This window comes from Megalobrama amblycephala, linkage group LG13, assembly GCF_018812025.1.
Source record: "Megalobrama amblycephala isolate DHTTF-2021 linkage group LG13, ASM1881202v1, whole genome shotgun sequence".
NCBI lineage: Eukaryota > Metazoa > Chordata > Actinopteri > Cypriniformes > Xenocyprididae > Megalobrama > Megalobrama amblycephala.
The window spans coordinates 35,426,742-35,570,267 of record NC_063056.1 but is presented as its reverse complement, the minus strand read 5'-3'; the positions used below and the strand labels follow the sequence as shown (position 1 = coordinate 35,570,267).

At 38.5% G+C, this 143,526-nt stretch overlaps 2 protein-coding genes and 1 long non-coding RNA gene across 9 annotated transcripts; all 3 read left to right on the top strand.

Annotated features, from left to right (window-relative positions):
- Positions 1 to 43,195: 43,195 nt before the first annotated feature.
- Positions 43,196 to 122,096, top strand: LOC125243880 (heavy metal-binding protein HIP-like). Of its 6 annotated transcripts, none has more exons than XM_048153743.1 (4): positions 43,196 to 43,666; positions 43,831 to 43,884; positions 43,980 to 44,111; positions 102,168 to 102,734. In XM_048153743.1, the coding sequence occupies exons 1-4, from the start codon at positions 43,252 to 43,254 to the stop codon at positions 102,467 to 102,469; spliced, it is 903 nt and encodes a 300-aa protein (XP_048009700.1). In that variant the 5' UTR covers positions 43,196 to 43,251; the 3' UTR covers positions 102,470 to 102,734. The 6 variants fall into 6 exon arrangements, with proteins under 6 accessions (XP_048009700.1, XP_048009701.1, XP_048009699.1 ...); XM_048153744.1 differs by lacking the exon at positions 102,168 to 102,734 and adding an exon at positions 65,605 to 66,199 and having other exon boundaries at positions 43,197 to 43,666; XM_048153742.1 differs by lacking the exon at positions 102,168 to 102,734 and adding an exon at positions 44,294 to 44,937 and having other exon boundaries at positions 43,197 to 43,666.
- Positions 122,097 to 126,005: 3,909 nt separating this feature from the next.
- LOC125243881 lies at positions 126,006 to 129,581 on the top strand. 2 transcript variants are annotated; one of them, XR_007179170.1, is made up of 5 exons: positions 126,020 to 126,501; positions 126,968 to 127,106; positions 127,262 to 127,376; positions 127,731 to 127,806; positions 128,872 to 129,581. It is a non-coding gene; the product is annotated as an uncharacterized LOC125243881 (long non-coding RNA). The 2 variants fall into 2 exon arrangements; XR_007179169.1 differs by having other exon boundaries at positions 126,006 to 126,501; positions 126,968 to 127,376.
- Positions 129,582 to 132,002: 2,421 nt separating this feature from the next.
- LOC125243879 lies at positions 132,003 to 133,586 on the top strand. The gene is made up of 4 exons (XM_048153738.1): positions 132,003 to 132,518; positions 132,689 to 132,742; positions 132,838 to 132,969; positions 133,142 to 133,586. The coding sequence occupies exons 1-4, from the start codon at positions 132,062 to 132,064 to the stop codon at positions 133,447 to 133,449; spliced, it is 951 nt and encodes a 316-aa protein (XP_048009695.1). The 5' UTR covers positions 132,003 to 132,061; the 3' UTR covers positions 133,450 to 133,586.
- Positions 133,587 to 143,526: the final 9,940 nt, after the last annotated feature.

The following is a 143,526-nucleotide window of genomic DNA, read 5'->3' as shown; positions in this document are numbered from 1 at the left end:
ACATTATGGTCATCGACCAGTGGTTGATATCTCAAACATAATAATAGCGCGTTGAATAATACGATCGAATTAAGATTAATTAAATAAATAGAACCGAATGTCAGGTCTTTACTGAGTCATATGTAAACATATTTAAACCTGTAAATTCATCTGAAACTCATGCACATGTTTATTATGTGTTAAAATTGTAATCTTAGTTCAAATGGAACATTATGTATTATTACAATTGTATACATTATTTAAATAAGCATGTATATATTGTCTAATGCCCAGGTGGCATAAGCAAAAGCAGGCTGTGTAGTTGACATGGAGCTAATATTTTGCAAAAGAAAAGAAACCTGTTCTCTATGCTAAATATTATCCCAGAACCTGCAGCTCCTGTCAAAAAACAACCAGACCGTTATTTCCGGCGTGACGATCGAGTCTGTCCCAAAAATACCTCTCAATGCGCCCTCGTGGACTCGCACCAATGGCCCTATAGGCCTGCACTACATGATGTCACCAAAGTGTGGACTCTGAGGAAGTCCACAAGTCCGGAATGTGCCATTTGGGACAGGGCCATAGGCTGAATTCCAAATGGCACACTTCTATGCACTTTTGTTCTTGTGGACTTACAATGGCTGCCACGTGCGCGTGTCCGGCGACACTTTGATACTTTTTGGGTAACAGCTCCGGTAGCGTGGCCGCCATTATGGGGTGAAAATACTAACTGGACCATAGAATCCTTCACATCTTATGCACCCAAAATCAGCGAATTTCACTGCCAAATCAGAAGCGCAATAGAACAGTTTTTAAATTATGTCACCGGTAAATTGTATGGCTCCTACATTAAATGTTGTATTGTCTTATATATGTTTTTTTTTTTTTTTTACCAGTTGTGGAATCCAACCATTCAACCATCTGAGGTAACATAGTTAGCCTACTTTATTGAGTATGTTCATTTTATGAAACTTTACACATTTATTAATAGTAAATTAATAATTAATACATTTAAGATTAACATGTTTGCAGCAACATATTTCAGACCTAGTGGAGTAATAGTAATAATATATCACTAGGTCTGAATTGAAATATATATATATTGTACATTTTAATGGATCAGGCTACAAACATAATGATCTTATAATACATGATGCATTGCTGTGTCCGTTATCACATAATTCCCACTTTTGGACATTTTTGCTTTAACAGACATTAGACACAACTGCTAAATCAACCTGTTATATTCATATATTTATTGTCCAACATTCCCAATTTTTCTGATGCATGTCCTTAATTTAATTTCATATTTTGGTATTAATTCAGTGTTTATAATTCTAATACTAGATCTTTTAAAGAATTTTAACCCAAACTGACTGGGTTTCTAGAGAGCAAAGGTTTTGTGAAAAAAGTGGAAGACTTAAACACAAAGTCTGTAAAATAAACTGTTAAAGGATTTGATGATCACTAGTGATAGTATTTTATTCTGTGTTGTCATCATTCAGGTTGGATTTCAGCTTTAATGAATGTTTTGTTTTAACAAAGCAGCTGATATTGCCATAGAAACTAGTGGACTGCCGACTCACTTTCACCACAAAATGGTGGAAACGCAGGGCTGCTGCTGGGCACCGGTGTTGCAATGGAATGTTCTATTGAGTGTCACTTCTTGTTAGTGTATATTCTTTGGTTAAGTCCACGAGACCTTAGGGTGTCCCATTCATTATTTTAGGTTTCAGAAGGGTGCTCGCAAGACCCCCTTTGTGGCCGCTATGTGCCCTCGATGCACACTTCAGCTGAGCCCACAAGTTTTCAAGCTACGCAGAGGACTTTATTCTGCAGTCAAAACTCAGAGGAAGACCATGAGGGTTTAGGGTGCCATTTTGGATTCAGCCATAGCAAAGAATATACACTAACAAGAAGTGACACTCAATAGAATGTTCCATTGCAACACCGGCACCCAACAGCGACCCTGCGTTTCCGCCATTTTGTGGTGAAAGTCCACTAGTTTCTATGGCAATATCAGCTGCTTAAAAAAAAAAAAAAAAAAATACATTAAAGCTAAAATCCAACCTGAATGATGACAACACAGAATAAAATACTATCACTAGTGATCATCAAACCCTTTAACAGTTTATTTTACTTTGTGTTTAAGTCTTCCACTTTTTTCAAAAAACCTTTGCTCTCTGGAAACCCAGTCAGTTTGGGTTAAATTCTTTAAAAGGTCTAGTATTAGCATTATAAACACTGAATTAATACCAAAATATGAAATTAAATTAAGGATATGCATCAGAAAAATTGGGAATGTTGGACAGTAAATATATGAATATAATAGCTTGATTTTAATGATTAATTTACTATTAATAAACGTGTAAAGTTGCATAAAATCGAAATACTCAATTAAGTAGGCTAACTACATTACCTCAGATGGATGAATGGTTGGATTCCACAACTGGTAAAATAAAATATGAGACAATACAAAATTTACTGAAGGAGCCATACAATTTAAAATTTAAGAAAACTGTTCAAAAATTTAAAAAACTGTTTGATTGCGCTTCTGATTTGGCAGTGAAATTTGCTGATTTTGGGTGAGTAAGATGTGAAGGATTCTATGGTCCAGTTAGTATTTTCACCCCATAATGGCGGCCGCGCTACCGGAGCGCCATCTAGTGGCTGTTACCCAAAAATTATCAGAGTGTCGCCTCTTGGGTTCTATACTCTTTGGCCAGTCAATTGCGGTATGAAAATGACACCACCACATGACCCAACGTCAGGGACGCACTGCATATTTCGCTTTGGAGCATAAACGCAGAGGAGCAGAGAGGGAGCGTGCTACAAATCACAGCCATAATTTCGCCAGTAAGGGAGCAGGTCGGTCAGAATTACCTACACACAAGCATCTACAGCAATGCTAGCTATCGCCATAAGTCCACTTTGTGCAAGCAAGCTAATGGTGTTACCAAAATATTTTAAAACGTGGGCCTTAAATAGTCTTTTAAATTAAGTTGCATCACATTTAAGGCCATAAAAAGTCTTGAATAGTACAAAAAAGTCTTATTTATCTTTTTAAGAGGTCTTAAATTTGGGGACGGAAAGACAAGAATTGCAATATAGCTTTGCGATATGATTAAACCTCAAAAGGCTATGATTTCATTGAATAATGCTGCCTTCATGTGCTCTCGGAATTATCGTGAATAGTTTCAAGGTATAAAATTGCACATGCTGAATCTTGAATGCGATAAGCTCATAATCATGACTTCAGAAGTGGGAATTATCAAATTTCCTATAGCACATGAAGGCAGCATAATCTGAGTGCTGCATTTTTCAAAGTCAGGTGTTGCGTTGCTTTGTGTACAGCAGTTACCAGCAAAACCGCTTTATTTCTAACCTTCCGAAAGCACCACCTGCTGGCAGAAAATGAATTTGCATTCTTCTGCTGTTTTCTCCTGTCTATGGATGAACTATTTTGAACTTTGACCGCGGTGTGCGCACAAGCTCGGCAATGGTGCACTCTGCTGCGCGTGCGCTTTGGTCAACGCAGCAACAAACCATCCTCACACGGCACAAGACAATGAAATAAATGGGTTTCATAGTGCAGTGGTGCCGTTGTTGCATCCTGTGTGAAAGAGCCTTTAAGCAGCAAACTCGCAATTGTAAATGTGAACCAGTGGATCGACAAGAAACTAATGTATTTTAAAAATCTAAACAATTAAGACACTAAGATATGTTATTAAATTAATATAATTGATTGATAATAATTGTTTAAATTAATATAATAATTGATACTTTTGACTCATCCCTAAGGCTGAAATGTGAAGTTTATCATTGTAAAACTTTATTTTTGTGAAAACATCAGAACTGATCATTTTACGGTTTAATATTTTAATATATCACTTGTTAGTCAGTCCCATTTTTTATATTTTGTAATCTGCATACATTTCCTCCCAGATGAACACAGTGGCCAAATTTATAATTTGTCTGGTAGTCTTCCTGTTACAAATAATAGGTTAGCCTACAAGATTAGCAGTCCTGTGGATTACATGAACAGGGTGGCGGTGACAGCAGCAGCAGTGGAGGTGGTCTGGAATGGAGTCAAATTCCCAGCCTGAGGTATTGTCTCAGTCTGCTCCTGATGGCAGAAGTTTAACATGTTCCTGGGTCAACATTTTTGTTGATCCTGGAACAACATTCAAATCAACCAATCAGATTTGATGGACAAATTTACAGATTATGTCAAATTTAGGCTTAAAATCATGAATTGGTGCTTCTACATCAGTGTTATTCATCTATCATTTCCCTCTGATTTTTGGGATAACTTATGGGTAGGGTTAGGTTTAGGGGTAGGAATAGGGTTAAGACTAAATTTTCAGACTGGAATGTTGTTCCAGGATCAACAAAATATGTTGACCCAGGAACGCATCTAAATCAGCAAAATCAGGATGTGCGCTACTGATGTTAGATTAAAAAATGATTATAAAGATTCACTTTATTATATTAGTTCTTCAGTTGTATTCACCTTTTTATTTAACATATCAGCTTTTTCTCTTAGTTGCACAGTATTTGGTTACTAAAAAAAACATGGGGGAAGGGACAGAAATTAACCAGGGAAGTGACCAAATAGATACACATATTTAAATTGTGGTGGCAGAAAAATGCTTTTATTTGATATGTAATTCATAATATTCTGTCTCGTAGACTTCATGATCACTCATACGTGGCAGCCATTGTAAATCCACAAGACCGTAAGTGCATGAAGTGTGCCATTTGGGACAGAGGGTCAGGGTCAGCGGCAAGTAGGTGGGTGAGTCTCAATCAGCCCCCTAGTTCAGTAGTCAGGGCACTGATCAGGGAGTTGACGATGCTCACAAACCAGGGAGCATCGATGCTTACTATGTTCCTTTAACAGAAGTTCTAAAGCACAAAACATAAATCACGTGAGCCAACTACACATTATAACACGTGATAGATGGTTTTAATACATTACAAACTATTATTTAATCATATGTCATACATCGATAGACAGGTAATGAATCAGTATATCGTGTACACGAATCTAGGCATTGGTAAGGACACATTGGGATAGTGATTGATCAATGTCTGACGACATGAATATGTACAGGGTCAACTTAGATCATTGTAGAGCATCAACAACAGGCAGGACCTATATCTTTTTGATATTACTTTTTATGCTGTTTAAACATAGTTCTGTTACATATCCTTACAACATTTCAGCTAAATATTAATTGTGTTAACTAGATGTGTTCACTACCTGTCTATGGATGTGTGTTTATGCTGACATGTAATAAAAATAAACAGTTTGTGTTTTTCGATCTTCTATCGGGTGTCATATGTCAATCAATATTTATTAGATGGCTTGTGCACTTTATGTTTCGCAATTCAGAAAAGTGATGTAACTTCCGGAAAGGGAGCATAGTAAGCATTGTGGGATTTTTAAGGGAGCAAACATTCGATTGAGGCAGCTCTTAAAATTCAATTGAGACAGCTCATATACACACATATTTATATATATATACACACACACACACACACACACACACACACACACATACATACTGTAAGTCTGCTTTGAAACAACCTGTATTCTAAAAAGCGTAATATAAATAAAGATGGCTTGACTTGAAATATTGTTCCATACATGTGTATGTAATGATCACATAAACCCTAAACCTGTAAATGTAAACCCTACCCCTAAATCTACCAATCACAAAAAACTTTCTGCATTTTCACATTTGGAACAACAACAACAACAGCAAAAAAAATATGTATATCATTTAGTATGATTTATAAGCTGTTTTCCTCATGGGGACCAAAAAACTGTTGGGGACAGTGGGGACAAAAGGTCAAAAATGAAAAACTATCATTGTGGGAATATTTTGTTTACTTGGGACATTTTTTAAACTCAATGTGTAAAATCCAGAGATAAAGGCAGGAGATGGATTCTAACTTTATTGGATCGGTGCATCAATATTTATTGGATCGGTGCATCTCCACACTTTGATAAAATTCTTTACTAAAACAAATTCTTATTTGAACATTTAAAGAACATAAAGGGAACTGGTAGAAAAAACAAAACAGAATTAATGGAACTTGATTTCCCTACAGAGGAAAGTAACTATTTGCACATTATCAACAATATGATGCAACACTTGAGGATGGTTGTGTAGCACCCGAAAGCATCAACTCCTGCCAAGGCAACTGTGATCAAGGGGAACTGTGAAATAAACATTCTAGGATGACAAAAGGTCAAAAAACTTCAGTACATATAATGTGTTCATTATATTCAAGAAAAAAATATAAATAAATTATAAAATGAATCACTATGGACTCGTAGTTGTACACTGTAAAAAGATGTTAAAGTAACTTACTGGGAGCTGGATGACAGTGCTATAGTGCTAGAGTGTTTACAGTGCTATTACAGTATTGTCATGTATTTGTACTGTTGAGTTTAGCTTTATTCACTTGAACACAATTAAGATAACAATTAAGATAACTGTAACAAGGATCCACTGTAGGCAAGGCTTGATGAACCCAAGTGTAGTTTATTTCCATAACAAGATCAAAAGACTTTACATGGCTCTGCTTAGCTTGGCAAATCAAAACATGAACATAACATATGTTTACCAACAGTGGTACAGGGACAATACTAGACCTGTGGCCTATTGCATGAAGCTAGTTGAACAAACTCTGAATCTCAGAGTAGTTTTAGAGTTGACAAATCCATATGAAAAATATCATGAAATTAAATGCATTTACAATGCAGGAATAAACACTGCTGCTGCAGTGAAAGTTTGAGAAGGCAGCAAAGAAAATATCTGACTATATCAATGCATGTGAATCAAACAAATATGCCTAATAATTTATAATATAATAATTTATATTAGTTTCACAAAGAGCTCAAATGAATACACATAAGCTTAATTTGTTTAAAAACTTTATATATTGATGCATGTATTATATTTATATCAATTTAAAAGCAAAGTTTAATATTAATTGTCAATTAAAATAATAATTATATGAATATACTATTATATGAATTATACATAATTCATATAATATAAATATAATAAATAATTAGCAGCAAAAGATGAGCAATTTTGTCTCTAAAATGTTCTCACTATAAACTGATTTAATTTGGAGCTAGAGATACAGGGGGAGTGGCTTTATTGCATCAGATACATGTCACTTTGCTCACAGCTGATTGGCTGAGTTTTGGTCTGCGATCTCTAACCCGGAATAAAACCTGCTCCAGAGCAGGTTAGCCGTGTAGCATAAGTTACCATAGCAATGAACCCCGCTAAAAACCAATCCACCTTCATAAGCCCGAAAAACGAGAGTTTACTCAAACTGTTCTTGAACTTACCTGTGTAGAAACTGAAACCGGCTTTGCGCAACAGGCCACAAGAACAATGTAAACATGAGGGCTTAAATACACAAGGACTAACCTTTACAGGTGGCTCCTGACGGCCAACATAAAACCAAAACTAGACGTTTTGAGTCAATTCACTTTAATTATATTGTTTGAATCATTCAGATCCCTTAATGGTCTCACTTTATATTAGCCATTTTTAACTATACAGTATGTACTAACATTTAAATTTATCATTTGATACAGTGCACTTATTGTGTACATGCATGTTTTTACAGTTTGACTTGCATAATGCATTTTTTTTTAAAATACCTCCATTAATTTCTGTAATTACATTTATAATTTATAATTACACTGTTAAGCCTTCCCTTACCCCTTAACCCACCCTTAAACCTAACCAGACCACCAAACCTGTCTGTAACCTTACGCATATCCCATCTCAAGTCTTTTGCAATACAATATGAACAATGTGATTTTTTTTTTTTCATGTAAGTACATAGTAATTAAAGACACCTAGTGAGACCCTGTTGACTGAGTAGTTCACTTATGTTCATTTTGCTGATAATATACTGTCTTGGAAAAGCCAATTAAAAATGTCAATGAATCCATACTCTTTTTTGTTTTTCTTAAATCATTTGTAAATTGTAATCTGATATAGTTTTTAGCTTCTTCTTTCACTTGACATGTCCACAATATTTTGATGTGTAATGCTTTATTGGATACCCTGGTATACAATTTTGTGAATACCCTTGCAGCGATTAAATCCTTTTCGGAATTCACACGTGTCCTTGTTATGATTTTTCTGCTAAATGAAATGCAGAACATCAGTCATCTTGAGTGTGAATGATATGTTTTATTAGGCCTACTGTATATTCAAAGATGTTCCTTGTACCTCCATAGGTAAACACCTGCATACAGACTTTGGGTGATCCAGTGTACAAATCATTAAAGCATCAATGACCATAAGTTTGATATGTAAAGTTTGTAAAGTTTAATCTGGACCTCCAAGTTTTGAAATGTTCCATTCATATTATTGACTAATATGAATGAAAATATAATTAAGGTGATGTGGTCTGACAGCTGATTTCCTCATAGACATAAAGATGTTTGCCTTTCTAAGGGTGATGTTGTAAACAATGTTTGTTGATACAAAGTAATTGGAGCACCTTCAGGACTACAGTTACATCACCTGAACCAATTGTTATTGTCCACATTACACAGTATATTGTTGAAACAGATGATTATTACATCTTAATTAGACACTTGTGGTTTTATATGCACAGAGGAGCAATGAAAATGTTGCAATTCCATTAATGAGTTCTAAAATACTTTGCTTTTAAGGAACACATTCAAATGTCAAATAATAATTAATCCTCTGGGAGCTAATTGACAAGATAATAGATGTTTATCAGAAACATCTGCTAATGAAGCGAGCTGATAATGAAGTCCCGAGACGTTCCCGATCCCCCTTGACTCTAATTCATAATAGGGTAGTTTATTATTCTTTCCTGTCCAAAACAGCCCATTCAGTTTCCAAACAAATTATGCAATACTTGAATATAGGCTTTTGTTTGTTTCATTATGAAACATTGTCTTCAACATGAACATTAAATAAATGTCAATACATAAAAAACATTTAAACAATAGAGAATTGAAAGTTTTATATCTTGAATAAAGTAACATAAAAATAAGCACATTGCATTGACTTAAAGCAAAGGGTGGAGAAGGGAAATTATGAAAAACACAGAAAATTATGTCTAATGCCAATGAGAATAATAGTAGTTCAAATGCACTGGCCCCTTCACTGCAAGTAATTAAATTATGGTCTGGTCATTGGTGGTGTGAGTGATACACAAAGGGCTATTGCAAATGTCCCAGTGCTTCTCTAATTAACAACAGCATCCACTGAGACACACATGCACTGTCATCAGATCTGGTTTATATCTTTATAGGTCAAAATGTGAAAGGAATATTTAATAATAGATAGATAGATAGATAGATAGATAGATAGATAGATAGATAGAAACTACTGTCATCATTTACTCACCCTCATGTTGTTCCAAACCACTTTCCTTTTTTGTGTTGAACAAAAAAAAATAATAAATTTTGTAGAATGCCCAAGCTGTTGTTTTTCTTTCTTTTTTTCCTTATATACTGTTAAAAAGTGGATAGTGACCAGGGAAACATCACTGCATGGACATTCCATTAAATTATTATTATTATTATTTTGCTCTTCATTATAAAAAAAGGGCATGATGGTACACTTAAGAAGCTACAATATGTGTAGAAATGAGTGGTTGATTGTGCATGTAGAAATATATATAGAATCTGTCTTCTAAAGCGACTTTCCATCCACTTCCAATATATGGACAAAAAAATGCAATGGAAGTCAATGGGAACTGAAACTATTGGTGAAAATCTTTCTTTTTAAAATTCAAAATCAGCACAAAACATTTTTAATGGAGTATCTAACATACAATGTCATCATTTTGCAATTAGAAGGACTGAAAGTGTCCAACATTGTAATATTCATTCTCACAAGAAGCCTACATGCTCTTCTGCATCTTGCCCTTAAATGACGTCCTTGGCAATTCCATCATGGTTCCCCAGCTGCTCATGGATATTTTGTATATTCTAGACACACATATGGCACAACCTCCCATACCATACTTATAATAATGGCTTTCAACAGATGTGCAATCCACTCTGCTACCAAACTAAAATGACAAAGTGATCATCACACTATCAGGTTTAGTCGTAGGGTATAGCATTACTTTTTGACAATATATGTTATCTTTTCCATTGACATGCTTGACGCCATTGCTATGATCTACATTCCAATTCTTGGCTCATTGATATTTTTCCAATTAAAAGCAATTATACCTTTAGCTTGTAAAATACAAATGTCTATGAATCTGATCTATTTGCTATGTAAGGGAGGGCTGATAGGATATATACCCAGGATAAAAAGCTTAGGATCCAGTAGTTTCTTTGATAAAATTTGGTCAATCATATCAATAATACCTAGCCAAAAGGGTTTCACTTTCTCACATTCTCATATACAATAGTACAATGTACCTTTTGCCTCATTACACTTTATACAGGTATCAGGGATATTATCATTAAACTTGTGCAACTTAACAGGAGTTATGTATGTTCGCATCAGCCATTTGTACTGTGTAAGTTTCAAGCTACTGTTGACTGTCTGTCATGATTGATACAGGAAGCAAATGCAAGTAACGCCGTTTATTTAACAACAAGCAGTAACAGAAACACAGTCAATGAAAACGTGCAGGCTTCAGGTGGCGCAGGGACTGAGATGGTCGGCTGGTGACGTGACGTGGTGACAGAAGAGTGGCGGTGAGATGATTCCAGGTTCCAGACGGTAGACAAGGCACGAAGACAGTAATCCACAGATAGACGACGAACAACTGGGACTCCGGTCAGGAACAGACAAGACAACCACGAACAGGACATCAAACAACGATCTGACAATGGAGAGATGAATGAGGTGAGTATTTAATGACTGAGGAAATGAGCAGCAGGTGGGGAGAGTGATGAGTGGCAGCTGGGTCCACTAATCACCCACGTGGCCTGGGCACACCCACAAACACACTCGCACACAAACACAAACACACCCACTGCTGTCATAACACAGAGCACGCGACAAGAAGGAAACAATGCATCTGCGAACCGTGACAGTACCCCTCCTCCTAGGAATGCCTCCTGGCATTCCCCGACTCCCTTACCTGTCGATTGTAATCATCGATAAGGGTGTGATCCAGAATGTCCCTGGCAGGAACCCAACTCCTCTCCTCCGGACCGTAACCTTCCCAGTCCACCAAGTACTGAAATCCGCGTCCCCTCCGCCTAGAGTCCAGAATACGATTTACCGAATAAGATGGTTCCCCATCTACGAGACGCGGCGGTGGGGGAACCGGGGCTGGCGGATTAATCTCAGAATGAAAAACAGGTTTAATTTTGGAGACATGGAAGACGGAATGAATCCTCCTGTACACTGGAGGAAGTTTGAGGCGGACTGCCACCGGACTAATGATCTTGGTGACAGTGAACGGGCCAATAAATTTAGGAGCAAGCTTCTTAGAAACGGGTCGGAGAGGAATATCCTTAGTAGAAAGCCACACTTTTTGACCAACGACGTAAACCGGAGGCCTTGACCGGTGGCGATCGGCTTTGGCCTTGGTGCGTTCCCTCACTTGGAGGAGAGTCTCTCGGGCTCTCGTCCAAGTTCGGTGGCACCTCTGGACAAAGGTGTGGGCAGAGGGGACCGCGACCTCGGATTCCAGACTGGGAAAAATAGGTGGCTGGTAACCTACACTGCATTCAAACGGAGATAGGCCCGTGGACGACACTGGTAAAGTATTGTGTGCGTACTCCACCATTGAGAGTTGTTGACTCCAAGAGGAAGGATTCTTGGAGACCATACATCGCAACGTTCGCTCCAAATCCTGATTGGCTCTCTCAGTCTGACCATTGCTCTGGGGGTGAAACCCAGACGACAGACTAACAGTCGCCCCCAGCAATCTACAGAATTCCTGCCAAAATTTGGAAACGAATTGGGGACCCCTGTCAGAGACCACGTCTACCGGGAGGCCATGAATCCGAAAGACGTGATCAATGATCGTAACCGCTGTCTCCTTGGCTGAGGGTAATTTGGGCAAGGGAATAAAATGAGCCGCCTTCGAGAACCGGTCCACTACGGTTAAAACAACCGTGTTCCCTTGGGAGGGTGGGAGGGCGGTCACAAAATCTAGCGAGATATGGGACCAGGGTCTCGAAGGGACTGACAGCGGTTGAAGTAACCCATCTGGGGCACGATTGGAAGTCTTACCAACAGCGCAGACTGAGCAAGCCAAGACAAAATCGCGAACGTCACGAGCCATGAGAGGCCACCAGAATCGTTGCTTAACCAAAAACTTAGTTCGACTGACTCCTGGATGACATGCCACATTGGAACAATGACCCCACTGAATGACCATGGACCGTAATCCCTCCGGCACAAATAATCGGTTTGGTGGGCACCCGGGCGGAGGCGTTACCCCTTCTAGAGCCGACTTGACTCTCGATTCGACCTCCCATGTGAGTGTGGAGATAACTAATCTCTCGGGAAAAATACACTCGGGAGTAGACGGGCGTTCGGAACGGTCAAAAATACGAGACAAAGAGTCGGGTTTGATGTTTTTGGAACCCGGGCGGTACGAGAGAGTAAAATCAAAACGTCCGAAAAAAAGTGCCCACCGAGCCTGCCTGGAGTTCAATCTTTTGGCAGTTCTGATGTATTCCAGGTTCTTATGATCGGTCCAGACGATAAAGGGTACCCCAGAGCCCTCTAACCAGTGGCGCCATTCTTCCAACGCTAACTTGACTGCCAGCAACTCTCGATTACCAATGTCGTAGTTACTTTCGGCGGGAGATAAGCGATGAGAAAAAAACGCGCACGGATGCATCTTATCGTCTGCGGAAGCACGCTGGGACAACACTGCACCTACCCCCACCTCCGATGCGTCGACCTCCACCACAAACTGCCGTGAAGGATCAGGGGCAACGAGAATGGGGGCCGAAACAAAGCGAGCCTTCAGTTTGGCAAACGCAGCCTCAGCTGCGTCTGACCACCTGAACGTAGTTTTGGGGGAGGTCAAGGCGATCAGAGGTGAGGCTAGTTGGCTGAAGTTGCGAATGAAACGCCGGTAAAAATTGGCGAACCCCAGAAACCTCTGTAGGGCCTTACGGGAATCTGGATTTGGCCAATCTACCACAGCCTTAACCTTCTCAGGGTCCATGCGTACTCCCTCAGTCGACACGATGTACCCTAGGAAAGGAACAGACTGTGCATGAAAAACGCATTTCTCCGCCTTGACAAAAAGCCCATTCACTAGCAACCTCTGAAGCACTCGTCGAACGTGCTGTACGTGTTCCTGGAGAGATGAGGAAAAAATCAATATGTCGTCCAGGTAGACATATAAGAACTGATCGACCATATCTCTCAGCACGTCATTAACGAGTGCCTGGAAGACCGCTGGGGAGTTGGAAAGCCCGAACGGCATGACCAAGTATTCAAAGTGCCCCCTAGGGGTGTTAAAGGCGGTCTTCCATTCATCACCCTCCCTGATGCGGACCAAATGATAAGCATTTCTTAAATCCAATTTTGTGAAGACGGATGCTCCCTGCAACCTCTCAAAGGCTTAAGACATTAACGGCAAAGGATAGGTATTCTTTACCGTAATGTTGTTCAACCCCCGGTAATCAATACAAGGTCGCAGGGAACCATCCTTCTTCCCCACAAAAAAGAACCCCGCCCCCGCTGGAGAAGAGGAATGGCGAATGAACCCGGCTGCTAGTGAATCAGAAATATATTTCTCCATAGCCTCTCTTTCGGGGACCGAAAGTGAATATAACTTGCCTTTAGGCGGAGACTTCCCTGATACTAGATCTATGGCACAGTCGTAGGGACGATGCGGAGGAAGAGAAGCAGCCCTGGACTTACTGAACACCTCCTTCAGGTCCTGGTACTCAACGGGCACGGTAGACAGATCCACTGCTTCCTCCTGTAAGACAGAACCAGAAACAGACGAACAAGCAGAGACAAGACAAGACTTATGACACTCCTCACTCCAGGCCACAATGGAATTCTGGACCCAGTCTACCCGGGGGTGGTGTTTGGTGAACCAAGGATGACCAAGGACGACGGGGGTGTGAGGGGAATCAAAAATAAAAAATTTAATCAGTTCAGAATGGTTACCAGCGGTGATGAGGGTGATATCTTCAGTGACGTGAGAAATGGTGGGAAGGCTCTGTCCATTGAGTGCGTGAACAGCGATTCTGTCGGTGAGTGGTTTGAAAGGAATGTGGAACTTGGTGGCGAAAGATTGGTCCATGAAGTTACCTTCTGCCCCGGAATCCAGAAGTGCGTTGCAGTTGTGAAGGTGATGCGACCATCCCAATCTCACCGGGAGGAGGGTGGATGTGGTTGAGGACTTTCCAGCGGATATCCCACCCGACAGTAGCCTCAAACTTACTGCCGGGCTTGCCTTTTAACGGGCAGTTGTAAGCGAAATGTCCCGCCTTGCCACAATATAAACAAAGTCCTTGGGACCTCCGTCTCTCCCGCTCCTCCCGGGAAAGCCGAGCTCGACCCACCTGCATGGGCTCATGATCTTGAATAGGACTGACCGTGTCCCCGCCGCCGGACCTCAGGACTTCCTCACTCCTGTGGGCTGGACTTCTCCGCTCGGCCCTGGTCAGCCGAGCATCCACCCTGAGCGCCAGGTCGACAAGACCATTAAACGTGGTGGGGAGGTCCAGCGCGTAGATCTCCCTTTGGACCCGGTCAGCCAACCCATGCAGGAACATGTCCCACTGCGCCTCCTCGTTCCAGTGACACTCTGCCGCCAATGTACGAAATTCGATGGAATAGTCAGACACCGACTTCTCTCCTTGGCGTAGTTCCGCCAACTGTCTGGCGGCTTCTCTCCCCGCGACTGAGCGGTCGAACACTCTCTTCATTTCTGCGGAGAGTGACTGGAACGAGGTACAGCAGGGGTCTTGGTTCTTCCCCAGAGCGACGCCTTCCCCGTCAAAAGCGTCAGTACGAAAGCCACTCTGCTTTGTTCGGTGCTGAAGGTGCGGGGCTGCAGAGCAAAGTGCATGGTACAATGTGTCAGAAAAGCTCTACAAAATCCTGGTTCACCTGAATAAGCTTCGGGTACTGGGAGCCGAGGCTCCGAAGCGGCGACGCTCGCTGGTGTGGGTGGGGAAACGGCCGGTGTGGGCGGCGCAGCGGGAGCACGAAGCAACTGGACTTGCTGGGTGAGCTCGGATACCTGCGCCACGAGAGCCTGCACGGCTCTTCCCGTCTCGTTGAGATTTCTCTCCTGTGACTCCATTCGACGAATGCTGCTGTTGACGAAATCCTCCAGCGAAGACTGCTGAGTGCTTGCTGCTTCCGTAGCAAGGTCAGATCGTTCTGTCATGATTGATTACAGGAAGCAAATGCAAGTAACGCCGTTTATTTAACAACAAGCAGTAACAGAAACACAGTCAATGAAAACGTGCAGGCTTCAGGTGGCGCAGGGACTGAGATGGTCGGCTGGTGACGTGACGTGGTGACAGAAGAGTGGCGGTGAGATGATTCCAGGTTCCAGACGGTAGACAAGGCACGAAGACAGTAATCCACAGATAGACGACAAACAACTGGGACTCCGGTCAGGAACAGACAAGACAACCACGAACAGGACACCAAACAACGATCTGACAATGGAGAGATGAATGAGGTGAGTATTTAATGACTGAGGAAATGAGCAGCAGGTGGGGAGAGTGATGAGTGGCAGCTGGGTCCACTAATCACCCACGTGGCCTGGGCACACCCACAAACACACTCGCACACAAACACAAACACACCTACTGCTGTCATAACACAGAGCACGCGACAAGAAGGAAACAATGCATCTGCGAACCGTGACAGAAATGTTAATTCATTTTTCACAATGACAAGGGTGGACATGTTAAGCTTGACAACATGCAACTACAAACACAATAGTTGGTCAATGACAGGATAGAATGAGGATGTTCGGAGTAGGGATGGGCATTTCAAGCAAAAATAATATTCGAAGATCACTGGGAATTATTTGATTGTTATTCTAAAATCACACCCCTCCCCCACATACATGCACACATGTATAGGTTACACACGCATAAACGGAGAGAGAACGTGAGAGAGACCATTCACACGTTCAATCTTTTTTCCAAGACCATTCATAATGGTGCGGAGCACAGTGAGCGTTTTCAAGAATCAGAATCAGAATCATAAAGAGCTTTATTGCCAGGTATGTTGTTTACACATACTAGGAATTTGTTTTAGTGACAGAAGCTCCAAAGTGCAACAGAGTAACAGCGACAAGACAAGACACATAATAAAAAGAATAAAATAATAATAATATACAAATTTACAAGATAGACAAAGTGCAAAAAAAGCAAAAGACAATATATATTATAGACAATTGTATGTACAATTATGTGTGCAAATTAAGATATAATAAGTGTTTTAAGTAAATAATGTGTAATAGTGTTGTGTGTTCCGTGTTTGTCAAGTGTTCATGAGATGGATTGCTTGAGGGAAGAAACTGTTCCTGTGTCTGGTCGTTCTGGTGCTCAGGGCTCTGTAGCGTCGACCGGATGGCAACAGTTCAAAGAGGGAGTGTGCTGGATGTTGAGGGGTCCAGAGTGATCTTCTTTGCCCTTTTTCTCACTGTACATAAGTACAGTTCTTGGAGAGTGGGGAGGGTTGTGCCAATGATTCGCTCAGCAGACCGGACTACCCTCTGTAGTCTTCTGAGGTCAGATTTGGTAGCTGAGCTGGACCAGACGGTAATTGAAGTGCAGAGGATGGATTCGATGATGGCAGAGTAGAACTGTTTCAGCAGCTCCTGTGGTAGGTTGAACTTCCTCAGCTGGTGAAGGAAGAACAACCTCTGCTGGGCCTTTTTCACAATGGACTCGATGTGGTTGTCCCACTTTCAGGTCCTGGGAGATGGTGGTGCCCAGGAACCTGAATGACTCCACTGCTGCCACAGTGCTGTTCATGATGGTGAGTGGGGGGAGAGCAGGGGGTTTCTCCTGAAGTCCACGGTCATCTCCACTGTCTTGAGCGTGTTGAGCTCCAGGTTGTTAAGACTGCACCAGACAGCCAGCTGTTCAACCTCCAGTCTGTAAGCAGACTCGTCACCGTCCTGGATGAGGCCGATCAGTGTGGTGTCATCCGCAAACTTCAGGAGCTTGACAGAGGGGTCTTTAGAGGTGCAGTCGTTGGTGTAGAGGGAGAAGAGCAGTGGGGAGAGGACACAGCCCTGAGGGGCGCCGGTGCTGATGGTGCAGGTGCTGGATGAGAATTTTCCCAGCCTCACTAGCTGCTGCCTGTCTGTCAGGAAGCTGGTGATCCACTGACAGACAGAGGTGGGCACGGAGAGCTGAGTTAGTTTAGGCTGGAGGAGTGATGGGACGATGGTGTTAAAAGCAGAGCTGAAGTCCACAAACAGGATCCTCACATAAGTCCCTGGTCTGTCCAGATGCTGGAGAACATAATGCAGTCCCATATTGACTGCATCATCCACAGACCTGTTTGCTCGGTAAGCAAACTGCAGGGGGTCCAGTAAGGGTCCAGTGATGTCCTTCAGATAAGCCAGAACCAGTCTTTCAAATGACTTCATGGCCACAGACGTTAGAGCCACAGGTCTGTAGTCATATAGACAGAAGACAGAAGTTGAGGTTCAAACAGTTTCATTCATTAATTTAGTTGATGCACATTGTACTGTAGGAATTGGGGACGAATCAGACAATCTAGACGATTCGTTCAAACATAACTCCATACAAAACTCATTTCAACACTACAGATCCCAAATCAACACAATGTCACACCACTGTCTATCCAGCAGAGGGAAACAGAGAGCACAAGACCTTCCACAACTTCCTCCTGATTTCCTGTTCATTAATAGCTCAATGATATCACCTGTGCCTGGCTTGTTAGTGTGTGTGTGGGCATATATAAGACCTGCATTTATTTGTATCCTTGCTCAGTCTTGAAGTTATTTTGTTCAGACAGATCTTTTGGCCTATGTTTGGATTACTCTGAGAGACTTTTTACTCAGAACTTTGACCTGCTTATTTGGAAGCTTTACTTTATGTTTTTTGGACCTTTTTACCTTGTGAATCTGTACCTTCTTCAGCCCTGCTTCTGATGTTAATTTTTATGTTTATTCAAGGAGGACACTAAGTAAAGACTGTTTGTTTTTTCTCCAATCCTGCCTTGTGTGGTTCTCTGCAATTTGGGTCTACACTGCTCTGTGGTGTAGTGGCTAGAGCATTGGGCTACCAACAATACATTCTGGGTTCTAGCCCTGGTTGTGACACACACAGGACCCAAAATCAGAGAAACTGTCATTTGCTCCATTCAGTCTACCAAATGCTTATGCTCATCACTCACAATTCATGTAATTGTTATAACTATTGAATGGTTGATTGAAAGTGTGCCTTGTTTGGTATGAGTGTAAATCTCTATTCATAATTCAAATTTTGGCTTGAATAAAATCTGTGTAAAATGTATCATATTCTTTTTAGAGAAATCATGTCTAAACTGTACTCTCTGTATTCTCTGCTGAGAGCAGGAAAGTTAAGAGATCACAGGTAACATTCCATTTATGATCAGGGGAAGTGAAAAGCCACCTCTGAAACAAAGACGATTGGTCAGAACTCCTCAAAGAGGTTGGACAAACACCTCAGTTTAAATATTCAGTACATGATGACAATTTAGGACCAGAATCAGAATAGAAATGATGACATTGACGAGCAGATGATGAAGAGCAGTTTGATTCAAGCAGCCAACTTACTTGTCTCACTCACTTTCCTTTCTTTCAGCCACGAGGGAGACTCCACTCCTCCGCCAGCACACCAACATGTTTTCCCATGACTCTCCAGACCCGAAAAGACCTGCAGCGAATCAAAAGAACTGGGAAACACTTCCAAGCCAAGGATCCTGAAGGAAATTCTTAAAGACACAAACAACAAATCAGTACCTCCACGCCAAAGGGCATTGATATAAAGTCTAATAACTCCAAAGAACGATAGAAGGGATAAATTAATGATTAATGGTTCATTCAGATCAGTCTTATGAAGTGCCTAGGAATAGCTTCATCATTTCACTCTCTCTTAAAACTCATTCTTACCTCACACCAGGGGTGCGTTTCCCGAAAGCATCGTTGGTGAACCAGTTTGTGTTAGAATAAATCAATAAAGTCTCATTTATATTTTTAAAGAGAAGTGTCTTATGTTCTTACGAATTTAATGTCTTTAACTGCCAACCTATTCTTACCTTGCTAATAAATAGTGTTTTCACGATAGTTGGATATTCATATCTGCTACAGAGCTTATAGTAACGGCCAGAGCAAATGAACGATTCAGTTGCTCGGTCATAAAATAAGTGACTCTTTTAAAATTCCCTATAAATTAATTAATAATTCCTTTAGCCAATTTGCTTTACAAAATCTTAGGACAGCTGCGGGCATTAAAGTAAGATTTTTAAATTTGAGTACGTATGATAGAAGTTGTTGACTATCCCACTGACTTAACATGCTTGCTGTTTGTAGACAAAGTACAAAGTATAATTCCCGCTTGGTTCAGGGAAAAAAGAAACAAACTTGTAGATGTGTACTTAACTATGACTGATATTTTGCCACATAATAGATTCAACTACAGACCCAATGCAACTTGTTCTTTTATGCAAAGAGCAAAGTGTAAATTACTTTGTAATGAACCAAGTTTTGGAATGTCTAATTCTAGAGGACACAGGCATTATGATAAGTGAATTGTAAAAAGTACTCTGGGTGATATTTCATGAGACAACTTGGGATCCCATTCTCTTGGTGGCTTTGTGGAGAACTTCAGTAGGGCTCATAATTGTTTTATATTTTTTGATATCAACAAAGACATTTATAAGTGAACCACATTTATGTGGCAATGCAAGAATTAGTACACTCTAATAAAAGCTGAGTGATTTAGACACTACTGCCACACAGTCTATATGTGGCACCAAGTGTGATTCTCCTTTTAAACCAGCTTGCATTTTTTCACATTTGCCAGCCGGGGCTTCCGCCTGTTTAGGTATGACTTGTTTGAGGGTGTTGTATCTTATGACCTTACTTTGAGCATTCATCAGCTAGTCGAGGAAAAACAGTTCACATATATGCAATTAAATTGATGCAAAAAAACACATTTCCTTATTGTGGAAATGACACCAATAACAAACCAAGTCATGCCTAAACAATAAAAGAAAATACAAAAAAACAAAACAAAACAAAAGAAAGATACAAAAAGCTGAGGGTTATCAAAGACACTAGTGTAACGGATGGGAATGGGACAATGAAGTTAGAGATCCACGTGCAGGCTTTATTGACAGGAGAGTTTAGTCGTACAGGCAGTAGGTCAAACACCAGCAAACAGAAACAGGAAGGCAAGGCAAAAGAGTAGTCCAATACACAGGCAGAGGTCAAGACAGGGAGCAAACGATCATCATACAAGGAATCAGTCCAGAGTCAAAAACACAGGCTAGGCTAGGCTAGGCAGAACAAAGAACAGATGGAAATACACAGAAACAAGGCAGAAACAATACTCAGCCAATACCAAGATCCAGCGGCTTTTAAGAGCGTTTCCAGTCTAACCATGGACCCAGTCAACCAGCTACTACATCTTCGCAAAGGGACTTATCTATTCAGGAGTATGTTCACCAGTTTTGTGAGTTATCTTATCAAGTTCCATTTGATGATGTGGATATAAAGGACATTTTCCGTTGTGGTCTAGATGAGCCCATAAGATCCTGGTTTCCTGAAGGGAAGTTTTAGTCTAAGAGACTTTATGGACTATGCAAGCTCCGACAAGCTGGCAGCAGAGCTTGTACAGTCACACATTTCTATGCCTTCCAGCCTGATTATCGCAACCCTGATGCTTCCGCCCTCCCAAACCCAGTATTCCCTCACCAGATCCTGTTCACGGAATGGCCGTATCAGAGTCCGTTCCTGTATTTGCAGCCATTCCAGAAACTCGCCAAGTCTTAGCAGATCTTCCACAGCCCTCAGCCAAGATGGCTGCCACACCTGAGCCTTCAGAGATTGCAGCGCTGGCCATTATGGCCACAGCCATTTGTTGTGCGTGGGCTGCACATACATCGAATCCAGTCCATGAATCCACTCCAGAGCCCGCTCCAGTCCATGAATCTGCTCCAGAGACTGATCCAGCCCATGGGTTCACTCCTGAGCCTGCTTCAACCTATGAGTCCAGAGTTCAGAATATGCCTCAGTCCGTGAGTCCACTCCAGAGTTTGCCGTTGTCCCAGAACCCAGCCTTGTGGGCTATGGACTTCCTGTCTGCCTGGATACGACCACAGAGGTCATCCATGAGTTCCTTGTCTGCCCTCTTCTATCTGTTTGCTGGTGTTTGACCCTCTGCTTGTACATCTATGCTCTTCCTGTTTTGTTAAAGCCTGCATTTGGATCTTCAACTCCGTTGTCCCGCTCCCATCTGTTACAACTAGGGTCCTGTTTCATAAAGCAAGTTTACCAAATAATCCAGGTTTATTTCAGTAGTCTGATTATTTTGAACCAAATCAACTGACAATAAATCAGACTTAACTAAAATAAGCCTAAGCTTATTTGGTAAACTTGTTTTATGAAACAGACCCTAGCAGGGAGAAAAGGGCCTGACCCACCCCCACAAGCAATCCACTCACTACACTCACACACTAGTGTTCCACACTAAAATGACAATGAGAAAGCCACACTTGTGTGTTTAAGCACTTCACCTCAAAAAGTAGTTGGGCAAGGTACCCTTTTTACCTAGTGTCTTGAGGGAACCCCCAGCAATTAACTCAATTAATAAAAAACAAAAAAGGAAATAAAACATCATGTGCAATTATATAACTTCACATAAGTGATTGTTCATACAATTGATCATTCATCAACAACTTATCTCAAGTTCCCTGTCCCCAGAATCCAAATCATACGAAAAGGAAACCCAATAACACAAATCCACAAACAATTATCCAACAAGGGAAAAGAATACCAACAAAATAAAGAACAAATTCACAAAAAAGGCAAAACAAAATTCATCCATATCTCCTGCTGATTAAGGATGCACCACAACGTATATAAAACAGTTGGATGCTGCAACTTACTCTCGCTGCACTCAGGCTGTAACGACTGCAGAACACAAGCTTTAGATTACACACCAACATTACAAAAGTCACATACCACAGTCCCCATATCCACATACCTGAGAATAAGTGACCCGAACCACACGACTCCACTAGGACAAAGGCCAAACAGGGAAACAAGCGGCCAAAAAACGGCTGATTGCACACTCAACCCTTTTTTCGCGTCTTGCTTTTATTAGAGGCATAATCATGATAATGATTAACCAGCCCGACACCGCTGAGTCTAAGGGGCAAACTGATTGCAATCCTCCACCGGGGGAGGATAGAGGAAAATCCCCAACTGCTACATGAGGATTGTCAGTAAGAAACTGGAATGTTTCTGAACGGTTAGTGGAAAAATGTATGTAGTTGCTGTGGAGTTGATTCAACTCATCGACTACTAGCATGTGCCATCATGTTAATCTTTTGTGCAAATCCAGTTGAATTGACCCTCGTTTGTGAAGCAGTCCGGCGATGCCATTTGTTGTAGTCCTTAAACAGAGAATTCTGCAAAAGAAAATATCTCCCTTTGCATTGAACTTTAAAGATTGTAACTTTGCAGACGTGTTTATGCTCAAACAGCAACATTACACACTAACTAAAGTTATAAAAAGTGAAATCATAATCAACCACCCCTTTAAGACCAATCCAGTGCAGAAAGTTACTTAAAACATTTAAAAATTAAGGTAAATTTATTCATTCTGACTATGACTTTTTAAAATAAGGATTTTTTTCAACCAAATGTTACATTGTAAATGTCCCATAATTTGGGTTAATCTGTCAAAACAATTAGAGATATGACAAAGGAATCACGCAATTTAAGACAACATGCTGTCCCTCTAACTCAATGAAACAACAGCTCAGTCACTGGGCAGTTGTGGATCAGATGTTACATCATCAGTTCAGTGTATTGTGAAGGAGTATCCCAAATGATTTGCTGATGTTGAAAAAAAAAATGGTGACATGGTGGGAGATGGGTGTTACTCTATTCTACAACAAACTAAAAAAGGAGTAGAATATACAAACAGCAAAAATACTTTTGCACAACGATGCAGAGATTATGTGTTTGTATTTCTGATGTGTAATCAGTTCTAATTTACTCTGGGGAACGTTTTTTTTTTTTTTTTTTCTGTTGTTTTTTTACTATTATTTAAATTTATGTTTTCCTTAAAGTAGTAATTCTAGTATTTTTTTGTTAAAACCAGATTTCAGTGTTTTCATAATAAGAAAGTGCTGAATAAATTAATGCAGTGTTATATGTTGATTATTGTATTTTTTTTTATTTTTGTGTATATTCACAGCAATGTATTGTAGAAACATTACCATACTTCACAGTATTTAATTTTTAAGTATTGAGCAATATGTCTCAAGTAAACAAACAGAAAAATGGTTTGGGTCTTGTGTCAGTAATGGATCCGCGCATTACCATAGCTCCCTACCGCGCATTACCTAAGCAACCTAATATAGCCACTGCTGTTGCATTGTTGGGGAAATATTCGTGAAAATATGAGGAAAAGGAAATGCCACAATGTCTCTTTATTCTCTTCTTTATTTATGTAGAATAAAGAGATACAGATCAAACATCAGTAACAAGCTACACTTAAAAGGTATTATTTAACTTTCCAAGTTTAGTACTTGGGTCACATGTGGGATTCATGTCTGTCTCAGTGCTGAAACTCTTTATACAAAGTTACATGTATAGACAGCTCAGATGTTTGTACAGACTTTTATACAGTAATCTATTTCAAAACATTTCAAACACTAGTCCTTATTAATACAGGTCCATAAACAGGTCCTTATGTTAATGATTCTTCATGAGCTTCATCTTAAATCATATGCTAAAGTTTCAGAATTATTGGAATCACATTCTGCAAAGTTCCTGTTCTCTTAAGGGAAACAGTAGGAAACCACTGAAAGTGTTGAGGTTCTCCTGGCTATTGTCAGATATCCTCCTGTTAGGCCAAAGTCTCACATATACAACATCTCCAACTTCCAGGAGCAACACAACTCCATTCGAGGAGTTTAACCGATCCTTGAGCCTGATAATCATGTGCTACAACCACCTGCTCTCCATTCTTAATAATGGATGCGGTTGCTCCAGTTCCACCATGACCATATACAGAGACTCTGAACATGTACACTCCTTTCAGTGGGGCTCTGAAAACACCTAAATCAAATAACAAGAGACACAGAATCAGCTGTTTCCTGTATGATTGCTTCATTACCAAACACACTGTGTAATAGTTTTGAAGAGATGGCAGATCATTTAATTATCTTATACACATTACACAACTGCAGAGAGGATCTGAATGGAGCAGAAAGTTTATGACTTCATTTCATTGATAATTACCTGTAAACTGGGTTGTAGGCGTTCCCTATGTTTGTGATGACTTTCCTTGTAGGTTAGTGTTGATCTCAGATTGGTATAAGGACCAAGTATATCCAGCGCCAGATTGCCATCAGTCCAGCTGAAAAAGCTATTTTCTTTGTCTGTTATTGAAAAACATGCAATATTGTGATACATTACTCTATTACACTGAGAATATGTACTCTAAACTTATCATTCTTGCACACTTTCACCTCTATTTTCCTTTCTCAACTCCTCCACTTGACTCAGAGTAAGATTTAAAATTTCTGTGAAGGAATAAGGATTGTGTTAAATTACATTTATACTACGAATAGATAATCTAAACAATTTACACAGTATACACTCAACTTTAACTTTTACACTATGTAATGTACTGCATTTGTGTTTTACTTTGAGGATCATTCATGAAAAAGTGAATGTTTTGGTGAGGTACCATCATCTTTCTTCTTCAGCTCTTCCAGGATAAACGTCTGTTGTTCCCTCAGTTGTGTCTCTAAAGCTCTGATGTTTTCTTTCTGCTCTGTAACGGTGGCGGTCAGTTCTCTGATGTTTGCTTTCTGCTCTGTAACGGTGGCAGTCAGTTCTCTGATGTTTGCTTTCTGCTCTGTAACGGTGGCGGTCAGTTCTCTGATGTTTGCTTTCTGCTCTGTAACGGTGGCAGTCAGTTCTCTGATGTTTGCTTTCTGCTCTGTAACGGTGGCGGTCAGTTCTCTGATGTTTTCTTTCTGCTCTGTATCCGCGGTGGTCAGTTCTCTGATGTTTGCTTTCTGCTCTGTAACGGTGGCGGTCAGTTCTCTGATGTTTGCTTTCTGCTCTGTAACGGTGGCGGTCAGTTCTCTCAGTGCTGCATGGATGTCAGGGAAGCACAGATGGCAGGATTGTTGGCTGTCAGTTGAAGCTTCAGCTCCTCAAAGTGTCTGTTTCGAGGTGGATTCTGTCTTCCGTCCTCAGAGCTGATCTGTTGACTGATCTCATTCTCATTGAGTCCTCCATCTACCTGCTGCTGAACGACAAACACAAAGGTTTCCAACAGCAGCAGTATACATACTAAAGCCTTCATTCTTCACTGATGTTTGTTTCCAGCTGATGTTTGCTCTGTCATTCCCACAGCCTCTCATGTTCCTTTTATAGTGTCCTGGTTTATTGTCTTTTGGACATGATTTATATTACTTCAGATAAAACAAGTAATTCAAGTTAATTGTTAAACTTAATTAAAGGGTTCATGAAGTGAAAAATCAACTTTTCCTAGAGCGTTTGATATATATGAGGTCATCATACTTGTAAGTATATCCTGTAAGTTTCAGAACTGAAAACTTCCTTGTTAGTCCAATAAAAGCTTTTATTGACACCAGACCCAGTGAACATAATCTTTACATAAACATAAAAGGTGTCTAGAATGTGCCTATCTATCATAGATAGGTGAAACTCCGCCTCTGCAGAACAAATCAAAGCCTACTTCATCATTACAACATTAGCCCTGCCCATTGGTGTGTTAGTGAGATGAGGAGGAGAGAAGAGCAATACAGAACTAAAAATAATGAATGTTACCTTTCAAAGTATCCTAATGCTAGGAATATGGTTATTTATTTGCAACAATGTGAATGTCTCAGTTGAGCTATATTTATTTGTATTCATTACATTTCACTGTGGATTCTTTGGTAAATCAACCACATTTCGGCACAGGCTTTACAAACAGACTTTTACGATATGGACTCGACAGTAATGCAACAACATGTGAGTAACTGTGTTAATTCTAATGCCTGATCTGATATGATGATTCATGTACAGTCAGATGTTCTTTGTCTATGTGTCAGTAAATCAAACCAGTGACTAAATGGTCAACTTCATGTTGTTTCTCTTAGTAGGATGAAAATAATCTGTTATTTAAATAGTAATTAAATTATATAAAGGAAGTGATCAAAGAACACTCCCTTTGTAATCGCTGGAGCTGTCAATCAATCAGCGCAAGTTTATCGGTGACTGAGTTCTGGACTCACGCCAAATACTACCGTTTTATTCAATGAATCTCTTAGTTATCACTTGCACTGTTAGTGAAGATGAAAGCATTTGTTAGTGTGCAGAAATTGAGTTGTAATGACGAGATCACTGCTTTCATGTGCTCAACATCATGTCTATGATCGGCTGCTCATCACTGCAGCCTTTCATGCCACGATCTAAATGTAATGCCATAGGTGTAAATGTAGTGGCAACACTTTCCACAGTTAGTTAACCTTGAGAGCAGTAATAGTAAAAAAATCCTGATAAAAGTTTTCGATAGAGTAATACTTATCTATTTCAAATGGAAAGATATTACCCAATCACAGCAGTGGGCATTTACACACCCCTTTAAACAGATAAAAAGGCTAAAATTAGGGTAGGAAAAATGCCTTTTATTTCTAAATGATGACAATTTTTGATGTAAAACGCAAAGTAACATTATAAGTGCACCCCAGGAAACATTATAAAACAAACTTAAACCCCTTTAAAAGGAATGTTCCAGGCTCAGTAGATGTTTAGCTCTATTTATAACGTTTGTGACACTGTGTGTCACCTTTCCGCCCACTGCTGCTTCCTTCCACTCCCCACCAGAGGTCTCCATTTCACCATTAAGACTTTTTCATTGCACACACGCAGTCACTTCACTCTGGACTACATTTTCCACAATTCCCTAGCTAGGCACTGATCACACTCCCATCAGGAACCCTTTATAAGCTGCACTTCCTACACTCGTTGCCAAGTATTGTTTTGGCTTTCGTTTGTATCCCGTGTTTTCCTCGTTGTTGGCTGTGTTGTCCCTGTTGTTGGCTTATTTCTTAGTAGATGTCTTTCCATGTTCTGCCTTGCCTATCTGTATTTTTGACCCTGGGCTCACTGCTTGTTTTTGCTTGTTTGTTTGCTGCCTGCCCTGACCATTGCCTGTATTTTTGACTACTCCTTGCCTTGCCTCTTCTGATCCTGTTTGCTGGTGTTTGACCTCCTGCTGTTTTACTTTGCTCACTTTTAATAAAGCTGGTTTTGGATCTACCACCCTCTCGTTTCGATCACCATTGTTACAGAATACTCAGCCACCGTCAATATCCAGCGGCTTTTTGAGCATTCCCAATTCTACCATGGGTCCAGTCAACAAGCTACTAGATCTTCAACAGGGACATCTTAAATAAATGTAAGGAATTATTACCTCAAAATGTATGTACCCAATACCTAAACTTAACAACTACCTTACTAACTATTAATAAGCAGTAATTAGGAGTTTATTGAGGGGTAAAGTCATAGTTAATAGTTTATATGTGTTCCCTATGCTAGTGTTACCTAACTTTCTTTTGAGTCTTAGGACCTAGGGGGGTAGGAATAAAAGAGAGAACTTTTAACAGAATTTTAGTTCCTTAGTGAGTACAAACGACTTTGAACGATTAACTATAAGTTTGTGTTGGCCTGTTATTGGGCTATCATTGGCTGGCAGTTTAAATGAGTCATCCAATGTGCTAAAATGGCCTTGACGGTCCAATACATACACCAACAGCTTCCAGCTACACACTTGGGATCAGCTCCTGGTGACTCTGATGAAGCTGTGTCTTAATTTATTGCAGGGTGATCTTGCTGAAAAATTTGGTGTTTCAAAACCTGGTGTTATGATAAATTCAAACTGAAAATTCAGGGTTCCTGGAATACCTTCGTCCAGGCGATGATGTAATTTCAGACAGAGGCTTCACGAATACCGATCTACTCTATGAAAGATAGGTGAAACTTGTCATTCCAGCATTCACCAAGAGAGGCATGCAGCTCCCTGAAGAAGACACCACCAACACCAGGCACATCACTAATGTATGTGTCCATGTTGAGCGGGTCATATGACTGAAAAACTTCGAAATCCTTTTTTACAGCACTTCCAATTAACCTCACCGCTAAAATTGATCGAAATTTAATGAATTTGCCCTGTGTAACCTTCTAAGCAACATAATTTCTGATGTAGAGGATGAATAAGTGTTGGTTTGTAGGTTGTGTTCCACGTCGTCTGTGCTGTGGTTTTGATTGAACTAATCAGTGTAAATATGTATATATGTATGTAGTTTTTTATAAACCTTTACAACTGTGGCCAGATGTTACCTATCTGTAAAGCAGTTATTTCTATAAACCTTTACAATATGATCAAATGTTATCTTTTGTGAAGTTTTTTTTTTATCTTTACAATGTGGCAATATGTTAGCTAATTTCTCATAAAACAATATAATGTGAGCTCTGTAGATTCCCCTTAAAATTTAAAGGAATGAAGTCTTCTGATTTAAATGGAATAAGTCATGTCAAGTTTGCAAATGACTTCCACCTTTGTTTATTACATATGAAAAATAAATGGTGAAATATTACCTCTACATGAAGGTCAGTAAAAGGTGTCTAGCTTCCTGATAACAACAAACACTGTTACAACTGATTTTATACAACTGATATTTAATTATACATTTTCTAAAACAAATCACAAAGTTATTTCTTGTTTAACAGAACTGATTTAAAATAATTCCAGTCTTCTTCACCTACACCCTCTACATGCTGCTCCATCAACTTCTGACAGTCCCATGGTTTCCTCTGGCCACTTCTTCGTATCGTCTACCCACGTTAACAATGACAATATGAGACAATCTTATCTTTGTATAAAGTTTTCTCCGTGCTCCCAATTTAAAACATTTACGGCATTAACGTTATTTGTCATTTCGTTAAAGTTATAGCTCGCTATAAACAATCTTCTAACCGACCATCCACTAGGTGTCTGACTCTAGGCGTCATCACCCTAGCTTCTGACATTCGACGGTTCCAGACTCGATGACGATGATGTTTTGGGCGATCACATAAGTAGCTTCAGCTTCGTGTTTTTATTTCTGTAAAATAGTTTAAATATTTCGGCATAATGTGAATAACGTTGAAAATAACTTACAACTCTCCAGCTGATCTGCCACATCCCGTAGCAAACTAGACAATGAATTACAAATGAAAAAACAACAACAACATTACAAATGAAAATGGTTCCCACGTTTATGGCAGAGTAAAGCAGAACTTAGGACACATCAGAAATACAAACACATAATTCAAATCTTCTCTCTCTGTGTCATTGTGCAAAAGTATTTTTTTTCCCATTTGTATATTCTAGTCGTTTTTTAGTTTGTTGTAGAATGGAGAAACACCCTTCTCCCACCTATGTCACCATTTTTTTCCAACATTAGCAAATCATTTGGGATACTCCTTCACAAATACACTGAATGACTCTGTGACACAAAGCTCTGGTAGGGTTAGGATCATGATGTAACATCTGCTCCACAACTGCCCAGTGACTGAGCTGTTGTTTCATCTAAAAAACATAGTTGAATTGAGGAACAGTGACAGCATATTGTCTTAAATTGTGAAAGATTCCTTTGCCATATCTCTAATTGTTTTGACAGTAAGATTAACCCTAATTATTGGACATTTACAATGTAACATTTAATTTAAAAAAAAAATCCCTTATTTTAGAAAGTCATAGAATGAATTTTACCTTCATTTTTAAATGCTTTCTGCACTGGATTGGTGTTAAAGGGGTGGTTAGATTATGATTTCACATTTTAATCATTTGGTTTTTAGGATACTTCTCTTCTTAGCCCAGTTGCCCATAATATTTTTTTTTTCACCTTCAATGCAGGACAGGTCATTTAAGAGTTGGTCTGACAAGGGGATAAAATGTTAACTTACTAAGGCAGGTTTCTTTAGAGTCTTGCAAATAGCTTGGGAGTGATACCTTGACAGACCTCTTTCTGAAGACACATGGAACTGTATTGTCAAACAGGTCCACTCATCGTCAATGTGTGATCAGCATTCACTTATACAGTTCAAAACAATACACAGAGCTCATATATCCAAAGTTAAACTAGCTCAAATGTTTCCTGGTACTAGCCCCATATACAATAGATGTAAATGTGATGAGGGATCATTAATTTCACATGTTCTGGAACATGCCCCAAATTACAGCATTTCTGGCGATCAATATTTCACACCCTTTCGGGTATTTTCAGTGACACACAAAAAAGTAAAGACTTCGTAACTCCAAAACTGTAGCAAGGAGAGTCAAAAAGTTGGTATCATTTGAAAGGAAATCTTTCAAGGAAAGTATGGTAAGCGAGATCATTCTTTTTTGGTGATGTTCCTCTATATGTGAGCTGTATCTGGATCACATTTTGTGGTGATTGCATGAAGAAATCAAAAGTTACAGCATTTGGAAAAAAGGTTGGCATTTTTATTTTATTTTTGTTTTCTGAGAGACATTCACAAAAATTATGATTCATTACCATCTCGGTTACAAAGGTAACCCTCGTTCCCTGAAGGAGGGAACGGAGACGTACGTCGGACAGACCGACGAATAGGAATCTCGCCAGAGAGGCCAATCTACTTCGAGTGTAACTAAACGAGCCAATGCACATTGGCATGCAATCATCTGCATCAGCTGCTCGCCTCGCAGCGCGGGTATATAATGAGCAGCAGGTGCGTTGCATCTTCAGGTTTTCGCTGAGGAGCCGAACTAAGCAGGCGGCAGCACAGCAGGACAACAACTGTGGCGACGGGACGTACGTCTCCGTTCCCTCCTTCAGGGAACGAGGGTTACCTTTGTAACCGAGACGTTCCCATTCAGTCGGTCACGTTCGACGTACGTCAGACAGACCGACGAATAGGAATCCCTACCAAAGCGCCACAGGAGCTGCCCTCCTCCAGCGCTCTGTTGTAAGCCACCTGAACCCCCTTGCCTGCGGACGGTGGGACAGGGCTAACACACAGAGAGGGTCGATCACTGTTGTTCCCAAACCCATTCAGTGAGACTATTGGATAACGCTGGGAAAACGTAACCTTTCGTTGAAAGGAACGCTGCGGAAGCCACATCCTTCCCGAAGGAGTTATGTGGAGAAGTACATATGGACTAACCCTGTAGGGCTGTGCTACATATGGAAGAACTGGGGTGACTCCAACTCGGTAGAGATGGGTTCTCCCAGAGGGAAAGACACGGGCTTCGTTTAGGAGCAACCGTGGAAAAGCCATATGGGATCCCCGTAGGGTCACACATATGGAACCCAGCCTAAATCCGGTTCTCAAGGATTCAACGGAGTATAGGCCTGGCGCCGGACGCTCCGCCACGTCGGCTGCCGAAGGGTAACCGGAGGACTCAACAGGGTCTGCCCGTAGGGACTCTCTGGAGCAAAAAAGCGCACGCAGCGCAGCAAGCCGACACTAAGCCGGGGCCTCTCCGTGCCTCTGACCTGAGGCGAGAACACGGGAGGAGACCGGCTCGACACGAAGGCTATAGTATCTAGCGAACGTGTTAGGTGTCGCCCAGCCCGCAGCTCTACAAATGTCTGTTAGCGAGGCGCCACGAGCCAGCGCCCAGGAAGATGCTACACCTCTCGTGGAGTGAGCATGCAACCTGAGCGGGCAGGGCACGCCCTGAGCTTGGTAAGCCAGGGCGATGGCATCCACTATCCAGTGGGCCATCCTCTGCTTGGAGACAGCCTTTCCCTTCTGCTGGCCTCCGTAACAGACAAAGAGCTGGTCTGAGGTCCTGAAGCTTCGAGTTCTGTCTATGTACAGTCACAAGGCGCGGACTGGACAGAGCAAAGCCAGGGCTGGGTCTGCCTCCTCCGAGGGCAGCGCTTGCAGGCTCACCACCTGGTCCCTGAAGGGAGTGGTAGGAACCTTGGGCACATAGCCAGGCCGGGGTCTCAGTACCACGTGGCTGTCACCCGGCCCGAACTCTAGGCACGATTCGTCGACCGAAAATGACTGCAGGTCCCCTACCCTCTTGATAGAGGCCAATGCAACCAGCAGCAACGTCTTCATAGACAGAATCTTTAAATCTGCCGACTGCAAAGGCTCAAAGGGAGCAATCTGGAGTGCTCTTAGCACCAGAGCGAGGTCCCAAGAGGGTATGGAGGGGGGACGAGGAGGATTTAACCGTCTCGCCCCCCTAAGGAACCTGACGACCAGGTCGTGCTGACCAACAGATTTGCCATCTATGTGGTCGTGGTAAGCGGAGATAGCAGCAGAATGGACTTTGAGGGTGGAGGGGGACAGCCTACGCTCCAACCCTTGCTGCAAGAAGGAAAGCACGACACCGATCGAGCATCTTCGGGGGTCTTCTCGGCGAGAAGAGCACCACTCGACGAACAGGTTCCACTTCGAGGCATAGGCACGTCTCGTAGACAATGCATGAGCCGAAGTGATGGTGTTAAGTACCTCGGGGGGTAAGTCACCTAGAACCTCCGCGTCCCGTCCAGGGACCAGACATGGAGTTTCCAGAGGTCTGGACGCGGGTGCCAAAGAGTGCCCCGTCTCTGAGAAAGAAGGTCCTTCCTCAGAGGAATGGGCCAGGGAGGGGCTGTCGCGAGGAGTGAGAGTTCTGGGAACCAGGTCCGGTTGGGCCAGTAGGACGCAACTAACAAGACCTGCTCCTCGTCCTCCCTGACTTTGCACAGGGTCTGTGCAAGTAGGCTCACTGGGGGAAACGCATATTTGCGCAGGCCCCGGGGCCAGCTGTGTGCCAGTGCGTCTGTCCCGAGTGTTCCCCCGGTCAGAGAGTAAAACAACTGGCAGTGGGAGGTTTCTGGTGAGGCAAACAGGTCTACCTGAGCCTCTCCGAACTCTCTCCAGATCAGCTGAACCACCTGGGGGTGGAGTCGCCACTCTCCTGGCAGCGCAGCTCGTGATAGCTCGTCGGCCACACGGTTGAGCACACCGGGAACATGAATGGCGCGAAGCGACCTCAGATGCTTCCGACTCCACAGGAGGAGATGGCGGGCGAGTTGCGACATGCGACGGGAGCGTAGACCACCTTGATGGTTGATGTACGCAACGGTCGCAGTGTTGTCCGTACGGACCAGTACATGCTTGCCCCGTAGCAGGCCTTTGAGGCGGCTCAGAGCAAGACGTACTGCCAGCAACTCGAGGCAGTTGATGTGCCAATGCAGATGGGTCCCGTCCAAACCCCTGACACTGCATGCCCGTTGTACGTGGCACCCCAGCCGGTGGCAGAAGCATCTGTGAACACCACAGCATGCCGGGACACCTGTTCTAGGGGCACTCCTGCCCGGAGAAACAAGGGGTCCGACCACGGACTGAAGGTTAGTGAGTGATTGGCACCCGGAACGTGCCGCGTTGCCACGCCCATCTCGGGACTCGGCCGTGAAGCCAGTGCTGAAGCGGTCTCATATGAAGCAGACCGAGCGGTGTTACAGCCGCAGCAGCCGCCATATGCCCCAGGAGCCTCTGAAAGAACTTCAGTGGGACCGCTGTCCTGCCATTGAATGTATTCAGGCAGTTCAACACCGACCGAGCACGTTCCTCTGTGAGGCGTGCTATCTGCTCGACCGAATCCAACTCCATACCGAGAAAAGAGATCCTCTGCACCGGGGCGAGTTTGCTCTTTTCCCAGTTGACCTGAAGCCCCAACTGGCTGAGGTGTCTGAGCACCAAACCCCTGTGTTCGCACAACTGATCCCGGGACTGTGCTAGAATGAGCCAGTCGTCGAGATAGTTGAGGATGCGAACACCCTGTTCTCTCATGGGAACAAGGGCTCCCTCCACGACTTTGGTGAAGACGCGGGGAGACAGGGCCAGCCCGAAGGGTAGGACTCTGTACTGATACGCCTGACCTTCGAACGCGAACCGCAGGAAAGGCCTGTGCCGCGGAAGGATCGAGACATGAAAGTACGCGTCCTTCAGGTCGATCGCTGCAAACCAATCCCGGGGACGGATGCATTCGAAAATGCGTTTCTGCGTGAGCATCTTGAACGGTAGCTTGTGAAGGCTCCGATTCAAGACTCGCAGATCCAGGATCGGTCGTAACCCGCCGCTTTTCTTGGGTACAATGAAGTAGGGACTGTAGAACCCTGACCTCATATCGGCTGGAGGGACCGGCTCTATCGCATCCTTCGCCAGTAGGACTGCGATCTCCGCACGCAAGACAGGGGCATCGACATCTTTCACTACAGTGAAACCACAGGCGCACCCGCAGCGGGGCAGCGAGGTGGAACGCAGGGACGCGGCCCGGGAGGCTCTCTCTGCGAGGCGGCCCGAAGCGGCGTCACAGTGTGCTGTGCAACACTTACCTGCTTCCACGGGTGGACAGAGGGAGCAGTCGAGGCTTTGACTGCCTGCTGCTCGCTGCTGTCCGCTGGCGACAGAAGAGGGGGATGAGAGTGGTGAGGTTCTTGCCCTCCCACTGCTCTCCGAGCCCTCTTCGGACCCGGAGATAGAGGAAACTGCTCTTTTATTGAGAATTTGGGTACCGCTGGCTGCTGGGCCAGCGGCGGAACAAAAACAGAAGGAAACAAAAGATTCTCCACCCGACCCTCCTCCGGGGGAAGGAGCGGTGCGGTCACCACCTCCTGTAGAGCAGTCCCCTCCATCTCCGGGTCGCCCGTCCTAGGGCCGCTTGGACTTGGCCTTGCCACCCTTCTTCTTGGGGATGGCGGGACGGGCTGGGCGCTCCGACCGCGACCGGCTCCACGGCGCCGCTTAGCTGGAGGCTGCTGCTGCTGGGGCGCGGGAGCGGGGGCGGCCGCAGGGGGGCGCCCTCGGCGACGGGCAGTCTGAGGTGCTGCGGGCGGTGGTGGAGCAGCAGCTGACCGCCTCGGCAGGATGTGACTGATGGCCTCAGACTGCTTTTGTACAGTCGAGAACTGTTGGGCAAAGTTCTCGACCGCGTCGCCGAACAGGCCGGTCTGGGACACGGGGGAATTAAGAAACCTGACCTTGTCGGTATCCCTCATGTCCGCGAGACACAGCCAGAGATGGCGCTCCTGGACCACAAGTGTGGACATCGCACGACCCACTGACCGCGCCGTAACCTTCGTCGCACGAAGCGCGAGGTCCGTCGCGGCACGAAGTTCCTGAAGAACTTGTGGGTCATGACCACCCTCGTGCAGATCCTTCAGTGCCTTGGCCTGATGGACCTGCAACAACGCCATAGCGTGTAGGGCAGAGGCAGCTTCCCCACAGGCCTGGTAAGCCTTGCCGGTAAGATCCGACGAGTGCTTACAGGCCCGGGAAAGGAGAGACGGCTCCCCCGCCAGGTGGAGTTAGGGCACAGTTGCATAGCAACGGCCCGTTCCACAGGGGGTATGCGCGTATAACCCTTCGCTGCCCCGCCGTCAAGGGTGGTGAGGGAGGAGGACCCACCGACACGGTTTCGGGCAGTAAAAGGTGCCGTCCACGTGCCAGTGAGCTCTTCATGCACCTCCGGGAAGAAAGGCACTGGGGTGGGGGGCTGAGAACCAGCCCTTGCCACCCCGAGATACCAATCGTCCAACCTCGAGGGTTCGGGACACGGTGGAGGATTCCACACGAGCCCGACCCTGTTGGCGGCCCGGGAAAGCATAGCCATCATTTCCGGGTCTGAATCGGGCACAGTTGTCACTCCCGAGGGAGGCAGCTGCGCCGAATCGTCATCCCCAGAAGCGTCAGGCTCACCCTCCGATGCAGCGATCGACATCCGGTCGTCTTGGGGAGCTCCGAAGGATACGGATGGTACACACCTCTGGGGTGGTCCACCGCGCTCCCCCGGCAGCTCTACTGGCTGCGGAGTGCAGGAGGGATGAGGGTTCCTAGGGGATTGGTTCCCCGAAGGAAACGCGCTCACCGTGATCCTCAGGTCACCAGTGCCGCCGCCCGCAGCAACCCTCTGAGGAGGATTGGAACGAGGCAGCGGCACTGGGACTCCGCCCCTTTGCAGGAACTGGAGTCTAGACCGCAACTCCGAGACGGTCATCTTCCCACAATGGGTACATGACTCGTCCACAAACGCCGCCTCAGCGTGCCTTAAGCCCAAGCACGCGATACAGCGTTGGTGACCATCCCGAGGCGCCAGGCAACGACCGCATCCAGCAGCACACAAGTAGAACGACATCTTTAAAAAGACGCGAACTACTCGTGTAAGCTCTTTCAGGGACTAACTCTCTCAGTGCCGAAGCACGCAGGGGAAAGCCGCTGCAGCACAGACAGGGAATGTGCAGCCTGTCGTGTGCACTCTCTTTGCAGACGCTGCTCTTACCAGCTGTAAGAACAGCCTTTTAGCGCTCTTAAAGCGCACCGTCACCAGCCGTGAAAACGGCCTTCACGCTGATACACAGCTTTTTTTTTTGCTCAAATAAAAAAGGCAAAAACGAAAGCAAAGAAGAAAAAATCGGCCCCGCTGCTGTGCTGTTCCTCCTGCACCGGACGAGAAGAGCAGTCAGAGAGAGAGCTGGCTCGTTGAAGTCCGTTCTTCAAACACTCGCTCGTAGAAACCACCGTGTTTGCTCAGTAGTTCGGCTCCGAAGCGAAAAGCTGAAGATGCAACGCACCTGCTGCTCATTATATACCCGCGCTGCGAGGCGAGCAGCTGATGCAGATGATTGCATGCCAATGTGCATTGGCTCGTTTAGTTACACTCGAAGTAGATTGGCCTCTTGGTCGAAGATTGGTCGAACGTGACCGACTGAATGGGAATCTAAATTTCTAGCAAAGAGTCAAAAGGTAAAATTTATTAAATTTGGACATTCTCTTGCTGAGAAACTACTAACAAAGCCAAAAAATACATGTTTGCTCAAGGGAAATTTTAAACTCAGAAAGGAAATAAGGTAGGAGGACAGTTCTTTTTTTGGTGATGTTCCACTAAATGTGAGCTGTATCTGGATCAAATTTTGTGGTGATCGCATAAAGATATCCAAAATTACAGCATTTTGAACCAAGGTAGCCTTTTTGCTTATCCATTGGCACCCCCTAAAGGGCATTTTTTAACCCTTTAGAACCTAAAGCTAAAATAGCCCGTTTTCACGTTTTTTTTTTTTAATTACAAAATTCTTTTTAACAAATTACAGTTACTGACCATTAATATGTATGGCGAGATTGTAAATAAAATTTAAATAGACAAAAATAAAAAATTAATATTTTCTGATTTTTATTTAGAAAAAAAGAAAAATGATGATCGAATGAATCTTAACACTTCAAACTTAAATTCAGCTATATTACATATATACAAGACTTTTTGTGACACTTGGTTGCACAGTTTTCATTCAGGAGAAATATTTTTCATACACGCATACATATACTACATGTGCACGCATGCATACATTTACCGCACGGACACATTATACAGATGCACACACCAAATGCGAAATGCGAGTCTCACTTAGCCTCTTCCCAAGTCCAAGGTCCAGAGAAGTAGTAAAGACAGTAAGTAAAGAAACAGAGTAGCAGAGTAGTAAAGAAATAGTCAGTGAGACTACAGTGGTTGAACCTTAATGTTAAGAAGCGACGAGAAGTAACGGCTTTATTCAACCATTTTTCCTCTTCCTTGTCAGTCTGTAACGCAGTTGGCGCAGTGAACACAGTTCAGCGCTTTCATGTTTACGTCAGAATGTGGCTCATTACATGCGTCGTGGTGTTCATGTGAAGGGTTAGGTCAAGGCCGGCGTTCGGACGTGAACACGGAAGCAATTAACTGTGTTGAAGACTGACAGGGAAGAGGAAATAAAATTGAATTAAAGATGTTATTTTTGTTTTGGCGCACAAAAAGTATTCTCGTCGCTTCATAACATTAAGGTTGAACCACTGCAGTCATGTCGACTATTTTAACGTTGTCTTTACTACTTCTCTGGACCTTAAATGTGAATACTTTCTATGGGAGATAAAAAAACCTCTTGGATTTTATCAAAAATTTGTGTTCTGAACAAAGGTCTTACAGGTGTAGAACGACATGAAGGTGAGTAATTAATGACAGAAATGTCATTTTTGGGTGAACTAACCCTTTAAGGAATTTCCTTGGCACTTTTTCTTTTGGCTGCTTGTGTTTTAAAAGACTATTTTCTTTTTCTTTATATTTTCTTCTCTTTATATTTTCTTCTCTGTGATTTGTAAATCTGAGCAACAAAGTGCGTTATAAAGGTGATTTACAAATAAATTGAAATTAAATTGTAATATAATTTGTTTTGGATTAAAGTATCTGCCAAAAAGTGTAAATGTACAAATAATTGAACTCTCTGACAGAACCTATAAGTGATTAATAATTAACAAAGATAAAAACTCAGCTCATATTAGGGTACCATAAAACAAGTCAATGTCAACATTATCATTAGTGCATGAGTTCCCATAATCTAGGGCATTCTTTTACATGACAAGTTATAAATCAGGTTAATAATTACGTTTTTACGTATTTTTATAAGTTAATGGACAAGGAAGTGTACAAGAGGTTAGTAGTAAACACGGTTTGAACCCATTAGTCTGAATAAATGACCTGTGCATGTTTTTTTGATAGCCACAATCCAATGATAGTATCTGTTGTGTGATGCCTTGTGTAATAATTATGCCTAAAATAATATATGTATAACATATATGCCTTGTAGATACAGTTATATGTGTTGATGAAGCCTTATGTTTTAAAATAATGCTCTCAGACTCTGAGGATGACCGTCCAGGTCATCTGTGATGCAGAACTGGTGTTACAAGTTCGTTTTGTTTATTATTTTTTTATATTATTTTTTATATTTTTTAGTCATGGAATTTGTATATTTTTACATTCGTGCATAATGATCTCTTATTTGTAGTAAATACATGGAAGCGTATGCGCCTGTAACCACTGAAGAAGATGATGAGCTTGTAATCACAGCACACGGTCTTCACAGTACTGATAGAGTAAGCTACAAAAGTATGTTGATTGGAGATTACAAGTCTAAAAATCAAGTCAAATACAAGTAAAATACAAAATACAAGTCTATTGTGCTTCTGATTTGGGTGTGAGATTCTCCGATTTTGGGTGCGCAAGATGTGATGGATTCAGTTGTCCAGTTGGCATTTTCACCCCAAAATGGCGTCCGTGTTACTGAAGCGCCACCTAGTGGGTGTTACCAAAAAAAAGCAACAGAGTTTCGCCTCTTGGCTTCTCAGAATCAGAATCAGAAAGAGCTTTATTGCCAGGTATGTTGTTTACACATACTAGGAATTTGTTTTAGTGACAGAAGCTCCACAGTGCAACAGAGTAACAGCGACAAGACAAGACACATAATAAAGAATAGAATAAATAAGAATAGAATAAGAATAAAATAATAATATACAAATTACAAGATAGACAAAGTGCAAAAAAAGCAAAAAACAATATATAATATAGACAATTTGTATGTACAGTTATGTGTGCAAATTCACGTGTCACGTTCTGTGCTCTGCCTTACGTAAACCTCACCCTGATGTGTCTGCATCAGGTCAGTAACTAGTAGACGTGTGTTCTTCCTACAGTACGTAGTCAGCCACAATGCCTATTACTGCCATGTGTAATGTTACCGCGAGGCCTCAGCGTTAAATGTGACACTTGTCGCAAAATCACCACCAGGTGGCACAAAGGGACGGTTTGCAACATTGCATAAGGTGGCTGTGACATTTGTACTATTAAATAAATTACTGATAGTAATAATAATAATATTTAATCTTGGTTAATTATTTATCATGTAAGTGTTTAATGTTCCAGCTATTTGACTACTGTTACAGTGAAATATTACAGTGATGGCAGACAAATGCTTGAAACTACATTCAAAGTGAAAGAAAGTGAAGTGACTTGTGCCATACTTGGAATTTGTGCTCTGCATTTAACCCATCCAAGTGCACACACACAGCAGTGAACACACACCCGGAGTAGTGGGGAGCCATTGCTGCGGCGCCCGGGGAGCAGTTGGGGGTACGGTGCCTTGCTCAAGGGTCTCACCTCAGTCGTGGTATTGAGGGTGGGGAGAGCGCTGGAAATTCACTCCCCTCACCAACAATCCCTGCCGGACCTGAGACTCGAACCCATGACCTTTGGGTTACAAGTCCGACTCTCTATCCATTAGGCCACGACTGCCCCCAATAATTCAATAATTCAATAATTCAATAATTCAATAATTCAATAATTCTCTGATGTATTTCGACAGGTCAGGCATGCACATTGAAACATTTATTCCTGTACAACACAGAGCTCATAACATGCAGAAAAAGTGTTCATTAATTAAGAAATTGTTATTAAACCATTTCTTTGTAAATGAATTAAGAACCTGTTGATCACTTTTTATTAAATGTTTCTTTGTAGCCTACTAAAAATGTGAGAACATTGTTAGGCTATGAAGTTCTTATGAATTGAAAAATGAAGAAACAAACAAACAAACAAACAAAAAGCTAAAAGGAAGGCCCAGAGGAATTAAAACACAGGGACGAAATATCCCAATCAAACACCCTCATGTTTCGAATGATTATTCAAACATGCAAGTTTATTTTTCCCCCACATTTCAGCGTGGAGCTCCATAAACTGGTCTAAACGTTTTCAACACGGGCCTACATAAAATCCTGGGATGGTTAAACTTATTAATTATTGCAGGTTTGAACAGAAAGAGCACTGTCTGTATTCGCTCTGTCTGGGGTGTAGAATTAAGACGACACAGTGTCAGTACTTAAAAAGTTAATAATATGAATGTGCTTTGGTCCAGTAGTGGCCTAATTGTTAGAGAGTCGGACCTGTAACCCAAAGATTGTGGGTTTGCCCACTGCTCCGAGTCTGTGTTCACGGTGTGTATGTGTGTTTGTTCTCCGATCACTGTGTGTGCACTTGAATGGGATAAATGCAGAGCACAAATTCAGAGTATGGAACAACATCCTTAGCTACACGTCACATCAAAAATGAAGAGTGTTCTCGCAGACACAATGGTTACTGCTGGAAAAGAGATCTTCTTTTCTGGGCATTTCGTGGAAAGTTCATTCATTGTCGAGTGGTAGAGCGTTGAACAGAAACATCAATGACATGGGTTCAAATCCCGAACAAACACTTTTACTGAGATGTGTGTGTCCAACAGTTCTCTAAAATAAATAAATAAAAAAATCTTTATAGTGTTCGTTAACCTGAAAGTTTTTTTTTTTAAAACACGATTGGAAGGATCCCAGGATCCCTGTGGAATTTAGGCTAATTATTGGGTTGAAAATGTTGTTCATGGTGAGTGTGACAAAGAACGATGAGTGGGTCTATACTCATTCGTTTTGCGTGGGAAAAGCTGGCATAGTAAAACGGAGTAAATCTGATCAAGCAATGCATCTGATTCTGTTTGAATTCTTCAAGAATTCAATGGCCCGTTGTCAATTAAAAAGTAAACATTCCATGAAAAAGTAAACACAATTTTGACATTTACTGTACTGTTTGAATTCATTCTAAACGGCAAATTCTTGCACAAATGCTTATGTTTTCTACATGTAGTTATGTGGATATGATTTTTAAAAATGTTATTTGATAGTATTTTATCTCCACATGGCACAGTTGACTGCTACTCGCGAAAACGAGCTGTGATCCACTCCATAACATATGAAAATCTATGGTTATAGCACCACTTAGCGGTCAACAGCAGAAATAAAATGAACCGCGACGGTATCCGCGGCAACAAAAATGCATTCTGGTTGAGTAGCATCTGAATGTGGAGTAGTGTATCAAATTAGAGTATAAATCCTTTAATTTAAAGATGTGAATAGCTTTTATATACAGTAGTTCTGTTGTGTTTGTTTTATGTTTGTTCTTTTAAAACAACATTCAGAAGCCACATTAAAGCAATTCTTAGGTGGCTTTCTATGCATTTGTTGTGTGTACTTATTGCAGTAGTTCACACAAGGGCATTGCACATGATACACTATATTGCCAGAAGTATTGGGACACCCCTCCAAATCATTGAATTCAGGTGTTTCAATCACTTCCATGGCCACAGGTGTATAAAATCAAGCATCTAGGCATCTGCTCCTACAAACATTTTTGAAAGAATGGGTTGCTCTCAGGAGCTCAGTGAATTCAAGCGTGGCATTATGGTGTGGGGTTGTTTTTCAGGGGTTGGGCTTGGCCCCTTAGTTCCAGTGAAAGGAACTCTTAATGCTTCAGCATACCAAGACATTTTGGACAATTTCATACTCCCAACATTGTGGGAACAGTTTGGGGATGGCCCCTTCCTGTTCCAACATGACGGTGCACCAGTGCACAAAGAAAGGCCCCATAAAGACATGGATGAGCGAGTTTGGTGTGGAGGAACTTGACTGGCCTGCACAGAGACCTGACCTCAACCCGACAGAACACCTTTGGGATGAATTAGAGCGGAGACTGTGAGCCAGGCCTTCTCACCAACATCACTGCCTGACCTCACAAATGCGCTTCTAGAAGAATGGTCAAACATTCCCATGAACACACTCCTAAACCTTGTGGAAAGCCTTCCCAGAAGAGTAGAAGCTGTTATAGCTGCAAAGGGTGGGCCATCTCCATATTATACCCTACGGATTAAGGATGGGATGTCATTAAAGTTCATGTGCACGTAAAGGCAGGCATCCCAAAACTTTTGGCAATATAGTGTAATCGTGCCTAATGTTTTCTAAACCAATGTTTATTTCCAGTTGAATTTTCTGATTTCCCCATGGCCTGGTTCCCGCCACTTAAAAAATCCTGGAATCAACCCAGGAGCTAGCGTGCAGATAAGACAATCCATTCACGCAACCGGAGGTTTCTGGGATTTTCCCTTCACATGCTATAAGGTTACCGACCACTGAGAGAGAATCAGATAAAGAGATAAACTTCCAATAAGCCTGGAACATCCCTTTGTTTATGATTCACAATCAACTTTAATTACTTTTCTTTATCTGAAGCAATGTAAATCAAGTACAAAAGACAGTAAATCAGGACACTATAAAAGGAACATGAGAGGCTGTGGGAATGACAGAGCAAGAGCTGGAGACAAACATCAGTGAAGAATGAAGGCTTTAGTATGTATACTGCTGCTGTTGGAAACCTTTGTGTTTGTCGTCCAGCAGCAGGTAGATGGAGGACTCAATGAGAATGAGATCAGTCAACAGATCAGCTCTGAGGACAGAAGACAGAATCCACCTCAAACAGACACTTTGAGAGCTGAAGCTTCAACTGACAGCCAACAATACTGTGATCTGGGCATCCCTGACATCCATGCAGCACTGAGAGAACTGACCGCCACCGTTACAGAGCAGAAAGGAAACATCAGAGAACTGACCGCCACCGTTACAGAGCAGAAAGGAAATATCAGAGAACTGACCGCTGCGGATACAGAACAGAAAGAAAACATCAGAGCTTTAGAGACACAACTGAGGGAACAAAAGATGTTTATCCTGGAAGAGCTGAACAAGAAAAATGAAGGTACCTCACCAAAACATTCACTTTTATCAATGATCCTCAAATTAAACACAAATGCAATACATTGTATAGTCTAAATGTTAAAGCTGAGTGTATACTGTGTAAATTGTTTAGATTATCTATTAGTAGTCTAAATGTCATTTAACAGAATCTTTATTCCTTCACAGAAATTTCAAATCTTACTCTGAGTCAAGTGGAGGAGTTGAAAAAGGAAAATAGAGGTGAAAGTGTGATTGAATTATGTTAAATTCAGTGTATTCATTCTCAGTGTAATAGAGTAATATATGACAATATTGCTTATGTTTTTCAACAACAGACAGAGAAATAGCTTTTTCAGCTGGACTGATGCAATCTGGCAGTGGAAATATTGGACCTTTTACCACTGACATCACAATAACCTACAAGAAAGTCTTCACAAACATAGGGAACGCCTACAACCCAGTTACAGGTAATTATCAATGAAATGGAGTCATAAACCCTTCTGCTCCATTCAGACCTCTCTGCAGTTGTGTAATGTGTATAAGAGAATTAAACGATCTGCCATCTTTCAAAACTATTACACAGTGTGTTTGGTAATTGAGCAATCATACAGGAAACAGCTGATTCTGTATCTCTTGTTATTTGATTCAGGTATTTTCACAGCCCCACTGAAAGGAGCGTATATGTTCAGAGTCACTATATATGGTCATGGTGGAATTGCATCAACTGCATCCATTTATAAGAATGAAGAGAAGGTGGTTGTAGCACATGATGTTCAGGCTCAGGATCGGGTAACCTCCTCTAATGGAGTTGTGTTGATCCTGGAGGTTGGAGATGTTGTCTATGTGAGACTTTGGTCTGGCACGAGGATAGCAGATAGCGAGAATAACCACAACACTTTCAGTGGTTTCCTACTGTTTCCCTTAAGAGAAAAAGAGCTTTGCAGAATGTGATTCCAATAATTCTGAACCTTCAGCGTATGAATTCAGATGAAAATCTTTAACATATGAACGTCTATTAATGAGGAATAATGCATGTATTTGCAGTAGATTACTGTATAAAAGTCTGAACTGTCTATAAATGTAACTTTTATATATATATATATATATATATATATATATATAAAAACAGTTTCAGCACTGAGACAGACAGGACCCATGAATCTCACATGTGACTCAAAAGTGTTTTGTTGAAATAGTAAAGAATGTTAAATAATACCTTTTTAAGTGTATCTTGTTACTGATCCTTGATCTGTATCTCTTTATCCTACAGAAATAAATAAGAAAATAAAGAGACATTGTGGTATTTTCTTTTCCTCATATTTTCATGAATATTTCCCCAACAATGCTTGCTTTGAAACACTCATGATATCATATTTATCAATCAAATTTTGCAATCAAAATAACTGATTATGTGGTGGCAGTTTCCATAAATGTGCTTGTTTTATTTTTAACTAGGACAGCACATTTACCAGATTATGTATTATGTCTGATGCACAACAGTCATACATACATGACACAAGGGACAAACAAAATGTATAAATCTTGTTTATTTTGGTCTCTTACCAAATTCTGATACATTTTACCTTTTAAAACAACCTATGGACATTTTCCTCAGGTGTGGAAAGGGGGATGTTGAGTTTGGTGCACAGCCTTATTACACAAGTCTTCACAAATCTGAAATCATTTTATTTATTTATTTATCTATTTATAATATATATATATATATATATATATATATATATATATATATATATATATATATCTCTAGGCTAGTTTAGTGGTATACCAGCTTGATCACTTAGGAGGGACAACATGACCAAAATCTATAAGCTAAACAAACCACAGCAAAACAAATACTTCCCTTTAAGTAAAAAGTTCTCAATTATTAAATAATCAAGTAAACAGTCAGTAATAAAATTAGAACAAAGAAAATGACAATAGGATATATAAATACAACTAGGCATGTGACGGTATCAAATTTTCATGTTGCGATTAATTGCTGAAGCTTTTATCACGGTATACGTATTATCACGATATTAAAATAAGTTGCAAAAAATGTCATAGTTTAACAGGTTTAAGAACTCTTTTTGTAATAAAACAAAAGAACTCTGAATGTTTAAATACAATAATACACTACAAAAAAATATATAAAGTGAAATTTTCAAACGGATTAAAATGCAAAAGAATTAGGCTATAAAGAACAACAGATAACACTTTACAAAAAGGTCTCTATTTAATGCATTAACTAAGATTGAGCAACAGCTACATTTGTTACAGGAAGTTTTATTTTTTGTTAATGTTAGTTTAGAAACACAACTGATCATTGTTAGTTTTATCTCAGGTCCATTAAATACGTTCTTTTGATTTTAGTAATGTTATTAAACAGTAACTAAGAAATGAACATTAACTAAGAATAATTAATGCTTTATAAGTATTTTTCATTGTCAGTTTGGTAATAATGAATAACAAGTTAACTAATGAAGCCATATGTCTCAAAGTGTTACTGAACAATAACAAATAATCAGAACATTTCTAATCATTAGGGCATGTTGTAGTCCAGATTAAAATATAAAAATGTTTAGGTTTGAAAATAAATATCCTTTTAAGTCTTTTTTAATTATTCAGTTTTTGGTGCTGTGATGAACAACACTGAGATTACAAAAAAATTAATGGCTGTTTGAAGCATTTTAAAAACTTCACTAGCGCAGTTACTTTGTTTGCACGGTTTCCGTGGTAACCGCTGCATGCTGCTGTTCCATCAGCGCCCTCTGCTGTCAGAGAGAGTGAACATGCACTTTCATTCAGCGCGTCTCCTTCACTCGTTCAGTCATGTGCTTCTCGTGCACGATGGGCTTGTTAACATCTGAGCGCGTGTCCTTTTGACGCAGAATACAGCGGTGTTGTACATTTTATACGAGTGATGGGTAAAGTATTCTTAATTGCATTATAAAAAATTAATAATTGGTAATAAATTATTATTTACGGTATTCTGAAGTGTCCACGATTACAATATCGTGCATATTCATTATCGCGATTTATCGCATTACCGAATATCGGCACAAGTCTAAATACAACAGATACAGTTCTTTAAAATTTAAGTAGCTTACAGTTTTATTTTATTTAACATTAACGACACAAACAGCAGCGGCTATATTAGGTTGCTTTCACTTTAAGAGCTACAGTAATGTGCAGGGCTGCGTTTCCCAAAAGCATCGTAAGCTTAAGTTGGTTTCAATGGAGCTACGATCATCTTAGGCTTACGATGCTTTTGGGAAACACTACCCTGATCCAATACTGACACAAGACCCAAATTTTTTTTCTATTTCTTTACTTAAGACTGTTTTATGGTCCGTAATTAAACACCTTTACCTTATTTGTTTATTATTCTCAGGTTAAATCTAATCTAAATTATAAGCATTTTAAAATACTTACAATCAGACAGAAGACTTCTCCATGGTCTGTTTCAGGCTCAACGACTTAAATGAATGCCATGTGTGGCAGAGTTCTAAGTTCATTTATTTATTACAACTAGTATCTCTAGGAGTATACACATTCTACAAACACTTTCTACAATCACAAATATTAAATAAAGTATAAATATCAAAAAGTTCTTCAGTCAAGGCAATATCAGTGATGGTTCAGGTGGTCACAAAGCAGCATCGTCTTTATTAAAAAACAATTAACTCATATACAGAAGAGGTATACTTGTTACAGGACAAATTGCATATATTCCAGAACAAGACATATTGCTCACTACTTAAATGAAATACTGTTAAGTATGGTAATGTTTCTACAATACATTGCTATGAATATACACAAATATAATTTAAAAAAAAAGTAGTAATCACATCCCCCACATTTCTGGCAGAGTAAAGCATAAATACAAACACATAATTCAAGTCTCCTTTCTGCATTGTCGTGCAAAAGTATTTTTGCTGTTTTTATATTCCACTCCTTTTTTCGTTTGCTGTAGAAGCGAGTAACACCCTTCTCCCACCATGTCACCATTTTTTCCAACATCAGCAAATCATTTGGGATACCTTTTCTCAATACACTAAACGACTCTGTGACAAAGCTCTGGTAGAGTTAGGATCACTATATACCACAATATAGTTTATGGTGGTTTACACACACTGGCAGCACCTATGTTGAAGCAAAACAAATAAAAAAAAGTCAGCCAGATCTGGGGCGTATATAGATCACAAACTTTGTTGCATTAATTTCCTCTTTGACTGTAAAGATGCTTTGAAACAATCTGTATTGTCAAAAGTGCTATATAAATAAAGGCCACTTGACAGGAAAATATAGGATTTAATCTGAACACTAGGATAATGAAAGTTACAATCACTTTAGCTTTCAATATTATCAGCGGTTAAAATAATGATTCTCAAATCCTTTAAAGCAGACAAAGTTATTTATGAAGTTACATGTTTAAAAAAAAATAAAGTAGAATGGAAAAATATACTTTATATAAAAACAGCTGTAACAAATAATGCACTGCTGTGAAGGTGAGGCTGTAAAAGTCTTTCTTGTAGTAAGAGGTTATGCACCGGTGTGCAGGAGCGGCAGGTTAAAGCCTTTCTCCCAGATAAATAGTTACCTTTCCTTATTATACCCTGAGCAACACAGTTAAACGTGAGTGGAATACCAACACCAAAACCAGCTGACAGGAAACCGAAAAATAAGGCAAATGGGTGGAGATAAATGCACTAACATATTCTCCTCAATGCATGTTTAAACAAATAGCACCTATTGTAATGAAGGGTCGGTAGAGAGTGGATCCATTTGCAGCTTTTATTAATGCACAAACAAACAGCAGGGCAAAGACAATACCGTGGTCAGGGACAGGCTAGGGTCAGGGCTGGCGGCAGATAACAGAGTCGGGTCACAGGCAGTGGTCGTGGCAGGCGGCAAGCAAACAGGGTCAGAGTCCAGGCAGAGATCGGGGCAGGCGGCAACGGATCAGGCAGAGATAAACAGTCCAGGCAGTAACAAGAATCAGTCCACAGAATAAACGCTCGGAAATGATCACCTAGGCAAATCAAGACTTCACGAAGTATGTGTGCAGTGGAGCGTCTTAAATAGTGTGGGTGTGATGAGGTGCAGGTGCATGTGTCATCAGTCCCAGGAATGAGGGCCTATGGGAACTGGAGTCTGAATGGGAAACAGTCAGAATTCAGGTGAAGGCTCCCTTCGGTGGCCCGGAGGACGAGTCGAGGGAACCTCATTCATGACAGAGCCCCCACCCTGCGAGCGGCTCCTGACGCGAGGAGGCAGGCACCGGGGTCTTCCACGTGGTCTCGGGGCCGGCCGTTCCGGATGCATCCGATGGAATTCCTCCAGTAATGCAGGGTCCAGAATATCATCTGTATCGACCCAGGATCGCTCCTCTGGTCCGTACCCCTCCCAATCGACCAGATACTGCAATCGGCGACCCCGGCGCCACGAATCGAGAAGTTCCCGAACCTGATAGGCTTCCTCGCCCTTAATTAGCAGCGGTGGGGGGTTGCGACCCGTGGCTCCCTCCGGCTCTCCTCCCGGACCCCCGGAGGGTTTCAGCAATGACACATGGAAAGTGGGAGAAACACGGTAGTTAGCAGGGAGATTCAAGTCAAGTCAAGTCAAGTCAAATTTATTTATATAGCGCTTTTTACAATTTGTAATTGTTTCAAAGCAGCTTTACATATTAGGAGCACAGAAAAAAGAGAAATGGTTAAAAATAAGCTGTACAAGCAAGCGTGGTAATATGTACCATATACAAGATGGTGCTACATTAAGCCAATGTCGGCTGACTCCCAGGGGTGGAAAAAACCCCCTAGGAGAAAAACCCAGCGTGCTAGCACTGGGAAAAAAGTCCTAGGAGGGAAAAAAACCCTTGGAAGATATATATATAATATATGTAAATGGATATGGAGATCAAAATCTGAATTATACATTTTTATTATAGAGATTAAAAATAGATTATATATAAATATATGTAAGCGGATACGGAGATTTAAAAATCTGAATTATAGATGCAGCCAGAACTGGATCTGTAGGCCCATTGTCTCCTGGGCTACGTTTTAGTCAGGTCCAGACACAGGTTCTCCATCTGATCTGGATACGGCCTGGATCCAGCACCTGGCAAACCTCAGGATAAGCAGAGAGACTGATATTAGCGTAGATGCCATTCTTATTCTGATGTACAGGTATATCTAGTGTTATAGGAAATGTTCTCGGTTCCGGCCGACCTAATTATTGCAGCGTAACAATCCTTTAACGGATTTGAAAAATGTTAATGTATTGATAATGTGTTATGTGTATGCAAGAGCAAAGAGATGTGTTTTTAGTCTAGATTTAAACTGACAGAGTGTGTCTGCTTCCCGAACAATGCTAGGAAGATTGTTCCAGAGTTTAGGTGCTAAATAGGAAAAGGATCTGCCGCCTTCAGTTGATTTTGATATTCTGGGTATTATCAACTGGCCTGAATTCTGAGATCGCAATAGACGTGAAGGACTATAATGCACCAAGAGCTCGCTTAGATATTGGGGAGCTAAACCATTTAGAGCTTTATAAGTAAGTAGCAAGATTTTAAAGTCTATACGATGTTTAATAGGGAGCCAATGTAATGTTGACAGAACTGGGCTAATATGGTCATACTTTCTGGTTCTAGTAAGAACTCTAGCTGCCGCATTTTGGACCAACTGTAGTCTGTTTAAAAGCCGAGCAGAACAACCACCCAGTAGAGCGTTACAGTAATCTAGTCTTGAGGTCATGAATGCATGAACCAACTGTTCCGCATTTGTCATTGAGAGCATATGTCGTAATTTAGATATATTTTTTAGATGGAAGGCGGTTTTACAGATACTAGAAACATGACTTTCAAATGAAAGATTGGTATCGAAGAGCACACCCAGGTTCCTAACTGAGGACGAAGATTTAATGGAGCACCCGTCAAGTGTTAGAGAGTATTCAAGGTTTTTTCGTGAGGAAGTTTTTGGTCCAAAGATTAGGATATCAGTTTTTTCTGAATTTAATAATAAGAAATTTCTTGTCATCCAGTTTTTAATGTCAGCTATGCATTCTGTTAGTTTTGTGAATTTGTAGGTTTCGCCAGGGCGCGAGGAAATATAGAGCTGAGTATCGTCAGCGTAGCAGTGAAAACTAACACCATGCTTCCTAATTATCTCTCCTAAGGGCAGCATGTACAGAGTGAAAAGCAACGGTCCTAGTACTGAGCCTTGTGGTACTCTATATTGAACTTGTGATTGATACGACATCTCTTCATTAACTACTACAGACTGATAACGGTCAGATAAGTAAGATTTGAACCATGCCAAAGCAATTCCACTAATGCCAATATAGTTTTCAAGTCTTTTTAAAGAATGTTGTGATCGATAGTGTCAAAAGCAGCACTGAGATCTAATAACACTAATAGAGAAATACAGCCACGATCGGATGATAAGAGTAGATCGTTTGTAACTCTAACGAGAGCAGTCTCAGTACTATGGTATGGTCTAAATCCTGACTGGAAATCCTCACAGATTCCATTTCTTTCTAAAAAGGAGCACAGTTGTGTTGAAACTGCCTTTTCTAGTATCTTTGACAGAAAAGGTAGATTCGAGATTGGCCTGTAATTTACTAAATCTCTCGGATCTAGTTGAGGTTTTTTAATAAGAGGTTTAATAATAGCCTGCTTAAAAGTTTTTGGCACGTATCCTAGTGTTAACGATGAATTAATTATATCAAGAAGTGGACCTACGACCTCTGGAAGCATTTCTTTCAGTAGTTTAGTCGGCATTGGGTCTAACATACATGTTGTTGATTTTGATGATTTGATAAGTTTAGATAATTCTTCCTCTCCTATAGCGGCGAATGATTCTAGTTTTACCTCAGGGACACTACAGTGCACTGTCTGAAGCGAAACTGTAGACGGTTGCATGTTTATAATTTTCTCTCTAATATTGTCAATCTTGCAAGTAAAGAAGTTCATAAAGTCATTACTGCTGTGCTCTTTGGAAACGTCAGCAGTTGAATCTCTGTTTCTAGTTAATTTAGCCACTGTGTCAAATAAGTACCTAGGATTATGTTTGTTTTCTATTAAGAGATTTGAAAAATAAGTAGATCTAGCATTTCTTATAGCCGTTCTGTACTCAATCATTTTTTCTTTCCACGAAAGGCGAAAAACTTCTAGTTTTGTTTTCTTCCAACTACGTTCAGCTTTTCTCACAGCTCGTTTTAGAGCCCGAGTGTGCTCATCATACCACGGCGTTGGATTAGTTTCCTTAATCTTCTTTAGACGTAAAGGAGCGACTGCATCTAATGTGCTGGAAAAGAGAGAGCCAATAGTTTCTGTTGCAGCATCGAGTTCTTCTAAGTTGTCAGGTATACTAAGGCGATGAAACTGCTCGGGGAGATTATTTTATAAAGCAATCTTTAGTGGTAGAAGTGATGGTTCTACCATATTTATGGCTGGGTGGTGGTTCTGTAGCCTTGGCTAACTGTATTATACACGACACTAAATAATGATCTGATATATCATCGCTCTGCTGTAGAATTTCAACAGCATCAATATCAATTCCATGCGACAGTATTAGATCTAAGGTATGATTACGACAATGAGTGGGTCCTGACACGTGTTGTCTAACTCCAATAGAGTTTAAAATGTCTGCAAATGCCAATCCAAATGCGTCTTTATTATTATCTACATGGATATTAAAATCACCAACAACAAGGACTTTATCCGCAGCCAGTACTAACTCTGATAGAAAATCAGCAAATTCTTTGATAAAGTCAGTATGGTGCCCTGGTGGCCTGTATACAGTAGCCAGCACAAATGTCAACTTACATAATGTTACATAAAGCACCATCACTTCAAAGGAGTTGTATTTGAAATGCTTTTGAATGATTCTGAATATATTACTATAAATTACAGCAACACCTCCCCCTTTGCCTTTCTGTCGAGGATTGTGTCGATAGTCATAACCTTGAGGACTAGACTCATTTAAAATAATGTAATTGTCTGGTTTTAGCCAGGTTTCTGTCAAACACAGCAAGTCTAGTTTATTTTCTGTGATAATTTCATTTACAATAAGTGCTTTTGAAGAAATAGATCTAATATTCAGTAGCCCAAGCTTTATCATTTGTTTATCTAATTTATCTGTGATTTTCATTTTTTGAACATCAATTAAATTTTTACCCTTAAAAGGTTTCGGAAGTTTTTTGTATTTACTAGTTCGAGGTACAGACACAGTCTCTATGTGATAATATCTAGGTGAAAGAGTTTCTATGTGCTGTGAATTATTTGAGTTCTGTGACGTGAGGCAGCTAGCAGACGGTCGGTTTAGCCAGTTTGTCTGCGTCCTGATCTGGGCCCTGGTTTGTCATGGTTTAGCTCTAAGACTATTTGCCAAATTTCTAGATAGAAGAGCAGCACCATCCCGGGAGGGATGAATACCATCTCTTTTCAACAGATCAGGTCTGCCCCAAAAGCTTTTCCAATTGTCTATGAAACCTATATTATTCTGCGGACACCACTTAGACAGCCAGCCATTGAGTGATGATAACCTGCTAACTATCTCATCACTCCGACGAACAGGAAGAGGGCCAGAACAAATTACTTCTGCTGACATTGAATTTGCGAATTGAATTCAAACGAAAAGATACAGGGGTAATTTGTTTTGTGATTTGGAAAGGCCCTACAAACCTGGGACTGAGTTTCTTGCATGGCAGCCTCAGCCGAAGATCCCTGGTTGATAGCCAGACCCATTGTCCGACCGTGTACTGGTGAGGGTCTACGATGGCGATCTGCCTGGTCCCTCTGTCTCCTGACAGCCCGTTGCAGGTGATGGTGAGCGAGATTCCAGGTTTCCTCGCTTCGTTGTAGCCAGTCGTTGATTGCCGGAAGCTCAGACGGTTCTCCAGACCAAGGGAACATTGGCGGCTGATAGCCCAGGACACACTGAAACGGAGTGACGCCGGTGGAAGGCTTCCGTAGGGAGTTTTGAGCATATTCCGCCCACATTAGATAGCGACTCCACTCTGCTTGTTGCTGCTGACAATATGTGCGCAGGAAGCGGGTGAGTTCCTGGTTTAGGCGTTCGGTTTGCCCGTTGGATTCTGGGTGGTACCCGGAAGTGAGGCTGACATTTATATTGAGGGTTCTGAAGAAGGCAGCCCATACCCGAGAGGTGAATTGGGGACCCCGGTCGGAGACAATATCCTCCGGTAGCCCATAGAGCCGGAACACGAAGTTGCACAATACCTCAGCAGTTTCCAGGGCCGTGGGGAGCTTGGGAAGCGGTATGAGTCGGCAAGCCTTTGAGAAGCGGTCGACCACCGTGAGGATGGTGGTGTGTCCCTGGGAAGGAGGCAGATCCGTGACGAAATCTATTGCAATGTGAGACCAGGGTCGGTGTGGTATGGGGAGTGGTTGTAACAGTCCGGCGGGTGCTTGGTGAGATGACTTGGAAGTTTGGCAGGCGTGGCAGTGGTGTACGAATTGGATGACATCTGGTAGCATGTTCTCCCACCAGAACCGATTTTGCAGGAGATGGTGTGTGGCTGTGATGCCAGGGTGACCGGAATTGGGCAAATCGTGGACCTGATGAAGGACTCTGTCTCGTAGGGGCCTCGGAACAAAGACGCGGTTAGGAGGACATTCCGCAGGAGGAGGAACTAGCTCGTTGGCCTGGGTAATCTCTGTCATGATGTCCCATTGTATGGGAGCTAGTAGCATGGACTCCGGAATCACTGATTCAACTGGATTGGACTGTTCGTTTTGGTCTGTTTGCCTGGATAATGCGTCGGCCTTCGTGTTCTTAGACCCGGGCCTGTAGGTGACTTTGAAATTGAAGCGGGTGAAGAACATGGCCCACCTTGCCTGACGGGGGTTTAGACGCTTGGCCGCGCGAAGATATTCCAGGTTTTTGTGGTCTGTGAAAACTGTGAATTGATGTTGAGCTCCCTCCAGCCAGTGCCGCCATTCTTCGAATGCTGCCTTCATAGCTAATAGCTCTCTGTCCCCCACATCATAATTCCGCTCTGCGGATGACAACTTCCTGGAGTAAAAGGCACACGGATATAGCTTTTCAGGATTGCCTTGACGTTGTGACAGGATGGCCCCAATCCCGGTGTTGGAGGCGTCAACCTCAACAATGAATGGTCGTTCTGGGTCTGGGTGGTGGAGAATGGGTGCTGTTGTGAACCGTTCCTTCAGTTCAGCGAAGGCTCTCTCTGCCGCTGACGTCCAATGTAACCGGGTTGTGGTGCGCTTGGTCATTGACGTTAAAGGTGCTGCCACACTGCTAAAGCCTCTAATGAACCGTCTATAGAAGTTGGCGAAACCCAGAAATCGTTGTAGTTCCTTCAAGGTGCGTGGTTTGGGCCAGTCGAGCACTGCTTTCACTTTTGCATCGTCCATAGCCACTCCGTCTCGGCTGATGACGTAACCCAGGAAGGAAGTGGAAGTGCGGTGGAACTCACATTTCTCGGCCTTGGCATATAGCTGATGCTGAATGAGTCTCTGAAGCACTGCCCTCACATGTTGGACGTGTTCGGGGAACGAGTTTGAGTAGATGAGGATGTCATCAATATATACAATGACCCAGCGATTCAACATATCACGGAACACATCGTTGATGTACAATTGGAACACGGCCGGACTGTTGGACAGGCCGAACGGCATTACAAGGGTCTCATAGTGGCCAGACGTCGTGGAGAAGGCGGTCTTCCACTCGTCCCCCTCGCGGATGCGGATGAGATTGTATGCACATCGCAGGTCGAGCTTGGTGAAGTATTCCGCTTGCCGTAATTGTTCCAAAGCGGCAGGGACTAGAGGCAATGGGTAGCGAAACTTGACTGTGATATCATTGAGGGCGCGGTAGTCAATGCAGGGTCTCAATCCTCCATCTTTTTTTTTTACACGAAGAAGAAGGCCGCGGATGCGGGTGACGTAGATGGTCTGATGAACCCCTTTGCGAGTTCTTCTTCGATGTAGGCTTTCATGGATGCGGTTTCAGGCTGGGACAATGGAAAGATTCTACCCTTGGGGGGCGTGGCTCCAGGTAATAACTCTATGGCACAGTCACTGGGTCGATGGGGTGGTAATTCGGTGGACTTTTCCTTACTGAATGCTATGGCTAGGTCGGCATACTCAGCAGGTAATTTAGGTTTCTCAGAATCATCTTCAGTGATTTCCACAGAGCGGAGGGGTAATGGTATTACGGGATGTAGGCAGTGTTCATGGCAGTGACGGTCCCATTGTAGAATCTTCCCCTCCTTCCAGAACACACGAGGATTGTGAGTGCGGAGCCAGGGTAAGCCAAGGATGATGGGGTTTCTAGGTGAGAGTATTATGTAGAAGTGGATGAGCTCTTGATGCAGGATGCCAACTTGCAACGTTAGTTCCCCGGTGATGTGCGCCACCCTGCCTCCTCCGATGGGTTTACCATTTAGTGCTTCCACTGTTAAAGAAGAATGATATTCAGTTAGGGTGATGTGATTGGCTTTAGCGAATGACTCTGACATGAAATTTCCAGCTGCCCCCGAATCCAACAGAGCCCGGGTGGAAATACTGCGGTCGTTTAGAATTACTTGAACGGGAATCTCGAGACAGCTGAACGAATATTGATACTGAGGTGGCGTACTCACCGCTTTGGGACCTGCGGTAGACGGACGAATGGGGCAGTTGATTTTATAATGTCCAGCCTGACCACAGTACAGACACAGGTGTAGATGACGCCGACGCTCCCTCTCCTCCGGGTGCAGTGGGGTGTAAGCTAACTGCATGGGTTCGGGACCTGGGCTGGCAGTAGCGTGAGTGCGAGGGGCTTGGCGAGAATGGAGCAAATTGTCAATGTGGATGGCTAGTTCGATGAATGAACTCAGAGAATTACCTTCGTCGCGACAGGCCAGCTCCGCTTGCAACTCCAGTGATAGTCCCCGTTGAAATAGCTTTAAAGTATCATCATCGGTTTGCGCTGCTAGCGTTTGAAATTGAAGTGCATACTCGGCCGCTGTGTTCTTCCCTTGACTCAGCGAGAGTAGCTGCTCACCGGGATTCTGCCCGCCAGCGGAATGCTCGAACACCTCTCTGAATCGTTGTAGAAACTCCGTGAATGTGGTAAACGCTGAACCGTCCTCTCTCCAAACGGCTGTGGCCCAGTCTAACGCTTTGCCGGAGAGCAGGGAGCAAACAAAGGATATGCGGCTGGAATCTGTGGGATACAAGGAGGGCTGCTGATTGACATACAAGGAACATTGTAACAGAAATCCCTTACATTTCATGGGGGTGCCATCGAACTTGTCGGGGAGAGCTAGTCTGGGATTTACGACAGGCGGGCTGGAAACAATGGGCGTGGAGGCTGCCACGGCCTGCGACGTGGCCGCCTCGGTGGGATTGAGACGCATGCCCTGCAGCGTTTTCACCAGTTCCTCAGTCAGCGAGGTGAGTCGAGTCAGTTGGTGGTGATGCATGGCTAGCTGATTGGCTTGGGCGGATAGTTCAGTGGATATCTGGGCCAGAGCTGCTGGATCGCTGTGTGGCGAAGTCTTCTGTAATGAAGGGTCGGTAGAGAGTGGATCCATTTGCAGCTTTTATTAATGCACAAACAAACAGCAGGGCGAAGACAATACCGTGGTCAGGGACAGGCTAGGGTCAGGGCTGGCGGCAGATAACAGAGTCGGGTCACAGGCAGTGGTCGTGGCAGGCGGCAAGCAAACAGGGTCAGAGTCCAGGCAGAGATCGGGGCAGGCGGCAACGGATCAGGCAGAGATAAACAGTCCAGGCAGTAACAAGAATTAGTCCACAGAATAAACGCTCGGAAATGATCACCTAGGCAAATCAAGACTTCACGAAGTATGTGTGCAGTGGAGCGTCTTAAATAGTGTGGGTGTGATGAGGTGCAGGTGCATGTGTAATCAGTCCCAGGAATGAGGGCCTATGGGAACTGGAGTCTGAATGGGAAACAGTCAGAATTCGGGTGAAGGCTCCCTCCGGTGGCCCGGAGGACGAGTCGAGGGAACCTCATTCATGACACCTAGATTGTACATCAGGATACTTTAATATAAAGTTGACCACAATTCAGTTCAGTTTATAATGTTAGATGAGACCAAACATGACAGTGGATTGTTAGAAAATACTAGTAGATCTGTCATCATTTATATAAGCGAATCAGCTCAAATGAAATGAATTAATTTATAGGGAATTTTAAAAAGAGTCACTTAGTTTACAACCAAGCAACTGAATCATCCAGCGTTCATTTGCTCGGGCCGTAATAAGCTCTTGTAATGGATATGAATATCCAACTATCATGAAAGCACTATTTATTAGCAAGGTATCAATAGATCGCAGTTTAAGGCATTAAATTTATAAGCACATAACACAAGACAATTCTCTTTAAAAATCTACAGGAGACTTTGATTTTTCTAATACAAACTAATATCTAACACAAACACACATTCATACAAGTTGCAGAAACAAAGGAAGTGAGAAAGAAAGTTTTAAGAGAGAATGAAATGATGAGCATGATTTCTAGCAAAATATGCACTTCATAAGACCTGACCTCAACGGGTTTTCTGAGTTTGCAGGTTTGTCGTGGAAAAGCCAATCATGTTCGGGTGTGCTGGCAAACAAATGGAGTCTTTTGTCGTGGCTGGAGTTTAACGTTGAGGTGGCAAAAGTTGTTGGTTAAACTTTGCGGAAAAACTTAACTTAGAACACGAGACTCTCAACGTAAAAAGAAAGGAAAGTTAAAGTAAAAGAAAAGAAAAGTGAGTGAGAAGTTGGATGGCTTGAATGAAACTGCATTGTCTGTTCTTTGTCTTTAAGCCATATTATACTGAATTTGTCATTCTGATCTGACTATTTAAACTCAGGTGTTTGTCCAAGCTCTTAGAGGAGTTCTGACCAATCAGGTATTGTGTCTTCCAAAGGTGGCTTTCCTCCTCCCCAATCATAAACGAAATAGTTTAGACCCGATTTCACTAAAAAATATACAATACGTTTCACACAGATTTCATTCAAGCCAAACTTTTAATTGAAAATAGAGATTTAAATTCATATCAAACAAGGTTCACTTTCAAACAACCATTCAAAAGTTATAACAATTACATGAATTGTAAGTGATCTAAGCATAACTGTTCACATGTATAATTTGTAGACATGATATCAAATTATTCCATTGAACAATGTTTGGTAAGTCCGTTTAGAATTGTCTTGGAACAATTTGATGCAGTTTATTTGTAAAAACAGTCTCTGTGGGGTTTTCTGTAAAGTTTTAACTGTGTCACTCAAAAGAAATAGGCCTGCATTGTCTCTCTGTCTATTTTGATCTGGAGATCAAAGACTCTTTATCTTCTTGTGGCTCAAGTTGTGCTGTCTTTTCAACCATTTGGTTTCTACAAATTACTAAAGTTTGCCCCCCTTTATTAGTCAGGAATCATGCATGGCCATAAAAGTTCTTGGCAGGGGGTGTTTCATAGACTGACTGGAGTCGCTTGGGGTGTTTGGGTCTTCCAATGTTGATTTGGGCATCTGGATATGTTTGAAAGAATCATCTGAAAGATTATTTTGTCTGGTTCATCCTCGGTTCCTACATTTACTTGCTTTAACCCCCTCGAGCCGGTGGTCGCGGCAGCGATACCACCTTGCTTTTTTTCTTATCAATAGGAAAGAGACTCAAAATACTCAGTCAATTTTGCACATACAATTAAGAGTTATACTCCATTTTAATCTGTGAAATATCTTCTTTTATTTGTGTACACTCAGAGTAAAAACAAGATGTTGTGCTTTTTGCAAAATAAAGAAAACTAAAATGATGCGTGATCTGTCATCTCCCTCTGAAGGAAGTCCAATCTGATAGTTCTCAGAAAATGAAGTGTAACTTAGTGAATACTAAACCTGTTTGATCCTGTCTGGCTCCCGCTACATCTTTGGGCCTCATACTGCACACCTGCCAATGCTCACCGGCCTGTTTACAACCTGGACTGATCTCAGTGGCCGTTCCCTCAGCGTGCTTGTCTTTGTGCCTCACCCCTTCCTACTGTATGGACTGTGTTCACCACCTCACCCTCTATATCCCAAGTCTTGTCAATAAACCTGTAAAACTCATCCTGCGTTGAGTCCTCCCTCACAGATCCCTGACAGAACGAACTGGCCAGCATAGGACTCAGCAGGATGAGCATCAGAATCCGGCCACCTGCTAACGCCCGGGAGAGAGTGGCTCGTCATCAAGGTTTGACTGGCCTTCGCCAACGGGGTTGGGAGATGGGAACGTTCACCCAGTTTTTCTGGACTATGTCTAGGGGGCTAGATTATAATGACGCTGCTCTCAAAGACATCTTTAACACCTGCTTAGATGATCCCCTACCTGCATGGGAGATGGATTCTCCCAGGGTTCTGGATTTCTGGGGTTTCTACAGTTATCTTGGTCATCGCAGCCGGCGGAGAGTGCCAAGTCGACCAGTATCTGCCTGCAGCAATTCTCCCGCCCTTCCTCATCTGTCACGTCAAGTTTATGATCCTCTTCTGACTTCTACCAAGAAGCTAAGGTTCAGAAAGCGGGTGACTGAGTCCACCACATCTACCTCAAAGACTGTTCCAAGCACCTCTGAGCCAGTCAAGTCTACCACTGTCATCTCCCAAGCAATCAAGTCTGTTCCAGTCATTTCTGAGTTAACTAAATCCGATTCTACCATTCCTGAATCAGCCACATCCACTTCTGTTATTCAGGAGCCGGTCAAGTCAAGCACAGTCATCTCTCAATACATCAGGTCAGTTCCAGTTTCTCCCCAATCTGAGTCAACCCCTGTTGTTCAATAAACTGTAACGTCCACTTCTGCTGCCCAAGAGCCAGAGAAGTCTACCATTGTCATCTCTCAGTCTAAGTTTGTTTCTGTCATTTCTGAGCCTGCTGTATCCGTTTTTGTCACTGCTGAATCGATGGGGTTAACTGCTATGCCGTCTGTGTTGGCCGAGTCAGTTACAGATACTACAAAGGCGGTCAAGCACATAACACCGACCCATCAAGAGCAGAGGAGCGGAAAGGCCTTCGCTGTTCAGTCTAATACCCTTCCTTCTAAAGCCCCAAGCGCAGCAGTTTCTGAAGCATCTGGTCCAGTGGAATCAATTTCAAGGTCTAATACCCTTCCTTCTAAAGCCCCAAGCACAGCAGTTTCTGAAGCATCTAGTCCAGTGGAATCAATTTCAAGACCGCTTGGCATTCTCGTCACACCAGAAGTGGGTGTTCTAGCCAGCCATGTCCTGTCCATGGACATCCCTTGTGTGACTCCAGAGCCAGTCAAATCAACTGCTGTCTTTTCTCAGGTTACCAAATCAGCCACTCCTGAGTCTGCTGAATTAACCACTGATTTTCCTGTATCTGCCAAGAGTTTTTCTGTTATTCCTGAGCCTGTCAAATCAAGTGTTGTCCCTCAGTCAAATAAGTCTGTTCTTACTACAGAGTTTGCTGAGTCAGCTTCATTCACTGCTGGGTTAACAGAAGTCACTGCTGTTCCGCCTGAGGTGGCCAAGTTAGCTGCAGATATTACAGAGGCAGTCAGGCACACACCATCGACCCGTTGCAAACGGAAAAGAAAGACCCATGCAAGGCAGTCTACTATCCTCCAATCTCAAGCCTCAAGTCCAGTGGTCCGAGAATACCCAAGTCTGAGTGCCCAGAACCGTGAGGTCCTGGAGGACCCTATTCTGATGGTCTCAAATCCAGTGGTTCCTGAGGTATCAAGTCCAGTGACTTTTTCTAAGCCACCTGCCAGTCATTTTATGCCCTCTGAGACCGTTTCTACCAGTGAAGTCATGTTTACAGAGGCCTCTTCTTGTCAGTAAATGCCTGCTATTATGGCCAAGGAGGCCATCCCCAAACTGCCTGTTGTCATTGCTGCAGAGGCCTTTCCTGAATGTCTTACAAGTCTCATGTCCATAGTAAAGATTCCTGTCAGTCCTATCTTACCCACAGTAAAGATTCCTGTTGTGTCTACTAAGGATGCAATTCCTGGATGAATTCTAGAGTCTGCTCCTGAAAGAGCAGTCCCAACGCCCGCTCTGTTGAGAGCAGTTCCCCAGCCTGCTTCAGATGAGGTTTTTCCTGCAAAGAGAGCTGTTCCCAAGTCTGTTGCTGTAAAGGCTGTTATTGAACCCGCTTCAGTGGAAGATGCAGTCCCAGAGCCCACTTCAGAGAGAGCAGCCCCAGAGACCGCTCAGATGAGAGCAGTTCCTGAGCCCGCTGCAGAGAGAGCTGTCCCTGTGCCCAATGCTGAGAAAGCTGTTCCCGAGTCTGCTCCCAAGGGAGATGCAATTCCTAAGCCAGCTCCAGAGAGAGGGTCCACCGAACCCGCTCCAGAGATAGCGTTCACCAAGCCCGCTCCAGAGAGAGCGTTCACCAAGCCTGCACCAGTTCCAGAGAGAGCGTTCACCCAGCCCACTCCAGAGAGAGTGTTCACCGAGCCCGCTACAGCTCCAGAGAGAGCGTTCACAGAGCCCGCTCCAGCTCCAGAGAGAGCAATCACAGTGCCCGTTACAGCTCCAGAGAAAGCGTTCACAGAGCCAGCTCCAGCTCTTGAGAGAGCAGTGACAGAGCTTACTCTAGCCCCTGAGCATGTTCCAATTTTGGCTCCAGCCCCTGAGGACAATTTTAAGTTTATTTCTGCTGTTTCTAAGGGCACCCCAGGGTCCGTTTCCCAACCCATTTCCAAGACACTCACCTTCCCTGTCACTTCAGCCATTGGCCCTGATTCTGCCACTGTCTCCAAGCCCAGTTGGAGGTCCAGACCAGTGAGGCCAGTCTGTATCCAAGAGTGCTTCTAGTCAAGTTTTCACCCCTCCCACCCCACCCTCTGTATTTACTGGTTGTTTTGGCTTCCCTAAGCCAGCACCACCCTGGTCAGCCAAAAACTTTGTGCCCGGTTCCGTTCCCACCCGCCTCTTCCCACCCTCTGTGTTCCCTGGCCAGTTTGGATCCTCCAGTTTTGTTCCCCGCCCACCCTCCCAGTTAGTACCTCGCCCACCCTCCCAGTTGGTACCTCCTTGGACCCCTTCGCCTTGTGTGGACGCCTGGAGGCGTCCATTGGGGGGGGGGGGGGGGGGGTACTGTCAGGGTTCTGTCCTGTCAGCCTTGTCTGTTTTGTCTTTGTTTAATGTGTCTTTGTTTATGTTGTGTCAGAGCACATGGCTTTGTCTGTGTTTGTGTTTGCCATGTGCTCCTCTGTTCCCACCTCCTTGTTTGCTGTCACCACGCCCTCTTGTTTAGTCATTGTTCAGTCCTCGTTTGTTATTAGTGTTCTCACCTGTTCCCTATGTTCCCTGCTCCCTTTCTTGTTGAGTCCTCGTTAGTCTAAGTGTTGTCACCTGTTCCTTGTGTTCTTTTCCTCCTTTATATTGTGCACTCTTTCCCTCATGTCTTTGCCAGTTTGTTAAACTTTGTGCCTGTATACTAGTCTTTTGTTCACCTAAGCTCATAGCGTTTGTGTTGGAGATTCTCGTATCCATTTTGTCATTGTTGTCCTTCCTTGTTCCAAACCATCTAACCACCTGTCTTGTCAAGTCCTAGTTCTGTGTCTCTGGTCTCCCCCTGTCCTGTCCTGCAGACTGAGCATCCCTGTGGCCGCTCTGTCTCCCTGCTAAGCAGCAAGACCGGTTCAGTGCCTGATCGTGTCTCATGGATATAACTACTTGTGCTGTTTGATCCTGTCTGGCTCCCGCTACATCTTTGGGCCTCATACTGCACACCTGCCAATGCTCACCGGCCTGTTTACAACCTGGGCTGATCTCAGTGGCCGTTCCCTCAGGGTGCTTGTCTTTGTGCCTCACCCCTTTATACTGTATGGACTATGTTCACCACCTCACCCTCTATATCCCAAGTCTTGTCAATAAACCTGTAAAACTCATCCTGCGTTTGAGTCCTCCCTCACAGATCCCTGACTCTATCGGCAACATTTGTGGCATGATATCAATCACCAGAGAAAAAATGTCAATTCGTTCTTTATTTTTTAAAAGAAGTAAGGCACTTACAATGGAAATAAATGGGCCAAGCAGTGTATGTGTTTTAAATATTAAATCACATACTGTTTCAATAGTTGAGCTACAAGACTTAAACATTATATGTGTAAACATCACTTACTCATTTTTTTTTCTGTGTAAATTTATATCCAATGTTTCCTCTTTTTTCCATAACATGAAGCTAATAAACCTGGTAACATTTGTAAGATATTCACATGGATACCAGGAGAGTGGTGTGACCATCTATATCAGAGGTCATAAATAAATCAGGGGTCAAGATAATCACTGACGTGACAATAACTAATGTATTTAATTTAAATAAAGTCACTCAAACTTGCACACGGACGTACATTTTGAGGTAAATATTACTTATTGTAACACAGGCTGTTTTATTAAGTTATTGTAAGTTTAATAAATACTTTTAAAGCATGAGATTTTAATCTATGCAAGTGTGTGGATCAGAAACTTAATTCACGCGACTGGAGCTATCTGTGATTTTCCCTTCGCATGCTACAAGGTTGCCGGCCACTGATATATTTTATATATATATATATATATATATATATATATATATATATATATGACTGATATATAATATATATATATATATATATATATATATATATATATATATATATATATATATTTTTTTTTTTTTTATTATTATTTTTTTTTTAAAGAGATGAATCAGGTTATTTTCTGTTGTGATCAACATAGTGTCACAAATGTTATGACTAGAGCTAAACATCTACTGAGCCTGGAACATTCCTTTAATTATGATTAACAATTAACTTGAATTACTTTTATTATCTGAAGCAATATAAATCATGTGTAAAAGACAGTAAATCAGGACACTATAAAAGGAACATGAGAGGCTGTGGGGATGACAGAGCAAGAGCTGGAAACAAACATCAGTGAAGAATGAAGGCTTTAGTATGTATACTGCTGCTGTTGGAAACCTTTGTGGTTGTCGTCCAGCAGCAGGTAGATGGAGGACTCAATGAGAATGAGATCAGTCAACAGATCAGCTCTGAGGACAGAAGACAGAATCCACCTCAAACGGGCACTTTGAGAGCTGAAGCTTCAACTGACAGCCAACAACACTGCAATCTGGGCATCCCTGACATCCATGCAGCTCTGAGAGAACTGACCGCCACCGTTACAGAGCAGAAAGGAAACATCAGAGAACTGACCGCCACCATTACAGAGCAGAAAGGAAACATCAGAGAACTGACCGCCACCATTACAGAGCAGAAAGAAAACATCAGAGAACTGACCGCCACCGTTACAGAGCAGAAAGAAAACATCAGAGCTTTAGAGACACAACTGAGGGATGAGATGAACAAGAAAAATGAAGGTACCTCACCAAAACATTCACTCTTTTATCAATGATCCTCAAAGTAAAACAAATGTAAAAGCTAGTGTAAAGTTGAGTGTATACTGTGCAAATTGTTTAGATTATCTTTTACAATTAGCAGTATAAATGCCATTTAATAGAATCTTTATTCCTTCATAGAAATTTCAAATCTTACTCTGAGTCAAGTGGAGGAGTTGAGAAAGGAAAATAAAGGTGAAAGTGTGCTTGAATGTTGTTAAATATCTCAACATAATAGAGCAATATATCTCAATATTGTTTATGTTTTTCAATAACAGACAGAGAAATAGCTTTCTCAGCTGGACTGATGCAATCTGGCAGTGGATATATTGGTCCTTTTACCACTGACATCACACTAACCTACAGGAACGTCCTCACAAACATAGGGAACGCCTACAATCCAGCTACAGGTAATTATCAATGAAATGGAGTAATAAACCCTTCTGCTCCATTCAGACCTCTCTGCAGTTGTGTAATGTGTATAAGAGAATTAAATGATCTGCCATCTGTCTAAACTATTACACAGTGTGTTTGGTAATTGAGCAATCATACAGGAAACAGCTGATTCTGTATCTCTTGTTATTTGATTTAGGTGTTTTCACAGCCCCACTGAAAGGAGCGTACATGTTCAGAATCTCTATATTTGGTCATGGTGGAACTCCAGCAACTGTATCCATTTTCAAGAATGAAGAGCAGGTGGTTGTAGTACATGATGTTCAGGCTCAGGATCGGGTAACCTCCTCTAATGGAGTTGTGTTGATCCTGGAGGTTGGAGATGTTGTCTATGTGAGACTTTGGTCTGGCACGAGGATATATGATATTAACCAGGAGAACCTCAACTCTTTCAGTGGTTTCCTACTGTTTCCCTTAAGAGTACAGTAGCTTTTCAGCATGTGATTCCAATAATTCTGAACTTTTAGCATATGGATTAAGATGAAGCTCATTGAGAATCATTTACATATGAACTTCTATTAATGAGGAATAATGTGTGTTTAAAATTTGTCATAGATTACTGTATAAAAGTCTGAGATGTCTATAAATATAACTTTATATAAACAATTTCAGCACTGAGACAGACAGGACCCATGAATCTCACATGTGACTCAAAAGTGTTTTGTTACAGTAGTAAAAATACCTTTTTAAGTTTAGTTTGTTAGTGATCCTTAATCACTTTATCCTACAGAAATAAAAAAGATAATAAAGAGACATTGTGGCATTTTGTTTTCCTCATATTTTCATGAATATTTCCCCAGCAATGCTTGCTTTTAAGCACTCATGATATCACATTTAACAATCAAATTGTGCAGTAAAAATAAGTGATTATGTGGTGGCAATCTACAAAAATGTATCATTAGGACAGCACATTTACCAGATTATGTATTATGTTTGATGCACAACAGTCATACAGACATGACACAAAGGACAAACAAAATGCATAAATCTTATTTATTTTAGTCTCAGATTTATTTTAACAAGATTTATTTTTAATTTACCTTTTAAAACAACCTATGGACATTTTCTTCAGGTGTGGAAAGGGGGATGTTGAGTGCAGTGCACAGCCTTATTACACAAGCCTTAACAAATCTGAAATCATACCATTTAGTTTAAACTTGTTAGGCTATTATAGATAGCTAGGCTAGTCTAGTGGTGTACCAGCTTTAATAACATGATCACTTACGATGGGCAATATGACCAAAATCTATAGGCTAAGCAAACCACAGCAAATCAAAAACTTGCCTATAAGTAAAAAGTTCTCAATTAATAAATAATCTAATAAACAGCCTGTAATAAAATTAGAACAAAGAGCATGGCAATAGGATACATAAATACAACAGATACAGTTCTTTCAGTAGCCTACAGTTTTATTTTATTTAACATTAACGACACAAACAACAGCGGCTATATTAGGTTTCTTTCACTTAAGAGCTACAGTAATGTACAGATCCAATACTGACACAAGACCCAAACTGGTTTTCTGTTTGTTTACTTAAGGCATTGCTCACTACTTAAATGAAATACTGTGAAAGTATGGTAAGGTTTCTACAATACATTGCTGTGAATATACACTTTTCTGCATCGTCGTGCAAAAGTATTTTTGCTGTTTGTATATTCTAGTATTTTTGAATGTTGCTGTAGAAGTGAGTAACACCCTTCTCCCACCATGTCACCATTTTTTCCAACATCAGCAAATCATTTTGGGATACTCCTTCACAATACACTGAACGACACTGTGACACAAATCTCTGGTAGGGTTAGGATCATGATGTAACATCTGCTCCACAACTGCCCAGTGACTGAGCTGTTGTTTCATCTAAAAAACATAGTTGAATTGAGAAAGAGGGACAGCATATTGTCTTTTCACGTCTAGACTATTGTAATGGTTTTTTAGCTGGAGTATCTAAATCATTACTCAACAAACTTCAGTATTTACAAAATTCGGCTGCTAGAGTACTGTCTGGGGTCAGGGCTGGTGATCATATTACCCGTCTTGAAGTCTTTGCACTGGCTTCCTGTCAGGTATCGTATTGATTTTAAAGTCCTTATGTTAACATATAAGGCTTTGCATGATCTGGCTCCTCAGTACTTGACTGATCTTTTAATGCCTTACACACTGCGTTCCTCTCAGAGTGGACTCTTAGTTGTTCCTAAGACACGGCTTCGCTCCAGGGGTGATAGAGCATTTTCTTCTTATGCTCCTAGGCTTTGGAACTCTCTCCAAGCTGACATCAGGGAAGCAAACACATTAGTGACTTTTAAATCTCTTCTTAAGACATTCTATTTTAGGATTGCTTTTACTTGATTTATCATTTTATTTTGTTTCTATTTCTTTGATGTGTATTTTTTGTATTTAAATGTGTTGTTTTCTCTGTTATGTTTTCTTGTAAAGCGCTTTGAGAAAGCCACTTTTAAAGGCGCTATATAAAATAAAGGTATTATTAAAGGGTCATGAAACCCCAGAACACATTTTTTTGAGCTGTGAGCAGATATGTATAGGCTGCACATCATTGAAAACACTAAAGGTACTCATTAATTTTATTTATAATTTGAAATTAGTTATTTATGCATTTTTCAGAACGATTTCTATCTTCCAGTTTGAAAAGCAAAGTCGGAGCAACGTCACAAAATCTGACGTCATCGTGTACTACCGGCAAGATCCGGAGTGCTGGTTGGCTCCAAGTATGGGCTGGTCGAACATGCTGACGTCAACTGTTTCTGTTTTTATTCATGACAAAAAGCTAATTTAATCCAATCACTGTGCTGTAGTATGCATAAAATTATAATTGCAGTATTATGCATGAGGAAATCACTTCTCACAAATGTGTTTTCCTGCGATGCAACAAGAGCAGAAGTTTGGGTGCATATGGATTGTTTTGCTGTGATCTACCAGCACAAATGGAAAATATGTTTGCATGAGATCGCATTACAGCGGAGAATTCAAATGTCAAAAAAGTGCGGCTCACTCACCTCTGCCTGCTCTGCAATTCAAACACGCAAGCCGTGTATATGTTTACCTGGACACTGATACGTGTATCTGAATGCGATGACATGATTATTCTGATGAACAAAAGACTTAGAGAATGGACAAAATTAAAGTACGTCTTTATTCTTTCTCTGTTAAACTATGTGTCGTTTATCATGAGACTTTAGTGCTCATAAACATAATGAAAGTATTATTAGCCCTTTTAAATATTCTTTCGCATTCTCCCTTGTGCTTGGGAGTTTGTTGTCATTTTCTCCGTGCTTATATATTAATATTCATTATTCTGTATAATGAGTGTGTTCTATGTCTCTGTTTCATTGGTTGTTCTCTCCCCTCTTCTCCCCCTCTACACTCCCACTTTTCCAGAGCTTTACACGCCCATTTTTACAGACTTTTTCCAGCTCAGAGGTGTGAACGACCAGGCTAAAACAGGGGGGTTTCAAGACCCTTTAAATTGTCAAAGATTCCTTTGCCATATCTAATTGTTTAATGTTTATAACTCATTAATAAATGGTTCACATGTGTTCACTTTACATTAAGGTTCACTTGCATAGGTAATTAACGTTCATAACTCATTAATAAATGGTTGACAGGTTTCTACTTTACATTAAGGTTCACTTTCACAGGTTATTAATGTTTATAACTTATTAATAAATGGTTCACATGTGTTCACTTTACATTAAGGTTCATTTTTACAGGTTATTAATGTTTATAACTCATTAATAAATGGTTGACAGGTTTCTACTTTACATTAAGGTTCACTTTCACAGGTTATTATTAATGTTTATAACTCATTAATAAATGGCTCACATGTGGTCACTTTACATCAAGGTTCACTTTCACAGGTTATTAATGTTTATAACTCATTAATAAATGGTTCACATGTGTTCAATTTACATTAAGGTTCACTTTCACAGGTTATTAAGTGTTTATAACTCATTAATAAATGGTTCACATGTGTTCACTTTACATTCAAGGTTCACTTTCACAGGTTATTAGTGTTTATAACTCATTAATAAATGGTTCACATGTGTTCACTTTACATTAAGGTTCACTTTCACAGGTTATTAATGTTTATAACTCATTAATAAATGGTTCACATGTGTTCACTTTACATTAAGGTTCACTTTCACAGGTTATTAATGTTTATAACTCATTAATAAATGGTTCACATGTGTTCACTTTACATTAAGGTTCACTTTCACAGGTTATTAATGTTTATAACTCATTAATAAATGGTTCACATGTGTTCACTTTACATTAAGGTTCACTTGCATAGGTAATTAACGTTCATAACTCATTAATAAATGGTTGACAGGTTCTACTTTACATTAAGGTTCACTTTCACAGGTTATTAATGTTTATAACTCATTAATAAATGGTTCACATGTGTTCACTTTACATTAAGGTTCATTTTTACAGGTTATTAATGTTTATAACTCATTAATAAATGGTTCACATGTGTTCACTTTACATTAAGGTTCACTTTCACAGGTTATTAATGTTTATAACTCATTAATAAATGGTTCACATGTGTTCACTTTACATTAAGGTTCACTTTCACAGGTTATTAATGTTTATAACTCATTAATAAATGGTTCACATGTGGTTCACTTTACATTAAGGTTCACTTTCACAGGTTATTAATGTTTATAACTCATTAATAAATGGTTCACATGTGGTCACTTTACATTAAGGTTCACTTTCACAGGTTATTAATGTTTATAACTCATTAATAAATGGTTCACATGTGTTCACTTTACATTAAGGTTCACTTTCACAGGTTATTATTAATGTTTATAACTCATTAATAAATGGTTCACATGTGGTCACTTTACATTAAGGTTCACTTTTACAGGTTATTAATGTTTATAACTCATTAATAAATGGTTCACATGTGTTCACTTTACATTAAGGTTCATTTTTACAGGTTATTAATGTTTATAACTCATTAATAAATGGTTGACAGGTTTCTACTTTACATTAAGGTTCACTTTCACAGGTTATTAATGTTTATAACTCATTAATAAATGGTTCACATGTGTTCACTTTACATTAAGGTTCACTTGCACAGGTTAATTAACGTTCATAACTCATTAATAAATGGTTCACAGGTTTCTACTTTACATTAAGGTTCACTTTCACAGGTTATTAATGTTTATAACTCATTAATAAATGGTTCACATGTGTTCACTTTACATTAAGGTTCATTTTTACAGGTTATTAATGTTTATAACTCATTAATAAATGGTTCACATGTGTTCACTTTACATTAAGGTTCACTTTCACAGGTTATTAATGTTTATAACTCATTAATAAATGGTTCACATGTGTTCACTTTACATTAAGGTTCACTTTCACAGGTTATTAATGTTTATAACTCATTAATAAATGGCTCACATGTGGTCACTTTACATTAAGGTTCACTTTCACAGGTTATTAATGTTTATAACTCATTAATAAATGGTTCACATGTGTCACTTTACATTAAGGTTCACTTTCACAGGTTATTAATGTTTATAACTCATTAATAAATGGTTCACATGTGTTCACTTTACATTAAGGTTCACTTGCATAGGTATTAACGTTCATAACTCATTAATAAATGGTTGACAGGTTTCTACTTTACATTAAGGTTCACTTTCACAGGTTATTATTAATGTTTATAACTCATTAATAAATGGTTCACATGTGGTCACTTTACATTAAGGTTCATTTTTCACAGGTTATTAATGTTTATAACTCATTAATAAATGGTTGACAGGTTCTACTTTACATTAAGGTTCACTTTCACAGGTTATTAATGTTTATAACTCATTAATAAATGGTTCACATGTGTTCACTTTACATTAAGGTTCACTTTCACAGGTTATTAATGTTTATAACTCATTAATAAATGGTTGACAGGTTTCACTTTACATTAAGGTTCACTTTCACAGGTTATTAATGTTTATAACTCATTAATAAATGGTTCACATGTGTTCACTTTACATTAAGGTTCACTTTGCACAGGTTATTAATGTTTCATAACTCATTAATAAATGGTTGACAGGTTTCTACTTTACATTAAGGTTCACTTTCACAGGTTATTAATGTTTATAACTCATTAATAAATGGCTCACATGTGGTCACTTTACATTAAGGTTCACTTTCACAGGTTATTAATGTTTATAACTCATTAATAAATGGTTCACATGTGTTCACTTTACATTAAGGTTCACTTTCACAGGTTATTAATGTTTATAACTCATTAATAAATGGTTCACATGTGTTCACTTTACATTAAGGTTCACTTTCACAGGTTATTAATGTTTATAACTCATTAATAAATGGTTCACATGTGGTCACTTTACATTAAGGTTCACTTTTACAGGTTATTAATGTTTATAACTCATTAATAAATGGCTCACATGTGGTCACTTTACATTAAGGTTCATTTTTACAGGTTATTAATGTTTATAACTCATTAATAAATGGTTGACAGGTTTCACTTTACATTAAGGTTCACTTTCACAGGTTATTAATGTTTATAACTCATTAATAAATGGTTCACATGTGTTCACTTTACATTAAGGTTCACTTGCACAGGTATTAACGTTCATAACTCATTAATAAATGGTTCACAGGTTTCTGCTTTACATTAAGGTTCACTTTCACAGGTTATTAATGTTTATGACTCATTAATAAATGGTTCACAGGTTTCTGCTTTACATTAAGGTTCACTTTCACAGGTTATTAATGTTTATAACTCATTAATAAATGGTTCACATGTGTTCACTTTACATTAAGGTTCACTTGCACAGGTAATTAACGTTCATAACTCAATAAATGGTTGACAGGTTTCTACTTTACATTAAGGTTCACTTTCACAGGTTATTAATGTTTATAACTCATTAATAAATGGTTCACATGTGTTCACTTTACATTAAGGTTCACTTTCACAGGTTATTAATGTTTATAACTCATTAATAAATGGTTCACATGTGTTCACTTTACATTAAGGTTCACTTTCACAGGTTATTAATGTTTATAACTCATTAATAAATGGTTCACATGTGTTCACTTTACATTAAGGTTCATTTTTACAGGTTATTAATGTTTATAACTCATTAATAAATGGTTCACATGTGTTCACTTTACATTAAGGTTCACTTTCACAGGTTATTAATGTTTATAACTCATTAATAAATGGTTCACATGTGTTCACTTTACATTAAGGTTCACTTTCACAGGTTATTAATGTTTATAACTCATTAATAAATGGTTCACAGGTTTCACTTTACATTAAGGTTCACTTTCACAGGTTATTAATGTTTATAACTCATTAATAAATGGTTCACATGTGTTCACTTTACATTAAGGTTCACTTTTACAGGTTATTAATGTTTATAACTCATTAATAAATGGTTCACATGTGTTCACTTTACATTAAGGTTCACTTTCACAGGTTATTAATGTTTATAACTCATTAATAAATGGTTCACATGTTTCACTTTACATTAAGGTTCACTTTCACAGGTTATTAATGTTTATAACTCATTAATAAATGGTTCACATGTGTTCACTTTACATTAAGGTTCACTTTCACAGGTTATTAATGTTTATAACTCATTAATAAATGGTTCACATGTGTCACTTTACATTAAGGTTCACTTTCACAGGTTATTAATGTTTATAACTCATTAATAAATGGTTCACATGTTTCACTTTACATTAAGGTTCACTTTCACAGGTTATTAATGTTTATAACTCATTAATAAATGGTTCACATGTGTTCACTTTACATTAAGGTTCACTTTCACAGGTTATTAATGTTTATAACTCATTAATAAATGGTTCACATGTGTTCACTTTACATTAAGGTTCACTTTCACAGGTTATTAATGTTTATAACTCATTAATAAATGGTTCACATGTGGTCACTTTACATTAAGGTTCACTTTCACAGGTTATTAATGTTTATAACTCATTAATAAATGGTTCACATGTGTCACTTTACATTAAGGTTCACTTTCACAGGTTATTAATGTTTATAACTCATTAATAAATGGTTCACATGTGTTCACTTTACATTAAGGTTCACTTTCACAGGTTATTAATGTTTATAACTCATTAATAAATGGTTCACATGTGTTCACTTTACATTAAGGTTCACTTTCACAGGTTATTAATGTTTATAACTCATTAATAAATGGTTCACATGTGGTCACTTTACATTAAGGTTCACTTTCACAGGTTATTAATGTTTATAACTCATTAATAAATGGTTCACAGGTTTCACTTTACATTAAGGTTCACTTTCACAGGTTATTAATGTTTATAACTCATTAATAAATGGTTCACATGTGTTCACTTTACATTAAGGTTCACTTTCACAGGTTATTAATGTTTATAACTCATTAATAAATGGTTCACATGTGTTCACTTTACATTAAGGTTCACTTTCACAGGTTATTAATGTTTATAACTCATTAATAAATTAATAAATGGTTCACATGTGTTCACTTTACATTAAGGTTCACTTTCACAGGTTATTAATGTTTATAACTCATTAATAAATGGTTCACATGTGTTCACTTTACATTAAGGTTCACTTTCACAGGTTATTAATGTTTATAACTCATTAATAAATGGTTCACATGTGTTCACTTTACATTAAGGTTCATTTTTACAGGTTATTAATGTTTATAACTCATTAATAAATGGTTCACATGTGTTCACTTTACATTAAGGTTCACTTTCACAGGTTATTAATGTTTATAACTCATTAATAAATGGTTCACATGTGTTCACTTTACATTAAGGTTCATTTTTACAGGTTATTAATGTTTATAACTCATTAATAAATGGTTCACATGTGTTCACTTTACATTAAGGTTCACTTTCACAGGTTATTAATGTTTATAACTCATTAATAAATGGTTCACATGTGTTCACTTTACATTAAGGTTCACTTTCACAGGTTATTAATGTTTATAACTCATTAATAAATGGTTCACATGTGTTCACTTTACATTAAGGTTCACTTTTACAGGTTATTAATGTTTATAACTCATTAATAAATGGTTCACATGGTTCACTTTACATTAAGGTTCACTTTCACAGGTTATTAATGTTTATAACTCATTAATAAATGGTTCACATGTGTTCACTTTACATTAAGGTTCACTTTCACAGGTTATTAATGTTTATAACTCATTAATAAATGGTTCACATGTGTTCACTTTACATTAAGGTTCACTTTCACAGGTTATTAATGTTTATAACTCATTAATAAATGGTTCACAGGTTTCACTTTACATTAAGGTTCACTTTCACAGGTTATTAATGTTTATAACTCATTAATAAATGGTTCACATGTGTTCACTTTACATTAAGGTTCACTTTCACAGGTTATTAATGTTTATAACTCATTAATAAATGGTTCACATGTGGTTCACTTTACATTAAGGTTCACTTTCACAGGTTATTAATGTTTATAACTCATTAATAAATGGTTCACATGTGGTTCACTTTACATTAAGGTTCACTTTCACAGGTTATTAATGTTTATAACTCATTAATAAATGGTTCACATGTGGTCACTTTACATTAAGGTTCACTTTCACAGGTTATTAATGTTTATAACTCATTAATAAATGGTTCACATGTGGTTCACTTTACATTAAGGTTCACTTTTCACAGGTTATTAATGTTTATAACTCATTAATAAATGGTTCACATGTGGTTCACTTTACATTAAGGTTCACTTTACAGGTTATTAATGTTTATAACTCATTAATAAATGGTTCACATGTGTTCACTTTACATTAAGGTTCACTTTCACAGGTTATTAATGTTTATAACTCATTAATAAATGGTTCACATGTGTTCACTTTACATTAAGGTTCACTTTCACAGGTTATTAATGTTATAACTCATTAATAAATGGTTCACAGGTTTCACTTTACATTAAGGTTCACTTTCACAGGTTATTAATGTTTATAACTCATTAATAAATGGTTCACATGTGGTTCACTTTCACTTTACATTAAGGTTCACTTTCACAGGTTATTAATGTTTATAACTCATTAATAAATGGTTCACATGTGTTCACTTTACATTAAGGTTCACTTTCACAGGTTATTAATGTTTATAACTCATTAATAAATGGTTGACAGGTTTCTACTTTACATTAAGGTTCACTTTCACAGGTTATTAATGTTTATAACTCATTAATAAATGGTTCACATGTGTTCACTTTACATTAAGGTTCACTTTCACAGGTTATTAATGTTTATAACTCATTAATAAATGGCTCACATGTGGTCACTTTACATTAAGGTTCACTTTTTACAGGTTATTAATGTTTATAACTCAATAAATGCATGTGGTCACTTTACATTAAGGTTCACTTTTACAGGTTATTAATGTTTATAACTCATGAATAAAAATAAATGGTTCACAGGTTTCTTCACTTTACATTAAGGTTCACTTTCACAGGTATTAATGTTTATAACTCATTAATAAATGGTTCATGTGTTCACTTTACATTAAGGTTCACAGGTTATTAATGTTTATAACTCATTAATAAATGGTTCACATGTGTTCACTTTACATTAAGGTTCACTTTCACAGGTTATTAATGTTTATAACTCATTAATAAATGGTTCACATGTGTTCACTTTACATTAAGGTTCACTTTCACAGGTTATTAATGTTTATAACTCATTAATAAATGGTTCACATGTGTTCACTTTACATTAAGGTTCACTTTCACAGGTTATTAATGTTTATAACTCATTAATAAATGGTTCACATGTGTTCACTTTACATTAAGGTTCACTTTCACAGGTTATTAATGTTTATAACTCATTAATAAATGGTTCACATGTGTTCACTTTACATTAAGGTTCACTTTCACAGGTTATTAATGTTTATAACTCATTAATAAATGGTTCACATGTGTTCACTTTACATTAAGGTTCACTTTCACAGGTTATTAATGTTTATAACTCATTAATAAATGGTTCACATGTGTTCACTTTACATTAAGGTTCACTTTCACAGGTTATTAATGTTTATAACTCATTAATAAATGGTTCACATGTGTTCACTTTACATTAAGGTTCACTTTCACAGGTTATTAATGTTTATAACTCATTAATAAATGGTTCACAGGTTTCACTTTACATTAAGGTTCACTTTCACAGGTTATTAATGTTTATAACTCATTAATAAATGGTTCACATGTGTTCACTTTACATTAAGGTTCACTTTCACAGGTTATTAATGTTTATAACTCATTAATAAATGGTTCACATGTGTTCACTTTACATTAAGGTTCACTTTCACAGGTTATTAATGTTTATAACTCATTAATAAATGGTTCACATGTGTTTCACTTTACATTAAGGTTCACTTTCACAGGTTATTAATGTTTATAACTCATTAATAAATGGTTCACATGTGTTCACTTTACATTAAGGTTCACTTTCACAGGTTATTAATGTTTATAACTCATTAATAAATGGTTCACATGTGTTCACTTTACATTAAGGTTCACTTTCACAGGTTATTAATGTTTATAACTCATTAATAAATGGTTCACATGTGTTCACTTTACATTAAGGTTCACTTTCACAGGTTATTAATGTTTATAACTCATTAATAAATGGTTCACATGTGTTCACTTTACATTAAGGTTCACTTTCACAGGTTATTAATGTTTATAACTCATTAATAAATGGTTCACATGTGTTCACTTTACATTAAGGTTCACTTTCACAGGTTATTAATGTTTATAACTCATTAATAAATGGTTCACATGTGTTCACTTTACATTAAGGTTCACTTTCACAGGTTATTAATGTTTATAACTCATTAATAAATGGTTCACATGTGTTCACTTTACATTAAGGTTCACTTTCACAGGTTATTAATGTTTATAACTCATTAATAAATGGTTCACAGTGTTTCACTTTACATTAAGGTTCACTTTCACAGGTTATTAATGTTTATAACTCATTAATAAATGGTTCACATGTGTTCACTTTACATTAAGGTTCACTTTCACAGGTTATTAATGTTTATAACTCATTAATAAATGGTTCACATGTGTTCACTTTACATTAAGGTTCACTTTCACAGGTTATTAATGTTTATAACTCATTAATAAATGGTTCACATGTGTTCACTTTACATTAAGGTTCACTTTCACAGGTTATTAATGTTTATAACTCATTAATAAATGGTTCACATGTGTTCACTTTACATTAAGGTTCACTTTCACAGGTTATTAATGTTTATAACTCATTAATAAATGGTTCACATGTGTTCACTTTACATTAAGGTTCACTTTCACAGGTTATTAATGTTTATAACTCATTAATAAATGGTTCACATGTGTTCACTTTACATTAAGGTTCACTTTCACAGGTTATTAATGTTTATAACTCATTAATAAATGGTTCACATGTGTCACTTTACATTAAGGTTCACTTTCACAGGTTATTAATGTTTATAACTCATTAATAAATGGTTCACAGGTTTCACTTTACATTAAGGTTCACTTTCACAGGTTATTAATGTTTATAACTCATTAATAAATGGTTCACATGTGTTCACTTTACATTAAGGTTCACTTTCACAGGTTATTAATGTTTATAACTCATTAATAAATGGTTCACATGTGTTCACTTTACATTAAGGTTCACTTTCACAGGTTATTAATGTTTATAACTCATTAATAAATGGTTCACAGGTTTCACTTTACATTAAGGTTCACTTTCACAGGTTATTAATGTTTATAACTCATTAATAAATGGTTCACATGTGTTCACTTTACATTAAGGTTCACTTTCACAGGTTATTAATGTTTATAACTCATTAATAAATGGTTCACATGTGTTCACTTTACATTAAGGTTCACTTTCACAGGTTATTAATGTTTATAACTCATTAATAAATGGTTCACATGTGTTCACTTTACATTAAGGTTCACTTTTACAGGTTATTAATGTTTATAACTCATTAATAAATGGTTCACATGTGTTCACTTTACATTAAGGTTCACTTTCACAGGTTATTAATGTTTATAACTCATTAATAAATGGTTCACATGTTTCACTTTACATTAAGGTTCACTTTCACAGGTTATTAATGTTTATAACTCATTAATAAATGGTTCACATGTGTTCACTTTACATTAAGGTTCACTTTCACAGGTTATTAATGTTTATAACTCATTAATAAATGGTTCACAGGTTTCACTTTACATTAAGGTTCACTTTCACAGGTTATTAATGTTTATAACTCATTAATAAATGGTTCACATGTGTTCACTTTACATTAAGGTTCACTTTCACAGGTTATTAATGTTTATAACTCATTAATAAATGGTTCACATGTGTTCACTTTACATTAAGGTTCACTTTCACAGGTTATTAATGTTTATAACTCATTAATAAATGGTTCACATGGTTCACTTTACATTAAGGTTCACTTTCACAGGTTATTAATGTTTATAACTCATTAATAAATGGTTCACATGTGTTCACTTTACATTAAGGTTCACTTTCACAGGTTATTAATGTTTATAACTCATTAATAAATGGTTCACATGTGTTCACTTTACATTAAGGTTCACTTTCACAGGTTATTAATGTTTATAACTCATTAATAAATGGTTCACATGTGTTCACTTTACATTAAGGTTCACTTTTACAGGTTATTAATGTTTATAACTCATTAATAAATGGTTCACATGTGTTCACTTTACATTAAGGTTCACTTTCACAGGTTATTAATGTTTATAACTCATTAATAAATGGTTCACATGTGTTCACTTTACATTAAGGTTCACTTTCACAGGTTATTAATGTTTATAACTCATTAATAAATGGTTCACATGTGTTCACTTTACATTAAGGTTCACTTTCACAGGTTATTAATGTTTATAACTCATTAATAAATGGTTCACATGTGTTCACTTTACATTAAGGTTCACTTTACAGGTTATTAATGTTTATAACTCATTAATAAATGGTTCACATGTGTTCACTTTACATTAAGGTTCACTTTCACAGGTTATTAATGTTTATAACTCATTAATAAATGGTTCACATGTGTTCACTTTACATTAAGGTTCACTTTCACAGGTTATTAATGTTTATAACTCATTAATAAATGGTTCACATGTGTTCACTTTACATTAAGGTTCACTTTCACAGGTTATTAATGTTTATAACTCATTAATAAATGGTTCACAGTGTTCACTTTACATTAAGGTTCACTTTCACAGGTTATTAATGTTTATAACTCATTAATAAATGGTTCACATGTGTTCACTTTACATTAAGGTTCACTTTCACAGGTTATTAATGTTTATAACTCATTAATAAATGGTTCACATGTGTTCACTTTACATTAAGGTTCACTTTCACAGGTTATTAATGTTTATAACTCATTAATAAATGGTTCACAGGTTTTCACTTTACATTAAGGTTCACTTTCACAGGTTATTAATGTTTATAACTCATTAATAAATGGTTCACATGTGTTCACTTTACATTAAGGTTCACTTTCACAGGTTATTAATGTTTATAACTCATTAATAAATGGTTCACAGGTTTCACTTTACATTAAGGTTCACTTTCACAGGTTATTAATGTTTATAACTCATTAATAAATGGTTCACATGTGTTCACTTTACATTAAGGTTCACTTTCACAGGTTATTAATGTTTATAACTCATTAATAAATGGTTCACATGTGTTCACTTTACATTAAGGTTCACTTTCACAGGTTATTAATGTTTATAACTCATTAATAAATGGTTCACATGTGTCACTTTACATTAAGGTTCACTTTCACAGGTTATTAATGTTTATAACTCATTAATAAATGGTTCACATGTGTTCACTTTACATTAAGGTTCACTTTCACAGGTTATTAATGTTTATAACTCATTAATAAATGGTTCACATGTGTTCACTTTACATTAAGGTTCACTTTCACAGGTTATTAATGTTTATAACTCATTAATAAATGGTTCACATGTTCACTTTACATTAAGGTTCACTTTCACAGGTTATTAATGTTTATAACTCATTAATAAATGGTTCACATGTGGTTCACTTTACATTAAGGTTCACTTTCACAGGTTATTAATGTTTATAACTCATTAATAAATGGTTCACAGGTTTCACTTTACATTAAGGTTCACTTTCACAGGTTATTAATGTTTATAACTCATTAATAAATGGTTCACATGTGTTCACTTTACATTAAGGTTCACTTTACAGGTTATTAATGTTTATAACTCATTAATAAATGGTTCACAGGTTTCACTTTACATTAAGGTTCACTTTCACAGGTTATTAATGTTTATAACTCATTAATAAATGGTTCACATGTTCACTTTACATTAAGGTTCACTTTCACAGGTTATTAATGTTTATAACTCATTAATAAATGGTTCACATGTGTTCACTTTACATTAAGGTTCACTTTCACAGGTTATTAATGTTTATAACTCATTAATAAATGGTTCACAGGTTTCACTTTACATTAAGGTTCACTTTCACAGGTTATTAATGTTTATAACTCATTAATAAATGGTTCACATGTGGTCACTTTACATTAAGGTTCACTTTCACAGGTTATTAATGTTTATAACTCATTAATAAATGGTTCACATGTGTCACTTTACATTAAGGTTCACTTTCACAGGTTATTAATGTTTATAACTCATTAATAAATGGTTCACATGTGGTCACTTTACATTAAGGTTCACTTTCACAGGTTATTAATGTTTATAACTCATTAATAAATGGTTCACATGTGTTCACTTTACATTAAGGTTCACTTTCACAGGTTATTAATGTTTATAACTCATTAATAAATGGTTCACATGTGGTCACTTTACATTAAGGTTCACTTTCACAGGTTATTAATGTTTATAACTCATTAATAAATGGTTCACATGTGGTCACTTTACATTAAGGTTCACTTTCACAGGTTATTAATGTTTATAACTCATTAATAAATGGTTCACATGTGTTCACTTTACATTAAGGTTCACTTTTACAGGTTATTAATGTTTATAACTCATTAATAAATGGTTCACAGGTTTCACTTTACATTAAGGTTCACTTTCACAGGTTATTAATGTTTATAACTCATTAATAAATGGTTCACATGTGTTCACTTTACATTAAGGTTCACTTTCACAGGTTATTAATGTTTATAACTCATTAATAAATGGTTCACATGTTTCACTTTACATTAAGGTTCACTTTCACAGGTTATTAATGTTTATAACTCATTAATAAATGGTTCACATGTGTTCACTTTACATTAAGGTTCACTTTCACAGGTTATTAATGTTTATAACTCATTAATAAATGGTTCACAGGTTTCACTTTACATTAAGGTTCACTTTCACAGGTTATTAATGTTTATAACTCATTAATAAATGGTTCACATGTGTTCACTTTACATTAAGGTTCACTTTCACAGGTATTAATGTTTATAACTCATTAATAAATGGTTGACAGGTTTCACTTTACATTAAGGTTCACTTTCACAGGTTATTAATGTTTATAACTCATTAATAAATGGTTCACATGTGGTTCACTTTACATTAAGGTTCACTTTCACAGGTTATTAATGTTTATAACTCATTAATAAATGGTTCACATGTGGTCACTTTACATTAAGGTTCACTTTCACAGGTTATTAATGTTTATAACTCATTAATAAATGGTTCACATGTGTTCACTTTACATTAAGGTTCACTTTCACAGGTTATTAATGTTTATAACTCATTAATAAATGGTTCACATGTGGTCACTTTACATTAAGGTTCACTTTTACAGGTTATTAATGTTTATAACTCATTAATAAATGGTTCACATGGTTCACTTTACATTAAGGTTCATTTTTACAGGTTATTAATGTTTATAACTCATTAATAAATGGTTCACAGGTTTCACTTTACATTAAGGTTCACTTTCACAGGTTATTAATGTTTATAACTCATTAATAAATGGTTCACATGTGTTCACTTTACATTAAGGTTCACTTTCACAGGTTATTAATGTTTATAACTCATTAATAAATGGTTCACAGGTGTTCACTTTACATTAAGGTTCACTTTCACAGGTTATTAATGTTTATAACTCATTAATAAATGGTTCACATGTGTTCACTTTACATTAAGGTTCATTTTACAGGTTATTAATGTTTATAACTCATTAATAAATGGTTGACAGGTTTCTACTTTACATTAAGGTTCACTTTCACAGGTTATTAATGTTTATAACTCATTAATAAATGGTTCACATGTGTTCACTTTACATTAAGGTTCACTTTCACAGGTTATTAATGTTTATAACTCATTAATAAATGGTTCACATGTGTTCACTTTACATTAAGGTTTTTTACAGGTTATTAATGTTTATAACTCATTAATAAATGGTTGACAGGTTTCACTTTACATTAAGGTTCACTTTTACAGGTTATTAATGTTTATAACTCATTAATAAATGGTTCACATGTGGTCACTTTACATTAAGGTTCACTTTCACAGGTTATTAATGTTTATAACTCATTAATAAATGGCTCACATGTGGTCACTTTACATTAAGGTTCACTTTCACAGGTTATTAATGTTTATAACTCATTAATAAATGGTTCACATGTGGTCACTTTACATTAAGGTTCACTTTCACAGGTTATTAATGTTTATAACTCATTAATAAATGGTTCACATGTGGTCACTTTACATTAAGGTTCACTTTCACAGGTTATTAATGTTTATAACTCATTAATAAATGGTTCACATGTGGTCACTTTACATTAAGGTTCACTTTCACAGGTTATTAATGTTTATAACTCATTAATAAATGGTTCACATGTGGTCACTTTACATTAAGGTTCACTTTCACAGGTTATTAATGTTTATAACTCATTAATAAATGGTTCACATGTGTTCACTTTACATTAAGGTTCACTTTCACAGGTTATTAATGTTTATAACTCATTAATAAATGGTTCACAGGTTTCACTTTACATTAAGGTTCACTTTCACAGGTTATTAATGTTTATAACTCATTAATAAATGGTTCACATGTGTTCACTTTACATTAAGGTTCACTTTCACAGGTTATTAATGTTTATAACTCATTAATAAATGGTTCACAGGTTTCACTTTACATTAAGGTTCACTTTCACAGGTTATTAATGTTTATAACTCATTAATAAATGGTTCACATGTGTTCACTTTACATTAAGGTTCACTTTCACAGGTTATTAATGTTTATAACTCATTAATAAATGGTTCACATGTGTCACTTTACATTAAGGTTCACTTTTACAGGTTATTAATGTTTATAACTCATTAATAAATGGTTCACATGTGTCACTTTACATTAAGGTTCATTTTTACAGGTTATTAATGTTTATAACTCATTAATAAATGGTTGACAGGTTTCTACTTTACATTAAGGTTCACTTTCACAGGTTATTAATGTTTATAACTCATTAATAAATGGTTCACATGTGTTCACTTTACATTAAGGTTCACTTTCACAGGTTATTAATGTTTATAACTCATTAATAAATGGTTCACAGGTTTCACTTTACATTAAGGTTCACTTTCACAGGTTATTAATGTTTATAACTCATTAATAAATGGTTCACATGTGTTCACTTTACATTAAGGTTCATTTTTACAGGTTATTAATGTTTATAACTCATTAATAAATGGTTCACAGGTTTCACTTTACATTAAGGTTCACTTTCACAGGTTATTAATGTTTATAACTCATTAATAAATGGTTCACATGTGTTCACTTTACATTAAGGTTCACTTTTACAGGTTATTTATGTTTATAACTCATGAATAAATGGTTCACATGTGTTCACTTTACATTAAGGTTCACTTTTACAGGTTATTAATGTTTATAACTCATTAATAAATGGCTTGCATGTGTTCACTTTACATTAAGGTTCACTTTTACAGGTTATTAATGTTTAGAACTCATGAATAAATGGTTCACGTGTTCACTTTACATTAAGGTTCACTTTCACAGGTTATTAATGTTTATAACTCATTAATAAATGGTTCACATGTGTTCACTTTACATTAAGGTTCACTTTCACAGGTTATTAATGTTTATAACTCATTAATAAATGGTTCACATGTGTTCACTTTACATTAAGGTTCATTTTTACAGGTTATTAATGTTTATAACTCATTAATAAATGGTTGACAGGTTTCTACTTTACATTAAGGTTCACTTTCACAGGTTATTAATGTTTATAACTCATTAATAAATGGCTCACATGTGGTCACTTTACATTAAGGTTCACTTTCACAGGTTATTAGTGTTTATAACTCATTAATAAATGGCTCACATGTGTTCACTTTACATTAAGGTTAATTTTTACAGGTTATTAATGTTTATAACTCATTAATAAATGGTTGACAGGTTTCTACTTTACATTAAGGTTCACTTTTACAGGTTATTAATGTTTATAACTCATTAATAAATGGCTCACATGTGGTCACTTTACATTAAGGTTCACTTTCACTGGTTATTAATGTTTATAACTCATTAATAAATGGCTCACATGTGGTCACTTTACATTAAGGTTCACTTTCACAGGTTATTAATGTTTATAACTCATTAATAAATGGCTCACATGTGGTCACTTTACATTAAGGTTCACTTTCACAGGTTATTAATGTTTATAACTCATTAATAAATGGTTCACATGTGGTCACTTTACATTAAGGTTCACTTTCACAGGTTATTAATGTTTATAACTCATTAATAAATGGTTCACATGTGGTCACTTTACATTAAGGTTCACTTTTACAGGTTATTAATGTTTATAACTCATTAATAAATGGCTCACATGTGGTCACTTTACATTAAGGTTCATTTTTACAGGTTATTAATGTTTATAACTCATTAATAAATGGTTGACAGGTTTCTACTTTACATTAAGGTTCACTTTCACAGGTTATTAATGTTTATGACTCATTAATAAATGGTTCACATGTGTTCACTTTACATTAAGGTTCACTTGCACAGGTAATTAACGTTCATAACTCATTAATAAATGGTTCACAGGTTTCTGCTTTACATTAAGGTTCACTTTCACAGGTTATTAATGTTTATAACTCATTAATAAATGGTTCACATGTGTTCACTTTACATTAAGGTTCACTTTCACAGGTTATTAATGTTTATGACTCATTAATAAATGGTTCACAGGTTTCTGCTTTACATTAAGGTTCACTTTCACAGGTGATTAATGTTTATAACTCATTAATAAATGGTTCACATGTGTTCACTTTACATTAAGGTTCACTTGCACAGGTAATTAACGTTCATAACTCATTAATAAATGGTTGGCAGGTTTCTACTTTACATTAAGGTTCACTTTCACAGGTTATTAATGTTTATAACTCATTAATAAATGGTTCACATGTGTTCACTTTACATTAAGGTTCACTTTCACAGGTTATTAATGTTTATAACTCATTAATAAATGGCTCACATGTGGTCACTTTACATTAAGGTTCACTTTTTACAGGTTATTAATGTTTATAACTCAATAAATGGCTTGCATGTGGTCACTTTACATTAAGGTTCACTTTTACAGGTTATTAATGTTTATAACTCATGAATAAATGGTTCACGTGTTCACTTTTCATTAAGGTTCACTTTTACAGGTTATTAAACCTCTGGAGTCTGAGGCTGATTTGGGGCTTGGAGAAGTTTTGACATGCCCTGACATTTGTGCTTTTTTCAGTTGTTCATAAACATATAAATGACAAAAGTGTCATTACACTGTATTCAGCACAAACTAGGCTACAATAATATGTGAGGAACATGTATGTACATGTTTGTATTTTTGAAGGAATAATGTTTATGCGTGGTTATTGAAAAAACAAAAAACTTAAGTCACTGAAAAAAACCCTCTGTAATAATGTCTCAGCTCATCATAAACAGCAATACTGTGAAATATTATTACAATTTAAAATAATGGTATTCTATTATATTCTTTAAAATATAATGTATTTCTGTGGTGCAAAGTGTCTGAACAATTATGTTACCTCTATGGCATTTCATATAGGCTTTTAGCTTAAAAGCATGCACATTTGGAGAAATATTGATGGATTCTTATATATTTATGTCAATTTTCTATACTGAGAAATAATATTTATTGTCATCACTATGAGTGCTGGATACTGTGTTTTTAATTCATACTTGCAGCCGGAGGGCGCTCTGTACACCTTTAGTCCACAAATTCATATAAAGAAAAAAAGGAACTAGGAACTAACGGCATGTCTTCTAGAGATCGCTAACCATTGCTTTAACATACAAATAAACACTTTTCAAGACAATAAATACACGATTGAGACGATGAATGCATGTATTGCCTCTGAATTTGCGTCTGAATAGCGCTGGCTCCGTGGGCGTGGCCGCATTAGCGGATAATGAGCTGAATCACAGACTTCTGACATGGCTCTCTTTTCATACAGATTACATAAACAGAGAATATTTGTTTTCGATTTGACTTGCACGATTTAAAACCTGACATTTCAATGTTTCTTTAGACGTAAGTGTCATTTTTTTTGTCATTAATATTTATAAGTTACAGTTCATTTTCTGAGAACTATCAGATTGGGCTTCGTTCAGAGGGAGAGGAGAGATCACGCATCATGTTAGTTTTCTTTATTTTACAAAAAGCACAACATTGTGTTTTTACTCTGAGTGTACACAAATAAAAGAAGACATTCTATAGTTTCAATTGATATATTACTTATGTCTCTATGACAAGAAATGACGGAGTATTTTAAGTCTGTTTTGCTGCAATGTGAAAAAAAACCTGCAAAACGCGCCGGCACGTTTTCAGACCTCAGGGAGTTAATGTTTATAACTCAATAAATGGCTCACATGTGGTCACTTTACATTAAGGTTCACTTTTACAGGTTATTAATGTTTATAACTCATTAATAAATGGTTGACAGGTTTATACTTTACATTAAGGTTAACTTTCACAGGTTATTAATGTTTATAACTCATGAATAAATGGTTCACATGTGTTCACTTTTCATTAAGGTTCACTTTCGGGCAATGAATCGGTCCTCTAATTTGATCAAAGGAAGAATTTACGTTTTGTTAAGATGGCTCTGATAGCAGCAATATTTATATTTTTATATTTATTTTATTATTATTATTATTATTATTATTATTATCTTACACATCAGCTCAAGGGCTTGTAATAATGTCCATGCAAGTGTTCTGTCTCTTGAGGGGTGGGACAGGGGTGAGAGGGTTTAGAAAAAACAGTTTACTGAACTGATTCTGTAAATTGTTCATGTAAAAAATAATAAATATATTGATAAAAAAAGGTTCAATTTCATCTTGATAAACAAGCTGTGGATAGGCATCATGACCTTTTTGGAGATTACCATGGGTAAGACAGAAACTTCTGGTAAGCAACATAGTATGAAAAGTGGCAGTCATGAGATATTAATAAGAAAACCACAAATACAACTGTTACAACACAGAAGGGACAGAGACAGTCTTCCACAGGAGATGGAGCTTTATTGAGAACCAGTATGAGTTGTGGCAGAAGTGAAGGTGAGTAATACGTGAAACAGTGCAGATTCTTGAAGTGCTGGGTGATGATGGATTCCTTTGTGGTTGCAGGTGGAGTCGAACTTGGAGTTGGAGACGAAGGAGATGCTGGAGACGAGGAGCACTCACACAGAGAGGAGATAACACACGAGGAGAATACAGGTAAGTAGATCACTGGGAGTCCTTAAGGTAAGCATACAGGTAAGTTAATGCAAACGAGACCGGACATCGAGTGGTGTGTGCGAGTGCTCTTTATGCTGGCTGTGATGAGGTGCTTGATGAGGTGCAGGTGTCTGTGATCAGTACTCTGGTGACTGGGTGCGCTGTGATTGGTGAGCGGTGGAGCCTGACGTGTCTGTGACAGTACCCCCCCCCCCCCCTCCACGGCCCGCCCCTGAGGGCCGAGGACCCCGGCGTCTAGGTGGCCGTCCTCTTGCACGTGGGGCTGGTCTGTCGGGGTGATTGGTGTGGAAGGTGAGCAGTAGGTTGGGATCAAGGATGTCGTTCCTGGGGACCCAAGAGCGTTCTTCAGGGCCATATCCCTCCCAGTCAACCAGGTATTCCAGCTGGCCACCACGGCACCGGGAGTCCAAGATGTCATGTACCTCGTAGGCAGCTCCGTCTTCCACGATGAGTGGAAGGGGGGTTCGGCGGCTGCCACGTCAGGCCCTGTGGAGAGAGGAACAGAGGGATGGTGAGGCTTAAGGAGAGATACGTGGAAGGTGGGGTGTATGCGATACTGTGAGGGTAGCTGAAGCTAGTAGGTGACCGGGTTGATCTGCTTGGTGATTGTGAATGGGCCAATGAACCTGGGACTCAGCTTCTTGCAGGGCAGACGCAGTCGGATGTCTTGTGTGGACAGCCAGACCTTCTGTCCAGGTTGGTAGGTGGGAGCGTGGGAGCGACGAAGGTCGGCCGTCATCCTGTGTCTGCGCAGGGCTCGCTGCAGGTGGTGGTATGCTGAGTCCCAGACCCTCTCGCTCTAGGAACCAGTAATCCACAGCTGGGACGTCCGATGGTTCCCTGGTCCATGGGAACAGTGGGGGTTGGTAGCCGAGCACGCACTGGAATGGAGTGAGTCCGGTGGATGGCTGCCGCAGGGAGTTCTGTGCGTACTCAGCCCAACCCAAATACTGGTTCCAAGAGTCCTGGTGGTCATGACAGAAGGTACGGTGGAAGCGGCCAATCTCCTGGATCTTCCTTTCCGTCTGCCCGTTCGACTGTGGATGATAGCCAGACGATAGACTGACGGTCACACCTAGGAGCGAGTGGAAGGCCTTCCAAACCCGGGAGATGAACTGGGGTCCTCTGTCCGAGACGATATCCTCTGGTAATCCGAAGTACCTGAACATGTGATTGAACATTAGTTCTGCTGTCTCCATGGCAGTGGGCAAACCTCTTAGTGGAATTAGGCGGCATGACTTGGAGAATCGATCAATGATGACTAGGATGCAGGTACAACCCTCGGATGTGGGCAGGTCAGTGACAAAGTCCACTTCTAGGTGTGACCATGGTCGGTTGGGAACGGGCAGAGGATGGAGCTTGCCGGATGGAAGATGGCGTGGGCTCTTGAAAATGGCGCACTCCCTGCAGCCCTGCACGTACCTTCTGACGTCGAATGCCATACTCGGCCACCAGAAGCGTTCCCTTAGCAACGAGAGGGTTTCATTGACCCCCGGGTGGCCAGTGCCAAGCGACGAGTGGGCTGAGTGAATCAGTGGAGTGCGTCGTGCTCGAGTGATGTATAGCAAGCCAGGTGGGCAACCCGGCGGAGGGTTAGTGAAGGCATTGGAGGAGGGGATGGTCTCCTCTGACCAGAAGATGGGACTCACGATGATGGAGCTTGGAAGGATGGCTTCTGGCTCAGTGGTGGTTTCTTCGGGAGAATGAAGATGAGAGAGGGCATCTGCCTTTACGTTTTTTGACCCAGGGCGATAGGAGATAGTAAAATCAAACCGGGAGAAGAACAGGGCCCAGCGTGCTTGTCTGGGGTTTAACCTCTTGGCAGCTCGCAAATACTCAAGGTTCTTATGGTCTGTTAGCACGAGGAACTGATGTTTGGCACCCTCCAGCTGGTTACGGAGCAGGTTGGTGAATGGATGGGTGATGGAACTGTAATTCTTGATAAACCGTCGATAAAAATGTGCAAAGCCAAGGAAGCGTTGGAGTTCTTTGATTGATGTTGGAGTGGGCCAGGTCTTGATGGCGTCTACCTTCCCCTCGTCCATCCGGATGCCACTGTGATCTATGATGTATCCGAGGAAGTGGGCTGAAGACTGGTGGAATGAGCACTTTTCAGCTTTTAGGAAGAGATGGAACTGACGAAGCCGTTGGAGGACCTCCGCAACGCGGTGGCGATGTTCGGCCAGGCTCCGGGAGTATATCAAGATGACGTTGATATATACCAGCACAAACTTGTGGAGGAACTCCCGGAGCACCTCATGTATTAAGTCCTGGAATATGGAGGGGGCGTTGACCAGGCCATAGGGCATCACAAGGTATTCGTAGTGGCCGGTGAGCGTGATGAAGGCGGTCTTCCACTCGTCCCCCTCGCGTATCCGGATGAGGTTGTACGCGCTGTGGAGGTCCAACTTCGTGAACACAGTGGCACCACGGAGATGTTCCAGGGCCGCTGGGACGAGAGGAAGGGGATAACAGAACTTGACTGTGATCTTGTTTAGTGAGCGGTAATCAATGCAGGGCCTCAAGCCTCCGTCCTTTTTTGCCACAAAGAAGAAGCTCAAAGCAGCAGGGGAAGTAGACGGGCGGATGTATCCTTGAGCAAGGGCCTCTTTGATGTATTCCTCCATGGCCTTCTCCTCCGGTATGGAAAGGGGATAGATTTTACCCCTAGGCACTGGCTCACCCGGAAGCAGATAGATGGCACAGTCCCATGACCGGTGTGGAGGCAGCTTGAAGGCTCTCTGTGGACAGAAGACTTCGCTGAAGGGGGTGTAACACTCTGGAATGTCGATGGAACATTTCTCGACTGGGCTCTCTATGGAGGTGGCACAAACGGAGATGTCATGAGAGTATGGTACTACATACGGGAGGCGAAGCGGATGGAAAGCTGGATGAAGCGCTCGAGGCCGATGGAATCCTCGTATGCAGCGAGATGCAACCGCACCTGAGGATCCAGCCCTTGTCGGTAGGTGGTGATGAGAGCCTGTTCATTCCATCCACTTGAAGCGGCTAGCGTTCTGAATTGCAAAGCGTAATCGTTAATGGTCATGGAACCTTGCTTGAGATTACATAATTTCTCACCAACAGAGGAGTCGAAGGAGGGCTTGCCAAACACTTCCTGGAAGTGGGACACGAAGGAGGCATATGAACGTGTGACGGGACCATTTTGAGACCAGATGGATTCAGCCCACTGTAACGCTTTGCCTTGCAACTGGGAAATAATGAACGCTACCTTGGATGTGTCGGTGGGGTAGAGGTGCGGTTGCATCTCCACGGACCAGTGCACACTGCAGGAGGAAGCCGCTGCAGTCCTCCGCCGATCCTGAGTAGGGAGCTGGTCTGGCCATGGGACTGGCGTGCGCTGGCGGTGAGGGAGAGGTGACGGTGTTTGCGGAAGTGATGGCTGGTGACGGTGGAGGTGCGCTGGAGGTGAGAGCTCGTCGGAGAACACCAACGAGCTCTTGGAATGGGTCCGGGGAACTCATACTGGCCTCGCGCTGTTATGGTCCGGTCTTCTGTTACAACACAGAAGGGACAGAGACAGTCTTTCACAGGAGATGGAGCTTTATTGAGAACCAGTATGAGTTGTGGCAGAAGTGCAGGTGAGTAATACGTGAAACAGTGCAGATTCTTGAAGTGCTGGGTGATGATGGATTCCTTTGTGGTTGCAGGTGGAGTCGAACTTGGAGTTGGAGACGAAGGAGATGCTGGAGACGAGGAGCACTCACACAGAGAGGGGATAACACACGATGAGAATACAGGAGACAGGTAAGTAGATCACTGGGAGTCCTTAAGGTAAGCATACAGGTAAGTTAACACTCTGAGGTCTGAGGTATCGCCGGCGATACCACCGCGTTTTTTTTCTAACCAGTGTGAAAGAGACTCAAAATACTCCGTCAATGTTGCACATACAATTAAGAGCTATACACCATTTTAATCTGTGGAATATCTTCTTTTATTTGTGTACACTCAGAGTAAAAACAAAATGTTGTGCTTTTTGCAAAATAAAGAAAACTAACATGATGCGTGATCTCTCGTCTCCCTCTGAACGAAGTCCAATCTGATAGTTCTCAGAAAATGAACTATAACTTAGTGAATACTAATCACAAAAAAATTAGACTTATGTTAAAAAACCATTGAAATGTCAGGTTTTAAATCGTGTAAGTCAAATCAAAAACAAAAATTCTCTGTTTATGTAATCTGTATGAAAAGAGAGCCATGTCCGAAGTCCGTGATTCAGCTCATTATCCGCTAATGCGGCCACGCCCACAGAACGAGCACTATTCAGATGCAAATTAAGTCAATACATGCATACATCATCTCAATCGTGTATTTATTGTCTTGAAAAGTGTTTTGAATAGCCATAGTTAGCGATCTCTGGCCTCTGTTAGTTCGGTTAGTTCCTGGATTGCCTATTCTTCTTTAGCAGGCATTTGTGGACTAACGGTGCACAGAGCGCCCTCCGGCTGCAAGTATGAATTGAAAACACAGTATCCAGCGCTCATAGTAATGACAATAAATCCTGAATCAATATTACTCCTCTGTATAGAAAATTGACAAACACCCATCAATATTTCTCCAAATGTGCATGCTTTTAAACTAAAAGCCTATATAAAATGCCATAGAGGTAACATAATTGTTCAGACACTTTGCATCACAAAAATACATTATATTTTAAAGTATATAATAGAATACTATTATTTTCAATTGTAATAATATTTCACAGTATTGCTGTTTTTTCTGTATGTTTGATTTACACCATGATAAGCTTTGAAATATGATCACAGAGGTTTTTTCATAGCCCACCTGACTGAAAGAGCTCATTATTTATGCAGGTCATTAGAGCTCTTTATGCGATTCTTTTGTCTTCTCAGGTGTAAATCACCCATTATTAATGATGATTCACGCCTCCAAGCATACTGTGTTTCTTGACCAAAGATGTTTTAGAAAATTTAAATCTCTCTATTGTTTTATATGAAGGAGTAGGAAGGATAATTTTTACTTAATTTTGAAGCAAAAACTCTAGTCTACAACCTCCAATACCCAGAAGTCTTGTGAACACAGATTTAATATTATTTTTTTGGCCTTATTTCAGTGACTTAAGTTTTTTGTTTTTTCAATAACCACGCATAAACGTTATTCCTTCAAAAACACAAACATGTACATACATGTTCCTCACATATTATGGTAGCCTAGTTTGTGCTGAATACAGTGTAATGACACTTTTGTCATTTATATGTTTATGAACAACTGAAAAAAGCACAAATGTCAGGGCATGTCAAAACTTCTCCAGGCCCCAAATCATCCTCAGACTCCAGAGGGTTAATGCAAACGAGACCGGACATCGAGTGGTGTGTGCGAGTGCTCTTTGTGCTGGCTGTGATGAGGTGCTTGATGAGGTGCAGGTGTCTGTGATCAGTACTCTGGTGACTGGGTGCGCTGTGATTGGTGAGCGGTGGAGCCTGACGTGTCTGTGACAACAACACCCTTCAGTCTAATTATGATAGTCAATTTTTGCTGCATCATGAGTTAAATAAATGTTAATAAATACATGTAACCCAGGTCATTAACCTAGGTCACTAGCATTTATTTGCAATTTTATATAACTATTATTGTTATAAAATATATAAATATATAAAAAAGAAAGAAGAAAAATGCAGTAAAATTGCTTTATAAATTAAATTTAGAAATGCTCTTGAGCCGATTGCTCATTGGTGAGGTGAAAAGTTAGTCCCGCCCCTTGCCGAAAGTTAGCGGACAAGCAGGCAGAACGAGAGTGAACTTGAACGAGAGAAGACGCAGTTGCACAAATTGTGATTAGAATCCTTTGTTTAATAATCCAGCGATAGATTATTAACAAGTTGAATTTTTTGCATTCAACTCAGTTGAATTCAAATGTCCAGTTGAGTTTAAGTTCAGTGTCTCAATTTCAAGTTCAATAGTATAAAGCAATGTTCATCAAAAAGTGGAAGAAAACCACTTCCAGTTCGGCAGACTTCACGCTCTTTTCTCTGTTTCCAGGTACAAGAGGATGGAATGGCTCGCCAGTCCCGACCGGAATACGAATATTCAGCAAGGACAGGATTCAGGAACACAATTCTCACAAAGAAAAAAAAAACAGCCTTGTAACAACAAAGCCAAAATGAAACATTAATGTCATTGTCCAAATAAATCATTTCAAATTAAATCAAACTCTCTGTATAAATCATTTGCACATACATGAGAACATACATGCTAATTCACCATGTGCTCAATCCAACACTAGGGCCTATGCACAGTGTTAGCAAACTAGCACCGCATGGCGTGCATTTCACATTAAGAAATTCCTTCCGTCTAACACGTAAAACATATTATAAACCTTTAAACACGACTATATACAATCATATATCATATTGATACACTTTTAAAGCATTTTTGAAAACTTTTACATCACTTATTACCCGTTAAAAATTCCTTTTTCACATTACAATTCACAGTATTCACAATCAAAATAACTAAATACACTTTTTATAATGAAGTTCGTACTCACCAAGGAGAAGTATAAATCAGAAAACAAAAATAAAGTTGTTTCTCCCTGGAAAAGATGTATAGCGCAAAGGGTTCAAGAGTTATACGGTAACATGAATACAGCTTGGTTGGATGTGTCGCCGACAACACATCCGGTTTTAAAGGGTTAAACATGGAATAACTCGTGACCAACACATGGGATTTTGTTGTTCACAAAGGGTTAGTTCACCCAAAAATTTAAGTTCTGTCATTAATTACTCACCCTCATGTCGTTCTACCCATTATGAAATCCGGTTTATTTATCTCCCAATAAATTACCCCCAAAAATACCACATTCAAGTCCAGAGAAATTTCATTTTTGGGTGAACTAACTCTAAGGAATTTCATTGGCACTTTTTCCTTTGGCTGCTTGTGTTTTAAAAGACTATTTTCTTTTCTTTATATTTTCTTCTCCGTGTTCTGTAAAACTGAGCAACAAAGTGCATTATAAAGGTGATTTACAAATAAATTGAAATTAAATTGTAATATAATTTGTTTTGGATTAAAGCATCTGCCAAAAGTGTAAATGTAAAATTGATTGAACTCTCCGACAGAATCTATGAGTGAGTAATAATTAACAAAGGTAAAAACACAGATCATATTAGGGTACCATAAAACAAGCCAAGGTCAACATTATCATTAGTGCATGAGTTCCCATAATCTAGGGCATTCTTTTACATGACAAGCTGTAAATCAGGTTAATAATTACATTTAATGTTTTTATACACGTCATTTAAGTTGACAAGTTTTGTGCATAAATTCATATTTACATCTGTTGATACAGGATCTGTTGATGCACGTGGAGGAAAAATAACATTGAAAGGGACATTTTGTGGATTCAACAAGTTTACCTCTATTTGCAACATTTGTGGCATGACATCAATCACCAGAGAAAAAAACTTGTTCTTTAGTTTAAAAATAAATGTAAGGCACTTACAATGGAAATAAATGGGCTCAGCGGTAAATATTTAAACACAGTTTCAACACTCATAAAAATAACTCTTTGAACGAACATAAAAAAATCATGGAAAGGATTTCCACATGATTAAGTTGCTTTATTTCAGCATTATGCAATTCTGTTATTCCAATTTCCAATGTACTTACGTTGGGTCAACACAACCAACTTAGTTTTTTTTAACATTAAAGGTTTATTTTTATTCTATGCAAAATCCTTTACTAAGGAAGAATCTATGTAAAATAGTTATGTCCAACGTACTCAATTCAATCATGGACAGTGGTTCCACAAGTAAAATCCAATAGAATCAACCAGCATCAAAAAATAATTTTTGAGTGAATAGTATAGCCACAAAGCTTAAAATTATATATGTAAACATGTGACAATAGCTAATGTATTTAATTTAAATAAAGTCACTCAAACTTGCATACGGACGTACATTTTGAGGTAATCATTCCTTAAGGTAACAGCCTGTTTTATCAAGCCCAATTAATACTATTAAAGTGTGAGATATTAAAGTGTGTCAACCTGACAATGCCACTGGATCAGTCTGAAATATATATTGTATTGTATCTATTAATAGTAAATATGTAAGGTTACATAAAATGGAAATAGTCAAAGTAGGCTAACTATGTTACCTCAAATGTGTACTTAATGGTTGGATTCCACAACTGATAATATAAAACATGACAATACAACATTTACTGTCGGTGTCATAATATTTACTAATGACTTATTTTTGAGATATTTTGAGATATTTTCTATTGCGCTTCTGATTTGGGTGTGAGATTCTCCGATTTTGGGTGCGCTGGATGTGATGTGATGGAATCAATTGTCCAGTTGGCATTTTCACTCAAAAATGGCGTCCGTGTTACCGAAGCGCCTCCTAGTGGGTGTTACCAAAAAAGCATCAGAGTTTCCTGGATTCTGTGCTCTGCCTTACGTAAACCTCACCCTGATGTGTCTGCATCAGGTCAGTAACTAGTAGACATGTGTTCTTCCTACAGTACGTAGTCAACCACAATGCCTATTACTGCCATGTGTAATGTTGCCACGAGGCCGCAGCGTTAAATGTGTCACGTGTGTCACAAAATGTGTCACAAAATGTGTCACAAAAATCACCTCCAGGTGGCACAAAAGGACGGTTTGCAACATTGCATAAGACTGCTGTGACATTTGTACTTTTAAATACAGATTAAAAATAAATAAATAAATAAATAAAATGACTGGTTGTAGTAATAATAATAATAATAATAATAATAATAATATTTATTCTTGGCTAATTATATATCATGTAAGTGTTTAATGTTCCAGCCATTTGACTACTGTTACAGTGATGGCAGACAAATGCTTGAAACTACATTCAATAATTCACTGATGTATTTCGACAGGTCAGACATGCACATTGAAACATTTATTCCTGTACAACACAGAGCTCTGTGCATAACATGCAGAAAAAGTGTTCATTAATTAACAAATTGTGGATCATATTTATTATTGTAGCGATTAATCAGTTATTAATCAATTTATGGGTGGAATATGAATATAATAATTCATAAAGTTTTATGAATAATTATATGCGTATACCAACCCAAGGGGGAATTAACCATACATGGTGAATTAATTACAACGAATTATAATCAATCACATATATGATTAGTTCTGGTTTAATAATTATGTAGAAAACTATCGGTCCGTCCAGCAAACCGGTAAGTTCTCCACAGACTATTACGACGGAAATGTTATCCTCTGGCCACGAGGATAAATTTCTATGATAGCATCCAAACGTAAAGCAAGGATATTAGAATCAGAACGTTAAAGTGACTCGGTTGTGGTTGAAGGAGCAAGTGAATAAAAGCGTGGATATGATATGTTTAATATACGGAACGGGTGATACAAAGGTTATACGGATAAATGTACACAAGTAGATACAGATACATATAGAGTGAAAGTAAAAGTCAGAAAGAGAGATGATCAAAGAATGGCCAATTCCAACAGTTAACCTTGAAGAGCCAGCAAGGAAACCCAGTATTTAAACAAATTTCAGAGAAATTATAATACTTGCTTATGGTTCAAGTCGGGGTGCAGCAGAGTTTCAATGCGCCTGGCTTGGTTGGTCCTTTCCGAGAGGGTTTCTTCGGCGGGGTTTTCAAACAAGGTTTAACTGGAAGTAAGATGACCGGAAGATAAAGAAGAGAGTCCGTCTCTATGGCAGGAACTTGTGCAGGAAAACTTGTGCCACCAAAAGACGCGTGTCGTGATGTTTTAAAGACAACAGACAAGAACGCCTTCCTGATAACGTCCTCCAATGATAGCGTTGCAATTTGGCGGTTTTCCACATCCCCTTGTCCTGTCTCCCGGATTAATTTATGGTATGTCCAATCGGTGCATTTTCTTCATAGTACTATTAAACATTGAACGATGCATTTGACAGAAATGTAACATACATGAGTGAATAGCTCGGACTCTTTACGACTTTTACGGAGAGGTCAAACTCGACAGGTGTCGCTCATCACATGAAGAAGATACACTTTATACTCTACTACTATCGTTTAACATGAAAACTAACCTACTACAGTCAATTCTACGATTCTACACTAGCAACACATACATGCAACAAACACTACAATGGCAGATACATTCATATTTGCAGGCATAATATTTGTGCATGCAGTCTTTATGTAGGTCTTTTGTATGTGTGTGTGGGTGCGTGCGTGTATTTTCCTTTTTATGACCGTTTGGAATTCGGGCCTGTCTCCTAGAAACCCGATCCGTGGTGTTCGCATCTCCTTTGAAGTCGCAGAGGAGAGGTTTGGGACTTATCGAAATAGTTATAAAAAAGAGTCTCGTGATCCATTAGTGTCTGCCGGGCCGGAATCAATGTAAGATTTACAAACCAAAGTTTCCCTGAATTGAGACTTAAACACAGTTTATGGTGGGACCTGCTCATACTTGAGACTGTGCAGACCCTACATTATTAAACCATTTGTAAGTGAATTAAGAAATTGTTAATCACTTTTTATTAAATTTTTCCTTTGTAAATTAATTAAGAACCTGTTGATCACTTTTTATTTAATGTTTCTTTGTAGTCTACTAAACGTGAGAACATTGTTAGGTTATTAAGTTCTTATGAATTGAAAAATGAAGAAAAAAAAGGCTAAAAGGAAGGTACAATTCAACTACAGTGGAATTAAAACACAGGGACGAAATATCCCAATCAAACACCCTCATGTTTTGAATTATTATTAAAACATGAAAGTTTATTTTCCCCCCGCATTTCAGCACGGGGCTCTGAAACTGGCCCTGACATTTTCAACACAGACCTATATAACTATCGCAGGTTTGAATAGAGAAATTAAGACGACACAGTGTCAGTAAATTAAAAGTTAATAATATGAACGTGCTTTGGTCCTGTAGTGGCCTAATTGTTAGAGAGTCAGACTTGTAACCCAAAGGTTGCAGGTTCGAATCTCAGTACCAGCAGGAATTATCGGTGGGGGGAATGACTGTACAGAGCTCTCTTCCACCCACAATCCCATGACAGAGGTGAGATCCTTGAGCAAGGCACCAAACTCCCAACTGCTGGTATAGTAAAACGGAGTAAATCTGATCAAGCAATGCATCTGATTCTGTTTGAATTCTTCAAGAATTCAATGGCCTGTTATAAATAACAGAAGGGACCACGACGGTATCCGCGGCAACAAAAACGCATTCTGGTTGAGTACCATCTGAATGTGGAGTAGTGTATAAAATTAGAGTATAAATCCTTTAATTTAAAGATGTGAATAGCTTTATACTCAGTGAATAACAGTAGTTCTGTTGTGTTTGTTTTATGTTTGTTCTGACAATAGACATGACTCTTTTACTCACTGGAATTGCAACATGCAATCGGAAGCCACATTAAAGCAATTCTTAGGTGGCTTTCTAGGCATTTGTTGTGTGTACTTATTGCAGTAGTACACACAAGGGCATTGCACAAGATGCACTATATTGCCAGAAGTATTGGGACACCCCTCCAAATCATTGAATTCAGGTGTTTCAATCACTTCCATGGCCACAGGTGTATAAAATCAAGCATCTAGGCATCTGCTCCTACAAACATTTTTGAAAGAATGGGTTGCTCTCAGGAGCTCAGTGAATTCAAGCATGGCATTATGGTGTGGGGTTGTTTTTCAGGGGGTGGGCTTGACCCCTTAGTTCCAGTGAAAGGAACTCTTAATGCTTCAGCTTACCAAGACATTTTGGACAATTTCATACTCCCAACATTGTGGGAACAGTTTGGGGATGGCCCCTTCCTGTTCCAACATGACTGCGCACCAGTGCACAAAGAAAGGTCCATAAAGACAAGGATGAGCGAGTTTGGTGTGGAGGAAGTTGACTGGCCTGCACAGAGTCCTGACTTAAACCCGACAGAACACCTTTGGGATGAATTAGAGCGGAGACTGTGAGCCAGGCCTTCTCACCAACATCACTGCCTGACCTCACAAATGCGCTTCTAGAAGAATGGTCAAAAATTCCCATAAAACACTCTTAAACCTTAAGGAAAGCCTTCCCAGAAGAGTTGAAGCTGTTATAGCTGTAAAGGGTGGTTTTCCCTTCACATGCTATAAGGTTACCGACCGCTGAGCGAGAGGAATCAGATAAAGAGATAAACTTCCAATAAGCCTGGAACATTTTTTTGTTTATGATTCACAATCAACTTTAATTACTCTGCTTTATCTGAAGCAATATAAATCATGTGTAAAAGACAGTAAATCAGGACACTATAAAAGGAACATGAGAGGCTGTGGAGATGACAGAGCAAGATCTGGAAACAAACATCAGTGAAGAATGAAGGCTTTAGTATGTATACTGCTGCTGTTGGAAACCTTTGAGTTTGTCGCCCAGCAGCAGGTAGATGGAGGACTCAATGAGAATGAGATCAGTCAACAGATCAGCTCTGAGGACGGAAGACAGAATCCACCTCAAACAGACACTTTGAGAGCTGAAGCTTCAACTGACAGCCAACAATACTGCGATCTGGGCATCCCTGACATCCATGCAGCACTGCGAGAACTGACCGCCACCGTTACAGAGCAGAAAGGAAACATCAGAGAACTGACCGCCACAGTTACAGAGCAGAAAGAAAAGAACAGAGAACTGACCACCACTGTTACAGAGCAGAAAGAAAACATCAGAGAACTGACCGCCACCGTTACAGAGCAGAAAGAAAACATCAGAGCTTTAGAGGCGCGACTGAGAGATGAGATGAACAAGAAAAATGAAGGTACCTCACCAAAACGTTCACTCTTTTATCAATGATCCTCAAAGTAAAACAAATGCAATACATTGCATAGTGTTGGAAACTTTTTCCTCGTCGAAGCAGAGACCAGGAGACGGGATATCTTTCAAGCAGAAGTTAATCTTTATTGAGAAACGTGCTGTGTGTGTCGCTGTAGTCATCCAAGTCTAACTAAGGGATTGTACTTGGTAGTTCATATACATTCAAGGGGGAGATGATCATGTCTAATCAGCATAACTGTGTCATTCAAATGCATAGGTGCTCATCCAATCAGTCTGACAGTATCGTCCATACCTTTACGTTATCATAGAGACAAAAGGACTGCTGTATCTTGAGCTTGTCCTGCCAAATGGTCAGGAAGAGCATGAAGACAAAAGGCTGCCTGCCTTGATCTCCTTATTATCTTTACCTCAAAATGTAAAATACAATGTACATAACCTTTTCAGTTCATATACTATTACACTGAAACCTAGATATAACATAGTACAAATTTGTAATCCCGCAATAGTCTAAATGTTAAAGCTGAGTGTATACTGTGTAAATTGTTTAGATTATCTATTAGTAGTCTAAATGTCATTTAACAGAATCCTTTTTCCTTTACAGAAATGTCAAATCTTACTCTGGGTCAAGTGGAGGAGTTGAGAAAGGAAAATAGAGGTGAAAGTGTGCTTGAATTATGTTAAATTCAGTGTATACATTCTCAGTGTAATAGAGTAATATATGACAATATTGCTTATGTTTTTCAATAACAGACAGAGAAATAGCTTTTTCAGCTGGACTGATGGAATCTGGCAGTGGATATGTTGGACCTTTTACCACTGACATCACACTAACCTACAAGAAAGTCTTCACAAACATAGGGAACGCCTACAACCCAATTACAGGTAATTATCAATGAAATGGAGTCATAAACCCTTCTGCTCCATTCAGACCTCTCTGCAGTTGTGTAATGTGTATAAGATAATTAAATGATCTGCCATCTTTCAAAACTATTACACAGTGTGTTTGGTAATTGAGTAATCATACAGGAAACAGCTGATTCTGTATCTCTTGTTATTTGATTCAGGTATTTTCACAGCCCCACTAAAAGGAGCGTACATGTTCAGAATCTCTATATACGGTCATGGTGGAACCAAAGCAACTGTATCCATTTATAAGAATGGAGAGCACATGGTTGTAGCATATGATGTTCAGGCTCAGGATCGGTTAAACTCCTCGAATGGAGTTGTGTTGCTCCTGGAGGTTGGAGATGTTGTATATGTGAGACTTTGGTCTGGCATGAGGATATATGATAACCAGAATAACCTCAACACTTTTAGTGGTTTCCTGCTGTTTCCTTTAAGAGAACAAGAGCTTTGCAGAATGTGATTCCAATAATTCTGAACCTTCAGCGTATGAATTAAGATGAAGCTCATGAAGAATCATTAACAAATTAACCTATATTAATAAGGACTAATGTTTGTTTGAAATTTGCAATAGATTACTTTATAAAACTGAGCTGTCTATAAATGTAACGTTATATAAAGTTCCAGCACTGAGACAGACAGGACCCATGAATCTCACATGTGACTCAAAAGTGTTTTGTTAAAGTAGTAAAAATACCTTTTTAAGTGTAGTTTGTTAGTGATCCTTGATCACTTTATCCTACAGAAATAAAAAAGAGAATGAAGAGACATTGTGGCATTTTCTTTTCCTCATATTTTCATGAATATTTCCCCAACAATGCTTGCTTTCATGCACTCACGATACCATATTTATCAATCAAATTTTGCAATCAAAATAAGTGATGATGTGGTGGCAATCTTTAAGAATTTCCTTTTTATTTATCATTAGGACAGCACATTTACCAGATTATGTATTATGTTAGATGCACAACAGTCATACAGACATGACACTAAGGACAAACAAAATGTATAAATCTTAGAAATGCATGAATCTAGATTTATATTTAATTTTACCTTTTAAAACAACCTATGGACTTTTCTTCAGGTGTGGAAAGGGGGATGTTGAGTGCAGTGCACAGCCTTATTACACAAGTCTTTCCGAATCTGAAATCATACTATTTAGTTTAAACTTGTTAGGCTATTATAGATAGCTAGGTTAGTCTAGTGGTGTAGAAGCTTTAATAACATGATCACTTACGATGGGCAACATGACCAGAATCTTTAGGTTAAACAAACCACAGCATTTCCGTGATTTCTGTCAAAAAAGACAAATATGACTATAAGTAAATGATAAAGAATTGGGTGTGCATCTCTTTACTACTTAAAAAAAGATAAAAACCCTTTGGATTGTGCATCTTATAGGCTGATTTCTTTGCTCAACTTTGATGTTAAAATTTTAACGAAGATTTCCTCCCCAACATCATCTCTCCTGATCAAACAGGTTTATAAAGAAGCATCAGTTATTTTTTAATATCCGCAGCTTACATTAATGTGGTATATTCTCAGCATCAGGCCATTCCAGTATGTGTTGTTTCATTGGACACTGAGAAGGCGTTTGACAGTGTGGAGTGGGAGTACCTTTTTTTAGCTTTGGAAAAATTTTGGATTTGGCCCAGTCTTTCTCTCTTGGATCAAATTACTTTTATAGGTCTCCCTCTGCAGTAGTTCTGACCAATGGTCTGCATTCTAGACCGTTTAACTTGCACCGTGGAACTTGACAGGGCTGTCCGCTAAGCCCATTACTGTTCACTCTAGCTATTGAGCCTTTAGAAATCGCTCTACGCGAGAGTCAGCAGATTACTGGAATTACCCGCGGTGAGGCAGAGCACAAGGTAACTCTATATGCAGACGATCTACTGCTTTTTATCTCTAATCCAAAAATTTCTTTTTAAACTTTGCTTAAGAATTTTGGTCGGTTTTCTGGTTACAGGCTTAATCTGCACAAGAGTGAATTTTTTTCTGATTAATAAGGTAGATGCGCAACTACAGTACTCCAACATCTAGTCAAAAATAAGTTCTCTTATCTTCGGGTCTGTATCACTCGCCATCATAAGCACCTTTTTAAACATAATTTTGGCATATTTATTGAACGGATTAAGAAAGATCTTTCTAAATGGTCCCCTTTAAAGATTTCTCTCATAGTGGTGCTCTCTCAATTTCTTTATCTTTTTCACCATTTACCTTTATTTATTCCCCTGTCATTTTTTAAATCTTTGAACTCTGTTATTTCTATATTTATCTGGAATAGTAAGCACCCCTGTCTGCGTAAATCATACCTTCAGTGGTCTAGATGCAATGGTGGTATGTCCTTACCTAACTTTAAGTTGTACTACTGGGCAGGTAACATACGGACTATACTGTATTGGTGGCATTATCACCTTTTACCCAATAGACCATCCTGGGTGGACATGGAAATAAATGCCCACAAATTTCCCTTCCAGCACTTCTTGCAACTAAATTACAATTAATCTCTTATACTCCGGTTGTTTGCCCAGTGGTGAAACACTTGAGGATTTGGACCCAATTCAGGAAATCATTTGGTTTTCAGGATACTTCTCTTCTTAGCCCTGTTGCCCATAATCATTTTTTTTTTCACCTTCAATGCAGGACAGGTCATTTAAGCTGAGTTGGTCCGACAAAAGGATCAATGTTATAAGTATTTATTTATTGATCGTTTATTTGCTTCTTTTGAACAGTTAACATTACGTTTTGGTCTTCTTTAGAGTCTTGCAAATAAGGCATTATGTTAAGTCACTCATTTTAGATTTTCCAGTGAAAAAATCCTTTGGATAATTTCCTCTCATGTAATATATTAGCCAAGGGCTCAATTTCTATTATTTATAATTTAATGACCAATCTGGCATCTTCCTCTCTAAATAACATTAAGAGATCTTGGGAGTGTAGCATATGCACACGTATCAGGATAATCAATAAACTTTGGAATGTTCAGAACGCTTTTAGCATGCTGGACTGTGTTGTAAATCTCATCTCGGCTCCGGCCGGTCTAGAGAAAAACAGACACTCTGACACCTTTGTTACCCTCCGAGGTAAAACAGAAGGCCCAATTTCCTAGCTCTTAGGACATCAAAGGGGCCCCTCATGTGGACTACGGGCCAGATTGGCATTCCAACACACACCACACACACACAGACACATACAAAAACACACAAACATACATTATTGACTGTATATGTAAAATACAGTCATGCCAAAATATACCCATCATGTATTTCGAGCATATGCATGTTTCCTAGTGTTTAAAATTAGTTTAAATGAGTGTATTGGTGCTAGTGTTAGTTGTAATAAGGGAATTTCGTCTGTAAACCATAACTTCCTTTATATGCCTGTCTGATCTATCAAGTTTGATCTCGTTTTAAAGCTCTGGCTACTGATCATTCACTGAGATATGCTGACAAATGAATTTTTCTATGTGTTTAATGATACTGTGAAGAAAGTACTCCATCTCGAAATCTGATCTGATAGTCGTAAATTCAGCTTGGAGACAAGACAAAGAAAGAGCTTGCCCGCCAACTTTGCATCAATGTCATTGGCTATTCCACCTCAAGGAGGTGTGTCGGCTTATCTGTCATAAAAGAGGAGCACCAGAATTCTTCCGCGTGTTCTCCCGACGGCCCCGAATCGTCCATCGCCCACTCACACACGTCTCTCCCGGACGTCACGGCGACGCGCTTCCATCGTGCTCATCACGGGACCACCATCTCTCCGGCGAAACTAACTTTCACGTCCTCAGTTCAAACCCTCCCGCGGAAACGGAAGAAGCCAATGAACTGCAGCAGCACTGACCTGAAACCCCGCAAACAATCTGATGCAAGTACCGTTTCTGAATCTTAGATAATGAAACTGATTTCTGTGCTGGCTTTCAAGGACTGTTAGGTTTTGCTATTTGCCTTCTCTCTTTCCTTCCTTTCCTGTCTCTACGTTCCCTTTTTGTATATATTTGTATATTCTGTATTTAGACGTATAACCTCTGTAGTCGTAGTTTGCATATATTAAACACATTATTCATGCTTGATTGTTCTTTTTGCTCATTTCAACAAAGACCCGGTCACTTTAACGTTTCGATCCTATATCCTTGCTTTACGTTTGGATGCTAGAATAAGAGGTCCTTCTCATGGCCAGAGAAAAACCTTCCTTTGATAATATTCTATGAGGAGCTTAGTTTGCTGGACAAACGAACAGTTTCTCTAAATAATTATTAAACCAGAATTAATCATATATAGAATTAATTATAATTCATTATAATTGATTCACCATATATGGTTAATTCCCCCTTGGGTTGGTATGTGCATAATAATTATTCATAAAGCTTTATGAATTATTATATTCATATTCCACCCATAAATTGATTTATAACTGTACAAATCGCTACAGGAGGAATACCTTGACAGACCACTTTCTGAAGACGCATGGAACTGTATTCTCAAACAGGTCCACTCATCGTCAATGTGTGCTCAGCATTCACTTATACAGTTCAAAGTAGAACACAGAGGTCATATATCCAGGGCTGGAAATGGCTGAGATTCACTGGGGGGACTCTATATGGGAAGTTTTTTTTTTTTTTTTTTTTTTTACTTTCAATGACTTTTCAAATGTATTTAAATATAAAATATTATATAATTATATAATATGCTAACATTAAACAGGCCTATTTCATGTTTCCTCCAAACAATATTTTCTTAATTATCAAGCAGACACATGAAAGGTCAGTACTAGAGATTCTGACATAATGTTAGTTGCTGCAGTCTATTTACAAAAAAATATTAATTATTTTGAATGAATTATTATTATTTTAAAAAAATCGGTTTGAATAAATGATTCAATGACTCAATTAAAAAGATGTCACTTGTTTCATAGATGAATCAACATTTTTGAACAATTCTTTGTAATGAATGTTTCAAGGCCATAACCATGTCTTGAACATTGGGGGGGGGACCTTTTTTTTTTAAATAAAGCATAAAGAAACAAAACAGTGAACGAAATTGCTGCAAATACAATGCTATATCAGATATGTACAATAACAATTGTAGAAAAAAAAATAACATTACGATGTCCAGAAATCAATTTACATTGAGAACTCATGTTTAATGTGATTCATAATACATTTCATAATACAATATATTGTTAGTTCTGAGATTCTTCAATTTTGTGAATAAATACATAGATCCGCAATAGACATTTGATTTCCCTAGTGGTCTAGTGGTAGAATTTTTGTTAACAGTATCAAAGGTTGCATGTTCTAATCCACCCTCACATATTTATTTATTTTTTTTCTCATTAAAATCAAAGATGTCCATCAATGGTTGTATATCAGGAGCAGGGACACATTTGTGTGCATTTGTATTGTGATTTTACTGGAAAAATAGAACTTCCACAACGGTGTTAAGCAATCAATTATGTGCCCATCTGTGCTGTGAAGACTGTGTGCACGAGCAAAAAGAGAACGTAAACCCCGCCTGCTTTTTAATTTAATTGGCCATCTCAATCATTTTGACATTGAGGAGCGTTCTAAGACCGCTGAGGCAGACCAGACTAAAAATGTAACTTTTAAACCTTTTTGTCATCCTAACAACATGCAGAGTGGTGTAATGAAGTGCAGCAGAGCAGAGCAAGAATTTCAAATATTTGGGGGAAGATTTGGCCATTTCTATCATTCCAGGGCCGTTACCATCCTAGACATTGAAGGGGACAAATCCCCCCGAATTGTCCCCCTCAATGTCTAGGGTGGTTACGGCCCTGGAATAATTCAATGACAAATACATTTTTAACAATCATTTGTCTCCACCTACTGGTGTAACAATGTAATTGATGCAATCTTTATTTGAAGTATCAATACTTTCAAAGGGTGAGTTACTCTATTTTATTCACTTCCGTTTAGGATGGGGAACTGGTTGTCTCCTTTAGTTGCGAGGAGTTTGGGTTTGCCCCTTCGTGAGGTTTATTTAATTGTTTGTTGCTTTATTTTTGCAAAATGCTCCACACATTCAAAGTTGGTTGATAACACAATTGCAATAAAGTAACAGCCTATAGTTAACAATTACTTGTTTACAAAGCGTTTGAGCGCGATTAGTCATAAGTATCAATTTACATTCATAATCGGCCTTACAATCATTAATTAGTGTGTGTGCGGCTTTACATGCGCTTCGCACATGCGCACTAGCACACACACGCAAGGTCTCTCACTCCCTCTCCCTCTCTGCCGTGTGCGTGCTACACGGTTTGAAACACAGTCTCTGTCTTGCATGCGCGCTCTTGCTCACTCGCTCTAGATTCCAGGAGATTTGAACTAATTTGCGGGAATCAGGGAGCCGCTATCAATATGTGGGAGATTCCCGGAACTTCCGGGAGACTTGGGATGTCTGAATATAATAGAACGTGATCAATTCTAGTAAAGGTGGTCATGAGAAGTTTAAAAAGCTTGCAGGGTCATCATCATGTTTTCCCCTCTTTTCATCAGTCTTTTTAGTGGCTTTTTGACTTTCTCCATAGTGTTTTACTACATTCTCAATAGAATTCAAATGGGTTTCACATTTTATCATAGGAACGGCTTGCGCAAATCTTATCACACTTTTGGAGTGCGCTGGTGAACGCGCCTGCGGTGATTCGTGCGCAGTGTGCCACTCATGCTTCAGAACGCGCGATTTATACAATTAATTAACAGCCCGATTCTATGTTTCGGTGTGGTGGTTAGAGTACCGGCAACATGTGATAAGTGGCGGTACGCAAGACAAAGCGTGGGTGCGCTACAGATTAAAATAAAGAAGTGCCGGTGCGTACCGGCCCACTTCGAGCACTGAGTAAGATCGCGTGGGTGTTTGAAAGATTGCTATATTTTTATGATTAATCATGCAATTTTATTGCATTATGTTTTTGCACTGAATCGGTTTCGTTAGGCTATTGAGAGAATAAATTCAGAAAAAATCCCTTCATTTCTATAAAAAAAAATCAAACAACTTTGAACTGGAATGCCGTCCCCCCTCGAAATTCACTCCTGGGACGCTGTTCCCCCGCGTTACCCCCCATTTCCACCCCTGCATATATCCAAAGTTAAATTAGCTCAAATGTTTCCTGGTACTAGCCCCATATGTAATAGATGTAAATGTGATGAGGGATCATTCATTTAATTTGATAAACATCAAAATTTGTGGTGATCCCATGAAGAAATCAAAAGTTACAGCATTTGGAACAAAGGTAGGCATTTTTATTTTTTTTGTTTTCTGAGAGAAATGCACAAAAATAATGACTCATAACTCCAAATCTCTAGCAAAGAGAGTCAAAAGGTAAAATTTATTAAATTTGGACATTCTCTTGCTGAGAAATACTGATAAAACAAAAAAATAAAAGTTTACTCAAGGGAAATTTTAAACTCAGAAAGGAAATAAGGTAGGAGGACACTTCTTTTTTTTTTTGGTGATGTTCCACTAAATGTGAGCAGTATCTGGATCAAATTTTGTGGTGATTGCATAAAGAAATCTAAAGTTACAGCATTTTGTATCAAGGTAGCCTTTTTGTTTATCCATTGGCACCCCCTGAGGGGCATTTTTAACTTTTTAGAACCTAAACTAAAATAGTCCGTTTTCACATATTATTTTTTTATTATTATAAAATTCTCAAACAATGTGCTATCTTCAAGAGCAAGGTGTCATTTTTTTCAGAAAACAACTGGCTTTCAACAAATTAGTTATTGACTATTAATACAGTATGTATGGTGAGTTTGTAAATATAATTTAAATAGACAAAATAAATAAATAAATACATTTTCTGATTTTTATTTAGAAAAAAGAAAAATGATGATCGAAAGGATCTAACACTTCAAACTTGAAAATTCAACTATATTACATATTTAAAAGTCTTTTTGTGACACTTAGTTTTCATTCAGGAGAAATATTTTTCATACACGCATACATATACTACATATGCATGCATACATTTACCGCACAGACACATTATACAGATACACACAACAAATGCGAAAAGTGAGTCTCACTTAGCCTCCTCACAAGTCTTATCAGAAATCATCCCAATCAACTGTGTACTCCTTCGCCATGTTTTTGTTTGTTTCTTCTATTATTTATGCGATCCAAAACTCCCTAAACTGCCGCGCTCCATATCTCTCCATTCAAATCCTCCTTCCACCCGCTCTCCCCAAAAGCGGCTGCCATTTGCTGATGAAAGACACAAAATTACCATAATAACCCATATAACGAAAAGCCCATGTTGTCTACTGTCTGTAGCAATTTGAATTATTACGATAGCGGTTCAAGAGTTACAGTAACATGAATACAGCTTGGTTGGTTGTGTCGCCGACGACACATCTGGTTTTTAGGGTTAAATATGGAATAACTCGTGACCAATGCATGGGATTTTTGTTGTTCACAAAGGGTTAGTTCACCCAAAAATTTAAGTTCTGTCATTCATTACTCACCATCATGTCTTCTTTCCACCCATAATGAAATGCGGTTTATTTATCTCCGAATAAATTACCCCCAAAAATACCACATTCAAGGTCCAGAGAAGCAGTAAAGACATCGTTAAAATAGTCAATGAGACAGTGGTTGAACCTTAATGTTAAGAAGCGACGAGAAATAACGGCTTTATTCAACCATTTTTCCTATTCCTTGTCAGTCTGTTACGCAGTTGGCGCAGTGAACACAGTTCAGCACTTTCATGTTTATGTCAGAACGTGGCTCATTATTGGCCGGCTCCATTGCCAGCATCACACATGCGTCACATGAACAGGCATCGGCCAGTACAAGGGACATAAAAATGGAAGCAATTAACTGTTTAGAAGACTGAATAAAAAATTTGAATTAAAGTCATTTTTGTTTTTGCACACAAAAAGTATTCTCGTCGCTTCATAACATTAAGGTTGAACCACTGCAGTCATGTCGACAGTTTTAACATTGTCTTTAATACTTCTCTGGACCTTAAATGTGATAATTTAGATGCTTTCTATGGGAGATAAAAATCCTCTCGGATTTCATCAAAAATATCTGAATTTGTGTTATAAAGATGAACAAAAGTCTTTCGGGTGTGGAACAAAATGAGAGTGAGTAATTAATGACAGAAATGTCATTTTTAGGTGAACTAAGCCTTTAAGGAATTTCCTTGGCACTTTTTTCTTTTGGCTGCTTGTGTTTTAAAAGACTATTTTCTTTTCTTTACATTTTCTTTTATTGATATTTTCTTCTCTGTGATTTGTAAAGCTGAGCAACAAAGTGCGTTATAAAGGTGATTTACAAATAAATTGAAGTTAAATTGTAATATAATTTGTTTTGGATTAAAGCATCTGCCAAAAGTGTAAATGTACAAATAATTGAACTCTCTGACAGAACCTATAAGTGATTAATAATTAACAAAGATAAAAACTCATATTAGCTCATATTAGGGTACCATAAAACAAGTCAATATCAACATTATCATTAGTGCATGAGTTCCCATAATCTAGGACATTCTTTTACATGACAAGCTGTAAATCAGGTTAATAATTATGTTTAATGTTTTTATACACGTCATTTAAATTGACAAGTTTTGATACAGGATCTGTTGATGCACGTGGAGGAAAAATAACATTGAAAGGGACATTTTGTGGATTCAACAAGTTTACCTCTATTTGCAACATTTGTGGCATGACATCAATCACCAGAGAAAAAAACTTGTTATTTAGTTAAAAAAAAAAAAGTGAGGCACTTACAATGGAAATAAATGGGACCAGCAGTAAATATTTAAACACAGTTTCAATAGTATAGCCACAAAGCTTAAAAAATAGCTATTGTCATGTTTACATATATAATGTATTTAATTTAAATAAAGTCATTCAAACTTGCATACGAACGTACATTTTGAGGTAATCATTCCTTAAAGTAACACAGCCTGTTTTATTAAGTTAGGTCCAATAAATACTATTAAAATGTGAGATTTCAACCTGCGCCAAACAAGAGCGTGTCTAGAGGGGTAGAATGGGGATTATGATTGTGCCCCAACCAGACAATGCCCAACGCCACTGGATCAAAGCACTGTCATTTGCTGTTGATTTGTGAAGTGCAAAAAAAAATCATAATTATGAAAACAAAATAACAAATATAATATATAAAATATAATATTGTAATTCTTTCAGCCAATAAGACCCCAGCATACAAACTTACCACAAGACAGCATGAACAATAAAATGCAAGATGTTTTTAATCTTGTCATGGTTCATGTTCACTATAAAAGCAGAAGAAATGGGACATTGTGTGTCTAATCTAAATCTAAAGGGCTGTAAAACATCTGATTACATCTGTTCATGGTTTCTATCTTAATCCTTGTTGTTTGTGAGCTGTTTAGTGATTGTACTGTGGAACCGTCTCAAGGAAGTATAGCAGAAGTTAATGGACAAGGAAGTGTACAAGAGGTTAGTAGTAAACACGGTTTGAACCCATTAGTCTGAATAAATGACCTGTGCATGTTTTTTGATAGCCACAATCCAATGATAGTATCTGTTGTGTGATGCCTTGTATAATATATATGCCTAATATAATTATATGTATTATATATGCCTTGTAGATACAGTTATATGTGTTGATGAAGCCTTATGTTTTAAAATAATGCTCTCAGACTCTGAGGATGACCGTCCAGGTCATCTGTGATGCAGAACTGGTGTTACAAGTTCGTTTTGTTTATTATTTTTTATATGTGCTTGAGTCATGGAATTTGTATATTTTTACATTCGTGCATAATGATCTCTTATTTGTAGTAAATACATGGAAGCATATGTGCCTGTAACCACTGAAGAAGATGATGAGCTTGTAATCACAGCACACGGTCTTCACAGTACTGATAGAGTAAGCTACAAAAGTATGTTGATTGGAGTGTATAAGTCTAAAAATCTCTTTAGGAAACAAAGCAGTTTAACAGCTTCTGATATTATTTAAAATCTGGCCCTTGTTATCGATCGAAAACATCTCAGCAGATTCAACATAAGGTAAAATGTGTGGGATGGCGCAGTCAGAGGATTTAAATGTGTCTCATACTCGGAATTCAATGACATGTTTGTGAAGTTACATGATTATTATTATTTCACTTTAAATTTCGATAAGGAAAACATTTGTCAACAGTAAACAGTCTTATATTGATGTCCATTAAAGCAATACTATGTAAACAATAAAAATACAGCCACTGTGTCCAAAAGTGGCAATTATGGGATAACAGACACAACAATGCATCATGTTCTATAAGATCATCATGTTTTTTAGGGTGATCCAGGGGATTAAAACGTATAGTATAGCCTATCTTTCAGACCTTACTCCACTAGGTCTGAAATATATATTGCACGTTTTAATCCCCTGGATCACCCTAAAAAACATTATCTTAACTTTATTAATTATTAATTCACTATTAATAGTAAATGCGTAAAGGTATATAAAATGGAAATAGTCAAAGTAGGCTAACTATGTTACCTCAAATGTGTACTTAATGGTTGGATTCCACAACTGATAATATAACACATGTAAATGACAATACAACACTTACTGTCGGTGTCATAATATTTACTAATGACTTAATTTGAGATTTTCTATTGCGCTTCTGATTTGGGTGCGAGATCCTCCAATTTTGGGTGCGCAAGAGGTGATGGATTCAATTGTCCAGTTGGCATTTTCACCACAAAATGGAGTCCGTGTTACGGAAGCGCCACCTAGTGGGTGTTATCAAAAAAGCATTTGCAAAAAAGTTTCGCCTCTTGGCTTCTGTGCTCTGCCTTACGTAAACCTCACCCTGATGTGTCTGCATCAGGTCAGTAAAAAGTAGACATGTGTGTTCTTCCTACAGTACGTAGTCAACCACAATGCCTATTACTGCAATGTGTAATGTTGCCGCGAAGCCGCAGCGTTAAATGTGACACTTGTCGCAAAATCACCACCAGGTGGCACAAAGGGACGGTTTGCAACAATGCATAAGGCTGCTGTGACATTTGTACTTTTAAATAAATAAATAAAATTACTGATAGTAATAATAATAATAATAATATTTAATCTTGGTTAATTATCACGTAAGTGTTTAATGTTCCAGCTATTTGACTACTGTTACAGTGAAATATTACAGTGATGGCAGACAAATGCTTGAAACTACATTTGATAATTCACTGATGTATTTCGACAGGTCAGACATTGAAACATTTATTCCTGTACAACACAGAGCTCTGTGCATAACATGCAGAAAAAGTGTTCATTAATTAAGAAATTGTTGATCATATTTATTATTAAACCATTTCTTTGTAAATGAATTAAGAAATTGTTGATCACTTTTTATTAAAATTTTCCTTGGTAAATGAATTGAGAACCTGTTGATCACTTTTTATTAAATTTTTTTGTGTAAAATGAAGAAACAAAAAAAAAAGTCTAAAAGAAAGGTACAATTCAACTACAGAGGAATTAAAACACAGGGACGAAATATCCCAATCAAACACCCTCATGTTTCGAATGATTATTAAAACATGCAAGTTTATTTTCCCCCCACATTTCAGCACGGGGCTCTGAAACTGGCCCAAACATTTTCAACACGGGCCTACATAAAGTCCTGGGACAGTTAAACTTATTAATTATTACAGGTTTGAACAGAGAGAGCAGTGTCTGTATTCACTCTGTCTGGAATGTAGAATTAAGACGACACAGCATCAGTAAATGAAAAGTTAATAATATGAACGTACTTTGGTCCAGTAGTGGCCTAATTGTTAGAGAGTCGGACTTGTAACCCAAAGGTTGCGGGTTTGCCCACTGCTCCGGGTCTGTGTTCACGGTGTGTATGTGTGTTTGTTCTCTGATCACTGTGTGTGTACTTGGATGGGATAAATGCAGAGCACAAATTCAGAGTATGGAACAACATCCTTACCTACACATCACGTCACAAAATGAAGAGCGTTCTCGCAGACACAATGGTTACTGCTGGAAAAGAGATCTTCTGTTCTGGGCATTTCGTGGAAAGTTCATTCGTTGTCGAGTGGTAGAGCGTTGAACAGAAACATCAATGACATAGATTCAAATCCCGAACAAACATGTTTACTGAGATGTGTGTGTAAAACAGTTCTCTAAAATAAATAAATAAAAATAATGTTTATAGCGTTCGTTAACCTGAAAGTTTTTTAAACACGATTGGAAGGATCCCAGGATCCCTGTGGAATTTAGGCTAATTATTGGGTTGAAAATGTTGTTCATACAGAGTGTGACAAAGAACAATGAGTGGGTCTATACTTTGCGTGGGAAAAGCTGGTAATAGTAAAACATCAATGTAAGTAAATCTGATCAAGCAATGCATCTTAATTCTGTTTGTGATTTTTAAAAATGTTATGGATAGTATTTATTTTATCTCCACATGGCGCAGTTGACTGCTACTTGCGAAAACAAGCTGTGATATGTCCACTCCATAACATGTGAATCTATGGTTATAGCACCACTTAGCGGTCAACAGCAGAAATTAAATGAACCGTGACAGAACCCGCGGCAATAAAAAATGTGGAGTAGTGTATCAAATTAGAGTATAAATCCTTAAACACTCAGGAGTCTGAGGTATCGCCGGCGATACCACCTCAGTTTTTTTCTTACCAGTGTGAAAGAGACTCAAAATACTCCGTCAATGTTGCACATACAATTAAGAGTTATACACCATTTTAATCTGTGGAATATCTTATTGTATTTGTGTGCACTCAGAGTAAAAACAAAATGTTATGCTTTTTGTAAAATAAAGAAAACTAACATGATGCGTGATCTCTCGTCTCCCTCTGAATGAAGTCCAATCTAATAGTTCTCAGAAAATGAATACTTAGTGTAACTTAGTGAATACTAATGACAAAAAAAAAATGAGACTTATGTCTAAAAAAACGTTAAAATGTCAGGTTTTAAATCGTGTAAGTCAAATCGAAAACAAAAATTCTCTGTTTATGTAATTTGTATGAAAAGAGACATGTCAGAAGTCCGTGATTCAGCTCATTGGACAAAAAAAACCTATCACGATTTCTTGATTTTTTTTTCGATTTCGATTTTATTCACGATTTTGACACAAACAGACATGCTTTACAGTTATAAATGCATTCTGTGTGAATTTGAAACATATTTCCAAAGGAAACCAATTAGAGCTTTATCGAAAAGTTTACACGTCTCTAGAACAGACAAATGGCCTAAATAAATAATTAATATATATATATATATATATATATATATATATATATATATATATATATATATATATATATATATATATATATATATTAACGTGGGTAATCAAAACAACAACAAAAAAACAACCCAGACTAAAGTCTCCAAAATAACTACAAATTAGAACAGTGGCAGAATCTAGCTGCTTTAAATGTTTAAAGGTTTTCTGCTAAGAAAAAACAAGCATGTCCACCATTTCTGGTTTCAAGCATAAACGTTGGCATGTCACCACATTCCCTCCAGTGCTAAACACCCTCTCAGATGGTGAGCTTGTAGCTGGAATGCACAGATATTTTTGAGCAAGCTTGCTCAATCTTGGGAAGTTAATTTGATGTAGTTTCCACCACTGAAGAGGATCTTCCTCACTGTCGATAGAGGGAGTAAGCAGGTAGCTGTTCATCTCAGAGGCAATGGCTTCTTCAAGCTGCAGAGATGCTGGCATGGCTGAGACAGTCTTAAAAAAGCTTCCCAGAGACTTCTTTGTTTTTTTTGCTGATGAAGGTAGGTCTGTGTCTACATTCTGTCTCCCTGTGGTGCTCTCAGAATTCACTGCATCCTATGCGAACAAACATAACAGAAAAATATTAAACCATAATTATACATATTGACCTGTGACATTACCAGTCAATTTACCCATACACCAACTCACCTTCTGTGATACTTCTTTCATATCAGACATCACCTTGGCCCTGATGTTTGGAAGTTTGTCTACAGCAATGTAATTTGTCTTGAATCTTGGATCTAGGAATGACGCCATATCCAGCAGTTCTTGTGTATCTTCATCATCATAATTTTTATTAAGGTACTCAAGAATTTTGGATTTTATTGTGTTGGTCAGGTCAGAATCCTCATCATTCACAGCCAGTATCTTTGTGCTGAACAGATGAAGAACTGGCTACAGATATGACACGCTGACATAGTCCTCGCCAGAGAGGGCATCTGTAAACTCCTGCAGGGGTCTCAGAGCCTTGCTCACAGATTCAAGGACATCTGTGTCCTGCCATTGTGGAACCAGGTGTCTTGTTTTGCGATCAGCTAAAAGGATATGAGACAGAGCCTTCTGTTGTTCCAAAACTCGTTCTATCATTCGTTGCCTTGAGCCCCACCTTGTTGGACACTCTGTTATGAGTGCATGCTTTGGAAGCTGAAGTTCTTCCTGGGCTTCAGTTAATGCCACCTTCTTCTTCCAACTATGAGAAAAATGCCCAACCAACTTTTTGCACAAACCTGTGGCTCTGGAAATGCGAGAGTCATCCTTAACTGCATTTTCTAAAAGAAAGAAATAAGACAAAGTGCATTTTAAATAAAAAGCATTATCATTTAAATTGAAAAACATCTTATACTGTACCAAACCTTTAAATAAGAGAAAACTGTGAAGTTATACACAAAAAGGATTACATTTGAATATACAAAAACCAAATACATTTGAAATTGCTGTTAAAACTAACTTTTTGTTCTATTTATTACTAATAATGATTACAATACTGATTACATTACTAATGATGATTGCAATTCAGTGTTTCCCACAGACCTGCACTCTATTTGTTGCGGCACATATTAGCAAATTAATTCTCTACCAGCGGTGAGGCGCTGTTGGGGTGGTAGAGATCGATTTTCCCTGGTAACGCTGTAAACAAAGCAGTGCAAAGCTCTCAAACGCGGACATCCCACATTTTCTGAACGCAGTCGGTTTCCTTTAGAAATATAGTGATATAAAAACACCCGCGCCAGGTTTGATTTTGAAACGTGTAGTGCTCATGTTTATTCAATGAAGTCAAAGCCTTTACCAAAATCTATTTGTGGCGGTCAGTTTTGATATTGTGGCGGGCGCCACAAATAAAACAATATATGGGGAAACACTGCAATTATTTACGGCTGTGTAGAATACAATAGTACCACATACTGTAGTAGTCTGAACATGGATCCTATTTCAATAACTTAATTACAATTTTACAAGCTATTACAATGACTAAAGATTTCTAAAAATATACATTTTATGTGAATTAAAATTTTTCACAAACGAAAACAAGCAGGATAAATTATCAGATGACTACTGATTTTCCATTAATACACTAAATTTTCATATTTTAAAGGAACCTGTATATGTAATGAAACTTACCGATTGCAAGATGCAGTCTATGTCCAAAGCATTGTAATCTTGTCCATTTGTTTAGAGTGACAGCCTTCACAATGTTCGATCCGTTGTCAGTGGTGATTGACACTTGCTGCTCCTCACAAAGTCCCCAGGAAGCCAGAGCATCTCTCAAACCCTGAGACAGATTCTCTCCAGTGTGGTCTTCAGGGAAATATGATGTTTGCAAGCATCGGCTTTTCATTTTCGAAATCGTCATTAATAAAGTGCACCGTTAAACTTAAGTAAGGCTCCGATGTTCTGCTTGACCACATATCTGAAGTAGTTGCGTAGTATTTCACTTGTTTTAACTCCTGATTCAACACTGGCCTTGCATTTGGAATACATCTCAGGGATGGCAACTCTTGAAAAATAACTTCGCGATGGCAGCTGATATCTCTTATCAAGGGTCTGTATCATTTTTTGGAAGCCGTCTTTACTGACGATATTTGCGGGCACCATATCTTTGCATAAATGATACGTGACAGCGTCGGTTATTTCTTTATGCCTTTTTGAACTTCTGTCGTATGGTGTGCAGCTCGCAAATGCCTGCATTATCGTTTTTTGTTCCGAATGAGTTTGGGATGTACTTTGGTTCGTGTCCAGGGATTTTTTTGCCATGCATTGGTCATACAACTCTTTGTGGCGCTGCCTCAGGTGTTGAAATAGATTTGTTGTGTTACTCTGTTTTGCCGCAATGACAGATTGACAGGTCTTGCAAATTACCTGGCTCTGTGATAAGTCATCTCTCCTGTATCCAAAGTAATCCCACACCACAGATGTTGATTTTTTTTTGGGCACCAAGTCCTTATCCTGTCCTGAACTCATCTTCCCTGTTTCTGTTGAATATCTGTCATTATGCCCGTCTTGTCTGTTCTGTTCTCGCGCTCAATTTAGGCGCGCTGCATTCTGATTGGTTCGGAGGTTGGGGCCGGGAGCGCGGAAAAAATCGTGCTATGAAGCGATTTAGAAATCGCGCATGCTCAAATCGCGATTTTATTACGATTTCGATTAATCGCACAGCCCTAATGAGAATCCATCAATATTTCTCCAAATGTGCATGCTTTTAAGCTAAAAGGCCTATATGAAATGCCATAGAGGTAACATGAATGTTCAGACACTTTGCATCACAGAAATATATTATATTTTAAAGTATATAATAGAATACCATTATTTTAAATTGTAATAATATTTCACAGTATTGCTGTTTTTTCTGTATGTATGATATACACCATGATGAGCTTGAGACATGATCACAGAGGGTTTTTTCACAGCCTACCTGACTGAAAGAAAAAATCCTGGAATCAACCCAGGAGCTAGCGTGCAGATAAGACAATCCATTCACGTGGTTTCTGTGATTTTTCCCTTCACGTGCTATAAGCTTACCGACTGCTGAGAGAGGAATCAGAAAAAGAGATGAACTTCTACTGAGCCTGCAACATCCCTTTGTTTATGATTCATAATCAACTTTAATTACTTTTCTTTATCTGAAGCAATATAGGTCATGTACAAAACAGTAAATCAGGACACTATAAAAGGAACATGAGAGGCTGTGGGATGACAGAGCAAGAGCTGGAAACAAACATCAGTGAAGAATGAAGGCTTTAGTATGTATACTGCTGCTGTTGGAAACCTTTGTGTTTGTCGTTCAGCAGCAGGTAGATGGAGGACTCAATGAGAATGAGATCAGTCAACAGATCAGCTCTGAGGACGGAAGACAGAATCCACCTCAAACAGACACTTTGAGAGCTGAAGCTTCAACTGACAGCCAACAATACTGCGATCTGGGCATCCCTGACATCCATGCAGCTCTGAGAGAACTGACCGCCACCGTTACAGAGCAGAAAGAAAAGAACAGAGAACTGACCGCCTCCGTTACAGAGCAGAAAGAAAACACAGAGCACCGCTGCGGAAAGCAAACATCAGAGCTTTAGAGATGCAACTCAGGGATGAGATGAACAAGAAAAATGATGGTACCTCACCAAAACATTCACTCTTATCAATGATCCTCAAAGTAAAACAAATGTAAATGTTAGTGTAAAGTTGAGTGTATACTGTGTAAATTGTTTTTATCTATTACAATTAGTAGTATGAATGTCATGTCAACAGAATCTGTATTCCTTTACAGGAATTTCTAATCTTATTCTGAGTCAAGTGGAGGAGTTGAGAAAGGAAAATAGAGGTGAAAGTGTGCTTGAATGATAAATTCCATCTATACATTTTCAGCATAATTCAGTAATATTATCATTTAACAGAATCTTTATTCCTTCACAGATATTTCAAATCTTACTCAGAGTCAAGTGGAGGAGTTGAGAAAGGAAAATAGAGGTGAAAGTGTGCCTGAATTATGTTAAAATCAGTGTGTACATACTAAGCATAAGAACAACAAACCACAATTTTGCTTATGTCTTTAAACAACAGACAGAGAAATAGCCTTTTCAGCTGCACTGATGCAATCTGGCAGTGGATATGTTGGTCCTTTTACCACTGAAATCACACTAACCTACAAGAATGTCTTCACAAACATTGGGAACGCCTACAACCCAGTTACAGGTAATTATCAATGAAATGGAGTCATTAACCCTTCTGCTCCATTCAGACCTCTCTGCAGTTGTGTAATGTGTATAAGAGAATTAAATGTTCTGCCATCTTTCAAAACTATTACACAGTGTGTTTGGTAATTGAGCAATCATACAGGAAACAGCTGATTCTGTATCTATTGTTATTTGATTCAGGTATTTTCACAGCCCCACTGAAAGGAGCGTACATGTTCAGATTCTCTGTATATGGTCATGGTGGAACTCCAGCAACTGCAGCCATTTTTAAGAATGAAGAGCACATGGTCTTAGCACATGATAGTCAGGCTCAGGGTGCATTAGCCGCCTCAAATGGATTTGTGTTGATCCTGGAGGTTGGAGATGTTGTATATGTGAGACTTTGGTCTGGCAGGAGAATATTTGAAAATAGCAAGGAGAACCACAACACTTTCAGTGGTTTCCTACTGTTTCCTTTAAGATAACAAGAGCTTTGCAGAATGTAATTCCAATAATTCCGAACCTTCGGCATATAATTTAAGATTAAAATCATGAAGAATCATTAACATATGAACCTGTATTAATAAGGACTGTGTGTTTGAAGTTTGCAATAGATTACTGTATAAAAGTCTGAGCTGTCTATATGTAACTGTATAAAGTGTTTCAGAATGAAGGCTTTAGCATGTCTACTGCTGCTGTTGGAAACCTTTGTGTTTGTTGTTCAGCAGCAGGTAGATGGAGGACTCGATGAGAATGAGATCAGTCAACAGATCAGAGTTGTTGTCAGCTCGCGTTGTGTGTAACCCATTGTTGCGGATAATTTACGTAGCGTCATCTAGTGTGAACACCACAACAACTTAAATACTCTACAGAAAGTCATGTAGTCTGAACAGCACAGTGATCTGCCCAACGTTTAAAGTCCTGTAGTGTGAACTAGGCATTACTCACAACGAACTTAACCTGGATGAAAGCAGAGCTCCATTGTCAAATATCAAAAGAAACATTGTCATGGCTTTCAAGGTAGAAACATCTATTCATGTTAAATTAAAATAATACTGTTTGTATGTGCTTTATAACAGGGCATCAACAAGGTGCAGGATTGTTTTGCACAATTTTAAACATCCCCAAAAGCTCTGCAGTCACAACGCGGTAGCTAATTTCCACACATCTGAACTATATAAGAAAAAACTAAACAATTACACTTGCAACATATACATACTTGCATATCTGCAGAATACACATACTTTCTACATAAAATAAGCCTAAATTACAAGATTACAAACCCAATTAAGGATAGTAAGAGTCATTTTCAAGTACAAATATAAAACATTTGTTTTATTAAAAGTTAAAAAAAGTTTTTAAAAAAGTTGTAATTTCTGTATACAGTATAAACAGCTTGTGAATATGAAAATATTAAATACAATTATACAATGTTAAAATATTTGCTAAATAACCTGGTTGTATTGTTTTATTTTTGTAATGTTTTTTTAAAATCATAATTTTGTTATAATATTGCTTTGAACTGCTTGCTACAACCCCAATTGGGATATTTTATAAAATGCAATAAAATTAAGAATCATTTGTTCATTCTCTTTAACCTTTATTTTACTGAGAAAAAATACAAATAAAAAGATTTTCAATGTTTTCACTGGCCAAATTTTATTTTATTTTGTAAATATAAACCAATTTTGATTTTTATGGCTGCAACTCACTGTTGTAGCACGTGCAGAATGAGGCCTGGCATTGTCTTGCTTCCCAGGAAGGATGTCATCTTGATGGCAGTATATGTCTCTGTGCCACCACGTCAATGGTACCTTCACACATATACAAGTGACTCATGCCGTTTGCACTGATGCACCCCCATAACATGACAGATGTGCTCTTTTGCACCTGTCACTGATGAAAGTCTTGGATGGTTTCTTTCATCTTTGGCACTGCGAACTCATTGTCTGTTTTTTCCCAAAAACAACATTTCACAAGTTCACACTTACAAATAATCAGATACAGTAAATCGTATGCGTATTTGGCATGCTGTCCGAGGAGAGGGCTCTGAGCTTGGTATTTGGCCTGAACCCAGAATACATGTATAGGTATGTTGATTGCTGATTGCTGGTTGGAATGATGTGACGATTAGTCAGATCATTTGAATGCATTTCTCCCAAACTTTGTTAATAAAGAGTTCACACTTACAAATAATCAGATAGTAAATAGAGCTCTGTATTTGGCCAGAGCCCAAATAGTTGCAACTAATGTAGTACAGCAGCCAGAAATTACGTTGATAACCCAAAAACTTGCAGGTGAGCTACTGCTGGAGCTGAGTTGAGAATGTTTATGCAATGTATTATAGAGTTGCAAGCTTCGGGGCGGGGAGCGCGAACATTTAAAGGGGACACGCACTGAATCTGCACATTTTTAATTATACCCCAAAATAGGTAGTTAAAAAATTTAATAATAAAAAATCTATGGGGTATTTTGAGCTGAAACTTCACAGACACATTCAGGGGACACCTTAGACTTCTATTACATCTTGTAAAAAAGGGTTCTAGGGCACCTTTAAGAAGAAGAAAACACACAAGTGACACTTTATGATTTATAAGCCGTTTTCCTCATGGGGACCGATATTTTCTTATCCATTTTTACTATCCATTGGACATTTGGTCTCCATATCAAAAGGAATATATGGAACACACAAACAAATACTATAGATTTTATACATTCTCTGCAGTTTCACACCTTGTATGTATTCCTGTGTGTTGGAATATTGCTTTTGGAAAGCTGAACATCAGTTCACTGGAATTTTTATCCTCAGTCCATTATCAGTTTATGTGGGTTTATATAATCTTTCAAAATGCTGTTTATCTTAGAGTCGGCATGAAGCGGAAGTTGCAATTGTCTTTTCTTCTCTACTGTGACGTCTATCCGAGTGAAACGCCACCTGAAATGAGAGAGTGGGACTTGATTTCGTAATTTGGGAATTGATTGGATCGTTGGAAGTTGGGCGTTGCTAACAAAATGGAGGCAGATCTGAATGGCCATTTGGGGATTTCTCTCCACCGGACTTCCTGTGAGCACCCTAACGTTACTGTAAGAACTTTATTTATTGAGGATGACGAGGACGGTCAATGGCACTATACGGTGAGAGAGCTTGCAAGAGAGACTGACTGACTGACAGTGTTTGTCCGTTGGTGCGGAGTGAGCGTTTTCGGTTCATTCCTATGGAGGTTGAGCCTCACGCTCGCCTTCCATATGAATGAATCTAAAAATGCTCTGGTCTCTTGCTCTGCTCCCGTGGACACGCAGCCTGACTGTGTCCTCCACCAGGTTCATTTCAATGTTGACTGGCATCAGCGGTGGTTAATTCATTGATCTCTATAAAGTGAAGCATAAGTTTACCCCAGCGACGGCATTTACCCCTTACGTCACTGGATCTGCTGGCAGTTCCAGATAGCTCCGCTCTCACGCCATAGCATGTGACAGGAAGAGACAATGAATCGTTTTGAGAGGGAGAGCTGGGCTGTGTCCAAAATCGCCTTCCATACCCTTAAATTTGAAACTGTTTTTGCACTATTTGAAAGGACAGCCATTTGTTAACTATTTATTTATTTACACAGTCATTCTTTGTTTGACATGAATCAGTGTGTGTTCAGGGTTTGATCTGAAGCTTTTACTGCAGGTCTTTTTAACAGCCTGAATGTCATTTTTGCAGTAACACTATTTTTTATGGTCCCTTTTGAACATTCTGTTGACTATAAGTAACTTTGCAACTACATCTCAGTTTATTCTAACATAATCCTGCCAGTTTGCTAATACTTTACTGACACTCTAATGAGAGTTATTAGACATGCAGGTGCAATATTACTTATACTCAACAGAATATGTTAAAGGGACCATCAAAATAAAATCTAAATAAACCATTTTTGCTTCTATATGTGTCAAAAAATACACTTTGGTTATTGATTTACTACTATATACTTTATTGTGGTTTACACACCCTGGCAGCACCTATGATGAAGCAAAACAAATAAAAAAGTCCAGAACCTGGGCCATATCCAGATCACAATCTTTGTTGCATTAATTTCCTGTTATCACATTGCTTTGAAACAATCTATTGTAAAAAGTGCTATATAAATAAAGGTGAATTGACAGGAAAATATAGGATTTAATCTGAACACTAGGATAATGAAAGTTACAATCACTTTAGCTTTCAACATTATCAGTGGTAAAAGTAAAGATTCTCAAAGCTTTTAAAGCAGACAAAGTTATTTATTAAGTTACATGTTTCAAAATAGAGACAAAGAATGGAAAAGCATACTTTATAGAAAAACTTAGTTGTAACAAATAATGCACTGCTGTGAAGGATCCCCATACGGAAATGTAATATATGACATATATGTCCCTATATCGCAAGTGACACTGTCATATATGCAAAATATATGACAATATATTGCTATCACATATAAACATATCTCTAGATATATGTTGATATATGTTTATAACATATATAAAATTTCCATATTAAATAAATATATTGACATATATTAATACCATGTATATGATTTTTGTTTATATAATATTATATGTTATGACCATATATGTCACATATATATGTTTAATTTATATATGCCAATATATGTTTATCTTATAAAAAATGTCCATATTAAATAAATATATTGACATAAATTTATACTATCTATATGATTTTTGTTTATATAATATTATATGGTATGACCATATATGTCACAGATATGTTTAATTTATATATGCCAATTTATTTACACAACATACATAAAAACATTTTACATGCTTGTTTCCCTTCTGTTACTAACATACTCCTTATGTTTTCATTATTTGAACAGACTGAACTTTTAACAAGTCTACACAATCCACATTTCATTTAAATTTCTATCCCATTTTAGAATTAGCACAATATTTTAAAAACATGATTTATTTTACATTATTTATTTTACCTCATCTTAAAAAATCTCATAAAAACTGCTGTAAAAAACAAATGCAATGAAAATAATCTAACCCAACTTCAAATAATTTTAATTAAATTACTTATTTAATGATTTTGTATGGTTTAAATTAATTTTGTTGTTGTTATTACTGTGACCTAACCAAGAGGTAATGACAATAGTATACTTAATGGTTACTACTGAATAAAGCGTTTAGATTTGACCCAAAAACAAACAAACAAACAAACAAACAAACAAACAAAAAATGATAGAAACACTTTCAGTCTGCATTTCAGGCCTTGCATTTAGAATGCTGCGCAGTTACCTATGGCAGTTACGTCATTGCGCGCGCCTAAATTCAAACGTAATCAAAAGACCGCCAAATTACGCGCATTTCGGGATCGAGACCAACGGATGAACATGTTCGCTTTTGTCCAGTGGAAACAAGAAACGGAATTAAAGTTGGAGCATTGTTCCAACATCACACATAAAAAACTTAGATAAAATAATGATGATTTCTTGGACGGACAAGATGACAGATCTGTATATTTAACCGAGTGGAGAGGTGGACTGAAGAAAAAAACCTCAATGCGGATGGCATTTGTACGAGGCAATGGTGCATAAAGTTGCAGGTAATTTCTGATTTTTTTTTATATTATAATTCACATTGATATTGCACGGAGAATACATTTTAAATGATCGCTATACTGCATGAGCCATTGATTTACCAAGTTACTGGGTAACATTAGCGCAGCTATAGGCTACAGATCAGTTAAATGAGCAGAAAATAACCGTGTTTAACTATTAGGTTTTTAAATTGCTCTATTACTGCATAATTGTGTGCGTTGTATGTTCATATTTAACAGCTAACGTTAAGTACGAGTAGATTATTACAATGAAGTGCATAATTCTATGATCTCATGGCTTAGACATGATTTAAGATATATTAGTAAGTTTCTTTCAGTTAAAACAGCTCAAACATGCATTTTAGTCTAGGGCTAGCTTAAGCCTTGTCTGTGAAACCAGGGGCATTTAAAAATATCATAGCCCTAGTTGTAACTTTAGATTCTACATTTTGTTTTCCCCTTTTTCCCACAGAGACAGCCCACCCTAGAAAAACCAACGAGGACTCAACATCAGTCCAGTCCAAAACTTCTGAGCAAAAGAAAATGCAGGCCAAGCTTTTTAAGAATAAGGAAGTTGTTCTGGCGGAAGCAGATATTTAACTTCACATATTGTTAAGTATAATTATTATTATTTATTAATAATTGTAGTAATAGTATAGAAAATATGTGATGCAAAGCTAAATTGTATCAGGCCCCCTAAACACTTTTTAATGTTCTGTTTATTAATATAACTTTAATATTGATTCATGTTTGCCTTTCCTCACAGCTTGAAATTCACCCGGGCTCAGGAATTTGTGTTGTGGTCATGCAAACAGCCTCACTGCTATGGCATGCTTCTTCTTGAAGTATTTTGACACTTTTGCTAAAGCGCAATCTCAGAGGTATGTGATTGGTCATAGTGTGTGCATGTGTCTGTATAATTATTATTATATTTTGGTAATTATGTAGATTGAACTTAATATCTGAAGTCTTTGGGTAAGGGGTAAGAGGTCAAAAAAAAAAAAAACTTTAAAAAAAAAGTCCTATTATAGCAATTCTGGCATATTTACAGATATATGTACACACATTTACATTAAAATATAAATAATTTGAGTTGTACTATTTACATTATCACCATTTTACTGAAGCAGGCTGTCCAAGAATTAAGTTGAAAAATGTATTTTATGGTTGAGTAGTTAGATAGGAGTGGAGTGAGTTCAGATTTTGTTCTAAACTGTTATGTTGCTCTTTCTTAGGTGGCAAGTCTAAAAAAAGCAAGCCCTGGGGAAACAAAAGAGGCCTTGGACAGAACAAAAATTGATGCAATAATGAGTATGTATATTATTTTTTTAATTGGGCTCATTTGTTAAAACTGTTGAACCAAATGTGACAGTAAAACCACAAGAATTTATCAGTGTCATCTTGGTGTATCAGTGTCATGACACTTAGGCCCAATCCCATTTCTACCCCTACCCCTTCATTTTGTGCGTTCACAAGAAGGGGTAGGGGTGTCTCGATTCTCTTTTGGCTGGAGTGGTAGAGGTTAGGGAAAGGGCCAGATAGCCCTTCAAACAAAGATCTTTCGGGACCACACTTTGAACAAAGGGGTATGAGAAATTTCCCTGCATACACAAACTACCGTGCTGCTAGAATGTGTGTAGTGATCATGGTATTGATATTTCCACACAGGATTGATCACTTATGTGTTACCTGGCTGCCAGTTTCTCCGTAGCTTGCTAAACGTGCTATTTGAATGATGTGAACACATCTCATATCGTCTGTAAACTCTTGCGTTACCAAGGCAACAACTAACTCATTTGTATTACTTTGCAAAGAGCTCCGTTATCGCAGCGTCACAGTAGAAAACGAAACCATATCCATACCGGCTGACTCGGCACGAAATGCAATGGTTAAACAAACGGCTTGGCCCGATGGAAAGGCGGCTTCACCAGTCTTGGGAAACTCGAAGGCTCATACGTTTTCTAACTGAAACCGAGCCCGTCCAAAATACAACGCAAAAAAATGTTGTGAGTGAGTAATCTGTTTAATGTGCTCACGCCTAATTTCTGTTGATATGCGCACTTCATTGCTGTTCATACTGGTTAAATGTTACAGGACACTAATAAAAGAATCTATGATGACGTGGTTTCCCATTTCTTAGGGTAATATTTTCACCCCTACACATTGCCACTCTGTTTCAAGGGGAAGGGCGAAGGGGTATAAAATAGAATTGAGATTACACCTGGTTCTGAAAAATGCCTAAATTTCAGTAACATTTAGTTTATCTACCTAACGAAGTATGCCCGTGTTCATTTAATGTGTTTTAGGGGATTATAATTTGGATGTCCTTAGATAAATGTTGTAAAACTAAAAGATATTTCTTTGTCTTTTTTACAGATGCAGGGATCCAGAGATCTCCTGGAACCACCAGGAGCCAACTAAGGGTCGCTATTAATCAAAAGGTCACTGAGCTGCGGACATCCAAAAAGATTCTAAAACTTAAAAAATGAACAGTATGCAGCATATACCTGTGGCCTGTACCATGAAGGAAGTTTAACAAACTCAGTGTTATAGGATTAGTAACTTGTGAAGTTAGTTTGTATAGTTGATAATAGCGATAGAGACTCAAACATGTAAGGTCATATCATATTTAAAGCTTATTTACAGCTTATTTATATTACATATGATCTGTATATATTAATATTCATTTGAACTAAATGCTTAATAATAACTGCTAAACTAAAATTTTAACTAAAATCGCTTGTTTAATGAATAAATAATAATATCATATAATATAAATCATATAATAATTCTAAGTAATTATTATTAAAGCCAGACAATTTTATTACCGGTTGAAAGGTTAGCCGGGGGGTGCAAGTTATTATGGTGAAGAACACCGCTAAAAGCCAAGTCACTTTCATGGTACCTAAAACCCAGGATTGGGCCAAACTAATCTGAAACTTATCCAGCTTCATGGTACAGGCCCCTGTTGGTGGATTTTCATGTTCTGGGCTTTTGTTGTGTGTTCATTAGATTTCTAATTTTGCACAACTTATTTATTTATTTATTTTATAATGTAATCTTTTAATAAAGATTTAATGTTTTAACTCTTTTACTGTATTCTATTTTTCCTAACTGCACCGTTTAACATTTAAGGCCATGTGCATTGTGAGCAATATGCTATACATATATGTGTAATTTATTTATACAAAGAAATATGTCATGTATATTGATATTTATATATGTGACATATATGTATATAAGGACTGTTTTATACATACATAAACATATATATTTATATGGGCTAGTTTTATATGTCAATATATGAAATTGTTCCATTTTCGAATAGGTTTCATATATGGGCAGATATATATATGTACATATATGTTTTCACTTTATATGTGGCATATATGTATAAAAGACTGTTTTATACATACATAAACATATATATTTATATGGGCTAGTTTTATATGTCAATATATGAAATTGTTCCATTTTCGAATAGGTTTCATATATGTTTTCACCATATATGTTTATATATTTCATATATGTAAATTTCATATATGTACATATATTAGAGACTGTAAAAGCCTTTCTTGTAGTAAGAGGTTATGCACCGGTGTGCAGGAGTGGCAGGTTAAAGCCTTTCTCCCAGATCAACAGTTACCTTTCCTTATTAAACCCTGAGCAACACATTGTTAAACATGAGTGGAATACCAACACCAAAACCAACTGACAGTAAACTGAAAGATAAAGCAAATGGGTGGAGATAAATACATTAACATATTCTTCTCAATGCATGTTTAAACAACAGCACCTAGATTGTACATTAAGATATTTTAATATGAAGTTCACCACAATTCAGTTCAGTTTATAAGAAAACCTATGAGTGAGTAATAATTAACAAAGGTAAAAACACAGCTCACAAGTCAGTGTCAAAGTCATCATAAATGCATAAATCCACTTTCCCATAATCCAGGGCATTCTTTTACATGACAAGTTGTAAATCAGGTTAATAATTACATTTTATGTTTTTATACATGTTGACATGAAAAATAACAGTTAAAGGGACATTTTGTGGATTCGGCTGTTACTGCTCCGAGACTCTCACTCCAAATTAAATCAGTTTATAGTGAAAAAATTTTTGAGACAAAATTGCTCATCTTTTGCTGTTAATTATTCATTCATTATATTTATATTAAATAAATTAAAATTATGAATAATTCATGACACATTCATATAATTAGGCCTATTTTATTAATCGACAATATTAAACTTTGCTTTTAAATTAATATAAATATAATACATGCTTTATATATAAAGAATTTCTGAATTTCTTAAAAAACTACACAGTTTTAAAGCTGGGACTTTGTTAAATATCATAAGTTACCTGCTCTGTCTTGTCTGTCGACGTGTTGTCAGTCAGTGTCCCGTGATGCATTAATCACTGTGTGTGGCGTGACAGCGCCACGGCTTGACAGACAAAGCAACAGTAACTAAGGGGGGTGGGTCTTTGCGAAGGGTCAGTTCGGCTAGGTATACATCTGCGCTAAAATATCAAGGTGAAAGTCATCATAGCTTGCGTAGAATAGACCCAGCTCCCAACCCCAATTTGAGAATAGATTAACGGCGATATTTTTTTTATCGCCCGATAAGAGTCTCGCGTTAACGCAGCACGTTAACGCCGTTAACGGCCCACCACTAATAAATATAGAATAAATATTACTCCTCTGTATAGAAATTTGACATAAACATATAAGAATCCATCAATATTTCTCCAAATGTGCATGCTTTAAGCTAAAAGCCTATATGAAATGCCATAGAGGTAACATAATTGTTCAGACACTTTGCATCACAGAAATACATTATATTTTAAAGAATATAATAGAATACCATTATTTTAAATTGAGCTGAGACATGATTACAGAGGGTTTTTTCACACCCTACCTGACTCAAAGGCCTCATTAATATGCAAGTCATTTCAGGTCATTATTATTTGATTCTTTTGTCTTCTCAGGTGTAAATGGCCCATTATTCATGATCATTCACGCCACCATGCATACTGTGTTTCTTGACAAAAAGTGACTTACAAAAACTAAATCAATATATTGTGTTATATGAAGGAGTAGGCAGCATAATTTTTACATAATTCTGAAGCAAAAACTCTAGTCTACAACCTCCAATACCCAGAAGTCTTATGAACACAGATTTAATATACTTTTTTTGGCCTTATTTCAGTGACTTAAGTTTTTTGTTTTTTCAATAACCACGCATAAACGTTATTCCTTCAAAAACACAAACATGTACATACGTGTTCCTCACATATTATGGTAGCCTAGTTTGTGTTGAATACAGTGTAATGACACTTGTGTCATTAATGTGTTTATGAACAAATGAAAAAAGCACAAATGTCAGGGCATGTCAAAACTTCTCCAGACCCCAAATCAGCCTCAGACTCCAGAGGGTTAATAATTAACTTGTCTGGAGCAAAATAAATCATGTACAAAAGACAGTAAATCACGACACTATAAAAGGAACAGGCTGTGGGAATGACAGAGCAAGAGCTGGAAACAAACATCAGTGAAGAATGAAGGCTTTAGTATGTATACTGCTGCTGTTGGAAACCTTTGTGTTTGTCGTTCAGCAGCAGGTAGATGGAGGACTCAATGAGAATGAGATCAGTCAACAGATCAGCTCTGAGGACGGAAGACAGAATCCACCTCAAACAGACACTTTGAGAGCTGAAGCTTCAACTGACGGCCAACAATCCTGCCATCTGTGCTTCCCTGACATCCATGCAGCACTGAGAGAACTGACCGCCACCGTTACAGAGCAGAAAGAAAAGAACAGAGAACTGACCGCCGCCGTTACAGAGCAGAAAGAAAACATCAGAGAACTGACCGCCACCGTTACAGAGCAGAAAGAAAACATCCGAGAACTGACCGCTGCGGATACAGAACAGAAAGAAAACATCAGAGCTTTAGAGACACAACTGAGGGAACAACAGACGTTTATCCTGGAAGAGCTGAACAAGAAAAATGATGGTACCTCACCAAAACATTCATTATTTTATCAATGATCCTCAAAGTAAAACACAAATACAATATATAATATAGTGTAAATGTTAAAGAGTGTATGCTGTGTAAATTGTTTAGATTATTTATTACAATTAGTAGTGTAAATGTCATTTAACATAATCTTTATTCCTTCACAGAAATGTCAAATCTTACTCTGAGTCAAGTGGAGGAGTTGAAAAAGGAAAATAGAGGTGAAAGTGTGTTTGAATGATGTTAAAATCAGTGTATACATTCTCAACGTAATACAGTAATATATCACAATATTGCTAATGTTTTTCATTAACAGACAGAGAAATAGCTTTTTCAGCTGCACTGTGGGAATCTGGCTTTGCATATGTTGGTCCTTTTACCACTGAAATCACACTAACCTACAGGAACGTCATCACAAACATAGGGAACGCCTACAACCCAGTTACAGGTAATTATCAATGAAATGGAGTCATAAACCCCATTCAGACCTCTCTGCCTCTCTGTGTAATGTGTTTAAGAGAATTAAATAATCTGCCATCTTTAAAAACTATTACACAGTGTGGTAACTGAGCAATCATACAGGAAACAGCTGATTCTGTATCTCTTGTTATTTGATTCAGGTATTTTCACAGCCCCACTGAAAGGAGCGTACATGTTCAGAGTCTCTGTATATGGTCATGGTGGAACTCCATCAACTGCATCCATTTATAAGAATGAAGAGCACATGGTTGTAGCCCATGATGTTCAGGCTCAGGATAATGATCGGTTAAACTCCTCAAATGGAGTTGTGTTGATCCTGGAGGTTGGAGATGTTGTATATGTGAGACTTGGTTCTGGCAAGAGGATAGCAGATAACGGGAATAACCACAACACTTTCAGTGGTTTCCTACTGTTTCCCTTAAGAGAACAAGAGCTTTGTAGAATGTGATTCCAATAATTCTGAACCTTCAACATACGATTTAAGATGAAAATCATGAATCTTAAACATATGAATGTTTTGATCCTTGATCTGTATCTCTTTATCCTACATAAATAAATGGGAGAATAAAAAAACATTGTGGCATTTTCTTTTCCTCATATTTTCATGAATATTTCCCCAACAATTCTTGCTTTCAAGCACTCATGATATCATATTTATTAATCAAATTTTGCAATCAAAATAACTGATTATGTGGTGGCAGTTTCCATAAATGTGATTGTTTTATTTATCATTAGGACAGCACGTTTACCAGATTATGTATTATTAGTGTTGTCACAGTACCAAAATTCCAGTAGTTGGTACCGATACCATGAAAATTTTATGGTTCTCGGTACCAATTTCGGTACCACAGTAAAATCTGTTGGAACTATTTTACTATTTTATATAACCTATTTTAAAAACATTAAAAATGATTTGGAGTGTGTGTGTTTGTGTGTATATATAGGCTACCTCAATGAAATAAATTTTGAAATATAAAATAAATAAATAAATAATTAAATGCTCAAACATCCATTGTGTACTGTTGAAAAAACCAGCATATGCTGGTAAGGTAGGTTTTGAAGCTGTATGCTGGTCAAATGCTGATCCTAAACTGGTCCTGCTGGTCCTGGACCAGCTCAAACCAGGATACCAGCTTCAAAACCTACTTTATGCTCGTTTTTTCAACAGGGGTAACAGACGTGCGTGTTTATTTTAGCAATTCCGTCAGAGAAACAACACACTACAGCCTGTAAAACTATTAAATAAATATCGGTAAATAACTGTAACCTAAATAATAAGAAAGTTAAATATTATTTCAAAAAGCATTCGTTTTTTATTTCCACACAAAGACGCGTCATATTTAGCCAAAGTCCCGTTATTACTTTGATATAGCCGCTTTGCGCTTTGAGAGGGATGTGGGACACGAGCAGGAAAGAGACCATTTCTCTTTAATAATATCTTCGTTATCTCCTGATGTTACAAACAACTGACACTTGTTGTAAAAGGTCTGAAGAGTGAGTTTTATCCTCCGCAGGGGCAAGACATTCAGGCTATGTTTGATTTAGCGCTGCCAGAGAAAACGAAAGTAAAAATCACTGGTGTGTGAAACGCGCTATACAAATAAACTTGACGCGCCTTATAAAGTCTAATAACAAGCACAAACTCTGTTAAATAGAAACTGACGTGCAAGCAAAAAGGTTTCTGTTCTACGGTGTTTTTTCTACTTTACCACAGTAAATAATGCGAATAGCGAAATGCGAACGAAAGAAACGTTATAATCCCCTGCGTGAGTGAAGATTTGGGAAAAGAAACAGATTCCATGTTTAGTGGAATAACTAACGGAATATTGTTAAATTCTCTGCTAATCGGGTGACCAGATCGCGATTCGGAAAACAGAATACGAAGCTTAAATGTATGGACTCACGCACCTCTCTTATTCGGCATTAACCACAATGTTTCCATGGCTGCGATGTCACATTTAATTGCTAACCTATTATTTCTTCTGTAAACAAAGCTTTGTGCTTCACTCGTGTTATATTCAAGTAAATACTGGCACATCCCTATCAGTGGGTACCGAATATACCCGGATTCTCGTACTACCGGTACTACAGGAATGCTGGTATCGTCACATTTTTAAAATTTCAGTACCGACTTGGTACCGAAGTACCGGTACTTTTGACAACACTACTATGAAAAATGTTTTTTCCTCTGAGCCACTTGATTTTCCATTCAAGTTTGAGTTGACGGTGCTAGCTTTTTAGCCTCCGTCCTCTAGGGCTCCACTGGGGGTGACTTCGTTCCCCTCTAGTGACTGGCCGGGGCTCCTTTCTGTTCCCTGGCCACATTCCCTTTAAGGGACCACTTTTCCTCGGAAAAGTTGGCCCCAGATGCCTTTAGCGGTCTTGGTAGCCTTTCTACGGAAGGCCTTCTTGAGGCTCAGCTTGGGCTGTTGGCCGTGGGGAATGCTGTCACTGACAGCCTTTGTGTGACCCGAGGGTGTGTTGCTATCTGGCGTTTCATTCCAAACTGCTTGACGTTTGTCTAGCCATCTTTTGGCATGCACTCTCCTTAAGCATGGCGGCGTGGGTATATCGTTCCCCAAAGCGTGATTGAATGCAGAGTTGAAGTTCCCTTCAAAAGGGAACGTCTCAGGTTACGTATGTAACCATAGTTCCCTGAGAACGAGACTCTGCATTGCCCTGCCATGCTTCAGGGCTGCCTGCTGAACAGTTTCTCCAGGCGCTCCTTTTATACTTCCGGGTCGCGCCATATTACGTCATAGGCTGTCGCTGGCCAATAAGGATTGGAGTTGTTGGATAGTTGGCTTTCAGACACCGGGTCATGTGTGACATCCCCCAAAGTGTGATTGAACACAGTGTCTCATTCCCTGTTCTCAGGGAACTATAGTTACATATAGTGTTGTCAAAAGTACCGGTACTTCGGTACCAAGTCGGTACTGAAATTTTGAAAATGTGACGATACCAGCATTCCTGTAGTACCGGTAGTACCGAGAATCCAGGTATATTCGGTACCCACTGATAGGGCTGTGCCAGTATTTACTTGAATATGACACGAGTGAAGCACAAAGCTTTGTTTACAGAAGAAATAATAGGTTAGCAATTAAATGTGACATCGCAGCCATGGAAACATTTTGGTTAATGCCGAATAAGAGAGGTGCGTGAGTCCATACATTTAAGCTTCATATTCTGTTTTCCGAATCGCGATCTGGTCACCTGATTAGCAGAGAATTGAACGATATTCCATTAGTTATTCCACTGAACATGGAATCTGTTTCTTTTCCCAAATCTTCACTCACGCAGGGGATTATAAACGTTTCTTTCGTTCACATTTAGGCCTATTAGGCTATTCGCATTATTTACTGTGGTAAAGTAGAAAAAACACCGTAGGACAGAAACCCTTTTGCTTGCACGTCAATTTCTATTTAACACAGTTTGTGCTCGTTATTAGACTTTATAAGGCGCGTCAAGTTTATTTGTATAGCGCGTTTCACACACCAGTGATTTTTACTTTCGCTTTCTCTGGCAGCGCTAAACCAAACATAGCCTGAATGTCTTGCCCCTGCGGAGGATAAAACTCACTCTTCAGACCTTTTACAAGTGTCAGTTGTTTGTAACATCAGGAGATAACGAAGATATTATTAAAGAGAAATGGTCTCTTTCCTGCTCGTGTCCCACATCCCTCTCAAAGCGCAAAGCGGCTATATCAAAGTAATAACGGGACTTTGGCTAAATATGGCGCGTCTTTGTGTGGAAATAAAAAACTAATGCTTTTTGAAATAATATTTAACTTTCTTGTTATTTAGGTTACCATTATTTACCGATATTTATTTCATAGTTTTACAGGCTGTGTTATTTCACTGACGGAATTGCTAAAATAAACACGCACGTCTGTTACCCCTGTTGAAAAAACGAGCATATGCTGGTAAAGTAGGTTTTGAAGCTGGTATGCTGGTTTGAGCTGGTCAAGGACCAGCTTAAGACTAGCATGGACCAGCAGGACCAGTTTAGGATCAGCATTTGACCAGCATACAGCTTCAAAACCTACCTTACCAGCATATGCTGGTTTTTTCAACAGTACACAATGGATGTTTGAGCATTTAATTATTTATTTATTTATTTTATATTTTAAAATTTATTTCATTGAGGTAGCCTATATATACACACAAACACACACACACTCCAAATCATTTTTAATGTTTTTAAAATAGGTTATATAAAATAGTAAAATAGTTCCAACAGATTTTGCTGTGGTACCGAAATTGGTACCGAGAACCGTAAAATTTTCATGGTATCGGTACCAACTACTGGAATTTTGGTACCGTGACAACACTATTTCATAGCATGAAAAGTTTTAGAAAGTGGGGCCTAGCATATGCTGTAACTTATCTATTCAAAGATAAGGGCCTACCACCTGAGAAAAACAGCCCCAGGGAGTCTAAAACAGTCTACAACCTTAGCTGTTAATTTACCAATTGCACCTACAATGGGCATACTGCCTAACAACTCCCTCGGGAGGAGGCCAGAACTAGGAACTATACCACCTGGCAAGGGATGCAAGGGATAGTATACATAGGGTTAACATATAACACACCTAGCCTAGCTCTAGCCTAACCGCTAAGCTACGGGCCTTCTTACAGGTCCACAAGCCTAGTGAAGCCTGGGCTTCACCTCCAAATCTCATGGATAAGAGAAAGAAGCGAAGCTCACAAGCAATGCCGATTAAGGCCGACCTAAACATACATATTAACTGAAGTGTCAAGTGCTAACTCAAACTACTTTAGAAAACAGCAGATGAGAAGCTACTCTAAACAACAGATGGCTAAGAGGCGGCCATTTTGTGACCTGCACAATATATCATTCTAGACAACCTATCAAACTACAGTCAAAAATATATGCACTCCTCTCCAGACAGAAAATGCCCAGAAATGTGTATATCAAGTGTCAAAACCTGGGACACGAATGAACACACTATCTTAAATGTTTGTAAGGCATTTTATAGAAGCCCTTACCGGAGACGATATAATCGCGATCAGACAGAACAGACCCGAAAGACAAAGAGAAACTCCAGGCGCTGTTTTATACTTCTGGGTCGCACCATATTACGTCAGAGGCTGTCGCCGGCCAATAAGGATTGGAGTTGTTGGATAGTTGGCTTTCAGACACCGGGTCACGTGTGACGTTCCCCAAAGCGTGAGTGAACGCAGAGTTGAAGTTTGATTTTCAGTAAAATCGTTATCTGCCTAACATTTCCATATGTATATTCCCATTCATGTGATATCATGTTTACATTACAGCATGACGCCATTCTATCTAACCAGCCAGTTTTATATACACTTCCGCTGCCCGCTGATAGGGCGATCAATGAGCAGACTAACCAACTACATACAAGCAGAACTAGACCTGCCACACCTTGCATTCGTCACACGGCTCTGGCAGGCACAGGATATTTTGCAGTCGTTCAGATTTAATCAACAGCATGTCTAATGTTGTTTTAAATCTAATTTTATTAAAAATCATGTAGTGTAATCCAGTCATAAGTTACTTACCACCACTGTTAATCACTTATCTTTCCACTGCCAATTATCCCAACTGGTAAAGATCCCACAATGCATCAGTAAATTTGAAATTTACAGAAATATGTTGTGTTTCAACGCTCCCAGAATGCATTGCAGTTTACAGTAATCTGCTGTACTTTTTAAATACAACCATCTTATAGTAAAATTATGTGGTAGTTTTTTAGAACATTTCATTACAGTAATGATGATCATAAAATCATTAATAAGAAGCCATCATCACCTGATCACATGTTCTCTTGGATTTTCGTTCTGTAACAAATGTTCTTTCATTTGTTTCAATTCAATTCAATTTAATTCACATTTATTTGTTTAGCGCTTTTCACGATACATAGAATTTCAAAGCAGCTTTACAGAGAATGCGTGTCAACATTACAATTTAAAGAATGCAGTTAGCAAATAATGTAATAATTTAGGCAATTAGTTTACAATCACTGTTAGCAGTTTAACTGAAGGTAGAAGCAATGAGCTCCTGGAAAATGAATTACATATTACCAATAATTAGGATATATAGAAATTTGGGAATGTGTTGATCCAGATGAATGCGTCTTCTGAAGTCCTCACAGGAGTTGACGCCGTCTCTTCATAGATGTTGGTCATCTGAGGTCTTCTTAAGAGGCTGGATCCAAACTGAAGCTGATGTCCTCACTAGTCACCTCGGGTGTCCCGAGGTAAAACAGAAAAGTAAATGGAGAATAATTAGCGTAGCTGCTGTTCATAAAGTTAGTCATGTGCAATTGATCTGGTATGAGATGCATTATGTGAACGCTTGGCTAAAGAGATGCGTCTTTAATCTAGATTTAAACTGGGTGAGCGAGTCTGAGCCCCGAATATTATCAGGAAGGCTATTCCAGAGTTTCGGAGCCAAATGTGAAAACGCTCTCCTTCCTTCACTAATACTCATCAGTGTGGTTTATATAAACACTCAGCAGTGTTCATTTAATCAGTCATGCCAGGGAAGAAGCAACTTTGCATTGCGTAATATTCTTGCAAAATATAACTGCAATTTCACATTGCAGAATATAACTTCCTTTTTGAAGAGAGGAGCTGAAGGCCCATCAGTCACTGCCTCATTATCACTCTGCAGCCATGTCCTTGAACTTGTTCCCATTTGTCAAAGTGGCTTTCAAAAATATTTTCCACATTAATACAAAATCGAAGTTTTGTATTCACAGATATGTCTCTATTTGTTCAAAATGCTGCACCTTCATGTAATTCTGAATTTTGCACACACAAGTTGTAAAGTATTAGTTTAAATGTAGTAACGCACATATGTGAATTTGTCAAATAAATGGTTAGTTGTGCACACATTAAGAATTAGCACCAGGCTTATTCATTTTTAGTTGTTTGTGTGTGGGTTGTGAAATGCTTGAAAACTGCGAAAAGAAAGTCTCAAAATACTGATGAATCAAATGAGATCGACTCAGAAACAACGTCAGTGAATGCATGCGTGTCATCTGATCCACAAAAGCACATCTTCTTGGTTGCATGCGCAAATCATGATACACTAATACAAAAGAAAACATTTTTATTCTCAAAAATGTCTCCATTTGTGCAAATTGCTGCACATTCATTAAATTCTGAATTTTGCACACACAAGTTGAAAGGCATTTGGTTGTGGATCGTAAAACATCTCTGCGATATTTATCAAGTTCATGGATAATTGTGCATGCATTTTGAGTATGGAGTACATTTTAGGACATCCTCAGACCTCAGTCATACAACGAAAAGGCTTCATGCCTCAGACTAAAAGGGTTCAGTCACTGGACAAAACGGCATCGTGCCTCAGACTGAAAGGCTTCAGGTCTCAGGAAAAACAACATCAGGTGCCGGTCTCGTACAATTAGGCATTGAACGAAACAGCCTCAGACCAAAAGGCTTCAGACGAAACGGCCTCAGACTAAAAGGCATCAGATGAAACCGACTAAGAAAGAAGCAAATTGCCCCGCCTCAACGTGATGTCACATGCACGCAGTTTTCTGTTAGATGTTACACTAAGTTGTATAAAACATATCCCACTGAGATTATTTTGTAAATTTGTATTATTCACTAGTTTTATTTGCATGTATAAAAAGTTAGCAAAATAACACATTGCAACTAGCTTGCATTGAAAACTATCGTGAACACATATGAAAATTAACCATGGTTAAAAGTGTGTTAACTGATTTTTTTTTTTTTTTTTGTCAGATTGATAGGCTACTGTTTGTATAACAATAATTTTACTACAAATACCATAAACTATAGTGTAGCAAAACCATGATTAATTTGTGGTTACCATGGTTAACTACAATAATCATTTTGTTTTATTTGTAGTAAAACCATGGTTCATTTTTATAAGAGAGGTAAAAAAATCTTTCGAGCTATTTGAATGCGTTGTTATAAGCACAGCTGCTTTGTGTACAAAGGTTATCAAGGAAACTGCTTTATTTCTGCTGTTCCTGCACCACCTACTGTCAGAGAGTCGATTAGGCAAGGCAAGGCAATTTTTTTTATTTAGTGCTTTACATGGAAAGGAAACAAATACATAAGAATAAAAATAGAATGCATAAAAAATAAAAATAACAATAAAAACAGAATGCCACTATCTGGATGGAAGAGTCACATTTTACATTTTCATTCAGCCCGTTGCTATTTTTCTGCAGACCAATGTGAAAATCGGCATGTTCTTTTCTGTTCTTTTCTTTTCTTACTCACCAAGGAATTACATAAATAGCCTACATGAATACCATCAACAGATAGATTCTACATAATTAACGTGCACGCACACACGCCTTACATCAATTGGGAATAGTAACAGTAGCCTAAAGAAAAAGACAACTTGAAGACGGCATTATGATGGGATAAAAGCCAATAGAAAGTTAGGCAAACAAAAACAAAAAAAAAACATGCCTTTCATCCGATGCCTTTTCGTCTGAAGCCTTTTGGTCTGAGGCTGTTTCGTTCGATGCCTAATTGTACGAGATCTGACACCTGACGTTTTTCCTGAGACCTGAACCCTTTCAGTCTGAGGCATGATGGCTCTTCATTGTATGACTGAGGTGTGAGGAAGTCCTAAAATGTACACCATAGTCTAATTTCATCCCATAGCAATAGTGTTCATCACAGCACCAAATTAAAAGATCACTTTTGAGAATCCTAAAAGATTCCTATAATCCTAGCCTAAAATCTGTAGTCTTTGATCGTTAGTTTGACGTGTTCACCGACAACCGATTAATGACCGTTGCGATCAAAATTTACCTCCGAAGAAATTCTGGCAGTGTCAGAAGATTTGGCACACAGTCCTGCAGCGTGACTTCTCCTACGACAAACGTCAAATTGATCAAAATTACCACTGGCTTTGTCTTTTTTAGCCACCATTTCAGTCCCGCGTGTAATGCAGCTCACAGTCACCGAATGTGTATGGGTTGATGTAATACTTTGGACAAATTTTCATGCACGGACATGCATTACTTACAGTGGATTCTCCCGATTGAAAGGAGTCCAAGATTAACATAATCCCATGCGTCGATCACGAGTTAATCCATGTGAAACAACAATTTTAAAAATGCCCATCAGGGGGAGCCAGTGGATAAACAAAAAGGCTACCTTAGTTCCAAATGCTGTAACTTTTGATTTCTTCCAGATACAGCTCACATATAGAGGAACATCACCAAGAATTGTCCTCCTACCTTATTTCCTCTGAGTTATTGCATGTCAAATAAAAAATATGTAAAATTTCCCTTGAGCAAACTTTTATTTTTTGACTTCATCAGCAATTTCTCAGCATGAAAATGTCCAAATTGAAAAAATTAATAAATAAATAAAAAAAGTAAAAGGTTTTATTTCAAATGATACCAATCTTTTGACTCTCCTAGCTAGAGATTTGAAGTTATGAGTAATTATTTTTGTGCATGTCACAAACCTTTGTTCGCCAACCTTTGTTCCAAGTAACTTTTGATTTCTTCATAACTTTTGATTTCTTCATATGATCACCACGAAATTTGATCCAGATACAGGGCACATAAAGAGAAACATCAAAAAAAAAAAAAAAAAAAAAAAAAAAAAAGCTACCTTATTGCCTTCATGAGATATTCCATTTTAAATTAGAAAGATGTGTAAATTTTCCTTTTCCCTTTTTTTTTTTTGGCAGTTTCTCAGCATGAGAATGTCCAAATAAAAAAAAATAAAAAAAAGTACCAACCTTTTGACTCTCGTTGCTATAGTTTTGGAGTTACGAGTCTTTACTTTTTTGTGTCACTCAGAAAGAAAAAAACTCTGAAAATACCCTCAGAGAATAAGGGGTTAAGAGTAATACATCTTTTGAATATGTGAAGAGTCTACTTTTATTTGTGTGCACTCACAATAACAACAAAACCTTGTGCTTTTGTAAAATAATGAAAGCAAACAGGTTGCAAATTGAGCACGGCAAAAAAGAACCAAAACTCTATGTAAACTTACCTCACAGACATGAAAATTATATCTATAGAAAGCGAAAACAAATATTCTCAGGTTATGCAATCTGAATGAAACGTGCATATAGGCACGTACGCTAATGCGGAGATGACGAATCAGCATTGCCAACTTCATCACTGCAGCCGAATATAAAGAAAACACTAACATTTTAATAATTAATTGATGAACTAAAGCAATCCCCTTACTGTTTTTCCCCAATGCAATTCATAATCAGTTACTTCTGCCAGTGCGCTGTGATAAACTTTGTGTGTGTGCTTGAGCCATGTAGGCATTAAGGGCTCATTATTATGATTTATATGGTTTATTAATAAAATGTGATTAGTCGACTGTTGCTTAAAATGAACGTCTATTAGTCGACCAGAAAAATCTTTAGTTGATGACAGCCCTAAACATTTTTATATTTTAATCTGGGCTACTACAACATTCCCTAGGTTTTGTTTGCATATGTGTTCTGATTCTGTTCATTCACACTTTACAATAAGGCTTCATTAGTTAACATA

Excerpts from the sequence above, each read along its gene's own strand:
- LOC125243880 (XM_048153739.1), top strand. The coding sequence starts at position 100,651 with ATGAAGGCTTTAGTATGTATACTGCTGCTGTTGGAAACCTTTGAGTTT. Across the intron at positions 101,759-101,853 it reads GTTGAGAAAGGAAAATAGAG|ACAGAGAAATAGCTTTTTCA; the intron begins GTGAAAGTGTGC and ends TTTCAATAACAG. Across the intron at positions 101,986-102,167 it reads CGCCTACAACCCAATTACAG|GTATTTTCACAGCCCCACTA; the intron begins GTAATTATCAAT and ends TATTTGATTCAG.
- LOC125243879 (XM_048153738.1), top strand. The coding sequence starts at position 132,062 with ATGAAGGCTTTAGTATGTATACTGCTGCTGTTGGAAACCTTTGTGTTT. Across the intron at positions 132,519-132,688 it reads GCTGAACAAGAAAAATGATG|AAATGTCAAATCTTACTCTG; the intron begins GTACCTCACCAA and ends ATTCCTTCACAG. Across the intron at positions 132,743-132,837 it reads GTTGAAAAAGGAAAATAGAG|ACAGAGAAATAGCTTTTTCA; the intron begins GTGAAAGTGTGT and ends TTTCATTAACAG.